Below are 144,179 nucleotides of genomic sequence, written 5' to 3' on the forward strand. Positions count from 1 at the left end.
ATTATTATAATTATATGTATATAAGTAGTTAAATATGTTTATATTTATATAAATATAACCCTATATGTAATTATTAAAATATTAATGGACATAAAGGAATAAACATAGATGTAGGTGAATGAACATAAATTAACGAACAACTTGTGTGGTTATGTTTTTTTAGTTTAACCGTGAACAAATAATTTTATTCATGTTTGTTCGTTTATTTAATAAACGAACTTTCCGTCGGACAAATTCAGGAGCTGTTCATGAACATCTGATTCGTTTACATGCCTAATTTTGTGGGGTAGTCGGTGTTTCAGCTCGAAAAAAGGTTTGTTTGGGTCGAAAGAATGGTTGTGTGGGTTCATTTTTTTATTTTATATAAAATTTGAAGAATTTTATAAAAGATTGATTAAGAAGTGGAGTAATGTGAAGATGATTGTGATAGTGTGGATAATTTTATAGAGTACATAAAATAATATTTTTTTAAATTAGTTGTTGACAACGACATCATTATTAAATGTTTGAAAGAAAAAACATATTATTTTTTATTTTTAAAGGTGTTGGGGGCAACACACCATAAGATGATGGAAGGAGCGGTGTGGTGGGCGTGGAGAGGCTTGCTCTCCCATCTCCACGCCACCACTCCATATTGTCTAAAGATCTCTCCTATAAGCTACAGTAGAACACTTTACATTAAGCAAATAGTCGTTATAGGAGGATGTGACACCCAATATGGTGTCTTATTTGTCTCTAGCCTACATCCCACAATAAAAAGACCTCAAACCTTTTAAGGTGTGTGAGTTAACTGATATGTTGAAGAAACGTGTACAATTAGGGTGAGGGGGGCACCCTCGGTGACCCCATGCGGGGAGGGAAGTAGCCGAGCGGGATGGGTGCCGCCATCCAAGAGGGGACCCAAATCGGTGTGTTTGTTCGGGGCTTGTTCACCGAAGAAGGAGAGAGAAAAAGGTGGGGCCACCCTCATTTTCAACCAATCAACATTTTTTTTTTGAATAAAAAAACAAGTCACCTAATAGGGGAGTGCCACCATCAAATTGGGGTGCGAGGGGAGTTTAAGAGGGGAGTTTAAGAGGGGAGTTGACGTGGCATAACCTGATTGGGTGTGCGTAAGAGAGGGGACTCCCCTAAGAGGGGAGTGCCCCTCTCACCCTTAGAATTATGTTGATAAATGGTGTTTGAGTTAATGGATATAACGTTTTTTATTGATAAATAACATATATATATTTATTTTTATCGAACGTTTGTCACATTCAGTATCAAAAAGCATAAAAAAGTTGATATGTCTGTCATATTATATATACTATAAGGGTCTGTTTGGTATGAGGTAATGGAATAGATGAGAGAATGGAATGGACGAGGTAATGGAATGGACAACGGAATGAAATGAATCATTCCATTCCATTGTGATGATTGGTTACTCATATGTGAATAGAATGAATCATTACTTTGTACAATTTGATAAACAAAAAAAGATGAAGTAACGAAACACAACTGTATTAAAAATGACAAAAATATAATTGACTCAATAATAATAATAATAATAATATATTAATGATAAAAAATTAATAATAGATTTTTGATATATATTAATATTAGTATGAATATTAATAAATATAAATATAAATATAAATATAAATACAAATAAAAGTATAATAATAATAATAATAATAATAATAATAATAATAATAATAATAATAATAATATATTTCTTTCCATTCCTTGAAGGAATGGAAAAAAAACACCTACATACCAAGGAATGAAAATTTTTATATTTGGAAGGAGTTACATTCCCTTGTAATGTTCTATTCCATTACCACATGATAACCAAACATGTTTATTTTCATTCCATCAGAATGATCCATTCCATTCCTGTTGGTGCACTTGTGTCTGTACTTTGTCTGTATTCGGTCACGATGTAAACGATGTCCATGTCAGTCCTGTAAGTTGACCAAGTCATCCGTCCTCCTGGTTTGACTTGGCCAACAGTTAGTAAATTAGCTGTATTTTGGTCTGTCTCGAAGGATAAGACATCGAAGGATGATATAGATCCTTCGATGTGCTCGAAAGTTAACCTTCGATAGTTAACCTTCGACAGATGCTGTTGGACCTCGAAGGATATACCATCCTTCGAGGTATATGTGTATCCTTCGAGAGCTGGATGCTCGAAAGATAATCTATCGAGCAGTCCACTTGATCTTTCGGACAGATCTGCTGTGTATGAGTATATATACCCATGCAGTGTGTTGTGTTAGACAGTTCTGAGAGTTCACATAGGTGCACACACCGAAAGAGAGGGAGACTTCTTGAGAGCATTCTGTCCGGAACTCACACACACACTTTGAGAGTTTACATGTTAGATTTGTAAACATTGTGCTTGTAACCGAAACCTTCATTTGCATTAATACAAGTTGTGTTAATCGGTGAACCCGTGTGTGTTTGTTCTTTTACTTGTCTCATCCCGGTTTGCTTGCTAGCTTGGATTCCGCACTCGCTAGTGGGTTAGTATAACAAGGTTTGAGGTTCGTCATCCTTCCACAAAAAGGGACCTACAAGTGGTATCAGAGCTTGGCTCTTTACCTTGTTTAAAACCAGGTTATTCAAGTTCTTGGTGTGTGTTTGAACACTTGGTTTAACACCCGTTTTTGTTGGTTTTTCTACACTTTTAAACTGGAAAACGTGTTTTTAAACCTACCGGGAGTGTTCATAAGCGGGTTGGGTAACTTAAAACTTGTTTTTGAGTGATTTGGTGAATTCCGGCCATATCTCCGGTCAATATTCCGGTGACTGGTTTGAAGATAGGGTTTTCCTTTTTGGGTAAATTATCTTTCAAAATCTTAGTTGGTGGGAAAGTTGTCAGCCTGCCATACCCTTTTGCCGAAAGTTGACTTACCAACCCATCACCTTTTCACCAACCCGTCACATCTGTGTCAGTGTGTCAGTGCACATTCGAAAGATATCCTTCGACTTCGAAAGATATCCTTCGACATCGAAAGATCATCTTTCGATCAAGGAAGGCTCGATAGATCATCATCTTTCGACACATCCTTCGAAGTCCGAAACATATCTTTCGACCAAGGAATCTATTCGAAAGACAGTGTCCGAAAGATAAGGATTTAACTCGAAAGATAAGGATCTTTCAAAAGGGAATCCTTCGAGTTCTTGAATCTTTCGAAATTATTGTTCGAGATTCAACAGTAATCTTTCGAGTACTGTTGATCCTTCGAACAATAGTTGATCTTTCGATTGTGGTCAGTTTATTGCTAACAAGTTTCTGTGATTTCAGATCTTTCGACCAGGATCTTTCGACTGTGTGATCTTTCGGAATTCTTCCTTAGCATTTATTTTGCTTTTCAATCATGAATCCGAATTGGTGGAATCCGGCCCCCGACAGTGGTAAATATACAAGTTCAGGTGTGACTCCCTCATGGTGGGGTACACCGGCTCTTGATAGTGGAAAGTATACGTGTACAAGTCTATCACCATCATGGGCCGAATCTCCAGTATCTACATCTTCACAAGTAAATGCTTTACCATCAAATCAATGGGCATTAGTAACGGGTCAAACTCCGAGTGTACAAAGTATCCTATTAAGCGAAAGCGAAACAGGAAGTTTGAATCGACCCCCAAAACTGATGAGTTTGAATGAATATCCAGGATGGGCTGAGAGGTTTAAAACATATGTTCTTGGTCAAAATACGGAACTGTGGATACGTTTCACCACAGATTTCGATCAAGCCATAGAGGTTGCTGCTTCAGAGACTGCGTCATTTGCTGATCTTCCCGAAGATAAAAAGAAAACGTATGATCTGGAAAAGAAAGCATACGCCATTCTCACCCAGGCTTTGAGCAAGGATATTTATCACTAGTTTGTCAGCTTCAAGACAACTAAGAAGTTGTGGGACGGGTTGAAAACAAGAGGAGTAGGAAATGAAGCAACACGTCAGTTGCGTCATGATCTACTCAAGAAAGAATTTGACTGCTTCGCTTGCATGGATAAGGAGTCTCTGGGAGACATGACAAGTCGTTTCTATCACCTGCTTACTGAGTTGAACAATTTTGGAGTTACAACAACTCAAGCAGAGGTGGTAAAGAAGTTTGCTGATGCCTTACCTCCTCAATGGAATAGTTTCTTGGAAATCCTTAAGTATAACGGAGCGTTGACAACTACAAATATTAACGACTTCGTGCAGCTTTTGGAAAACAAGGATCAGGAGGAAACATTGAAGGCGAAGAGAGTTCCATTGCCACAGAATCCAGAAATGTATTATGGAACTTCCAGCTCTTCGTCTGCAAGAACTGGTTCACATGCTCCAATTCAAACGGCGTTTGTCACAAGCACAGATTGCTTTGGGAATCCAATACAAGTTCCTGTTAAGCCACCTCCCACCACAGACATGTATGGAAATCCAATCCAACCACCTCCACCTCCTCCTGCTCAACAACAACGTGCATGTTATGGAGGAACATCATCTGCTGGTCAACAATCAAAGCCAAATACAGTACAGCTCGACACTTCAAGCTTCTCCAAAGTCAGTGTAGAAGTAGCCAAGGAACACATGGAGCTACTTAACACTATAGTGAGCGCGTACTGTGGGTTGATAGAAAGTCAGATTGGCAACATTAATCTGACACAGGAAGACTATCGGCAGATAGATAAAGAAGAGATGGACTTGATGGATATCAAGTGGGCCTTTGCAAGTGCTGTGAGAAGAGCAAAGGATTGGATGGAAAGTACTGGCAGAACCAGCTTGGAAAGTAAGAGAGACACCAAGTATGGGTTCGATAAACAAGCAGTAAGGTGCTTCAACTGTGGTGAACGGGGTCACTTCAAGAGAGAATGTGCAAAGCCAGCACAGCATGGAAACCAGAACCCCTTCAGAAACCAGGGCAACCAGCAGAATCAGAACCGAAATAGTGAACGTACGTTAGTGCCCGTCAACAATCAAGCCAACCGGGCACTTGTAGTTCAGATGGATGAAGGTTGTGACTGGTCAATCCAGTTTGGTGGTGATGCTCCTAATGGTACAGCTTGCTTTGCTCAAGTTGTGAAGGATGTAGTTAACACCAGTGGTGGAGAATCTTCCGCCAGTGGTGGTGAATCTTCTGAAGATGAAGACTCTTCTGGGTACAGCAGGAGTGTTGATGAAAATTCATCTAGGTCAGGCGATGAGAATGTGGGTGAGACATCTGGTGTCTCAGTTGATGCTGATATTGATGAACGTTTGGATGAAGCTGCAGCACTAAGTGTTGGAAGATCTGTTCTGATGGATCAAGCTGCTTGTACTTCGTCTTCTCTCCATTCAGCCTTTATGGCTAATGTCGACAGTTCTTCAAGTCAGGTATGTGTCGATGAACCCATTGCTGTAAACTGTGATAACTGTGATAGCTTGCAGGCTAAATGTGCTGAGTTAGAGGCAAACATGTCTGAGTTGCAAGCCAAACATGATGCTATACAAGCTAGTTTGTTTGACTTGCAAGACAAACATGGTTCCTTGAATGCTGAGTGGTGTGCATTGCAAAGCAAACACGAGGCTTTGCAAGAAAAATATGATGTGACATTCATCCACAATCAGAAGTTGACTGTGGATCTTTCAAAATGCACAGAAGCCAATATGTTTTATGAAAACCATGAAAAAGAATTTAAGTCAATGATTGAGACATTAAAGAAAGATAAAACTGAATTGACTAAAATGGTTTCCAGAAAACAAACGGACATTAATTTGTATATATCTCGCCTTGAGATGATGCAAAAGGAAATGGCTTGTGTCAAAACTGAAAGTGATGCGATCCAGCTTAAGCTAGACAGTTATTTGAGCTCTAGCTATGTGTTGGATCACATCATTGACGTTCAGAAAGAAAAACGGGATGTCACATGCATAGGTTACAAAAAATGTCCACCACCAGTCAGACACAATTATGATGCCATGCCTGATGAGGAGGATAGAGTGTTCTTCGAACCATCTGTTCCTCTTGATGTGAAGGAGTTTGCAGCAGGACTCGGATACCAGAAAGAAGTATCCTCAGATTCAAATGTGTCAGCAGATACGTCTGTAACTGCTGAACAGAAACAGGATCCTCCAGTTGAGGTTGAGGATGCTGATTCTTCAGATGATGAATCTGATGATGCTGCTCCAGCAAAGTCTGATGCGGTAGTCAAAAATGAGGACATACCTCTTGAGAATCACATTCTATGTGATCCCCCTGCCACACCCGCTAAGACTGTTGCAACTGAGTCCTCGTCTGAGAAGGAGTCGGAGAGTGTGACCTTGCTATACACTTTGGTTGGTGATGATAAAATTTACTCAGACAAAGATTTTCCGATTAAGAACGTTAATCAATCCTTAATCGATAAAGTCTTTGAAAATTCGACAAGTAAGTTTTTGGGGAAGAAAGGTGTAGGTCCCTTTTCTCGGAGGATCGAGAACAAACCTAAACCTTGTTATACAAACTCACTAGCGAGTGCGGAATCCAAGCTAGCGAGCAAACCGGGATGATGCAAGAACAAACACAAGAACACACAAGACTCAACGATTAACACCACTTGTATTAATGCGTAGAAAGTTTCCGGTTACACGCACAATGTTTACAATCAGTTTGCAAACTCTCAAAGTGTGTGTGTGTGTGTGTTTTCAGCAGAGTATCCTCTCTATCTCTCGGATATGCTCTCTCTTGGTGTCTTGCTGAAATACAACACACTGCATGAGTATATATACCCATACACAGCAGGTCTTCGTCGAAGGATCCGATAGATGGTCCGAAGGATCATCTATCGATGACAACATGTTCGAATGATCAGCAATGACCTCGAAGGATGATCCTTCGAGGTCCAACAATTTGAAGCATATCTTTCGATCACCTCGAAGGATCAAACGTATCCTTCGAGGCTATCCTTCGATTCAGACAAGCATATTACAAACAGATTGACCAAGTCTAACTAGGAGGATAGTTGACTTGGTCAACTTACAGACCAACTTTGGACATCGTTTATATACAGACCGAATACAGACAAAGTACAGACACAAGTGCACCAACAAACTCCCCCTTGGCTGTAGCTTTGTCTTTATCTTCTATAGTTGTAGACTCGTCTCGAACTTCGACGGTCTTTGGTCTTCGAGTTCCCAAAACTCTGATGTCCTTTCAAGTCTTCATTGTCGGAGGATCTTCAAAGTCTTCACGTCTTGAAAGCAGAGAGTGTATCAACAAACTACCCGTATCATGTAGGAAGTGTGTTGACAAACTCCCCCTTAACATAAGCTCCCCCTTGAGTTATGCTCGTGAAAACACCTTATCTTTATGAAGTGAGATCCTTGTGGTGTTGATGATGGCCAGCGGCAACTCGATCATCTTCATCTTTTGAGCGCCTTCTCGTCGTGTCTTCATCCCGAAGCTTGTCATCGACCATGTTCTCCTATCCTTTAGAATCTGCACATGCAAGAAATCTAAACGCATAATGAGAACAACTGCTTGGAATAGTATAAACAAATGACACACGAATGACCATGTCACAATCAAACACCGTCCGACAGTTTGAAAGTTTAACAAATTTGTCAATTTTAGTCTTTAACTTTCAAAACTTGCAAATTTTGACCGTTTATGAAGATTTGGTCAATTCGGTTTTCGTTCAGGTTTCAGGTAACGAAGACTCGAGCTCCAACATCGTACGATCGAAAATAAAGTAGAAAGAAAATCTTTTTGGCTTTTATAAAGTTTATATTAAAACACGGATTTTAGGCGTGTTTTTGAAATTAAAAGACAATAATTTAAAATCCTTTGAGTGTTATCAAACGACATCACCGCTAATGTCGTGCTGATATGCACCAAACGACGAAACTTGTTTAAAAGAAAAACAATAAAAGTTAAGCAGTAAATAAATATATACAGACATTCTTTTTGCGAGTTTCGAGGGTAAGAGAATCATATCAGCGTACGGTCATGCCAAGACACTCTTGTTGTTCAGTTAGTTATCATTAAGATAAGCATCCTATAACAATTATCGGTATTGTTGTCCACTTAAGCTCAACTTATCAGATGTAATCATGGCGAGGGGATACGTTAAGGTATGATTTATACTTACCGACCGGTGTTCATCCACATCACGACACATTCCCGTATCAAGGTATGCACGAGAGTTCATCTTACCGGTGAGTATACCGATTATCATCTGTTTGACCGTATAAGTTGTGAGATACTCACTTATTTTGATTTAAAAACAAGCCCTATGTGATATAATCACTTATTGATGAGGAACTTGATTTTCGTATGCATGAGGGCACAGGTGCAAGTCCGTGAACAGGTCAGTACTTCCGTACAGCAGAGAGACGAACTTGACACCCGGATAAATGTGATATATTATCACTTATTTGATTTGGACATGTGATTGTTTATCACTTATTGAGGTCAAATGCAGTATGTAATATGTACACGTATGTATGGTATCATGGAAGATCTAGACTTGCGTCCCCGTTATTTTTCGGTAAAAGATACAACCATGATACCCAGATGATAAGCAGCATAAAGACCGAATATCTCAGAACCTCGGCAATCTATCAAACGAAATTTCGGTACTAAGACCATATGCCAATGAATGGTTCCCACCTGATCTTCAGTCGATTAAGATTTATATCACCCTGCACACTTTAAAATGATTGTGAGCCTACCGATACATCTTATATAGAGCTGCTTATCGTTTTGCATTTAAGGTTTAAAGAGGTTTGGATAGACCACTGATGTACTATCATTTTCTCTTTTGCTCGCCAGGAAACTCATTTTTGTTTTTCTATGTTTTTGTGTTTTTGAATTTTTCGGTGTTTTTGGATTTTCTGATTTTTGGATTTTCTCCCCCTAAAATCAATAAACTAAGATAAATTTAAAAACACACAAAGATATTTACAAAAATGATTTTCCGATGTTGGTTTACTCTTGCTTGACCTTAATGCCGTTTACCAAAATTAAGTTTTATCAGAAAAGATTTAACAGAATTTTGGAAAAATGAGTTGGCATGTCGGTAAGCGGTGCGGATCATGACAACATTGATGAGTTTCATATGAAACAATCACGTGTGAGGTGATATACGAGATCAATGTGTCACGCCAAAGAGTGCTGTTCGAGATAATAAAAATTCAACAAGTAGCTTAAATATCGACAAGTATAGGAGAGATTAGAAATTTAAAGACGTATCCTGCTACTGTTTCGTGCATTGCAGGGAATCTAAGCACTCTCCCTAATGGATATCCACCCGGTGTGGACTTGAGAGTCGAATCTGCAGCTACTGAGAAATCTCTTGACAGCAATAAGATCAAAAACCTCCGGGTCCGGCTGGTCTTCCACATTGTACCAGCGAAGGTCTTTGACTTTCTCTTTCAGAAATGGTGTGTGGATGTTCAATCCAAGCCAAGCCATCGACACACATTTCACTTCATTCGTTCCTGAGGACCCGATCAAAAACCATAATAACCAAATTTTGGCACGTTCTTCATTTGGTCGAATTTTGCACCATCATTCAACCACATTTTCTTTTTCTTTTCTTTCTCTCCATCAAAGGCAACAATTTCTTCTGTCGCCTATCTTGTGCAAGGACATTCCACTATCAATAATCCTATGACTATCGATAGTTCCTCCTGGAACTTCCTGCACACTCACTCAGAGATTAGTTGGAGAGGGGGACCCAAGCCTTCATAGACTTGGGTTGCCCCTGAGAATCAAGAAATGTAATTTCAACCTCTTGATAATTTTCAAGCACAACACCTCCTCCTGAACTTTCACCTGATTTAGGTTTCCAAGTTTGTTTTTGTTTACCAGATTTTTGTTTTTGTTTACCAGATTGTGTATTATGTACAATTTCTGGTTTTATTGGTTGTGACAAACTCGGTTTCCGTCTAACCGCCGTTTCCGGTTTTAAGGCCTTTTCGATCACCTTTACATTTTTACGTCGTTGTTTTGTTTCTTGTTCTTTAATTGTGCGTTTATCACGTTTTGGAGAAACAGGACGACGTTGTGAGTGACCTTGTTCAGAGGGGGTCTTTTCAACAAAATTTGGTTTGGGCAAGTTTGTGCAGTCTTTAATGATGTGCCCAGACTTCCCACATTTGAAACAAGTTCTCCTTTCAACAAACTTAGGAGAATTTGTTCGACTGGCAGATGTTGAACTTGTAGATCCTGAGGTACTTGCTCGTTCATCACACCCGTTTGTGTGTTGGGTGTAATTGTTATCGCTGTTACGCTTCAAAATCTTGACTTTTTGTACAAAATCGGTGTTTGATTTGTTTTCAAAAGTCTCAATTTTATCGGTACCCTTTGATGCTACAAATTTAACATCTTTGCTCTTCTTTTGATAACGAGCTCCTTTTGTTTCAACCTTAGCCTTTGGCTTTGGAGCTCGTTGTTGTTGTTTACCCTTAAAAGCAATTGGTTGTTGCTTTGTCGGTGATTTCTGTTTTCCAAATTGTTTTCTGATTTCAGCTTTTGGAATTGAATTACATTGAGTTACAGTAACTCTCGGAATTTTCTTTCCCAAAAACTGGTTTGTAGTATCTTCAAACACTTTGTCAATCAAGGATTGATTGACGTTTTTGATTGGAAAATCTTTGTTTTGAGTGTGGAACCATTGGGCATATAATTCGAAATTGCCCTTATCTTCATAAGCAAAAAGGAAAGGTTGATGATCCCCGTGGCAAGACTGACCGTAAGCCATCTGTTTCCACAAAACAAGATCCCCGACTTGTAAAAGAAAGGGAGAAGAAGCAGAAACGCCAACAGGTCAAAAGGATTGAAAAAGCAATTAAAACCGATGTGGTTCAAAAACAATCTGTTTCTGTAAAATCAACAAATTCAAAAACTTCAAACTGTAATGAAGTTAAAATTTTAAAGAATGACACTGATAAAACAAAACAGACATGGAAACCTAAATCGGTTACTGAATCAGGGGGACCATCACAATTTACAAACCATCAAAGACAAGAAGTTATTGTCATTGATGAAAATGGAAGACCCAAGACCACAATGGCTTGGGTCCCTCTCTCCAACTAATCTCTGAATGAGTGTGCAGGAAGTTCCAGGAGGAACTATTGATAGTCTTAGGATTGTTGATAGTGGAATGTCCTTGCACAAGATAGGCGACAGAAGAAATTGTTGCCTTTGATGGAGAGAGAGGAAAGAAAAGGAAAATGTGGCTGAATGAAGTTGCAAAATTCGACCAAATGAAGAACGTGCCGAAAATTTGGTCATTCTGGTTTTTGATCGGGTCCTCAGGAACGAATGAAGTGAAATGTGTGCCGATGCCTTTGCATGGATTGAACATCCGCACACCATTTCTGAAAGAGAAAGTCAAGACCTTCGCTGGTCCAATGTGGAAGACCAGCCGGACCCGGAGGTTTATGATTTTATTGCTGTCAAGAGACTTTTCAGTAGTTGCAAATTCGACTTTGAAGTCCACACCGGGTGGATATCCAGTTGGGAGAGTGCTTAGATTCCTTGCAATGCACGGAACAGTTGCAGGATACGCCTCAAAATTCTTAATCTCTCATATACTTGTCGATATTTAAGCTTGTAACGCCCTGTGTTTTGTACTTTCTATTTATAGCTTGTCTTACTCGTGTTGCTAATTTTGGAAGCTTTGTATCATTGTACTCGTTCCTTCTAGTACTCGTTGTAAACTCGAGATTTTGATCATGAATGAAAACTTGCATTTCCTTGTTACATACTATACATACACCATAATACGATTAATCATGAGATCATTTGATACTTCTTTGTGATACTTACAAACATATGTTGAACTTGTAAATATGTGACATATACTTGTCACTTACAAACATGTTACATACTTGTACATTACACTTTTTACCTAGTTAAATCATGTTTTATTTCATATTTCACCTTATTACAAGTTAGGGGAAACATTGTTGCATATTATTACACAACTTAACTAACAAAATTACTCATTATAATGTTTTAAAAAAATAAAAAAATAAAGAAACATGGCAGCCCAAATTCAGCAAAATTCAGCCCCATATAGTTGGGTTTTGTGGGCTAGTTTCAAGGTGTAACCCCTTCTAAACACTTCCAAAGCCCAACCCATTGAAACCCTAATCCTTCCCCCTATAAATACCACTTATAACCAGCCTCCCTACCACTTTTGCAACACTAAAAACTCTCAAAACATCCTCCAAACCGTAGCTGAAAGCAAAGGTTCGAGTAGATTGACACCCCTTCACGAAAATGAGCATAACTCACTCAATTCTTATCCGATTCACTCGATTCTTTTTCCTACTTGCTTGTATAATCATGGGGTTCGATTCCTAGACTTCTCCTTGGAGAAATCAGACCTGGAATTGCTCCGAAATTGACCAAAAACTTTCTGTTTTGTTTCAAACTTATGCAAACTTCATCTAACTTGTGTGAAACACATCTCAAACCAATGTCCTAATGCTTACAACCCCTCTTATGGTTGGTTAAGCTTAAAAACATGGTTGAGACATCTAAATCAGAGGTTAAAACCTCATAAACTTTCTGTTTTTAATTAGGGTTTTACCCACAAGTAATGTTCAAGTGTGAAACTTGTTGAATGTGTGATGGTTGGATTAGCTTGGGCTATCCTTCATAAGAATCCACTCATTACTTGATGTTTTGCTATAGATTAGTTGTTGTTAATACCTTGATACTTGTATGTTCATGACCCTCCTTGTTGTTTATAACAACAAGTGTAGTGGTGAACAATAGAGGTGCCTAAATGGAAGCTTGTTCTTCCTACCTCATGTATGTATTCTATGACACAAAGAGGTACCTAAATGGAGACATTAATCTCCTACCTCATGCTTGAATCTTAAGACTTGTAAACTATATAATATCTAAGTTATTCTATATGTATACATCTAAGTAACTAAGACTTGATGATGACTTAATAGTTATTTGTTAAGTGGACGTTACATCATCTATGACCATGCCCTTGTTACGACTCTAATGGATCTTAGAATCCATGAAATCATACCAACTCTTTTGAGTTTCAATAGTGTCAAGAACAAGAGTTATGTGTACAAGATGATTATTTTCACCTATGTTACTTTCTATATTTTAAAAACCCCGAATCTATAATCTTCCGTTATACGCCAAACTCACACACCTACGTTTCCTTGTGTAGAAGGACAAGGTGCTCCGAACTAATTCATCCACAAACTTGCTCTCGGAACTTCAAGTCACCACTTGTAAACCGTGAGTATACTCGTACTTCCCCCTTTTTTTTTTTACTTTTACCACTTTTGGGGTGTAACATGTTTACCTATTGAAAAACTTACACATGAACACTTTGTTAAACACATGAACGTTCCTATAACATGCTTGTATACGTGATGACTTGATACTTTAAACTTGGGTTATTCTTATGTGTTGAACTTATCATTAACTTCGTACGAGCCAAACCTTGACATATGTAGCGCTATAGGATTAACGACCCGCCCGTAAACTTGAGGTTATGTCTTGAGCATATTGCGTTTTCTTGGTTTGATATGTTAGACACATGCCATATTTAATGTTTATCTTGAATCATATGCTTGCCATGAGGAATTGTTCACACTTTTTATCTTATGCTATGTACGTACCAAACTTGTATACTCGCCTTTGCTTTTGCATTGAATTGTATTTTAAACATGTTACAGGTTGATGATGATGCTATAAAAGAAGTAGCATTGATGCCTAGATACACATATAGACGTTAGGGTTGAATATGTTGTATCAAATTTTGTTATGTTATCATGTTGTATTGGTTAAACTTGTTGTATTTGGAATTTCTTGTAATGTTGACTAGTTGAAGTTATGAAATGAAACTTGGATTATTAAATTATTGTCACAAATAGTGTTATGATGTCTCGAGCAATCTTCACACTTCGTCTCATCCCGATGTTTCCGCCATTGGTTGGGGTGTGACAGATTGGTATCAGAGCCATAACTATAGGGAATTAGGAAAATTGCCATGCTTTTGCCCTAGTCTATAGTTTTAGGAACTTTGTCTCTTATTTGTTGTTTAAAACATTTGTGCTCTATCTTACATGCTTCCTAGCTACACTTCTTGTTAATAAATTTATGTGCCTTTCCTAAGGCAAACACAAATACACTTATGCTATATTTTTATATATTCTTGATACATTATCGAGACGAATTTACCAAAATAGGCGTGAAACCCACAATTTGGTAAACGACTCTCACTCTACCTTTAATCTATTTTTGCACGAAATTTCACCATTAAGCTAGGAGTGACATCCACAACTTAATGGTAATTTCCATTTCAACTCTAGTGGACCCTTGTCAAAGTGTCAAAATTTTATTTTGGCCGACAAGTACCAACCACATTTAGGGTACGAAATCGTCAAGTTAGGGGTGAAACCCGCATCTTGTCGATTAAGTCCCATTCCTTGATTTTTATTCTCGCCAAAGTTCCGAATGTTCCAATCATTTAGAGATGTGTAGTAACCGGAAGGGTAAGATACCGTTAATCGCTTCTCGACGAGAGTATCTTACTTATAGGCCAAAGCACAATATCTCTAAATCGAAAGGACTTTCGACCCACTTTGGAATTGTCGACGTTTCTCTACCCGAAACATTCCTATGTTTTATTGAGCCTCTCTTTTATGTATCTCAATTTATATGTGATTTTATACTTGAACGTTCATTCATTTCGAAATGTCGTTTTAATCATGTCGCACATTATCGCAATCACAAACAATAATAATTCTCATGAACCAACTAAATTTATATTTTCCTATTCGCAACTTATGTGCTATACATGTTGAATGTGTGTTGGGAACCTATGCTTTATGTGAACTTTACTTGGTACTTGAACATCTACTTGCATTGCATACACGAACCTTGTTTTCAATTAATGATCAAAGTCTCATCCTTTCCCTTCTCTTTCAAATCTTTTAGATGTCTTCTAGTTCATCCAAGAGACAAAGGTCAAAGAAGGGTTCGACCTCCTCCGCCATGTCCCAAAAGGATTGTATGAAGTTTATGGCTAAACAATTTGCAAAGGTCCTACCCGACATTGTTAGCAAGATCCAAACCGATTCACCCCATGGTTCGGTCGACTCAAAGGCCGACAAACCCAAATCGACCTTCCAATTTAAGCACTTCATGGCTTGTAAACCCTTAGAATTTACCGGCAAGAATGGCGCTACCGCCATGATGAACTGGTTTGATGCCATCGAGCTTACCTTCTTGCAAAGTGGTTGCCCTGACGAACTAAGAACCTTGAATGCAACCGGTGTGTTTCGTGAAAAGGCACTTGAGTGGTGGACAACTGAGCGTAACAAGAGAGGAAACGAGGTCGCACACGCTATGCCGTGGGACGATCTCAAACAACTTATGAAGGATCACTTTTGTCCCCCTCACGAACTCCAAAAGTTGGAAAATGAATTCTGGAACCTCACGCAAAAAGGGAGTGACATGGATGGTTTGATTACACGCTTCAAGCAGCTTAGTGTTCTATGCCCTGGTCAAGTAGAAACCGCCCCCAAAACCGTGGCCAAGTTCATTCGTTGTGTTGCACCTTCCTTAACAAACCATCTTGCATCTGCCAACCCTCAAACCATTGAAGACGCGTACCGCATAGCTACCGAACTTAACAACAATTGTGTTCTTCATGGAACCTTTGACAAGGTTTCAACAAAGAATGCGCACCAAGCCACCATTGACTCTCCTAATGAGTCTAAACCCTCCCAGCAATCTAAGAGAAACCAAGGCAAGAAGCGGAAGGCTTCAAGCCAAAACTGCGCGGTCGTCACTCCGCCAAACCCACAACCCCTTCAAACTGTGCCTGCTTTCAATGGTGAACGCAAGGTTTATACTGGAACGCACCCAAAGTGCGACAAATGCCGATATCATCACCCCCCAAACGCTCATTGTCGAAAGTGTGACAAGTGTGGCCGGTATGGGCATCTCTCGCCATACTGTCGTATCCCCCCACAGGCCTACCAAAACCAAGCTCTTTTGGCTCCAAATCAAGTCGCCCCTGTGCGAGCATGCTTCACGTGTGGTGATACCAACCACATGGCCAATGTGTGTCCTCAACGATATCAACCACAACAACCTCGACAGCAACAACCACAGCCACAACCCCAACAACAACAACAGGTTCAAGAACCCGCTAGGGGTCGAGCTTTCCTTCTCACCACAGCTCAGGCTCAAAATGCAAACGACGTCATCACTGGTACGTTTCTCATTAACCATGTCTATGCTTCATGCCTAATTGATACTGGTGCCGATAAAAGTTTTGTGTCGTTAGAATTCGAGTCTTTGCTCAAGTGTAAACGCTCTAAGTTGCCAAAATCTTTCGCTGTCGAAGTTGCTAATGGTAAAACCGTCAATGTCAATTCTGTTCTCTCCAATTGTTCTCTAATCCTTAACGATCATACATTCTCAATCGATCTCATACCTATGCAAATGGGTAGTTTCGACGTCATAGTAGGTATGGACTGGCTTGGGCGAGTTCGTGCTGAAGTTGTCTGTTCTGAGAAGTTTATTCGCTTGCCTCTTCCAAATGGTGATTCTCTACACGTCTATGGTGAAAAGCCTTCTCAAGGCCTTAAGCTTATGTCATGTATCAAGGCAAACAAGTGCTTACGCAAGGGTACCTTCGCCTTTCTCGCCCACATCGTGGAAAAGAAGGATAAAGGCCCAAGCATAAGTGACGTTCCTGTTGTACGTGACTTTCCGGATGTATTTCCCGAAGACCTTCCTGGTCCTCCTCCTGCTCGTTCTGTCGATTTTCGCATCGATTTAGTGCCTGGCGCTACGCCTGTCGCTAAGTCCCCCTATCGTTTAGCACCCTCTGAGATGCAAGAGCTCTCGAGTCAACTTCAAGAGCTTCTTAACAAAGGCTTCATACGCCCTAGTACTTCTCCTTGGGGCGCTCCCGTGTTGTTCGTCAAGAAGAAAGATGGATCCTTTCGTATGTGTATTGACTATCGTGAGCTCAACAAGCTTACTATCAAGAATCGATACCCTCTTCCTCGCATTGATGACCTCTTCGATCAATTGCAAGGCGCAACCTGCTTTTCAAAGATCGATCTTCGTTCTGGGTATCATCAACTTCGAGTACTCGAAGAAGATGTGCCTAAAACCGCCTTTCGTACGCGTTATGGTCATTATGAGTTCGTGGTCATGCCCTTTGGTTTGACCAACGCACCTGCTGTCTTTATGGACTTAATGAACCGCGTGTGCAAAGCATACTTGGACCGTTTTGTGATCGTCTTCATCGACGATATCCTCATCTATTCCAAGACGCAAGCAGAGCATGAGCAACACTTGCGCCTTATTCTTGAACTCCTTCGTACTGAACACCTATATGCCAAATTCTCCAAGTGTGAATTTTGGTTACAAGAAGTTCAATTCCTTGGTCACACTGTCAACAAACTTGGTATTCACGTTGATCCCGCAAAAATCGAAGCTGTGAAAAATTGGGTCGCACCTAAATCTCCGTCCGAAATCCGTTCGTTTCTTGGTCTTGCTGGTTACTACCGTCGTTTTATCTCCAACTTTTCGAAAATCGTTGTTCCTTTGACCTCCTTGACTCAAAAAGAGAGACCTTTTGTTTGGGGTCCCGAACAAGAGGAGTCTTTTCAAACGCTCAAGGACATGCTTTGCAATGCTCCTATCCTAACGCTTCCTGATGGTAACGATGATTTCGTTGTGTATTGCGACGCTTCAAACCTTGGTCTTGGTTGTGTCCTTATGCAACATGACAAAGTTATCGCTTACGCATCGAGGCAACTCAAAATTCATGAGAAAAACTATACTACTCACGACCTTGAACTTGGTGCGGTCGTTTTTGCATTGAAGATTTGGCGACACTACCTTTATGGTACTAAATGTGTAGTCTTCACCGACCATAAGAGCCTTCAACACATCTTCAATCAAAAAGAACTAAACATGCGTCAACGTCGTTGGGTGGAATTGTTAAACGACTATGACTGCGAAATCAAATACCACCCGGGTAAGGCGAATGTAGTAGCCGACGCCCTGAGTCGTAAAACTCACGTCCAAAGTATCCGTTGTTTCCAACTCGTCCACGATCTTCAAAATCGCATACGTAACGCCCAGTATACATCCGTTAATGAGGGTAACCTCTACAACGAAATGCAATGTGGTGCTGAGAATAGTCTCGTGTCCAAACCCGATGGTATTCTATACTATCTCAATCGCATCTGGATTCCCAATCGTGACGATCTTCGCAATTTCCTGATGAAGGAGGCCCATAACACGAAATATTCTATTCACCCTGGTGCCGATAAGATGTACCATGATATGCGTACTTCCTATTGGTGGCCTGGAATGAAGAAGGATATAGCCACCTTCGTTTCTAAATGTCTTACGTGTTCCAAAGTAAAAGCCGAACATCAACGTCCCTCTGGCTTGCTCGAACAACCAATAATTCCCGTTTGGAAGTGGGAGAGCATTGCCATGGATTTCATCACTAAGCTTCCCCGCACTACAGCTGGTCACGACAGCATATGGGTCGTCGTTGACCGATTGACCAAATCAGCTCACTTCCTCCCCATTCGTGAAGACTTCAAAGTCGAGAAATTGGCTAAGGTCTACATGAAGGAAATCATCTGTCGTCATGGGACGCCCATTGATATCATTTCTGATCGTGATGCTCGTTTTACGTCTCGTCTTTGGGAAACTTTTCAATCTGCTATGGGTACTAAGCTTAACCTTAGCACCGCCTTCCATCCTCAGACTGACGGTCAAACCGAGCGTACTATCCAAACCTTAGAGGATATGCTTCGTTCATGCGTAATAGATTTTGGTGGCAACTGGGATTCATACTTGCCCTTGGCTGAATTCTCGTACAATAACAGCTATCACACGAGTATCCAAATGGCTCCTTTCGAAGCATTGTATGGTCGCAAGTGCCGTTCGCCTATTTCTTGGCACGAGATTGGTCAAGCCCAAATCACCGGTCCCGAGCTTATACAAGAGGCTACGGACAAGATTTTACAGGTTCGAGACAACTTATTGAAAGCCAGGAACCGACAGAAGAGTTACGCTGACAAAGGACGCAAACCTATGGAATTCGAGACAGGTGACAACGTGCTTCTCAAGGTATCCCCTTGGAAAGGCGTGGTTCGATTTGGCAAGAAAGGGAAACTTGCACCTCGCTACGTTGGTCCTTTCAAGATTCTCGAAAGGATTGGCAAGGTTGCGTATAGACTGGACCTGCCTGAAGGACTCAGCAATGTACACCCTGTCTTCCATGTGTCCAACTTAAAGAAATGCCTAGCTGACGAAGGACTCCACGTTCCTCTCGAAGACTTGCAAGTCAACGAAACACTTCACTTTGTAGAAAAACCGGTCGAAATCATGGACCAAGGAACCAAGCAATTGAGGCGCAGTCGAATTCCCATTGTCAAAGTTCGATGGGAAGGAAAACGTGGCGCTGAATTTACTTGGGAGCTCGAAAGCGAAATGAAATCGAAATATCCTCATCTTTTCCCTGAGTCTTCCTAAATTTCGGGACGAAATTTCCTAAAGGAGGGGAGACTGTAACGCCCTGTGTTTTGTACTTTCTATTTATAGCTTGTCTTACTCGTGTTGCTAATTTTGGAAGCTTTGTATCATTGTACTCGTTCCTTCTAGTACTCGTTGTAAACTCGAGATTTTGATCATGAATGAAAACTTGCATTTCCTTGTTACATACTATACATACACCATAATACGATTAATCATGAGATCATTTGATACTTCTTTGTGATACTTACAAACATATGTTGAACTTGTAAATATGTGACATATACTTGTCACTTACAAACATGTTACATACTTGTACATTACACTTTTTACCTAGTTAAATCATGTTTTATTTCATATTTCACCTTATTACAAGTTAGGGGAAACATTGTTGCATATTATTACACAACTTAACTAACAAAATTACTCATTATAATGTTTTAAAAAAATAAAAAAATAAAGAAACATGGCAGCCCAAATTCAGCAAAATTCAGCCCCATATAGTTGGGTTTTGTGGGCTAGTTTCAAGGTGTAACCCCTTCTAAACACTTCCAAAGCCCAACCCATTGAAACCCTAATCCTTCCCCCTATAAATACCACTTATAACCAGCCTCCCTACCACTTTTGCAACACTAAAAACTCTCAAAACATCCTCCAAACCGTAGCTGAAAGCAAAGGTTCGAGTAGATTGACACCCCTTCACGAAAATGAGCATAACTCACTCAATTCTTATCCGATTCACTCGATTCTTTTTCCTACTTGCTTGTATAATCATGGGGTTCGATTCCTAGACTTCTCCTTGGAGAAATCAGACCTGGAATTGCTCCGAAATTGACCAAAAACTTTCTGTTTTGTTTCAAACTTATGCAAACTTCATCTAACTTGTGTGAAACACATCTCAAACCAATGTCCTAATGCTTACAACCCCTCTTATGGTTGGTTAAGCTTAAAAACATGGTTGAGACATCTAAATCAGAGGTTAAAACCTCATAAACTTTCTGTTTTTAATTAGGGTTTTACCCACAAGTAATGTTCAAGTGTGAAACTTGTTGAATGTGTGATGGTTGGATTAGCTTGGGCTATCCTTCATAAGAATCCACTCATTACTTGATGTTTTGCTATAGATTAGTTGTTGTTAATACCTTGATACTTGTATGTTCATGACCCTCCTTGTTGTTTATAACAACAAGTGTAGTGGTGAACAATAGAGGTGCCTAAATGGAAGCTTGTTCTTCCTACCTCATGTATGTATTCTATGACACAAAGAGGTACCTAAATGGAGACATTAATCTCCTACCTCATGCTTGAATCTTAAGACTTGTAAACTATATAATATCTAAGTTATTCTATATGTATACATCTAAGTAACTAAGACTTGATGATGACTTAATAGTTATTTGTTAAGTGGACGTTACATCATCTATGACCATGCCCTTGTTACGACTCTAATGGATCTTAGAATCCATGAAATCATACCAACTCTTTTGAGTTTCAATAGTGTCAAGAACAAGAGTTATGTGTACAAGATGATTATTTTCACCTATGTTACTTTCTATATTTTAAAAACCCCGAATCTATAATCTTCCGTTATACGCCAAACTCACACACCTACGTTTCCTTATGTAGAAGGACAAGGTGCTCCGAACTAATTCATCCACAAACTTGCTCTCGGAACTTCAAGTCACCACTTGTAAACCGTGAGTATACTCGTACTTCCCCCTTTTTTTTTACTTTTACCACTTTTGGGGTGTAACATGTTTACCTATTGAAAAACTTACACATGAACACTTTGTTAAACACATGAACGTTCCTATAACATGCTTGTATACGTGATGACTTGATACTTTAAACTTGGGTTATTCTTATGTGTTGAACTTATCATTAACTTCGTACGAGCCAAACCTTGACATATGTAGCGCTATAGGATTAACGACCCGCCCGTAAACTTGAGGTTATGTCTTGAGCATATTGCGTTTTCTTGGTTTGATATGTTAGACACATGCCATATTTAATGTTTATCTTGAATCATATGCTTGCCATGAGGAATTGTTCACACTTTTTATCTTATGCTATGTACGTACCAAACTTGTATACTCGCCTTTGCTTTTGCATTGAATTGTATTTTAAACATGTTACAGGTTGATGATGATGCTATAAAAGAAGTAGCATTGATGCCTAGATACACATATAGACGTTAGGGTTGAATATGTTGTATCAAATTTTGTTATGTTATCATGTTGTATTGGTTAAACTTGTTGTATTTGGAATTTCTTGTAATGTTGACTAGTTGAAGTTATGAAATGAAACTTGGATTATTAAATTATTGTCACAAATAGTGTTATGATGTCTCGAGCAATCTTCACACTTCGTCTCATCCCGATGTTTCCGCCATTGGTTGGGGTGTGACAAAGCTACTTTGTGAATTATTATTATCTCGAACAGCACTCTTTGACCTGACACGTTGATCTCGGATATCACCTCACACGTGATTGTTTCAATATGAAACTCATCAATGTTGTCATGGTCCGCACCGCTTACCGACATGCCAACTCATTTTTCCAAAATTTGTTAAATCTTTTCTGATAAAACTTAATTTTGGTAAACGGCATTAAGGTCAAGCACAAGAGTAAACCAACATCGGAAAATCATTTTTGCAAAAATCTTTGTGTGTTTTAAATTTCTCTTAGTTTATTGATTTTAGGGGGAGTAAATCCAAAAATCTGAAAATCCAAAAACATCGAAAAATTTCAAAAACACAAAAACAATAGAAAAACAAAAATGAGTTTCTTGGCGAGCAAAAGAGAAAATGATAGTACATCAGTGGTCTATCCAAACCTCTTTAAACCTTAAATGAAAAACGATAAGCAGCTCTATATAAGATGTATCGGTAGGCTCACAATCATTTTAAAGTGTGCAGGGTGATATAAATCTTAATCGACTGAAGACCAGGTGGGAACCATTCATTGGCATATGGTCTTAGTACCGAAATTTCGTTTGATAGATTGCCGAGGTTCTGAGATATTCGGTCTTTATGCTGCTTATCATCTGGGTATCATGGTTGTATCTTTTACCGAAAAATAACGGGGACGCAAGTCTAGATCTTCCATGATACCATACATACGTGTACATATTACATACTGCATTTGACCTCAATAAGTGATAAACAATCACATGTCCAAATCAAATAAGTGATAATATATCACATTTATCCGGGTGTCAAGTTCGTCTCTCTGCTGTACGGAAGTACTGACCTGTTCACGGACTTGCACCTGTGCCCTCATGCATACGAAAATCAAGTTCCTCATCAATAAGTGATTATATCACATAGGGCTTGTTTTTAAATCAAAATAAGTGAGTATCTCACAACTTATACGGTCAAACAGATGATAATCGGTATACTCACCGGTAAGATGAACTCTCGTGCATACCTTGATACGGGAATGTGTCGTGATGTGGATGAACACCGGTCGGTAAGTATAAATCATACCTTAACGTATCCCCTCGCCATGATTACATCTGATAAGTTGAGCTTAAGTGGACAACAATACCGATAATTGTTATAGGATGCTTATCTTAATGATAACTAACTGAACAACAAGAGTGTCTTGGCATGACCGTACGCTGATATGATTCTCTTACCCTCGAAACTCGCAAAAAGAATGTCTGTATATATTTATTTACTGCTTAACTTTTATTGTTTTTCTTTTAAACAAGTTTCGTCGTTTGGTGCATATCAGCACGACATTAGCGGTGATGTCGTTTGATAACACTCAAAGGATTTTAAATTGTTGTCTTTTAATTTCAAAAATACCAAAAAGATTTTAGGCGAGTTTTAATATAAACTTTATAAAAGCCAAAAAGATTTTATTTCTACTTTATTTTCGATCGTACGATGTTGGAGCTCAAGTCTTCGTTACCTGAAACCTGAACGAAAACCGAACTGACTAAATCTTCATAAACGGTCAAAAAATTTGCATGTTTGAAAGTTAAAAACTAAATTGACAAATTTATTAAACTTTCAAACTGTCGGATGGTGTTTGATTGTGACATGGTCATTCGTATGTCATTTGGTTATACTATATTCCAAGCAGTTGTTCTCATTACGCGTTTAGATTTCTTGCATGTGCAGATTCTAAAGGCTAGGAGAACATGGTAGATGACAAGCCTTGGAATGAAGACACGACGAGAAGGCGCTCAAAAGATGAAGATGATCGAGTTGCCGCTGGCCATCATCAACACCACAAGGATCTCACTTCATAAAGATAAAGTCTTTTCACGAGCATAACTCAAGGGGGAGCTTATGTTAAGGGGGAGTTTGTCAACACACTTCCTACATGATACGGGTAGTTTGTTGATACACTCTCTGCTTTCAAGACGTGAAGACTTTGAAGATCCTCCGACAATGAAGACTTGAAAGGACATCAGAGTTTTGAGAACTCGAAGACCAAAGACCGTCGAAGTTCGAGACGAGTCTACAACTATAGAAGATAAAGACAAAGCTACAGCCAAGGGGGAGTTTGTTGGTGCACTTGTGTCTGTACTTTGTCTGTATTCGGTCACGATGTAAACGATGTCCATGTCAGTCCTGTAAGTTGACCAAGTCATCCGTCCTCCTGGTTTGACTTGGCCAACAGTTAGTAAATTAGCTGTATTTTGGTCTGTCTCGAAGGATAAGACATCGAAGGATGATATAGATCCTTCGATGTGCTCGAAAGTTAACCTTCGATAGTTAACCTTCGACAGATGCTGTTGGACCTCGAAGGATATACCATCCTTCGAGGTATATGTGTATCCTTCGAGAGCTGGATGCTCGAAAGATAATCTATCGAGCAGTCCACTGGATCTTTCGGACAGATCTGCTGTGTATGAGTATATATACCCATGCAGTGTGTTGTGTTAGACAGTTCTGAGAGTTCACATAGGTGCACACACCGAAAGAGAGGGAGACTTCTTGAGAGCATTCTGTCCGGAACTCACACACACACTTTGAGAGTTTACATGTTAGATTTGTAAACATTGTGCTTGTAACCGAAACCTTCATTTGCATTAATACAAGTTGTGTTAATCGGTGAACCCGTGTGTGTTTGTTCTTTTACTTGTCTCATCCCGGTTTGCTTGCTAGCTTGGATTCCGCACTCGCTAGTGGGTTAGTATAACAAGGTTTGAGGTTCGTCATCCTTCCACAAAAAGGGACCTACAATTCCACCTTTCATTCCTTCATACCAAACGCTACCTAAATATGCTATTTTGCCAACATCAAACATCTTTAGCTCTCAAATTTCATAATGATATGTTTAACTCCTCAATTTTCGAAAATGACATGTTTAAACCTTTAACCGAAACAACTTTAGCCCTTCAACTTTAATAATAAACAACTTTAACCCCTCAACTTTAATAATAACATGCTTAGTCCCTTAACTTTAATAATGACATATTTAGCCCCTTAACTTTAATAATGACATATTTAGGCCCTTAACTACATCAAACAACTTTAGCCCCTCAACTTAAAAAATAAACAACTTCAGCCCCTCAACTTTAATAATGACATGCTTAGCCCCTTAACTAAAACAACTATCGCACCTCAACTTTAATAATAAACAACTTTATCCTTTCAATTTTAATAATTACATGTTTAACCCTCAACTTTATTAATTACATGGTTAACCCACAACTATCGCACCTCACTAATCTCATACCCATATCTAATAGCAAATTAACGGGTATACCCGATATCTGCGGGTATGCCCGATACCTGATGAGTAATTACCTCACAAATACTCCACATGTATTAGGCCGGGTGTGAAACATGATTTTACTATCTGGGTACGAGATTAGTGATTACTAGTACTTGGCCCGAACCCGGCCCATTGCCATCCATGGTCACAATCCCTATTCCTTCTCTCACGCTGAAATCTTGCAATACTAATAAATGTGTACTTTTAAACGGAAAGATCCTTAAACTTCCAAATGTTTCATCTTCTTCGAAGAAAAAGGTAACTTTTCTGCATGACGGCATGAAACCCTAGCCGAACATACGTATATCATCTCTTTATCTTCATTTTAATTTTCGAACCAACGGTTTCTTGTTTAACAAATCACCATATGTGGATTGTTGAAAGTTTGAAGTGATTGTTGTTATTAGGTTCAGTTTCCGCTAGTAGTTTTATTTTTTAATTTTTTTTTTCAAGGTGATATTGGACTGTATGTGAACAAAAACTATAGGACTTTATGAAAAATATACATCGGTAGTTGTTTTTTTTCCAAAATTGTTGGTTAATAGTTATCTAATATCGAAAACTTTAAAGTATAGTTGATTTTTTCAACATTTGTTTCACCACTGTAAATTGCAGCTTTTGGAATCAAAATTAGAGAGGGCATGAGATGATGATATTGATATTGGTTTAGCAATCAATACCAGTATACCTTATTGAAACCGGTGCTTTGTATCAAGATAGAGTGGGAAGAGATATGGGTGATAGAAAGAGGGTGAATGTAGAAGGAGATCGGCTAAGCAGCTTGCCGGATGATCTTATCCATAAAATCCTCTCTTTTGTTGGCATCAAGCTGGCTGTAGAAACCAGTGTTTTGTCATCCAGATGGAGGTATATCTGGACTTCGATGCCCTGTCTCAATTTCTCAACTAAAGATTTTCATACGTTGCCCAAGTTCTCCACATTTGTTAAACATGTTTTGTTGGGCCGTAATAATCAAATAGAAGTGGCTTCGGTTGAGCTCACCTTTCGTGGAAAGGTTAGCCAACCGTTTGTTGGAAGAATTTTGAACTATGTCCTCTCCCACAACGTCCCACAGCTTAGCATTACTTTCCTGCCTGGGAAGAAGATCGAATTCCCTCTTTCTCGGGTTAGTTCTCGGTCTCTCAAGCATCTCACTATGACCGGGCATTCTTTCAAACATTCCATCACAACCACACCTCATTGGGAGATGCTAGCTTTAGAAACACTGTATATTCATTGCCTCACATTGTATGAAGGCGATAATACTGACGAGCGTATTAGTCTATTCTCCAACTGTGCAAGCTTGAAGAATCTCACCATAAAGAAATGCATCATGGCGGGTGGATTGTATAGTTTCAATATATATCATCCTGGATTAACTAGTCTTACACTTGAAGATGGTTTTACGCGTGTCAATGTGGATACGCCTCAACTCAAGAATCTCACTATAAAACAATGGCAAGGGGTGCATCTTGTAGGTCCCTATCCGGTGGATGACGAACCTAAACCTTGTTATACAAACCTACTAGCGAGTGCGGAATCCAAGCTAGCAAGCAAACCGAGTTAGTAGCAAGTAGAGAAACAAACATACAAGTTCACCGATTAACACAACTTGTATTAATGCAATGAGGGTTCGGTTACAAGCTCAATGTTTACAGAAATGTTCTATAAACTCTCAAAGTGTGTGTGTGAGTTTCGGACAGAATGCTCTCAGCCTGTGTGTGTGAATTCTCTCTAACTTTCTGTCTGTCTCCCGAAACTCTACACATGCATGGGTATATATACCCAGCTCATGAAGTCTGGATCGAAGGATCCGATAGATGCTCCGAAGGATCATCTATCGATCACAAGTTGTTCGAATGATCAGCATTGACCTCGAAGGATCATCCTTCGAGGTCTAATCAGTCGAACCATATCTTTCGTGCACCTCGAAGGATCAACAGTATCCTTCGAGGAACTATCCTTCGATCAGAACATCTTTCAATATACAAACTGTTGTCCAAGTCAAACCGGAGGATGGTTGACTTGGTCAACTTACAACATAAATCAGGACACCGTTACATACAGACCGAATACAGACAAAGTACAGACACAAGTGCACCAACAAACTCCCCCTTGGCTGTAGCTTTGTCTTTATCTTCCATAGTAGTAGACTCGTCTCGAACTTCGACGGTCTTTGGTCTTCGAGTTCTCAAACTCTGATGTCCTTTCACGTCTTCAAAGTCGGAGGATCTTCAAAGTCTTCACGTCTTGAAAGTAGAGAGTGTATCAACAAACTACCCGTATCATGTAGGAAGTGTGTTGACAAACTCCCCCTTAACATAAGCTCCCCCTTGAGTTATGCTCGTGAAAAGACTTTATCTTTATGAAGTGAGATCCTTGTGGTGTTGATGATGGCCAGCGGCAACTCGATCATCTTCATCTTTTGAGCGCCTTCTCATCGTGTCTTCATTCCAATGCTTGTCATCGACCATGTTCTCCTAGCCTTCAGAATCTGCACATGCAAGAAATCTAAACGCATAATGAGAACAACTGCTTGGAATATAGTATAAACAAATGACACACGAATGACCATGTCATAATCAAACACCGTCCGACAGTTTGAAAGTTTAATAAATTTGTCAATTTTAGTTTTTAACTTTCAAACATGCAAATTTTTGACCGTTTATGAAGGTTTAGTCAGTTCGGTTTTCAGTCAGGTTTCAGGTAACGAAGACTTGAGCTCCAACATCGTACGATCGAAAATAAAGTAGAAAGAAAATCTTTTTGGCTTTTATAAAGTTTATATTAAAACACTCCTAAAATCTTTTTGGTATTTTTGAAATTAAAAGACAACAATTTAAAATCCTTTGAGTGTTATCAAACGACATCACCGCTAATGTCGTGCTGATATGCACCAAACGACGAAACTGTTTTAAAAGAAAAACAATAAAGGTTAAGCAGTAAATAAATAAATATATACAAACATTCTTTTTGCGAGTTTCGAGGGTAAGAGAATCATATCAGTGTACGGTCATGCCAAAACACTCTTGTTGTTCAGTTAGTTAATATTAAGATAAACATCCTATAACAATTATCGGTATTGTTGTCCACTTAAGCTCAACTTATCAGATGTAATCATGTCGAGGGGATACATTAAGGTATGATTTATACTTACCGACCGGTGTTCATCCACATCACGACACATTCCCGTATCAAGGTATGCACGAGAGTTCATCTTACCGGTGAGTATACCGATTATCATCTGTTTGACCGTATAAAATGTGAGACACTCACTTATTTTGTTTTGAAAACAAGCCCTATGTGATAGAATCACTTACTGATGAGGAACTTGATTTTCATATGCATGAGGGCACAGGTGTAAGTCCGTGAACAGGTCAGTACTTCCGTACAGCAGAGAGACGAACTTGACACCCGGATAAATGTGATATTTTATCACTTATTTGATTTGGACATGTGATTGTTTATCACTTATTGAGGTCGAATGCAGTATGTATTATGTACACGTATGTATAGTATCATGGAAGATCTAGACTTGCGTCCCCGTTATTTTTCGGTAAAAGATACAACCATGATACCCAGATGATAAGCAGCATAAAGACCGAATATCTCAGAACCTCGGCAATCTATCAAACGAAATTTCGGTACTAAGACCATATGCCAATGAGTGGTTCCCACCTGATCTTCAGTCAGTTAAGTTTATATCACCCTGCACACTTTAAAATGATTGTGAGCCTACCGATACATCTTATATAGAGCTGCTTATCGTTTTTCATTTAAGGTTTAAAGAGGTTTGGATAGACCACTGGTGTACTATCATTTTCTCTTTTGCTCGCCAGGAAACTCATTTTTGTTTTTCTATTGTTTTTGTGTTTTTGAATTTTTCGATGTTTTTGGATTTTCAGATTTTTGGATTTACTCCCCCTAAAATCAATAAACTAAGACAAATTTAAAACACAAAGGTATTTACAAAAATGATTTTCCGATGTTGGTTTTACTCTTGCTTGACCTTAATGCCATTTACCAATAATAAAAAGTCAAATCTTGATTTGTCAAAAGCTTTGGTAAATAAGTCGGCACGTTGGTCATCGGTGTGGACCTTCACAACATCGATTAGCCTTTTCTCAAAGCAATCACGTATGAAGTGATATTTGATTTCGATGTGTTTGGTCTTTGAGTGCTGCACAGGATTTCTAGTGATATCTAAAGCAGCAGAATTATCAACGTAAATAGGAGTAGTTAGGAATTCAAAACCGTAGTCCCGCATTTGTTGTTGGATCCAAAGAACTTGGGAGCAACAACTTGAGGCAGCAATGTATTCAGCTTCGCATGTTGATGTAGCAACACACGTCTGCTTCTTGCACTGCCATGTAACTAGGCGATTTCCTAAAAACTGACATCCAGCCGTTGTGGATTTACCGTCGATTTTGCATCCGCCAAAATCAGAATCACTGAAAGCTACCAATTCAAAGTTATTATCCCTAGGGTACCACAAGCCGGTGTCAGGGTACGCCTTTAAATAACGAAAAATCCTTTTAACAGCAGCAAGATGTGAGGCCTTCGGATTAACTTGATATCTGGAAAGCAGGCACGTTGGGTACATTATATCTGGTCTTGATGCTGTGAGGTACATAAGAGAACCGATCATAGCGCGATAGATTGAAGGGCTGACAGCTTCTCCCTTCAAGTCTGGAGTAATTCCGTGATTAGTTGGCAATGGGGTACCAATGGGCGTTGCATCAGACATCTGGAACCGGCTCAAGATGTCACCAACATATTTAGTCTGATGGATGAATATCCCCGACTCTGTTTGTTGTACTTGTAGGCCCAAGAAGAAGGTCATTTCCCCCATAGCACTCATCTCGAATTTATCCTGCATAATGCGCTCGAATTCCCTACACAAGACATCATTAGTAGAACCAAAAATAATGTCATCAACGTATACCTGTACCAGAAGAAGATCTCCATCTTGTTCTTTGATGAAAAGAGTACAGTCGATAAGACCTCTACGAAAACCGTTCTCCAGCAGATAGTGAGATAAGGTTGCATACCAAGCTCGCGGTGCTTGATGAAGACCATAAAGAGCTTTGTTGAGCAACCAAACCCGATCGGGATGAATAGGATCTTCAAAACCTGGAGGCTGTTCGACGTACACCTCTTCTTCAACCACACCGTGTAAAAATGCACTTTTCACGTCCATCTGATAAACCTTGAATCCTTTGAAGGACGCATAGGCTAGAAAGATTCGAATTGCTTCGAGACGTGCAACAGGTGCATAGACTTCGTTGTAGTCGATCCCTTCAATCTGACGAAAACCCTGAACGACTAAACGAGCTTTGTTTCGGATAACAACTCCGCGGTCATCCTTTTTGCATTTGAAAACCCAACGGGTACCAATCTTCTTATACCCAGCAGGTTTCTCTACTAGTTTCCAGACACCCAGCTTCTGGAATTGTTGCAGTTCTTCCTGCATTGCTTCAACCCAAGCGCTATCTTTCAAGGCTTCTTTCCACGTTCTTGGTTCTTCTTGTGAGACATAACACGCGAAGGACCAATCGTTTTGTTGCCCGGATTCTCGAATAGCTGCATACAAGCCTGCATTGTTGTTGTTTCGCAACATGTTTCTTGTTTGAACGCCACTTTGCACATTTCCAATGATGTTTTGTTGAGGATGGGTATTATGAATCCTTGTTTCTGGATTATCTGGAACTGGAACATTTATACCCAGATTGTTGAGATTAAGATCAACAACCAATTCAAGACCCGGAATTGACGAAGAGGATGATGCAGTAGCCTCAGCTGTTCTATGGGCATCTACTGGAGGAGTACCCTCTGAATTACCATGAACTGCTGTTGTAGGAGCTTCCTGATCTGCATCTAGAAATTCATCATCCTCTGAAGATTCGTTCAATTCGTTTGCATCATGAAAATCCTCATTGTTGAGAGTATTGTTGTTCACCGAAGAAGATGGTTCTTGATTCACAAGAATTGGACGAACCACCGGTGAAACTGTTGCATTGTCACTCTCGAAAAACATCCTAGCCGCAGCATTTTCTTCAACGGCTTCAACATTGATCGAATTGAAAAAGTCATCGTACTCAAACATCCAAGGTTGACCCGGATTTTTGACTGGCAAAGTGTGCCTTTGTACTCTGACCTCAGACCATTCCTCGACCCTTTTAGTCTCTAGATTCCAGACTCGTAAGTTGGGGGTGGCATACCCAAGAAAGTATCCATCAATTGCTCTCGCCCCAAACTTTCCATTAGGATCGATGATTGTGCATGGAGCTCCAAACGGTTCTAGATAAGACAAATCTGGTTTCCGTTTTTGAAGAAGCTCAAAGCAGGTCTTGTTGTGTCTTTTGACTGTAAGGACTCTGTTCAATGTGTAACATGCAGAGGCCACAGCTTCAGTCCAGAATGGAATGGGTAGCTGCGACTCTACCAACATTGTCCTAGCAGTCTCGATCAATGTGCGGTTCTTACGTTCAGCGACACCATTCTGTTGAGGAGTATAAGCTGCACTAAATTCATGAAGAATACCCTTTGAAGTGCAGAACTCCGCCATGGAATGATTCTTAAATTCAGTACCATTGTCGCTACGTATCCGCCTAACCTTCAACTTATACAAATTCTCAATCTGAATGATCAAGTTTTTGATGATGCCAAAGGTTTCACTCTTGTGTGCCATGAACGCAACCCAAGAAAATCTTGAATAATCATCAGTAACCACGAGGCAGTATTGATCACCTCGAATACTCTTGTGCTTGACAGGACCGAATAAATCCATGTGCAAGCGTTCAAGAGGAACTGCCACCGTGTTGATCTTCTTTGTAGGGTGCTTCTTCTTTGTTTGCTTTCCTTTCTGGCACGAAACACAGATGTCTTGAAGATGGAAATTTTTGAGGGGAACACCATTCACCAATTCATTTGAAACCAAATGATTCATTTTGCGTAAGTGAATGTGACCCATTCGTCTGTGCCAAGAGATAGTGTCCTTTTCTGTGGCTTTGGAAACGAAACAAGTTGCTTGTGCAGACGTAGTAATAGCCTGGCTCATGTCAAGGACGTACAAATCATTTATCCTTGGAGCCGACAAGAGAATCCATTCTTTTGGAATTTTGAAGCCGGGTTTCAGCACATAACATCCATTAGCATCAAAGTGTACTGAAAATTTCTTGTCACAAATTTGAGAAACACTAAGAAGATTGTGATCAAGTTGTTGCACAAAATTGATCTTGTCAAAGCTGACAATCCCGTTAGATATCATTCCTTCACCCGTGATATATCCACCTTTATCTCCAGCAAAAGCAACATAACCTCCTCTAATAGATTTAACGTCGTAGAGAAGCTTCATGTCGCCTGTCATGTGCCTGGATGCTCCACTATCAACAATCCAGTGACTACTGATAGTTCCTCCTGAAGCACCCTGCACATGAACTCAAATTATTAGTTGGAGATGGGGACCCAAGCCATTGTGGTCTTGGGTCTTCCATTTTCATCAATGACAATAACTTCTTGTCTTTGATGGTTGGTGAATTGTGATGGTCCCCCGGATTCAACAACCGTTTTTGGTTTCCAAGTCTGTTTGGTTTCACCAGTGTTTTTCTTTAAAATTTTAACTTCTTGATGATTTGAAGTTTTAGAATTGTCTGGTTTTACAACAACAGATTGTTTTTGAACCGCATCGGTTTTAATCGCTTTTTCTATCTTTTTGACCTGTTGGCGTTTCTGTTTCTTTTCCCTTTCTTTTACAAGGCGGGGATCTTGTTTTGTGGAAACAGTTGGCTTACAGTCAGTTTTGCCACGGGGATCATCAACCTTTCCTTTCTGCTTATGAAGATATGGGCAGTTTCTAATAATGTGCCCAATGGTTCCACACTCAAAACATGATCTTCGTTCTACAAACCCCAAAGAATCATGTGATCGTCTAGCCGATGATGTTGAACTTTGTGAACCCGAGGTACTAGGTTTTGAACTGCTTGGTTCATTTCTTTTCTCGACAATAGTTTTCTTGACAAAATCTAAGTTAGATTGGTTTTCAAACTTTTCAATTTTGTCTGTTCCCGTCGATTTCACAAAGTTAACATTCTTCTTCTTCTTTTGGTTTGGCTTCTTGTTAGCTTGAGCCGGTGTTTTACCTTTGGGTTTGGTGTGATTTTGCTGTGTTGGCACTGTTGGTAATTTCTTGTTGCCAAATTGCTTTCGAACTTCAGCCTTTGGGATTGGAGGACACTGTGTGACTGTAACTTTAGGTCCTGCCTTTCCCAAGAACTTACTCGTCGAATTCTCAAAGACTTTGCAGATTAAGGATTGATTAACATTCTTAATGGGAAAATCTTTGTCTGAGTAAATTTTATCATCACCAACTAGAGTGTACAGCAAATTCACACTCTCCGGCTCTTCTGCAGATGAGGACTCAGTTGCAATAGTCTTAGCGGGTTGTACAGGGGGATCACATAGAATGTGATTCTCAAGAGGTATGTCCTCATTTTTGACTACCGCATCAGACTTTGCTGGGACAGTATCATCAGATTCATCATCAGACGAATCAGCATCCTCAATCACAACTGGAGGATCTTGATTCTGTTCAGCACTCACAAATGTATCTGCTGACACACCTGAATCTGAGGATACTTCCTTTTGGTATCCGAGTCCTGCAGCAAACTCCTTAACATCTAGAGGCACAGAAGGTTCAAAGAATACCCTGTCCTCTTCATCAGGCATGGCGTCATAATTATGTCTCACTGGTGGTGGACACTTCTTGTAGCCTATGCATGTGACATCTCTCTTTTCCTTCTGAACGTCAATGATGTGATCTAACACATAGCTAGAACTCAAATAACTGTCTAGTTTGAGTTGGATCGCATCACTTTCGGTTTTCACACAAGCCATCTCTTTTTGCATACTCTCAAGGCGAGATATATACAAATTAATATCAGTTTGTTTTCTTGAAACCATTTTAGTCAGTTCAGTTTTATCCTTCTTTAATGTTTCAATTACTGACTTAAATTCTTTTTCATGGTTTTCATAAAACATGTTGGCTTCTGTGCATTTAGAGAGGTCCACAGTCAACTTCTGATTGTGGATGAATGTCACATCATATTTCTCTTGCAAAGCTTCATGCTTGCTTTGCAAGTCACACCAATCAGCACTCAAGGAACTATGTTTGTCTTGCAAGTCAAACAAACTAGCTTGTAAAGCATCATGTTTGGCTTGCAACTCAGACATGTTTCCTTCCAAATCAGCACACCTAGCATGCAATCTATCACATTCATCACAGTTAATAGCAGTGGGTTCATCGACACATACCTGACTTGATGAACCGTCGACATTAGCCATAAAGGCTGAATGGAGAGAAGACGAAGAGTAAGCAGCCTGATCCACCAGAATAGATCTTCTTTGAGTTTCTGCTACAGCTTCCCCCAAGAGTTCATCAATGTCAATATCATCTGAAACATTAGATGTCTCACCCACATGATCATCACCAGAGTTGGATGATTCTTCATCAACACTCCTGCTATATCCAGAGGAGTCTTCATCTTCAGACGATTCATCACCACTGGCAGAAGATTCTCCACCACTGGTGTGAACTAACTCCTTCACAATCTGAGCAAAACATGCTGTTCCATCAGGAGCATCACCACCCAACTGGATTGACCAGTCACAACCTTCATCCACCTGAACTGCAAGTGCTCGGTTGGTTTGGTTGTTGACAGGCACCAATGTACGATCATTGTTTCTGTTCTGCTGGTTGCCTTGGTTTCTGAAGGGGTTTTGATTCCCGTGCTGGGCTGGCTTTGTGCACTCCCTTTTGAAGTGACCCCGTTCACCACAGTTGAAGCACTTAACAGCTTGCTTATCGAACCCATACTTGGTGTCTCGCTTACTTTCCAAGCTGGTTCTGCCAGTACTTTCCATCCAATCCTTTGCTCTTCTCACAGCACTCGCAAAGGCCCACTTGATGTCCATCAAGTCCATCTCTTCCTTATCAATCTGCCTGTAATCTTCTTGTGTCAGATTAATGTTTCCAATCTGACCTTCTATCAACCCACAGTACGCGCTCACTACAGTGTTAAGCAGCTCCATGTGTTCCTTAGCTACTTCTACACTGATTTTAGAGAAGCTTGACGTGTCGAGCTGTACTGTACTTGACTTTGATTGTTGACCTGCAGCAGATGATGTTCCTCCATAACACGCATATTGAGGTTGTTGAGCAGGAGGAGGAGGAGGTGGTTGTATTGGATTTCCATACAGATCTGTGGTTGGAGGCGGCTTTACAGGAACTTGCACTGGATTGCCATACATATCCGTGCTTGTGACAAACGCCGTTTGAAGTGGAGCATGTGAACCGGCTTTTGCAGATGAAGAAGTGGAGGTGCCATAATACATCTCTGGATTCTGTGGCACTGCAACTCTCTTTGCCTTCAACGTTTCTTCCTGATCCTTGTTCTCCAGAAGCTGCACGAAATCGTTGATATTTGTAGTTTTCAACGTTCCGTTGTACTTCAAGATTTCCAGGAAGTTATTCCATTGAGGAGGCAATGCATCGGCAAACTTCTTTACCACCTCTGTTGGAGTCGTAGTGACTTCAAAGTTGGTCAGCTCAGTAAGCAGGTGATAGAAACGGCTTGTCATATCTCCCAAGGACTCCTTATCCATACATGTGAAGCCATCGAATTCTTTCTTCAGTAGATCTCGTCGTAGTTGACGTGTGGCTTCATTACCTACTCCTCTTGTCTTCAATGCATCCCACAGCTTCTTCGTAGTCTTGAAACTGACGAACTGATGATAAATATCCTTGCTCAGTGCTTGAGTGAGAATAGCGTATGCTTTCTTTTCTAAGTCATACGTCTTCTTTTGATCATCAGGAAGATCGGCAAATGTAGCTGTCGAAGAAGCAGCAACCTCGATAGATTGATCGAATTCCGTAGTGAACCGCAACCACAACTCTGTATTTTGACCAAGAATGTATGTATGGAAACGATCAACCCATCCCGGATATTCATTAAGATGCATCAACTTTGGAGGCCTGTTCAAACTTCCGGTTTCACTTTCGCTTAGTAGAAGACTTTGAATACTCGGAGTTTGATTTGAGACAAACGCCCATTGACCAGCTGGAGTGGCATTTGTTTGTGAGGATGTAGATACCGGAGATTCGGCCCATGATGGAGATTGACTGGTATTCATGTATTTTCCACTGTCTGGAGCCGGATTTCCCCACCAACTCGGATTCATCTTTGACAAGAAAAATAAATTCTATGTCCAAGTCACGAAAGATGATGAGCACCCGAAAGATCACACCCAGTCGAAGGACCCTGGTTCGAAAGATCTTAAAAGAAAACAGAAACTTGTTAGCAATAAACAGACCACACTTCGAAAGATCAAATCTTGTTCGAAGGATCAACAGTGCTCGAAAGATCACTGTTGAATCTCGAACAATGATTTCGAAAGATTCAAGAACTCGAAGGATTCCCCTTTGAAAGATCCTTATCTTTCGAGTTAAATCCTTATCTTTCGGACACCTGTCTTTCGAAAAGATTCCTTTATCGAAAGATATGCTTCGGACTTCGAAGGATGGGTCGAAGGATAACAATCTTTCGAGCCTTCCCTGATCGAAGGATAGTCTTTCGAGGTCGAAGGATATCTTTCGAGAGGTTCTGACACACTGGCACAAAGTGATGGGTTGGTGAAAAGGTGACAGGTTGGTAGGTCAACTTTCGGCAAAAGGAGGTAAGGTCTGACACAGATTTCTACCAACTTTGAAAAGACCTGAAAGTTTACCAAATATGGACAATCTTATCCACACAGTCCGGTGACCGGAATAATTACCGGAGTATGCCGGAAATCACCAAAACACCCAAAAACAAGTTTTTAAGTTACCCAACCCCACTTTAAACACTCCCGGTTAGTTTAGACACGTTTTTACTCAAAGAAAAATGCAAGAAACCAAGTAAAAACAGGTGCAAAACCAAGTGTTTCAACACACCAAAACTTGTAAAAACCCGGTTTTAAACAAGGTAAAGAGCCAAGCTCTGATACCACTTGTAGGTCCCTATCCGGTGGATGACGAACCTAAACCTTGTTATACAAACCTACTAGCGAGTGCGGAATCCAAGCTAGCAAGCAAACCGAGTTAGTAGCAAGTAGAGAAACAAACATACAAGTTCACCGATTAACACAACTTGTATTAATGCAATGAGGGTTCGGTTACAAGCTCAATGTTTACAGAAATGTTCTATAAACTCTCAAAGTGTGTGTGTGAGTTTCGGACAGAATGCTCTCAGCCTGTGTGTGTGAATTCTCTCTAACTTTCTGTCTGTCTCCCGAAACTCTACACATGCATGGGTATATATACCCAGCTCATGAAGTCTGGATCGAAGGATCCGATAGATGGTCCGAAGGATCATCTATCGATCACAAGTTGTTCGAATGATCAGCATTGACCTCGAAGGATCATCCTTCGAGGTCTAATCAGTCGAACCATATCTTTCGTGCACCTCGAAGGATCAACAGTATCCTTCGAGGAACTATCCTTCGATCAGAACATCTTTCAATATACAAACTGTTGTCCAAGTCAAACCGGAGGATGGTTGACTTGGTCAACTTACAACATAAATCAGGACACCGTTACATACAGACCGAATACAGACAAAGTACAGACACAAGTGCACCAACACATCTGATTTCCGCCCCCAATCTTTCCTCTTTGTATTATAAAGATCTATGTTATGATGTTGATGAAGATGACGAAGAAGATGAAGATGAACTTTTGCAGCTTTCTACTGACCTTCTACATTTGGAGAAAGCAAATATATGTATTAACTGTGAATTTGAAGAAAAGGTTGCTGCTCATAAAATTGTGTGTCTGCTTCAACAGCTCCACAGTGTCAAATTTCTTACACTAAATTTGGAAGCTGTCAAGGTATGCTGGTGTTGGTCCTTAATGTTTATCATGCTCGTCTAACAAAGATTTTAAACAATGGAAACATGTATTCTGGAAAATAGACTTTTATATCCATACTTATGATTGTGAGATTGCATTAAATTGTTTTCCATGTTTTACATAATTTTTTTTGGTATTTTTTGCAGCTTCTTTCTTCATACGTGGAACTAATCTCACATCATCCTTCTCCATTTGCCAACTTAAAGAGTTTAAAGATCTATCCGGTTTATGTGACCAGACCAAAAGTAACCATGTCTAATGAAGTCAAAAACTATTTGCTAGGTAGTTCTCCAGATGCTACCCTTACAATGGTTTCACATGAGGTATGTATACCCTGAAGTATATATTTACGTTCTATGTAGATCTCACTTATTGCTTTGTTTACCTTGATGCACTTAATGTGTAATATGTTTTAAAGTGAACCATCAATTTCAACAAGAAAGAGGCATTTAATAAAGGAGCTTTTTATGATACATGGAAACCCTGCAGGAGATTAGAGCTGTAATGAATGTTGCATCAGCACAAAACCTTATTAGAGAATTGGAAGTGCTACTAGATCAGTGGAAAGAATATTGTGAAACAAACACAGCTCCAGTGAAGCAAGATAAGGCACCAATGAAATCCCATTTTCATGAAAGAATGACTTATTGGGAGAATCTGAATGAGCCGTTTCATAAGGGGTATGAGAGTACTCGTGATATAACTTCAGTGTTGCAGAAGCTTGAAGGATTACTGAAAAAGGTACCTAGGTCCCATAGGGCTAAGTTTCAATCAAGGTTTTCTTGTTTACGTGCTGAGGCTGAGACTATCATGGATAATATGATGGATCGTATGAAGATCCAATGTGATAAGAGGCCAAGCCGTTCAATTAATGTCATCTATGATGAACTTGGTATCACTACCGCCTTCATGACAAATTGTAAGTTCTTGATTTCCCATATACTCTCATCAGAATCGGATAATTCCTTTATGTCAATTTGTAAACCTTTAAGTATTTGGTAAATGAAAAGAGTAAGCATAAATATAACAAAAAGTCTTGCTTGATCGGATGCTAAGTTGACTAGTTGCTTTGCCTGATTTCTAGCCAGGACAAGTTTAAAACTTCAAATCCCACCTTCTGCCTTCCATTTATTCTTTTCATAAATTTCCAAGTTACATGACAGTCCTTCAACAACCAAAGGGGTTGTCGTCTAGTAGTATCTAGGTGTGTTGCTAAGGTGTATCTCCTCATGTGGTTGAGGGTTCAAGCCCCTTGCAGTAAGGGTTGGTGGGTGAGTTAGCCACTAATAAGAAACATAACAACCCTTAAACTTAAAGTTTTGATAATGACCAAACAAGCCCTGAAGTTTCATAAAACTTGTATTTTTATCCTTTCCTATATTTCAAGTTTTCTAAAAATAACGTCATTATTGCTTACCATATACTTTTTACAATGATAATAAGGGTTATGAAAAGTGAAAACTGATGATATTATTATTATTATTATCATCACCATCACCATCGGCAGCGATACAATTTTTTCATGGTCATTACAGATATTATAGATTATTGGCTATTATATCATGCAAAATAAAATTATGCATTAATACATTATTTTAAAATCTCGTAGGTACAATTATTTAATCAACTACTTTATTTATGATAGAAGGTTTGAGGTATGCTTGAATTTTTCTGTGACCGGAGATCAAACCAACCTGACCCAATTACACACATACATACCTATATGTCTATATCTCTATAATGAAAGAGATGGATTTAGAATAACTTTTAGGATTAATACGTATTAAAAATGTAAAACTAATTTAAACAAGAAATTTTACATTTTTACCTAACGAAAAGCGCTAACAAATAAATAAATTTGTGTTTTGTTTGTTTTCAGGTTCTCAATTGGACTAGAGCTATAACCCTTAGTTGGATGGTCAAAGCTTTACTTATGTCAAGGATATGTTTTTTGCTGCTACTATATGCCTCACATGATATTTGGTTTGTAATATCTCTAGTTATGATATTACCTATCACATTATGGAATGCTTTAATAGTTTTTGTAATTAAGTCTACATTTTAATCTTTGAGTTTAGGCTATGTGTTGTGAAGGGGTGAAAGGTGAAAACAAGCGATGAGTGTTAAGGAGAGTGTGAGGTGCATAAATGTGACTGGCCAATTGAATATGTGAGAGTGGGGTGCCCTCGCACCTGCTAGGTGCTCCACCTTCTAGGCGTTGCGCCCATTTCATCAAATTGTTGTAACGGTGTTCACACTCCAGCGTTGCAGCGTCCAACGTGGCTTGTTTACATGCCCAATTTGGAAGCCCACAACACCTACTCATATGCTTTAATTTTTAACACCCTAATTTATTAACTACGTAATGGGGATTTACAAGTTCTGTTAAATATATTACCGATCACAATTATATATTTTATTGTTTGCGGATGTTGTAACCGCAATTTGAGATCATCTGACCGTTTAAAGTCCTTAACATTTGATCTTGGCCATCCAATGTACAAAAAAACTTCCAGATGGAGCGATTAGCGGTGGCTTAGCGATATCTTTGCTAATTCACGGCGGTTACGGATGCTTGCAAAACAAAACAAAACATTTCCAAAACCTACTTTACATTTTGCAGTTACCAAAAGTAGTTCATCATCTTCCCCACTTCCTTTCATCATAAAAGTTGTTTTTGGAAGATTTTCTATGGGCTCCAATTTGGTTTGACTTTTATATAATCAGTCAAAAGTGGTAATTAAAGTTGTGAACTTGTGACCCTTCATAGTAATGATGATAGATGTGTTGTTGGTTTTGCTTTTAGGTTTGTATTTGTGAATATTATGCTTCTGCAGCCATCACTATGTGTTTTTATTTGACTGTTGATGCTTATAGGATATTAAATATGTGATTGATTTTTGGTGTTTGAACTAAATGTGGATCTGATCATCAAGGCCGCAAACCGCCTAAGAAGACAAACACTGATGGTTTGGTGTTAGCGAGCCCAGGGTCGTCTTACCAACCAAGCCCCTACGGTTCACGACTGACGACTTCATGTAACCACAACCCGCCCTCCTCTTTAATCACGAGCCCGACCTCATTGCCATTTGGAGTCAATCCGTATCCTGATTCTCTCATTCCTTGGCTCAAGAATCTCTCATCTTCATCCTTTGCTTCCAAAGCTTCTCATTTTCACATCCAGAATGGCTCTACGAGTGCACCGGTGACCTCACCAACTGCTCGGTCCCACCTCAAAAACCCAGATTTGTGGTTTAAAATGACTCGAAGAAGAGATGTTCATCTAGCATTAGCATTGCATTGAATAAAAACGCTCCAATTTGAGACACTTAAATCACTGCAAAGCACCAATTGTGAGTCAAATGGCTTTTTTTTTAAGAATTAATTTTGTAATATTTCGTATTTCTTTGCTAGTCACTCACAAAATATTTACTTACTTTTTTTTATATATTTTTTTATTTTTTACCTTTTTATTATTTTTTTAACCCTTACTCACTTGAACCCATCCTAAGCCAATCCATTCTTACCCAAACCTATCCCAAACCCAATCAAAACCCATTCTAACCTTTTTTTCAATTTATCCATCTTGACCCAACAACCAACCCAACTTAACCCATCCATTTTGCCACACCTGCTCATCGCCATCCTTGGTCACAATCGCTGTTCGTTCTCTCACGCTGAAATCTTGTAATACCAAATGTGTACTTTTAAACGGAAAGATCCTTAAACGTCCAAATGTTTCATCTTCTTGAAGAAAAAGGTAAGTTTTCTGCATGACGGCATGAAACCCTAGCCGAAAATACGTATATCATCCTTTATCTTCATTTTAATTTTCGAACCACCGGTTTCTTGTTTAACAAATTACCATATGTGGACTGTCGAAAGTTTGAAGTGATTTTTGTTATTCGCTCCTTAAGCGTCCAAATGTTTCATCTTCTTCGAAGAAAAAGGTAAGTTTTCTGCATGACGGCATGAAACCCTAGCCGAACATACGTATATCATCTCTTTATCTTCATTTTAATTTTCAAACCACCGGTTTCTTGTTTAACAAATTACCATATGTGGACTGTTGAAAGTTTGAAGTGATTTTTGTTATTCGGTTGAGTTTCCGCTAGTAGTTTTATTTTTTAATTTTTTCATATTTTTTGCAAGGTGATATTGGACTCTATGTGAACATAAACTATAGGACTTTATGAAAAATATACATCGGTGGTTGTTTTTTTTTTTTTTAGAAAATTGTTGGTTAATAGTTATCTAATATCGATTATCGAAAACTTTAAAGTATAGTTGATTTTTTCAACATTTGTTTCACCACTGTAAATTGCAGCTTTTGGAATCAAAATTAGAGAGGGCATGAGATGATGATATTGATATTGGCTTAGCAATCAATACCAGTATACCTTATTGAAACCGGTGCTTTGTATCAAGATAGAGTGGGAAGAGATATGGTTGATAGAAAGAGGGTGAATGTAGAAAGAGATCGGCTAAGCAGCTTGCCGGATAATCTTATCCATAAAATCCTCTCTTTTGCTAGCACCAAGCTGGCTGTAGAAACCAGTGTTTTGTCATCCAGATGGAGGTATATCTGGACTTCGATGCCCTGTCTCAATTTCTCAACTAAAGATTTTCATACGTTGCCCAAGTTCTCCACTTTTGTTAAACGTGTTTTGTTGGGCCGTAATAATCAAATAGAAGTGGCTTCGGTTGAGCTCACCTTTCGTGGAAAGGTTAGCCAACCATTTGTTGGAAGAATTTTGAACTATGTACTCTCCCACAACGTCCCACAGCTTAGCATTACTTTCCTGCCTGGGAAGAAGATCGAATTCCCTCTTTCTCGGATTAGTTCTCGGTCTCTCAAGCATCTCACTATGACCGGGTATGCTTATAAACAGTCCATCACAACCACACCTGATTGGGAGATGCCAGCTTTAGAAACACTGTATATTCATTGCCTCACATTGTATGAAGGCGATAATACTGATGAGCGTATTAGTCTATTCTCCAACTGTGCGAGCTTGAAGAATCTCACCATAAAGAAATGCGTCATGGGGGGTGGATTGTATAGTTTCAATATATGTCATCCTGGATTAACTAGTCTAACACTTGAAGATGGTTTTACGGGTGTCAATGTGGATACGCCTCAACTCAAGAAGCTCACTATAAAACAATGGGAAGGGGTGCATCTGATTTCCGCCCCCAATCTTTCCTCCTTGCATTATAAAGATCTATCTTATATTGCTGATGAAGATGATGACTATGATGATCTTTTGCAGCTTTCTACTGATCTTCTACATTTGGAGAAGGCAAATATATGTATTGAGTGTGTAATTAAAGAAAAGGCTGCTGCTCATAAAATTGTGTGTCTGCTTCAACAGCTCCAAAGTGTCAAATTTCTTACACTAAATTTGGAAATTGTCAAGGTATGCTGGTGTTGGTCCTTAATGTTTATCATGCTCGTCTAACAAAGATTTTAAACTATGGAAAGTTTCTTGTGATTGTGGAAAACATTAAAAGTGGTATATGGTTGTTAAGAAACATGTATTCTGGAAAATAGACTTTTATATCCTTACTTATGATTGTGAGATTGCATTAAATTGGTTTCCATGTTTTACATAATTTTTTTTGGTATATTTTGCAGCTTCTTTCTTCATACATGGAACTAATCTCACATCATCCTTCTCCATTTGCCAACTTAAAGAGTTTAAAGATCTATCCGGTTAATGTTACCCGACCAAAAGTAACCATGTCTAATGAAGTCAAAAATTATTTGCTAGGTAGTTCTCCAGATGCTACCCTTACAATGGTTTCACATGAGGTATGTATACCCGAAGTATATACGTTCTATATAGATCTCACTTATTGCGTTGTTTACCTTGATGCACTAAATTTGTAATATGTTTTAAAGTGAACCATCAATTTCAACAAGAAAGAGCATTTAATAAAGGAGCTTATTATGATACATGGAAACCCTGCAGGAGATTAGTGCTGTAATGAATGTTGCATCAGCACAAAACCTTATGAGAGAATTGCAAGTGCTACTAGATCAGTGGAAAGAATATTGTGAAACAAACATAGCTCCAGTGAAGCAAGATAAGGCACCAATGAAATCCCGTTTTCATGAAAGAATGACTTATTGGGAAAATCTGAATGAGCCGTTTCATAAGGGGTATGAAAATACTCGTGATATAACTTCACTGTTGCAGAATATTGAAGAAGTACTGGAAAAGGTGCCTAGGTCCCATAGGGCTAAGTTTCAATCAAGGTTTTCTGGTTTACGTGCTGAGGCTGAGACTATCATGGATGATATGATAGATCGTGTGATGATCCAATGTGATAAGAGGCCAAGATTTTCAAATATTCTCTTTCGATGAACTTGCTACATCACAACTGTCTTCGTGACGAAATGTAAGTTCTTGATTATCCCTATACTATTATTTGAATCTGATTATTATCTTTCATATCAATTTGCAAACAGTGTTCGGTAAATAAAAAGAGTAATCATAAATATAACAAAATATCTTAGGCTACACGGTGTGCCGCGTGGGGCTTCCCCAATGCCGGCACACCGCCCCAACCATTGGCGTGGAGGTGGCGTGGCGAGGGTGGCGTCCGGATCTTCATGGGTGTGGGGCGGATGATGGTGGTGTCGTGGCGAATCGTGGATGGTTGTGGAGTTTAGTTTAATTTTTGATTGGTTTATTTCTTTTTAAACGCCCCTTTCAAGCCCCTTCCACCCGTGCTTTTTTGTGCTTGCCCTCTCTGATGACGTGGCAGCCACGTGTCACTCCACATCCTCCCTTCAAGCCCCTTCACACCGAGTAGTCTTACTTGAACGGATGCTGGACTTCTAGCCGGGACAAGTTTGAATCTTCAAATCCCACCTTCTGCCCTTCATTTTTCTTTTTCTTAAGTTTCCAAGTTACATGACAGCCCTTGAACCAAAGGGGTTGTCGTCTACTGGTATCAAGGTGTGCTGGTAAGGTGTTCCTTGTTCCTCCTCATGTGGGTGAGTTAGCCGCTAAAAAGAAACATAACAGCCCTTGAACTTTAAGTTTTGATAATGACAAACAAGTCCTGAAGTTTCATAAAACTTGTATCTAATCCTTTCCTATATTTCAAGTTTTCCATAAATAACGTCATTATTGCCTACCATAAACTTTTATTATTATCATTGTAATTTTTTTTAAACATTATAGGTTAAGAAAAGTGAAAATTGATATTATTATTATCAACAATACAGTTTTATTATGGCTATTATAGATATTATAGATTGTTGGCTATTATATTATTCAAAATGAGATTTATGTATCAATAATTTCTTTTAAAATCTCGCTGGTACAATTATTTAATTAACTTTTATTTTTGGAAATTATAACAGAAGGTTTGAGGTATGCTTGAATTTTTATGTGATCGGAGATCAAACCAACCTGACCCGATTACACACATACATACCTATATGGCTATATCTCTATAATGAAAGAGGCGGATTTACAAGAAGTTTTAGGATTAATACGTACTAAAAATGTAAAACTAATTTAAATTAGAAGTTTTACCTTAAATGAAAAGCGCTAACAAATATATAAACTTTTTTATGATGAATATCCCAACAGACTGTGTTTTGTTTTCAGGTTCTCAATTGGACTAGAGCTATAACCCTTTTGCACCAACTTAGTTGGATGGTCAGGTTTTATTTATGTCAAGGATATGTTCTTTTGCTGCTACTGTATGTCGTATTATTTTTGGTTTTAATATATATCTCTAGTTATGATAATACTAACCTTATCACATTATGGAATGCTTTAATAGATTCTGGAATTAAGTCTACATTTCCATCTTTGAGTTTAGGCTATGTGTTGTGATGGAGTGAAAGGTGAAAACAAGTGATGTCACGTAGGCATGTCGTATGATTTTTGGTTTGTAATATATATCTCTAGTTATGAACGGGGTGGGTGCGGGGAAGGGAGCGGGGTGTGCTTTCCCCGCTCGGCCCTTCCCTCACCGCGCGGCGTCTTGAATTCGGAGACTTGTCACCGCTATATATGCTTGATCACAACTATATATAGTTTATTGATTGCGAATGTTGCAACCACAATGTCCTTAACACTTGATCGTGACCGTCCAGTGTACATAAAATTTCAGGTGGGGCAGTTTTGCTGTAGGAAACATAACATTTCTGAAACATGCTCCACATTTTGCAGTTACCCAAAATCTGCTCTTCCCAACATTCAGCTCCTGAGTTCTATTCCCCCTTCCTGTGTTTTTTACTTTTTGTTCTTTTTTTAATTTAATTGTAAAACACTAAAACCCATATTAGGGTTAAGCACTTAGGTAGTGTTTGGTATGCGTGAATGAGAGGTGGAATGGAATTGATGATTACGAGGGAATGAAGAAAAGCGTGTTTGGTTGATCAATGGAATGGAATCACCCATTCCAAAATGCATTCCATTCCCTCAAAATCATTCCTTCCATCCCCCATGTTTTTTTTTTCCATTCCATCCCCTCTTTTTTTTTTTGAACAACTATTGCATCATTTATCAAAACACCACAACCCACCACCTTCGCCACAACCCACCACCACCACCACCCACCACCAACGCCATCACCGCCACCCGCCACCACCTCACCTCGACAGCCGCCGCCGCCACCCACTCACCACCGTTATCACCCACAGCTGTGACCAACCGCCAACGACACTCGCCGCCGCCCACCACCACCGTCGTCGACGCCACCACCACCGCCACCCGCCGCCGGCAGCACCAACCGCCACCTCTGCTGCCACCCACCACCAACGGCCACCTTGCCACCACCACCACTCCTCGTCGTCGCCGCACCGCCACTCGCCGCCACCACCGCCACCACCACCACCACCCATTGTCGCCGCCGACACCCACCACCGCCACCTTTAACCACCCATAATCACTACCACCGACCACCACCACCACTCACCGCTGATTTTATTACTCCGTTTTTTCTTGCCTACCGAATAATACACAATAATAACTCATTCCATTCACACATGGTAACCAAACAAGACATGGAATGGTAATGATCTATTGCACTCCCTCGTCCATTCCATTACCTCGTCCATTCCATTCCTTCGTCCATTCCATTACCTCATACCAAACAGACCCTGCTGTTTTGAGAATGATTGAAGTTGCTTATTTTAACATTTTATAAAATTTCGAATATACCGACATCCTTATTCTTTATCTGCGATTCAATAAAAGATTAATTCAAACGTGGTTAAATTTTGTTGGTTTTTTTTCTTTATCGTGACGAAACTATCAGATACTGTCCAAACAACATTTGTACGGGTACATTATTTTAGTTATGTTTTCTCCACGTATCGCAATAGAATATTTGCTTTGTATCTAACTCCGTAAGTCATAGAGAATGTCAATAACCAAATCAATACCAGCCAAACAACATCGGTGGTGCCGGTATTCCGTATTAGTTTCCTTTTGTTTTTTATAGATGTAAAACACGTGTTAATATCTTCTTGGGCATATGTCTATCGGTTGCTATATTGAGTGTTGGAATCGTACTAGTAGTGTAACAAACCGAACTGATGCCAACTGAAAGCCCGCTGCGAAATGTGAGAAATCCCACTAGTTATTAGTATTACGCATAAACATGCTATGTCGGTGCACCAATCATATATATATATATATATATATATATATATATATATATATATATATGTTTTTTGTTTTTTCAATTATTTTTTTTAAGTAAACTAGTTATTTTCCTCCCGCGCGTTGCGGCGGAACCCAGTGACTACAAAAGACGTGCCAGCAACGGCAAACAGATACCGAATATTAAAACATAAATAAAATTAAGTGGTAAGGATAATCACTCTGTTATAAAAAACGATTTTAAATAACCTACTATATAATAATAGGACCCACACGTCCTACACGTTGGAAATTCGGTTGTTTTCAGTTCAGTTATTATGGTGCTAACACGTTAACATATGGATGAGCTCAGTACCGGTAACAGAAGCGAAAGTACCGATCTGGAAAATCATCGAAATTAGGTACCGGCACCGAAAATTCTCGGTAAAATACGGTATGGTATTTGAAGGTAAAAATCAATAAATACAGGTATGATGCTAGACCGGTGTCGAACCTAAAGTAATGATTCTGAAAACGCCAAAAGGTGGGTACCAAATTGGTACCGAAAATGATTTGGTATATTAAATTTGGTACCGATACGATACCGGTTCGTTTACAGGATTTGATACAATTTGCTCATCAATATTCTAAATATTCAAGTTAATTTTACATGCTACAATTCATTCATTACAGAAAAAAAACAAAAAAGTAAGCAAAATAAGTTATTGTGTATATAAAACCTCATTCAAACGAAATACAGTTTACTTACTGTGTGTATGAAAAGTAATCTAAACGGTGCAATTACTTGCATTGCTGCGTTGCTACAAGATTTAATGAGCTCGGTACCAACCGGTACCGAAAATACCGTTACCAAAATCCCCAAAAGTGGGTACCGGTACCGAATATACCTAGTATGGTACGGTTCGGTACCGGTCGGTACTGGTACGGCACCGGTATTTGAGGGTAAAAACCGGTGAATACCTGTGCAGAACCGGTACCGAAAATACACCGGTTTGGTAAATTTCAGACCGGTACCTATACCTGTTACCATTTGCTCATCTCTTAATTCTAATTTTAAATAATTCTAATTCTAATTTTAAATTAATAATAAATCACCACTGTTCATTATGGTACGGTTCGGTACCGGTCGGTACTGGTACGACACCGGTATTTAAGGGTAAAAACCGGTGAATACCTGTGCAAAACCGGTACCGAAAATACACCGGTTTGGTAAATTTGAGATCGGTACCTACACCCGATACTATTTACTCATCTCTTAATTCTAATTTTAAATTATTATATTACTACTGTTCATTCTTTAATTTAATAATAAATCACTACTGTTCATTATGGTACGGTTCGGTACCGGTCGGTACTGGTACGACACCGGTATTTGAGAGTAAAAACCAGTGAATACCTGTGCAGAACCGGTACCGAAAATACACCGGTTTGGTAAATTTGAGATCGGTACCTACACCCAATACCATTTACTTATCTCTTAATTTTAATTTTAAATTATTATATTACTACTGTTCATTCTGTTTCATTATTATCATATATGAATTGTTATAATAGCATCCATTCAACCTTTTCTGTTTTTTTTTTTTTTAATTTAAGTGTTATAATGTTTTATTTTTATAATTTCTTTGAGTAGATTTTGTTTTTTTGCAACTTACCATATTTTATAAAATTGTGAATATGTTGTTGCAAGTATAGTATAATATGACCTTTATAATTTTTTTATATACCACTGCAACGTGTTTATTTATATCCATGATTCACTAATAGTATTTTTAGTGCCATACGTTATAGCAATTGGCAGAAACTGAACCGATGTCGTCCGAATATAACTATCACTGCCGATATTTGTTGCTATTGTTTTCGGTTGATATAAAACACGTACTAATATCGTTTTGAGCGTATCTCTTTTGCTAGCTATACCAAATGTAGATATCATACGTAGGGTTGTTCACGAGCCGAGCCGTATATCTAGCGGACCTTTGCTCGTACTTGGCTTGTTTACAAGCCGAACCGAGCGGAGCGGCTCACTTAAAACTTAGCCTCAAATCAAGCGAGCATTTTTCGAGCAGTAAATATTCTAAGCGAAGTTCGAGCGATTTGGACAACCGTGTCGCGCGATTTATATTTAATGAGAGAGATAGTGTTAATGTTGGGTCTCAATTTTTATATTTTTAAAACATACACATTTCATGGTATAATATTTTTCTCATGAATAACAATGTTGTGGCCGACAAGGCGATGATCATATTACACGAACAATTATGTTGAGACTATGAGACGATCGACTTAGGGTAACGACATGAAACATTGAGATGATGAGCAGACTGTCGTTTATCGGTTTAGTGTTTAACTTTTGGATTTTATATTAATTTTTTATTGGAGTGATTGGGCTAGTACGTACAGATATAGTTGTAAATTTGTATATAGTAGACCAAAATCTAATAGAGTGTTTTATATATATATATATAACTAAAAATTTATTTTATATTTAAGTAGGGTTCGGTTCAAATGAGAACCACCACGAGTTGTGAGAACCGTGAGAACACTTTCTTCCCGCGCGAGTTGGGCCAAATTTTTTTTTGCACAAACCTATATGAAAATATTATAAACACATTTGTAAAAAAAGTAAAAAAAAAAAAAATTCAAGTCGGTAGTTTGACTGATCCAGGGTTTTTTTATGCGCCCGTGTAAAATTTGTACGAAGATAAATATTGTTTTATGCCTAAGCGTCATTTTATTATTATTATTATTATTTTGCTGAAACAAGTGATTTTTTATGCTTTTGAGAAAATAAAATTTTCGGAAAAACTTTTGGATGACCTAATTCTCACGGTTCTCACAACTCAAGAAGATTCTCCTTTTAATCCATCCCTATTTAAGTATATATGTATGTTTAATGTGTATATATACACGTGCGTGTATATATATATATATGTATAATTCATATTTGTGTGTGTGTATATATATATGTATATATATGTTTAGAGGACTGCTAAAATGAGAACCACCTCGAGTTGTAAGAACCGTGAGAACTACAACGTGCGGGGCGAGGTTTTTCAAAAACGTAGTTGCGTGTACTATAAACACATTTGTAAAAAAAAAAATCAAAAAAAAAATGTCGTGTGCGTAGTTTTAAGCACCACAGGTTTGTGTTTACGGGTACCGTAAATCTAACCGGAAAATTTACGGGTACCGTAGACACAAACTTGTGGTGCTCAAAACTACACACACGACATTTTTTTTGAATTTTTTTTTACAAATGTGTTTATAATACATGCTTCTACGTTTATGAAAAAAAAATTTGTCCACCTCGGTCCGGATCAAAAAGTTCTCGCGGTTCTTACAACTCGAGGTGGTTCTTATTTTATCGCAATTCTATATGTATGTGTATGTGTATATGTATATATATACTAATTAATAATAATAATTCGATCCGAGCCGAGCGGACCTTTGCTCATTTTTGGCATGTTTACAAACCGAACCAAGCAGAGCGGCTCGTTTACAACCTAGCGTCAAATCGAATGAGCAGTTTCCGAGCAATTTCTGAATGAGTGTCGAGCGAGCGGCGAGCCATTTGAACGGCTCTAATCGTACGGATAGTTTAATGAACTGAGCCGGTATCAACCGATAGCCCAATGCGAAACCCGGATAAACCCACTAATTTAACTTATTTAGGCCATGGGGTATGAGGCTTGGGTTGGGGCGTGGGTTGGCTGAAAATGCCCAAGCCACCACCCCGGGGGCTTGGGTTGGGACGTGGGTTTGGGGCGTGGCCCCATTGGCGTGGGTTTGAATCCGGGCGTGGGGCGGGCGAGTAGGGCTAGCTTAGTAAGGTGACATGGCGGGCTCTCAATGGCCAAACCAAACTCATGCCCCCAACCAAAGCCCCACCATACCCCATGGGCGTGGGTTTGAGTGGTGGGGGGCTCCCATTCCACGTGTCAACAAATGCCCCAACCCAAGCCCCAACTCAAACCCCACCATACCCCATGGTCTAAGGGCATGTTTGGGTAAGCTTTTTGAAACAACTTATTGACTTATTGGCTTTTTGAAAAGTAATAAGCTCTAAAATGATATTTGACAAAGAGGGTGTATGTGAAGGGAAAAAGCCAATAAGTCAATAAGTCACAAAATCCTGAGAAAGCCAATAAGTTAATAAGTTGTTTCAATAAGCTTACTCAAACATGCCCTAAAGTTCAAAACACTTTAAAAAAACATTCAATTCAACTACTTATTAAAAGTCGAAACACTTTAAAAAAGAACATTCTTATTAAAAGTCGAAACACTTTAAAAAAGAATATTCAAAGTACATTACTTTTGAGATGTAAAAGTTACATTTTAACGTTTTTAGGTTAGAAAGCAGCGGTCATCAGCTCATCGCCATCGTACCACCGTCGCTACTTAGCGCCTCCGTCCGTCAGTCCCTGCACGGCGTAAGCTTCTTCCCGAAACCAGTTTTAGGGATTTTTTTGTTTATAAATTCGGTTCGATTTTGATTTTGAGTTTGACATGTTCTATCAAGCAAGCTCAACTGTATGTTAACATAGTGTTTTACTTTTGGTTTCATCTAAATTTATGAATGAGGAAGAAGCTTGATAGATAGTAGTTTAATATTGAAAAGTCTAAGGCATAATTAGTTTTATTGTTTACATATGTTAATCCTTTCAACATTTGTAAATTGCAGATTTCTGAATCAAAATAGAGGGTATGAATGTATGATATGATGATATTGATCATATTGGTTTAGCAAACAAGACTAGTGGTAGTATAGTACCGTATTGAAACCGGTCAGTGCGTTGTATCAAGGTATGAGTGGGAAGAGAATGAGTGATAGAAAGAGGGTGAATGTAGAAGAAGATCGACTAAGCAGCTTGCCGGATGATCTTATCCATAAAATCCTGTCTTTTGTTAGCATCAAACAGGCTGTTGAAACCAGTGTTTTGTCACCCAGATGGAAGTATATCTGGACTTCAATGCCTTACCTCAATTTCTCAAGTCAAGATTTTTGTACGTTGCCCAAGTTCTCCGAATTTGTTAAACATGTTCTTTTGGGCAGAAATAATCAAATAGAAGTGACGTCAGTCGAGGTCGCATTTCGTGGAAAGGTTCGCCAAGCGTTTGTAAAGACAATTTTGAATTATGCTTTCTCCCACAATGTCCAACAACTGAACATTACTTGCTTGTGTGGGAAAAAGATCGAATTCCCTCTTTCTCGGGTTAGTTTTCGGTCTCTCAAGCATCTCACTGTGACCGGGTATGATTATAATTCCATCACAACCACACCTGATTGGGAGATGCCAGCTTTAACAACACTGTATATTCATTGCCTCACATTGTATAATGGCAATAATACTGACAAGGGTACTAATCTATTCTCCAACTGTGCAAGCTTGAAAAATCTCACCATAAAGAAATGCACCATGGAGGGTGGATTGAATGGTTTCAATATATGTCATCCTGGATTAACGAGTCTAACACTTGAAGTTGGTTTTACGCGTGTCAATGTGGATACGCCTCAACTCAAGAATCTCACTATAAAACAATGGAAAGGGGTGCATCTGATTTCCGCCCCCAATCTTTCCTCCTTGCATTATAAAGATCTATCTTATGTTGGTCATGAAGATGATGACTATGATGATCTTTCGCAGCTTTCTACTGATCTTCTACATTTGGAGAAGGCAAATATATGTATTAAGTGTATATTCGAAGAAAAGGTTGCTGCTCATAGAATTGTGTGTCTGCTTCAACAGCTCCAAAGTGTCAAATTTCTTACACTTAATTTGGAAGTCGTCGAGGTATGCTGGTGTTGGTCCTTAATGTTTATCTTCTAACAAAGATTTAAACAATGGAAAGTTTCTTGTGATTGTGGAAAACATTAAAAGTGGTATATGGTTGTTAAGAATCATGTATTCTGGAAAATAGACTTTTATATCGTTACTTATGATTGTGAAATTGCATTAAATTGTTTTCCATTTTCTACATAATTTTTTTGGTATTTTTTGCAGCTTCTTTCTTTGTACGTGGAACTAATCTCACATCATCCTTCTCCATTTGCCAACTTAAAGAGTGTAAAGATTTATCCGGTTGATGTTACGCGATTGAAAGTAACCGTGCCTAAGGAAGTCCAAAACTATTTGCTAGATAGTTCTCCAGATGCTACCCTTACAATGGATTCACGTGAGGTACGTATTCCATGAAGTATATATTTATGCTCTATGTAGATCTTACTTATTGCTCTGGTCACCTTGATGCACTAAATTTGTAATATGTTCTTAAGTGAACCATCAATTTCTACAAGAAAGAGCATTTAATACAGGAGCTTATTATGATACATGGAAACCCTGCAGGCGATTAGAGCTGTAATGAATGATACATCTGCGCGAAACCTTATGAGAGAATTGCAAATGCTACTAGATCAGTGGAAAGAATATTGTGAAACAAACACAGCTCCAGTGAAGCAAGACAAGGTACCGATGAAATCCCGTTTTCATGAAAGAATGACTTATTGGGAGAATCTGAATGAGCTGTTTCAGAAGGGGTATGAAAATACTCGTGATATAACTTCAATGTTGTGGAAGATTGAAGGATTACTGAAAAAGTTGCCTAGGTTCCATAGGGCTAAGTTGCAATCAAGGTTTTCTGGTTTACGTGCTGAGGCTGAGACTATCATGGATGATATGATGGATCGTGTGAAGATCCAATGTGATAAGAAGCCAAGACGTTCAAATGTTCTCTTCGATGAACTTGCTACATTACCACCGTCTTCATGACAAATTGTAAGCTCTTTATTTCCCACCTACTCATCTATCTACTCATCTGAATCTGATAATTATCTTTTATATCAATTTGCTTACATACCTATATGGCTATATCTCTATAATGAAAGAGATGGATTTACAAGAAATTTTCGGATTGACATGTATCAAAAAAAGCAAAACTAATTTAAACTAGATAGATATTTTACCTTAAACAAAAAGCGCTAACAAATAAATAAAACTTTGTTATATTGATCGAATATCCCATCAAACTTTATGTTTTGTTTTTTTTTTTCAGGTTCTCAATTGGACTAGAGCTATAACCCTTTTGTACCAACGTAGTTGGATGGTCAAGTTTTATTTATGTCAAAGATATGTGTGTTTTTTTTTTTTTTTTGCTACTGTATGTCTCACATGATTTTTGGTTTAAAATACCTCTAGTTATGATATTATGGAATGCTTTAGCTTTAATAGTTTTTACAATTAAGTCTGCATTTCCATCTTTAAGTTTAGGCTATGTGTTGTGAAGTATTGAAAGATGATTGAGGTGCATACATGTGACTGGCCAATTTAATATGTGAAATGGAATATATGAGAGTGGGGTGCCCTTCACCTACTAGGTGCTCCACCTTCTAGGCGTCGCGACCCTTGCACCAAAGGGCTGTAACGGTGTTCACACTCCCGCCGTCCAACGTGGCTTACTTGCATCCCCATTTCACCAAAGGGTTGTAACGATGTATGAGCCTTGCAATTTCCTTTATCAACGTTCATTCCCTCTACATGTATACTACTATACTATGGTATATAACTCGATCAAACAAGAAATCTAATATTTTGTATTATGTCAAAGAGATCACGACACATAGTTAGAAGCAACAAGTTAACCTAATCAAAACTTGTTAGAAATCAAGTTACAAGTCTTCCAAGACACAAACTGTTCAAACTTGATGAAATAGGGTGTTTGTTCTAGTCGAATTTGGGTGATTGAGTTTTGGCCAACCAAACCACCCGATATCCAAAGTCCAAAAAAATTGAACCGACGACGTCCAAATCACCCGAATAAATATTTATATCCGTTCGGTTTAACTGAATATACAAGAGGAATCCAAAATTGGATTCAGGTTATTATGGTTATGGGATTAGCAAAATGTTTAATTTAACCAATATATTTTAAACCCTTCTAAAGTAGTCAACCCCATTTCCACTTATCATATATTTTAACTGAATAAATATTTGGATTGTGATATTAGCGAAAGGTAGACATATATTTTAAACCCTTGTAAAGTAGTCAACACCATTTCCACTTATCATAGGCAGGGGCGGACCTTATGTTGTCCGACCCGTAGCACGGGCTACGGCTCAATTTTTTATCGGTAGTGTAATTTTTTTTTCGGTTTTTATACCAAGGATATCCCTGAACAACTAAGAGGACACCCCTAAAAAAGAGTCTGTAAGCCCAAATCAATTAAAAATAATAAGCCCAAATCCCAATTGCCTAATATGTTAGCCCAAATCAATTGAAGATTGTAAATAATAAGCCCAATTGCCCAATATGTTAGCCCAAAATAACAAAAAGATTGTAAATAATTGCCCAATTGCCTTGAAGTTTTAATGCATGGCACGACACAACTACGAGGATACCAATCAAATGAAAATAATAAGCCCAAATCTCAATTACCCATTTCATCACACTATAAGTGATGGTGATAAATTTGCAAACTTGAATAGAATAAGTGCTCTTGCGCGTGTTATGGTTGAAATGGGAACACATAGTTTTTTTCCTTCAGTTTATCGGGTAGTGAAGCTAGCTTTGCTTTTACTGGTTGCAACCACAATCGTTGAAAGATGTTTTTCAAAATTGAAGCTTGTCAAGATGGATTTACGCAATCGAATGGGCCCAGAATTTTTTAACTATGCTATGGTTTGTGCGGTCGAAAAAGATTTTTTACGTGAAGTAAAAGATGACGATGTGATGGAACGATTTCAAGCTATGAAAAAAAAGAAGAGGACAATCTTAGCATTATCGTATATTTAGAATTGATTTGTATAGAGTTTAGTTCTATAATTATCTTGTATTCATTCCCTATATAATGGGATTGTATTGTATTGTTAAGATCATCAAATAATAATACTATAGACCACTTTTATGGTATCAGAGCTACGACTCTCTAACCCTAATCGCCGCCGCCGACCACATCCCTTTCTTGTTCGATTCCGATCATGCCAGGAGATATCGAACACCCTGAATCTTTGGCTACGGTCGCAAAACCTACAACCCTTCACCCCGCGTATTCGGTAACCAACATTCAATCCAAAATACGCACCCTGGATGGTAAAACCGTCACCTACACCTCCTGGGTTAAACTGTTCCGGTTACACGCTACTGTATACAAGGTGCTGGCTCACATTGCCGGACTGACCCACCCAAAGATACTGCACCCGAATACCCCCTCTGGGTCGAACTCGATGCTCTGGTTCTTCAATGGATTCTGAGCACTGTGTCCGACAATCTTCTTCCCCGTTTGCTGGACAGGTCTCCACGGCTAGGGCCGCATGGCTCAAGCTCGAAAAGACTTTTCTTAGCAACAAGAAGGCACGTGCAGCAGCCTTGGAAACCCAGTTCTGCAACCTCACCCTTGCACATTGTTCATCCATCGATGATTATTGTCAGCGCCTCAGCGATCTTGCCAACCAACTCGAAGATGTGGATCAACCTATCACCGAATCTCGCCTTGTTCTTCAACTGGTTCATGGACTCCCACAAGAATATGATACCACGCCCTCGCTTATTCATCAAAACAATGCCGACTGGGATACGACTCGCACGATGTTACAAGATGAAGTTATTCGCATGGACACTCGTCGACTTCTTCTGTTCTCATCACCCAACAACCGAACCAGACATCTTCCCCATCTTCACAGCAGCCGCAGAACAGCCACCCCAACTCGAACCCAAACCTGTATCTTCCTCAGTATTCTTCACGGGGACGGGGGAGGGGTAGGGGTCGATCCGGTCGAGGAGGCAGAGGACGCGGGTCAACCCGTTGATGCGTGTCAGTGTGTATATGTTTTAGGTATATATTTTAAGCCCCTTTTACACTTTTTAGCCAAGTTTTAAATTTATAAACACGATATTCACTAACACTAAACACACATATGGGCAAGTGCACCTATCGTGGACGTAGTATAGTGTTGGTAAAATACCGAGGTCGTCCAAGGACACAAGAGCTTTTAGTACCGGTTTATCCTCAACATCTAATCAAATCAAAATGTTAGAAAAAGGTTTTTAAACTAGAAAAATAAAACTAACTAAAATGCTGAAAATTAAATAAAAGTAAAAACAGATAGACAAGATGAATCACTTGGATCCGACTCGTGTGTAGTGTAACCTTTGATTATTTTCGCACTTTTGCACTTGTTTAAGAGATTATCTTAGTTATTGTAGTAGGCCCCTCTTTTGAAGGCGACGTTACCCTCAACCCAGTAGTTTGAGTCAGCAAGGATACAATCCTAAAGGGTCGGATTTTTGAAAGATAATTAATTAAGTTATTAATGCGTAATGTGGTAGGCCCCTCTTTTGAAGGCGACGTTACCCTCGGCTAAGTAGTCTGAGTCAGCAGGGATACAGTCCTAAGTAGCCGGGTTAAAGTTTTAATAGTAGTTTAACTTATGAGGGGGTCAAAGAGTTTGGACCCCCGCCATCCAATACCGTTGGGTTTTGAAGGAGGTCCTACTAAATTTGACCCAGGTCCTTTGCAGGATCTAGACACAGAACAATGGCAAGACTCTTACCAAACCGTTCCCTTAACCCCCGACCAGGTAGCCAACATACCTCCATATAAACCGTGGAGATATGAATGGTGAAAATCTTTTATTTTATATAGACAGTAAAATAATGCCAAGACACCACGGACAAACGATAAGGAAGAATCACCTTCAACATAAGAAACTAGTAATTAAAGTCATTAATACAAACCAATTAAAAAGTGCAAAAGATTAAAAATAAAAAGTATTACACTAAACACTTATCTTCACCAAGTGATGTAAGAGACTTAGGCAAACATGGCCTTTGATTGTCAAGAACTCTTACGATCAATCTTGGATCCCGAGACGACTCACACACTCTATGATGGACAATGGATGATGGTGGTGGATGATGGTGTTGTGATGGTGGTGGGTGGTGGGTGAAGTGTGAGAGAGGTGGTGTGCCAAGGGATGAGTTGCAAGAGCTCCAAGCACTCCTATTTATATGCTGAACAGAAGCGCGGGCACGGCCCCGTGTCCGCTGGACACAGCACCGTGTCCATCATCCTCTCTTTCTTCATTAAATGCAGTTTGTCTGCATTAGTTGACCAGGCCCCCGTGTCCGCTGAGCACGACCCCGTGTGCAGAAGCATGTCTGTACTATCAAGATTTGCCTGGATTCCGCGAATCTTATAGTTGACCACGGCCCCGTGTCCGCTGAGCACGGCCCCGTGGTGGGCGATAGAAGCTTCTACCACTTTGTCTTTTCTGCTGACACTTGGGCACGCCCCCGTGCTCACTGAGCACGGGGCGTGCTCAGGCTTCTGTCTTTTTGTTTTGCTTGGGAAGATGCTGTCGGGAGGCCGGGCATGCCATGTTTGTTCCTTTTCTTGTATTTATGTTAGATTTAGCTGCCTTTTTGCTTCTTTTGTCTATTTGAGCTCATTTAATCCTGAAAATACAAAAGGAAAACAAAAGCACACTTTTTCCAACATTAGTACTAAAAAAGGGTTGGTTTATGCCACAATTGATGTAATTTATATGTTGCATTTTGTGCACATCACCCGTGCACCATCCGGTTGGGCCCAGCAAATGCAGTCCTACCCCAATTAGGCCTGGTGGGCCACACCGCCCTGTCCATACCCACCTCAGCCCGCCTGGCAGCCGAGCCCACACTCCAAGCAGCCTTCGGGCCCACCATCGTTCACTGGTTACGAGTTTCCAACCCAGCCAAACCTCTCCGCCGAACAGCCATCAGCCCAGTACACCGGCATTGCAGGTCCTCCGCCCTCGACACCCACTGCACCTTACGGCTTCAATGCCTTGTGCCCATCTGATTTAAGTGGTGTCTTCTCTGCCATGCAAATGCAAGCTCAAGACCCTACCGGGTATGATTCAAATCCCTTCTTCATCTACTACGTGCAATAAACTTTTGGTCGGTAATGGCGCGTGTATTCCAATTTTAAATTTGGGACCGGCTTTTACACCCTTCCAAACCGAACCTACATCTTACCTAATATCCTATATAGTCCCCAAATCATTAAAAACCTTATTTCCATTAGGTGTTTTACACGTGATAATTGGGTTTCCATCGAATTTGATCCGTTTGGTTTTTCTTTGAAGGACCTTCGCAATGGAAGAATTCTCTCCCGCCACAATAGCACTGGGGACTTATATCCATTCACTGGACCGTAACTGCCGCCTGCTGCCTGTTTCCTCACTACTACTTCCGCACCTTGGCATGACCGTCTCGGCCATCCAGGAGCCCAAGTTTTAGATGTTTTAAGTCGTACTTTTAATTTTCCATGTAATAAAGACCATCGGTCTAAGTTTTGCAACTCTTGTCAACTTTGAATAGTAAACGTTTGCCATTTTATGCGTCTAATACTTACACTTTTGCACCATTTGACATTATTCACTGTGATTTGTGGACCTCATCAGTTCCGAGCAAAACCGGCTATAAATATTACATGGTTCTTATTGATAATTTTTCACACTTTGTTTAGGTTTATCCTTTGAAATTTAAATCTGAGACGTTTCCAACATTTGTAAAATTTCACCGTCTTATCCACACCCAATTTAACCGTCTTATCAAAACCTTTCCGTGTGATTTGGGAGGCGAATTCGATAACAATGCATTTAAAACTTTTGCTCAACAAAACGGTCTACTTTTCCGTTTCTCTTGTCCCCAAACCTCGTCCCAAAACAGCCGTGCGGAACGTATGATTCGTCGCTTAAACGACATCATACGTGCCCTCCTTATTCACGCCAACATTCCTCCCTCTTTTTGGGTGGAAGCTCTCCACACTGCCACCTATCTCCACAACATCGTACCTACAAAACGCTTAAACTTTTTTACCCCAACTTTTGCCCTTTACCTTCGCCACCCCACCTATGATCACTTACGAGTGTTCGGGTGTGCCTGTTACCCAAACACGTCGGCCACTCAACCCCACAAACTTCATACTCTGGCTATTCGTTGCATCTTCCTTGGTTACCCACCGGATTTTCGTGGATACCGTTGCTTCGATCCCACCACAGGTAAGGTTCATATTTCTCGTCATGTTACATTCGACGAGTCTACCTTCCCCTACACCATTCCCTCTTCGGCCACCTTTTACCTGTTTCTTGATGACCAATTGCCTCCAACCTTTATGTTTTCACCCAACCCAATTGTCCCTACCACACAACAGCCCGAACCTCCACCCCCTAAACCGACCCAGCCCATTACCTATTCCTGTCGACCCCGTCCGCAAACCCAGACCCAACCATTATCGTATATTCAGAATTGATTTGTATAGAGTTTATTTCTGTAATTATATTGTATTCATTCCCTATATAATGGAATTGTATTGTATTGTTAAGATCATCAAATAATAATACCATAGACCACTTTTAGACAAATCTATTAGATATTTGTTTTACTTTATTTATTTATTGTTGTTTTTTTAATTGTACGATTGCACGGTGAAATTTTTTTTTAGGATGCCTCTGATTTAATGTTTTAGTTCCGCCACTGATCATAAGCTTGCCATATTAGCTTCGTTAGCTAAAACGACTAAGATTTATCCTACACTTTAAACACGATGACTAAGAATATAAGAATTTAACTTACACATTTTTTGAGACGACAAAAATAATCAAGTCTACACTTTTGACAAGGTAGTTGAGATGCTAAACCCCATCTTTCACTACTTTTGAAAATTTTAAATATGACGTCTATATTAGAACATTTTTGTTCAACATATCTATTTATTTTATTATCTTTTTAATAATAAAACTTGAAACACCTTGAAAATAATTCGAAGCTTCAACAATACGTTATATCGTCTACATCCATAGGTATACTGCAGAGAAACATTTCTAAAGCAGCGGCCTGCAGCACGCCGCCACTGAACAACCGTCGCTCCGTCCATCCTGTCTCGCCGTTCAAGGCGGCGTAGCCCCTTCACTACCTGTACAGCGTAAGACTCTCCCCCTAAACCAGATTTAGGGTTTTTTGTTTTATAATTTCGGTTCGATTTTGATTTTGAATTTGACACATTTGATCACGCTCACCTTTTATGAACCAAAAGTTCATAAAAGTCCTTGGTTGATTTGTTTCACTACTGTAAATGTGTTTTCAGTCGATTGTTTTTGGCGATATGATAAAAGTTTTTAGTTAGAAAGAGTGAACTTTTCTTCAATTGTTTGTTGCTGAAGAGTAGGATTCCAGATTATAAGGCTGGTTATTGTAAATCCATCCCAACATTATGTAGAACAATGTTTTTATTTGATGTAAGACATCATTTATTTGAATTATGCAAGCGCCTGTATCTTTAGTGTGTGGTTTGTCCTATGTCCCAACTGTTGTGCGTAATCAAATTGCAGCTTCGGGCTCGAAAGGAGAAGACATAACTTTGGTGGTTTTGCAAACAGAATTACCAAAGCAACGGAAATTCGAACAAAGACATTAGAGTCCTGAAATTTCGGCGGAATTAACAAGAAAAAACCAACGCATATGTGAATTCTTATATTTATAAAGGTAGGATTAGGAGAATGGATTCTGGGCGTGGTAAAATTAGAATGAATGTGGAAGGTGATAGATTAAGTAGCTTGCCAGACGATCTTATTCTTAAAATCCTGTCGTTTATTGGCACTAAACAAGCAATCAGAACAAGTGTTTTGTCATCTAGATGGAGGTATATCTGGACTTCAACGCCTTGTCTCGATTTCTCAACTCGGGATTTTCGTACGTTGGACAAGTTCTACAAATTTGTTACAGGTGTGTTATCTAGCCGAAAGAGCCAAATAGACGTGTCTTCTCTTGAGCTCGATTTACTTAGAAAGGCTAGCCAGTCGTTTTTCAAAAGAAGTTTGAACAAAATTTTGAACTATGCATTATCCCATAATGTCCAACAGCTGAATATTACTTGCTGGAAAGGATGCGAATCCCGTCTTTCTCGCTTTAGTTCTCAGTCTCTCGAACACCTCACTTTGATAGGGCTTAGTTACAAACATTCCATTACGACCCCACCTACTTGGGACATGCAAGCTTTAACAACATTGACTCTCTTTGGTGTCACATTGTATGCTGATAATACTGGCGAGTCTGCTGGTCTTTTCTCCAACTGTGCAAACTTGAAGAATCTCAGCTTAAGTTTCTGCAAAATGGGATCGGGTCGTTTCAATATATGTCATCCTAGACTATGTAATTTAACACTTGAACGTAGTAACGAGGGTGAGAAAGGTGATGTTGCACCTCAACTCAAGAATCTCACTATAAAATATTGGACAGGGATTCATCTTATTTCCTCACCTAACCTCACCTCCTTGCAGTATGAAGATTATTTTTTTCCTTTGGAGGTATCTGCGGACCTTCCTCATTTGGAGAAGGTGGATATATGTATTCACCACTGTAATGATAGGGCAGATGCTCATGGAATTGTTTGCATGCTTCAAAAGCTTCATAGTGTCAAATTTCTTACACTCAACTTGGAAATTATCAAGGTATGTCGGTAGTATTGCCGTATTGGTCCTTAATGTTATCATTTGCATGATTGCATCCAACAAAGATTTTCAGCATAAACAATGGAGATGCTCTTGTTGTTGCGAAAAAAATATATATTAATTAGTACAAACATGGTTAATTCTTTTTTGACAAAAGAGGTATATCGACTCATTGCATGTGCTCGCTTACATGTCTATTAAGAAACATATATTCAAGAAAATAGTCCTTTATATCTTTACGTATGATTATGAGTTTGAAATATTTTTTTCTATCTTTGCAGATTCTTTGTTCATATGTGGAACTAATTTCACATCAACCTTCTCCATTTGCCAACTTAAAGAGTTTAGAGATTTATCCAAAGATTCATCCAGATTCAGAGCAAACACAACCAAAAGTAACTACCGAAGTTAAAAACTATTTTGTAGATGGTTCTCCGGGTGCCACCTTCACAATGTTTTCACATGATGTATGTACACCATGAAGTATATTTTTAGTTTTTTATCCAACGTTCTTATTCAAGTATAGCCTATGCACTAAATTTGTGAAGTGAACCATCTGCTATGCTCTTAAGTGAACCATCGATTTCTACTAGGAAAAGCATTTAATACAGGAGCTTATGATGATATATGGGTTATGGAGAGGATTTAATATACGTTGCATGCTTATTATATTTTTGGCTTTAAATTCTCTTTATTTTTTATGATATTATATTGCTGCCAAATTGTTCAAACAAAAATCACAACTATATATCTGTTTTAACCTTTTGCCTTTGAGTTGAATTTTGTATTATAAACTTGTATTGATATATCTTTAAGCTGAGAGACTCACTATGCCTTAAATATGTTTATAAAAAAAAGCGATGCATTTCTATACGCAATTACTTTGGCTATGCATTAATTTGGAGAGATCTGTGACAAATGGTAAGTAATATTTTGGTTTCTAATATCTTCTAATTTCATGGAAACACTGCAGGATATTAGAGCTATGAAGAAGACCAAGTTGGCCCAAAACCTTTTACAACTTTACAGGCGCTGCTAGAGCAGGAGAAAGCTCATATAGAGACCAACATGGTAAACATGCATGAACAAGAGAAGGCTCAGATTGATATTGAGAGTTGTTGGAAATACACGAGTGTGCAGATTGAGAAAGGAAAAGAAAAGACTTCTGACATCATTTCAAAGTTGAAGGAGATCAAAGATTTAATGACAGAATTGCCTGCATCAAACCGGGCTACCATACAACCATCTTTTTCTACCTTGTGTGTAGAGGCCGACATTGTCATGAATAAGATAACAGATTGTACGAAGATGCAATGCGATGAGAATCTAAGGCGTGCAGGTGTGTGCTTTCATGAGCTTGCTACAACACTGCGGACGTCACCTTAGCAAATTGTAAGTTCTTGTCTTCTTAATTTACTATGTACTCACAAGTGACGACTATAATCCAAATGCCAACTCTTGGTACCAGTGTAATCGTACTATTACTATGTTTAATGCTTCCCTAGCTGAAAATGGATTGCGAATGGGATTCGATAAGGTTTATTGCACCATCTTTGTATCTATTTTTAGATTTTTACAATTTGTTTTCCATATTTGGAGTTTCGGACACATGGTGTGACACCTTAGTTATTTGGCGTATCAACGCAAAGGCATATCAAATATGTCATTTGGTGAAGCACGAATCATGTCGAAGATTCAAGATGAATTTACAACGCCCATGTGATAAGTGCATCTGCATTGCAAGGTTTTTGGATCCAAGACCATTTATATGGAAGAGAGATTAGGCGTGTTTGATCCTTTGCCAGTTACTAGGTTTTGGTGTGAATTCAAATAATTAAAAGCTTCATGAATTTTGTCTATGGGACCAAAACCTACAACATGAATGAGGCCTTCAATTATTTGCATTGATATATTTCGATAGAAGGGGAGACTAAAATAAAGCAGTGTCCAAAAGCAACTGAGCATTGCGTATGATACGCTCATGTTTTGTAAGAATCGTGAGAACTTGGTAAAAAAATAATCAACATCACTTTTTTTACATAAAATATTTTTTTTAAGGTGTCGCAATATTTTATAGAATTCTCAAGATAACCTTTCCTTAAAAAGCATTGAAGTCCTAGAATCATGTCGTCATTTCCTATGAAATTAAGGCTATAGGGTGTGGTCATGACCCTCATGACACCATCATGACCTTTCACGTCAGTGCCATGTCATCTACCTCTAATCTATCATCCAAAACCAATATCCTAAGGGTGTGGTCATGACCCAAACATTATTCTTTTATTTATTTTAATTTATCTAAAGAAAAACGAAATGATTTCTTGAAAAATGGAAAGGAGGACTATGGTTGCCATGGTTTAATCCATGCCAAACCATGGTGGATCATGCAAGGAGGTGGTGTAGTCTTCCATTCATGTTCCTACGTGGCGAATCATGTCCCAACCATGACCCCACCCCCTTTAGCCTAACAGTATCATCATGTCTGTTTAGCTACATTTAGACATTCACGATTAGTTGGCCGCTCCTTGACCAGTAAGGCCCAACGATTCATTTATAGTACCTTTGGCATTTCCCTCTCGTGATACTCAGTACTCAAGATGAGATCAGTAAAAAGTTTGAACAAGCTCGAGATTAAACTTCAAGTAAAACCCTTAAATGATCCTGAGCTTGAAGTAGGGTTGTTCATGAGCCAAGCCGAGCCGAGTTAGGGCAAGCTCGGGCTCAGCTCGGATTTGAAACTGAGCTGGCTCGGCTTGGTTTGGCACAATTTTAAAAAGAAAAATTAATACATAACTCTCAAATTCAGTAGTCTAAAATATTGTTCGATAGTTCAAAAAACATATCCAAACTGAGTTCAACCAAATAAATTATAAGCCAAAATCAAGTTTAACAACACAAAGTAAGTTTTAAATTCCAAGGAAATACAATACTAGTTTATTAACCTTCAAATATGTCATAGATATTAAATTACACACATAAATACATGTAAATAATAATTAGTTTTTTTTGTAATATATTAATGTATATAAAATTAAAATATATTACAAGTAAAATAACGCGAGCTACCAAGCGAGCCAAACCGAGTCAATTTGCCTCGTTACGAGCCGAGCCGAGCTAGTCTCACTTTTTAACCGAGCCGAGGCGGCTCCGCTCAGTTTCAAACCGAGACATATCGAGCGAACTTTTTGAACAGTCTTAAACGTGTAACTTTATTTAAAATGTCATTTTTCTTATAAAGCTTGAGCCTTGAGTATGCTTGAGAGTGAATGTAACCTTTCCCGCCCTTTTCCCCACCTCTTTCCCTCCCATATCAGAAACCTAAAAGCTATCGGCCTTTTCCACTCCCCCTTTCTCTCTCGCATATCAATAACCCACAACCCATCTTGCGAAATCGACGATTGTGATTCATCATTCTCTTCTCAAATTAATATCACATAAAAGTGGAACGTTGGCGTTTTTCATCAAAACCTGCCCAAGTTTCTGAGTTTGATCAAGGTACGTGGTTCATATGATTTGATTTGTTTTATTATATGTTATAGATTTTGTTGATTTCTGTGATAAGTATGGTATTGTTTCATGGAGAATTGTGAGTTTATAGTAGCAAAAGACTTTTAAGTAGAACACTATTATCACTAGGGATTCCTGATCTTTTTTAATTGAGTGTATAGAATCTCACATCTTATAAAATTTGTTGGTTTTGATGAACTGAATGGATGTTTGAAGTATGAGGTTCTCTCCATATTAACTTGCAGATGAACAAAGAAACATTTATTTAGTAACATGATTAGGTTACAGTTACAGGTTGCATCTTTTTTATTAGTCAATTTGAATACTCTTTTTTGGGATCTACTTTAGTTACTGCATAAGTTCCTTCTCTCTCTTCCTCAAAACCAGATTTAGGGTTTTTAACTCCCCGCTGGTGGTGTGCGCATATAATGTATATATGTGTGGGCACTCAAGGGCAAAAGTGAAAGTGCACGAATTTTAATGTCATTTTACTAATTTTGTGAAAATAACGTTAAAAGAGGGGGATGGTTAATCATGCATCATGTGGTGGCGTTGATAGCCGAAAGACAAGGGAGTACATGCACTAATCGGCCTTTGTCTTAATTGCTGAGTGTTATGTGCCTTATGTCCAAGACTTGATTCAAAACTACTATCGAGACGGGGGATCTCACTGGAAGCAGCCTCTCTATTCCTAATGGGTAGAGGTAAGGCTGTCTACATCTTACCCTCCTCAGACCCTACCTTAGCTTTGCTATTGGTGGGATTTACTGAGTATGATGATGAAGTTAGATTTGATTTTGACCCATCCTTTCACGCGCACCTCGTATGGACCGACGATAGTATAAACTTATAATTTTTCGTTTTCTCATGCTCACACTCATCTGAACTAAAAGCTTCTAAGCTATGCGACCGTGAATATTTTAGTAGTGTGTTTTAGTTTATGATTGAGGAAGAAATTAACAAAGTTGCAACATGTACTCGAAGGATCCGTGAGTTTTGGTCATTCTGTACTGCGTGTTAAGTAGTTAATCAAATTTGATATTTTAATTTCAGTTAATTGTTTTGTTGCTCTACTAGTCATTGGTTGATTGTCTCACTACTGTAACTGTATTTAAGTCACTTGTCTTTGGTAATCTGATAAAAGGTTGTTAGTCAACACACGAGATTATGAGGTAGATTCATCCCAAAATTTTGGATAATGATGTTGTTAGTCAGGTGGCATTTGTTTCTTACATTTATTCCACAAATTTACCAAAATTAGAAATGTGTAGTCCGGAAACTGAAAATAAACTTTCTGTAACTGGGTATTATTTGAAATACGGTAACCACTTGTATATTGAGTGTTTAGTTTGTCCTTTGTCCTAATTGTTGCATACAATTAAATTGCAGCTTCTGGATCCAAAAAAGAAGACACGTTCGTAGTAGTTTAGCATACAGAACGACAAAAGCAACCGGCAGACTAACAATGACACAAGAATCCTGAAATTCTGGCCTAATCAATAGATAACCGACATATATGGATTCCAGGCATGGTAAAGTTAGAATGAATGTAGAAGGTGATCGACTAAGCAACTTGCCAGACGATCTTATCCATAAAATCCTCTCTTTTATTGACGTTAAACATGCAATTCAAACAAGTGCTTTGTCATCTAGATGGAGGTATATCTGGACTTCAATGCCCTGTATCGATTTCTCAAGTGAGGGTTTCTATATGCTGTCTAATTTCTCCAAATTTGTTACACATCTTCTGCCTAGCCGAAATAATCAAATAGATGTGTCTTCCGTAAAACTCACTTTTCATGGAAACGATAGCCATGCCCATGGAAATGATATCCAGGTGCCGGTCAAAAAACTTTTGGACTATGCATTCTCCCACAATGTCCAACAACTGAATATTTCTTGCCTGCGTGTAAAGAAAATCGAATTTCCTTGTTCGCTTTTTAGTTCTCAGTCTCTCAAACATCTCACTTTGACTGGCTATAGTTACAAACATTTCATCCTGACCCCACCCACTTGGGAGTTGCCGGCTTTAGCAACATTAAATCTCTGTTGTGTCACGTTCTATGATGACTGTAGTGACAAGCGTGTTGGTCTTTTCTCCAACTGTGCGAACTTGAAGAATCTCACCTTAAAGAATGTTACACTGGTCGGCTTGAATGAATTCGTTATATGCCATCCTGGACTATCAAGTCTAACACTCGAAGATGGATCTGAGCATGTCAATGTGGTTACACCTCAACTCAAGAATCTCGTTATAAAATATTGGCAACGGATACATCTGATTTCCGCACCCAACCTTTCCTCCTTGCATTATGAACATCATTATTATATTTTGGACATTTCGGCAGACCTTCCCCATTTGGAGAAGGTGGATATACGTATTCTTAATCTCTATGTAGATTTGGCAAATTATCATAAAATGGTGCCTCTCCTTCAACGGGTTCATAGTGTCAAATTTCTTACACTGAACTCGGAAATTATCGAGGTATGCTGGTTGGTATTTGTCCTTAATCTTATCTTTCGACTTTCACATCTAAAAAGATTTTCAATATAAAAACGGAAATACTCTTCGGATATATTGTGAACAACATTTACACGTGTCAACCATTTCCATTTGACACGTGCTATCCTTATGTAATTTGCCCTGATGATTGGAATGAAAATAGCAGATTGATTAGAAAAAAAAAAAAAAAGAAAAAAAAATTGACTACTCTACTTACATGACAATTAAGTAACACTACTCAAAAAAATAGACTTACGATCATGAGATTGCATTAATGTCTTGTAAGTTTTTTTTTTTTTTCAGTTTCTTTCTTCATCCGCGGAACTAATCTCAAATCAACCTTCTCCATTTGCCAACTTAAAGAGTGTAAAGATTTATCCTTTTAGTGTTAGCGAGGAGGATGAACCCGAACCAAATGGAACTATGTCTACTGAAGTAAAAAACTATTTTCTAGATCGTTCTCTAGGTGCGACCCTCACAATGGTTTCACATGAGGTATACCGTATATATGTACACCATGAAGTATTCTCTTATCTTCCCATACATGTTACTTATTGATCTGATTACCCTAAGTTCTTTTTCAAGTAGAGTCTATATGCTCTAAAGTGAACCATCATTTGATAGTTGAAAACACCTTCTGCAGGAGATTATAGCTGCGATGAACGTTGTATCAGCACACAAGCTTATGAGAAAATTGCAGGTGATGTTAGATCAGTTGAAAGAAAATAGTGAAACAGACACGACTGATATGGAGCAAGTGGAAGTTGAGAACCATAGGGCACACCAAGACATGAAAGTGAAATGGCAATTTGGGGTAAGAATGGCACATATCAAGAGCTATTGGAAAGATCTGAATGAGCAGATGGAGAACGGTTATAAAACTACTGGTTGCATATGTTCAATGTTGCATAGGATTAAAGGAGTACTGAGAAAGCTAAGCTGCAAACAAGGTTTTCTGGTTTGTGTCTGGAGGCTGACACACTCATGGATGATATGATGGATCGTATGAAGGACCAATGTGATAAGAAACCGAGACGTTTGAATGTCTACTTTCATTAACTTACTACAACATCACAGCCGCCTTCTTGACAAATTGTAAGTTCTTAATTTTGCATATACTCGCATCTGAATCTGATAATTCTCGCAAAGCTGTAAGTATTTGAAAATTAAAAATGTTAAGTATAACCAAAAGGCTTGGTTGGTTGGATGTTAAGTGCATTATCTGATTTTTAGATTCAAATCTAACCTTCAGTTTTCCTATATTAAGTAGCCAGCAGTGGCGGACCTAGAAATTTTTTGTTGGGGGTGCGGATGAGGTGTTCAACCATATTTTTAAGGGGTGCGGTCGAGTTTTTTGCCTAAAATATACACTAAATGTTTTTTTTTTTCAAGGGGTGCGGCCGCCCACCCTGGCCAAAGGCTAGGTCCGCCCATGATAGCCAGTTTACGTATCGGACCCTTGAACTTTAAGCTTCTGATAATGGCCAAACAACCTCTGAAGTTATGTAACACTTGTGTTTTAATCATTATATAATTTTCAAGTTTTCAAATTATCCATTTTTTTGTTTCTATAAAATACTACCATCCTTTAAGGGAATATCCATTATTATTATTGTTATTAATTAGCATAAATTGTGATTACTGTTGCTAGGTATATATTAATTAGAATATTATAGGAGTTATCTTAGTTTTAAATTTAAATAAAGCGCCCCTAGGCATGAGGTGGTTCAACGCTTCTAAACACATGAGGCGACATGCGTACATGAGGTGCACGACTCAGGAGCGTCTCCTATACAAGAGTAGAATGTGTGCTCTTAGGTTGTACATATAGCTTTTTAGGTTGTATATAGTGGGTATTCATAAATTAAATGCATATAGAGATTTTACTATCTGAATTTTACGTACACGACCCAATAAAAACTTATATAATGTATTATACAATTATCTTGTGCCATGCCGCCCTTGTATGCTTATTGCTTAATGCATTCAGTTTGCACTTCGGCTCTGGGAACCCAATCTCCTGACTTACGAATAACGAAATTATTACTATTTTGTAAGAGTTGTACTTTTAATCCGTTAATGGTTTTTATTTTCAGGCTCCGTCTCCTTTTGGGATGCTGAAGTTTATATTTCTTGTGCTTATTGATTTGATGGTTCAAGAATATGTTTATTTTGTACTTCGAATGTCTTTGTCATGTAATATCGCCAAATATGTTGAAAGGCTTAAAGATTTTTGTAGTTATGTTTACATTTCATGCCCCAGACTTTGCGTTAAATTTTCAACACCCTGATTCAGCATGGTAAACTCCATTGGAACCACTTTTTTTCTCTTTTGGATGGTTCATTACAGTGGCGAAGCTTGGAAAAAAAGTTTGGGGGGGGGGGGGGGAAGGCACCAGACCTAAAAAAAATTTTCTATGTTCGGGTCGGACGTCGGTGATTCGATTCGGGTCGGGTCAAACGCTAATATCAAATAAAAAATGTTCTCAAACATTAAAACTTAAACATTGTTCTCAAACATTAAAACTTAAAAAATGTGCGTGCGACTGGTTATGCTCGTATTCCACCAGGACTGAATTTGGGTTTATTTTTTTTTTGGATGGTGGGCTTTTATTTTGGGCTTGTATGATTTTGGTGTATAATAAATTGATTTGGGCTAATTAAGTATTTTATTTGGGCTACATAATAGAAAACCGGGGGTCGAATACGTATATACAAAAAAAAAATTATAAAACCGAGGGGGTCGAACACGTATATACATAATTTTTTTTTTAAATTTGGGGGGGTGAAAACGTATATCCCTAAAAATTTCTATACGAAAAACACATACGTAACAATACTAACCGAAAAGTTCGGGGGGGCGGGCGCCCCCTCCCCGCCCCTTACATGCTGCGCCCTTGGTTCATTAGATATCCCCTTATTAGGCTATAGGGTGTGGTCATGACCCTCATGACCACCATGACCCTCCATGTTAGTGCCATGTAACTAATCTTTAATCCACCATCCAAAACCACTACCCTAAGGGTATGATCATGACACAAACCATTAGCCCCTTATTTATTATCTTTGTCTAAACAAAAAGGAAATGATTTGTTGAAAAATGGAAAGGAGGACCATGGTTGCCATGGTTTTATCCATGCAAACCATGATGGATCAATCAAGGGGGTGGTGTAGCCTTCCATTCATGTTCCTAGGTGGCAAATCATGTCCCAACCATGATCCCCAGACCCTATAGCCTTATGTTTTTTTAGTTTCATCAATCACTACAGTATTCCTCAATTATCTTTGGATAGTTCATGTGTTACAGTTAGTTTGTAGTCATATATTTAAGATAACATGTGATCATATGAAAACTGTTTTGGACAAGATTTTGTGGTTGCTTTTTTTTAATGGTAAATTTCTTTTATTCCTAATTTATAAAAAAAAAGTATTTAAATATATTGCTGAGATCGCACTTTTGGATATCCTTTTTAAGTCTATTCATCTGTGTAGGAGCCATTTTGAATTTACTAATGTGAAAGGATTATTCGATCTAATTTTTGAATTCTTGATCTTAAATCCAAAATATTTTTCTGGATATTTATTAGTTTGTTAATATAATTGACCACTTTATTAATCTTTTTTTTTTCTGGAACCTTCAAGCATTAAAACACTAATCAAATTTAATTTTTGATAAAAGGAACATGGTTCAAGCTAAGGACGAAATGACAATATGAAGAGCTATTGGAAAGATCTAACTGAGCAGATGGAGAACGGTTATAAAACTACTGGTTGCATATGTTCAATTTTGCATAGGATTAAAGGAGTACTGAGAAAGCTGCCTGCATCAGATCGTGCTAAGCTGCAAACAAGGTTTTCTGGTTTGTGTCTGGAGGCTGACACACTCATGGATGATATGATGGATCGTATGAAGGACCAATGTGATAAGAAACCGAGACGTTTGAATGTCTACTCTCATTAACTTGTTACAACATCACAGCCGCCTTCTTGACAAATTGTAAGTTCTTAATTTTGCATATACTCGCATCTGAATCTGATAATTCTCGCAAAGCTGTAAGTATTTGAAAATAAAAAATGTTAAGTATAACCAAAAGGCTTGGTTGGTTGGAAGTTGGATGCTAAGTGCGTTGTCTGATTTTTAGATTCAAATCTCACCTTCAGTTTTCCTATATTAAGTTGCCAGTTTACGTATCAGATCCTTGAACTTTAAGTTTCTGATAATGGCCAAACAACCTCTGAAGTTACGTAACACTTATATTTTAATCATTATATAATTTCAAGTTTTCAAATATCCATTTTTTTGTTTCTATAAAATACTACCATCCTTAATGGGAATATCCATTATTATTATTGTTATTAATTAGCATAACTTGTACTGTTGCTAGCTATATATTAATTGGAATATTATAGGAGTTATCTTAGTTTTAACTTTAAATAAAGCGCCCCTAGGCGTGAGGTGGTTCAACGCTTCTAAACACATGAGGCGACATGCGTACATGAGGTGCACGACTCAGGAGCGCCTCCTATACAAAGAGTGGAATATGTGCTCTTAGGTTGTACTATCTGAATTTTACGTACATGAACCAATAAACACTTATATATTGTATTATACAATTATCTTGTGCCATGCCGGCCTTGTGTGCTTTATGCATGCTTTTTGCACTTCGGCTCTGGAGACCCAATATCCTGACTTACGAATAACGAAATTATTACTATTGTGTAAAAGTTGTACTTTTAATCCGTTAATGGTGTTTTATTTTCAGGCTCCATCGCCTTTTGGGATGCTGAAGTTTATATTTCTTGTGCTTATTGATTTGATGGTTCAAGAATGTGTTTATTTTGTACTTCGAATGTCTTTGTCATGTAATATCGCCAAATATGTTGAAAGGCTTTAAGATTTTTGTAATTATGTTTACATTTCATGCCTCAGACTTTGCGTTAAATTTTCAACACCCTGATTCAGCATGGTAAACTCCATTGGAACCACCCTTTTTTTTCTCTTTTGGATGGTTCATTAGATATCCCCTCATTATGTTTCTTTTAATTTCATCAATCACTACAGTGTCCCTCAATTAGCTTTGGATAGTTCTTTAAAACTCACATGATTCATTAATTATGTGTTATAGTTAGTTTGTAGTCATATATTTAAGATAGGCAAATTGGAAATAAATAATCTCACCTAACTCAATTTCGCTGATAATAATCCAAAGTCGGTTATTGATCGATAATAATCTGAACTGGTCATTTTTTTGTAAAATAGTTCGCCGTTAAAGTAACTTAATGGAGTTAAGTTTTTTTCGAATTACAAATCGATCTTTTAGGGCTTTTGATCAAAATGAAGATAGGAGCCGAATTATGTAAAACTTACCTCGAAATACTGCCCCAATCCACGAAAACGGTGCTTCAATTCGGGTTTTAAACTTCCAATCAACAAAAATCAAGCCATTTCGAGCACAATTTCAAGGTAAGTTTTACATCAATCGACTCGTATCCTCGTTCTGATCAAAAGCCCTAAAACGTCGGTTTGTAATTCGGAAAAAAACTTAACTTCATTAAGCTATTTTAACGCCGGACTATTTTACAAACAAATTAACCAGTTCGGATTAACTGACTTGTGATTGTTATCGGCCAAATTAAGTTAGGTGAGAATATTTATTTCCAATTCACCTTTAAGATAACATGTGACCATATGAAAACCGTTTTGGACAAGATTTTGTGGTTGCTTTTTTTTAACGGCAAATTTCTTTTATTCTTAATTTAAAAAAAAAAAACTATTTAAATAGCTTTTTAAGTCTATTCATCTGTGTAGGAGCCATTTTGAATGTACTAATGTGAAAGGATTATTCGATCTAATTTTTGAATTCTTGATCTTAAATCCAAAATATGTTTCTGGATATTTATTAGTTTGTTAATGTAATTGACCACTTTATTAATCTTTTTTCTGGAGCCTTCAAGCTTTAAAACCCTAATCAAATTTAATTTTTGATAAAAGGAACATGGTTCAAGCTAAGGACGAAATGACAAGATGAGGTGCCCTGGCCACGCCCATTTAGAAAGAAGGGTCAAAGTTTTTGGGCCTGTAGCTTTACCCGTCTCCCCTTCGTCGGGTGTTGCTTGTGTGGAGAGTGCGCCACCAGAAATCAGGCTTGAAGCTCTCACCTTATCAACAAGCCGACAGCGGATGGATGTTGATCACGACTGTCACAAAAAAAGCTCCAAGATGAATATTTCACATGGAGGAGTCTGCATCTTTGTCTATGATCTTGAATTCCTTATAGAATCACATAATCTACTTAAGCATTCCAAACGATGTGAGCGATATTGATCGACAATTAAGGGATGCAAAATGAGAACTTTACCCATGAAGTTTAGTTTTAAAAAATAGTAAGAGTAAATTGCCAAAATCCTCCCTGAGGTTTTTGCCATTTTCATCCAAAACAAATTTTTTATATAATATAGTCCTTCACTTTTGGGATTTTTTGCCATTTTCATCCAAATATCTAATTTGCTTTATTTTTTCTATCAAACATTTGGATGAAAATGGCAAAAAATCCCAACGATTTTGGCAAAAAAGTAAGACGTTTGGATATCAATCAATCATACCCAGTAAAATCCCACAAATAGCAAAGCTATTGGCAGGGTCTGAGTAGGGTGGGATGTAGGCACACCTTATCTCTACCCCTAGAGATAGAGAGGTTTCTTCCAGTGAGACCCTCGGCTCCAGAACACACAGGAAAGAAATAAATAGAACATGAGGTGTGTGTGTGTGTGTATGAAGCTACCAATAGAACATGAGTGGTGAAAGAGTAACATGAGTGGTGAAAGAGTGCATGGTAAACAAGACAAATATAACAATACAAACAACCTATACACATAGATACATATCTACGACCATACACTACACCTAAAAACACAATTGTACCCTCTCCTAGAAATCCTTAACCTTAATCATACGTCTCCACGAGCTCCTATCATGGACCATGTTCCCAGAGAGGTGCAATCTTTGCAAATCCTACCTAATCCGCTCATCGCAAGTAATTTTGGGTCTGCCTCTACTCCTCCTCCCCTCCACCTCGAGAGTTTCAACCACTCTAACTGGCTCTATCGTCTACCTCTTCTTCATATGCCTAAACCATCTCAATCTTCCCTCCTTTATTTTATCTGATCATATACTAGCTACTTCTAACCTCTCCCTAAAAATATCATTTCTTATCTAGTCTAACCTTGTGTGCCCACACATCCATCTTAGCATTCTCATCTCTGCCACATCTATCTTGCGTGCTTGCACTTCCTTGATGGCCCAACAGTCGGTTCCATATAACATAGCAGGTCTAATTGCAACCCTATAAAATTTCCCTTTAAAAAATATGAAGGACTATATGGTACAAAAAAGTTGTTTTGAATAAAAATGACAAACATGCCCAAACCTCAAGGACAATTTTGGCAATTTACTCAAATGGTAAATTGCCGAAAGTTTATAAAAATATCAGCAAATTACTAATTATTAACATTAACATCTATTATAATTCACAACCCTTCCCCAAATTTACCATATAATTTCACAAAAAAACAAGGGTCATGATATACTTAGGAACATAGTTTTTGGTAGGAAAGTTAGGAAGCAATCATATCCATTAGATCTAAAATAAATGATTAAAGTTAAATGAGTGGAATTCAAAAAAAAGGAGACATGTGGGTTTGCTTCTATATTGGAGCCTCTATATTCATCTACTAGTTTATAGACCCGCGTATTACACGAGTTTTTACAATATAAATGATATAGTTATATAATCTTTAAAAAACTTTATATTACTAACCACCTACGTTAATTAGTAACGAAACTTTATATAAACGAATTTCTATTACAATATAATGGTTCACACAAGTAACTTGAATTTATCACAAAAACAACTGGCCCATCTTAATTAGTAATACTGAAAGTACCATAATAGGTGTGTATTACAAATGTTGAATACTGAAAAACATGTAATAAACAAATTTATATATTTTTAATATGAATGAAATTATGTATTACGTTACATATAGCAATGTATAAATAATAATAATTTTTAGCATTGTGTATCTTTTAAATATAACTTTTATTAAACTAAATCTCTAAGACCTCAATTATGCTTACAAAATTCATTATTTAAGTTGTTCTTTTTTGGTAAAAAAAGCCTATTTTATTGATATGACATAAATTAGATTTGATATTTTTCTTAATAATTGTTATGAGAATTTAATTAATAAATAGTATTTGTAAAGTTATGAAATAAGTTAAAGGTTTTTATACGATTAATAAAATCTTTTCATTATTAAAGGTAATTGACTATGTTACAAATGGGTATAAAATGAAATTAATATATTTCTTAGCTCTATTAAATTGAAAACACATCATATATCAATGTAGCTACAAATCTTAATATTATCTCATCTATAAAACTTCAAAACCTTAAGTGCTCTCCGTCTATCATTTTAAAATCGAGTTCAATAAAATTTAGTCTTGTTGCGAGATAGTCCTCTGGTTAATTACTCTTTTTTAGCTTTTATTTATATGTTATAAAAACTCATATATTGATTTTATAGATAATCTCATATTAGGATAATAATTTTTGTTTTTTTTTCTTTTGTAATTTAAACTATTTTATTTTTAGAAGTACTAAAATCATGGTTTTAAAAATTTTAGATCATTTATGTATATTTTTAATCATAAATTAGAAATAGATATTAATTATTATATATTATTAATAAGTTATCATACATTTGGATTAAATATTAATTATTATATATTTATTATTAATGAATTAAATATGAAAATGCCATGTGGCATTAATTAGAAGGATGTTAAATGAGAAATTGTCATGTGGCATTATAAGTATTCTTTTATTAGTATTAGATGTAAAATAAATGATTAAAATTAATTCACATTGGAGCCTCTATATTCATCTATGTAATTAATCAAAAAACACATTTTTCTCTAAATTAAGTTTATTTTTCAAAAACTCTCACATCCAACTCTCTATGATACTCACAGTCACTTATTTTATTACTTTTTTCTCTTTCCTACACACTCACAATAAAAATATAGAGGCGTGGATATAGGCCTCTAAATATAGAGGTTTACTTTAATATCTATAAAACTTTTTCTAATATAAAAAATTCAATATAGTGGTGTTTTGTTGTTTCCTCTATTTCATCCTCTATATTATGTAGATTCCACTAATATAGAGGTTCCAATATGAATGTTCTAAGGGTATTTCAGTCCATCCAAGCAAATAGTTTTTTTCTCTCCTTCAATTCCCCCGTTTTTAAAAGATTAATAACTCTTTCATACGATATTATTTTTTTTTTATAAAAATTGCACCATAAAAACAAGCATTTTATTTTTTATCTTTAAAACGACTATACTATTGCTATACGTTTGAAAAAAAAATCGGAAACCCAAATGCGTAAAACGTAATAAACAAAAAACACAGAAAAATGTTTTTTTTTTCTAAAACGCAATTGACTAAAAACATAAAACAAATTGTTCTTTCTAAATCGCAATGGACAAAAAACACAAAATAAAGTGTTATAATTCTAAAACGCAATGTACTAGAAACACAAAACAAAGTGATCATTCTAAAACATAATAAAGAAATTGTTCTTTCTAAATCACAATGGACAAAAAACACAAAATAAAGTGTTATAATTCTAAAACGCAATGTACTAGAAACACAAAACAAAGTGATCATTCTAAAACGCAATAAACTAAAAACACAAAAGAAAGTGTATTTTCTAAAACGCAGTAGATTAAAAACACAAAAGAAATTGTTCGCGTAAAACGCAATGGACTAAAAATTCAAAAGAAAATATTTATTCTAAATAGCAATGGATCAAAACAAAATAAAAATGTGTTTTCCTAAAACGCAATAGACAAAAAAACAAAAAATGTGTTTACTTAAAACGCAATGGACGAAAAACATAAAAAAATGTGTTTTTCCTAAAACGCAATGGATCAAAAACAAAAAAAAAATGTGTTTTTTTCCTAAACACAATGTACCAAAAACAAAAAAAAAATGGTTTCCTAAAACGCAATTAACTAATAACACAAAAAAAATGTTTTTCTAAAATGCATCATCATCATCATACTCAGTAAATCTCACCAATAGCAAAGCTAAGGTAGGGTCTGAGAAGGGTAAGATGTAGACAACCTTACCTATACCCCGTAGGAATAGAGAGGCTGCTTCCAGTGAGACCTCTGACTCAATAGTAGTTTTGCATCAAGCCTTGGACGTAAGGCACATAACACTCAGCAATTGAGACAACTTTCGATTAGTGCATGTACCCCCTTGTCTTTCGGCTATCAACGCCACCACATGATGCATGATTAACTATCCCCCCCTTTTAACGTTATTTTCATGAAATTAGTAAAATAACGTTTAAATTAGTGCACTTTCACTTTTGACCGCCGAGCGCCCACACATATATACATTATATGCGCATACCGTAAGCGGGGCGTTGTTTTTCTAAAATGCAATAGACTAAAAACACAAAAATTGTTTTTTTTTTATTTTTTTTATTTTTTGTTTCTATAATACAATGGACCAAAAACACAAAAAAAATATGTTTTTACCTAAAACGCAATGGTCCAAAAACAAACAAAAAATGTGTTTTTTTTTCCTTAAAGGAAATGGAATAAAAACACAAAAAGTGTGTTTTTCTAAAACACAATTCTAAAACTCAGATCTTAGAAAGCAATTATTGACAAAATTATTTAGTTTCTTACACATATCGGCGCCGATTTCTTAGGATTTTTTCAACGATTAATGAAATTTGAATGATGGAAACACTGGTCAACGATCGAATCGAACGAATCTAGTGATTCGCTTTAAAATTACAAGAAAAAGATGAGAAATTGTATAAAATTAAATTGGGTTTCTTTAAAAAAAAATTGAAGAACACGTTGATTTAGTGTTTGAATCATTGATTGATGAAGAAAATCATAATATGACGTAATGATTATAGAGTGAGAAAGTGAAGAAAAGGTTGAAGATGATATGTTTTGAAAATAGTGGTTGTTGAAGATGGAAGGAAAAAGTAGCAGAGAAGATTATATGAGATTCACTGTAATGCATGTCTCTATGTTTTTGTTATTTACCACGTGTCCTCCTACTATTGCTTTCTACATTTCCCATCCAAAAGAAACTTTTTATTTGATTATCTCCCCTAAAAACAAATACATTTTCTCTTACCTTTCAAGTAAATAATATTTTTTTATGCCTTTATTATTACATTTTCTCTTTTATCTACTAACAACCACTTTTAAAATTTATTAAAAAATTATAGAGAGTGAACAATGTCCTCTCAAATACACGGATGAACAATAACATTTTTTCCTGTCCTCCACTCATAATCACTTACAACAATCTATATCTATATCTATATCTATATCTATATCTATATATATATATAATAAAAGAAACCTGATTTGGAACACATGTCATTCAATGGAGCCATCTATTAATTATAGATAATTAATATTCATTAAAAGATAATTATAAAATTAAATTTAATTTAATAAAAATTTAAACAATTTGTAAAGGAGATAATATAATCATTTTTTAAATATTTATTAGATATTTAAACAATTCGTAAGCTATACTATATTTTATATCATCAAGTATTATAAATTTGTTGCATTAGACTAGGTATTATAATAATATTTTTTATTAATAAATTTGTATTATTTTACAAAAGAATAAATAAATAAATTGAGGTAGCAAAGTAGACTTGTCAATGTTTTATTATATAAATTTCGTGAAGTATATAATTTCAAAAATAACGAAGATCACATATACTTTTTTTTAAGAAATTTTTTTTCTATTTTTTAATGTATTTTAATTCTAACTATCATCGTTAGTCTTAAAACTTCTATAAACAATAGTTTATAATAAAAATAATAAAAACAATTTAAAGACTTGTACCTTGAAATAGTTTATAATAAAAATAATACAAACAACGCTCATCAAATCGAAGAAACTTCTTTTGGGGCAATTTAGATACAAGAAGCAAGATGCATTGGGTGAAATAGGCAAAAGTAATACAACCCGTAGCAAAAGGGGGTCTTGGTCTCGGTTCATTAAAAAACATGAATTGTGGGCTTTTGGCGAAGGGGGCATGTAGATATAAAACGGAATCAGGTAGACTTTGGAGAAAAGTTATTACCAGCATACACTTTAATCCAAAGCACGGTAATTTTCTCCCTACAAAACGCGGGAATTCAGGTGTTTGGAATAATATTATAAGGAAGGAATTGGCATATAGAGGTAATAACATTAGCAATTTTATAAAGTGTAAAGTGGGAGATGGCGTGGATACTCAATTCTGGACGGCCTCTTGGGCACTCAACACACCATTACAATATCTATTTCCTTCATTGTACTTGCTGGAAAGATATTTATCAAGAAATTAACAAAAGACGTACACTAAATATAAATTAATATAATGTAAAAAAGTTAAATGCCATTTTAGTCCCTGTGGTTTGGTCCATTTTATCAGTTTAGTCCAAAGGTTTTATAACACACAAGGTTTTTATTGATTGGTATAAAAAATTACATGTGCTCAACCCATACAATACATGATTTTTTAAAATTGTAACCTTTTTCATTATTTAATATATAAAATTAAATTTACTCAATTAGTACAATACATGGGGTTCTTAAATATATAACATTTTTATTATTTAATATATAAAATTACATTTATTCAACCCATGTAATAAATGAGATTTTTAAAAATATACATTGTTTTATTATTTAGTATATAAAATTACATTTATTCAACCCGTGTAATAAACGAGGTTTTTAAAAATATATTTTTTTATTATTTGATATATAAAATTACATTTATTCAACCAGTGTATTACACGGGGTTCTAACCTAGTTTTTTTATAATATAAAAACCACTCGGAACAGATTATAAATACTCTTGCATATCTTTTTTTTGGTAAAGAATTAGTTATTAAATTAAACATAAGGCTTATGACCATTAGGTCATGAGTTCGATTCTCACAAAGGGGGTTTTTTCCAGATTTATTGGGTTTCCTCCTGAATTGGTGTATAGTCATTATTGCCTAGTGGAGATGGATATGATCGGGTGGTTCTGATGGTGGCACGATGATACTACAGTGGTCCGTTAATGGTCCAAATTTGCCGTTAAAAAAAAAAACAATATTAAAAAAACTCAGACAAGCCAATTTAAGTACTCTTACATTACCGTATTTTTAGTAAAGAATTAGTTATTAAATTAAACAATTATTAAAAAAATCAAACAAGCCAATTAAGTGATGAGTGCCCGGGGGTTTTTTAGGCGGTGATGGGATTTGGTCATTACTAGCTAGTCCTTGACATGACACAAAGTTAAGCCATCAAACTTTAAATTATAGACGAAAATATCTTATAATATAGTTTTTAAGCATTCTTATTAAAATTAAAATCCTATAAAATGGTTACTTATTAAAAATCCTAGTTAGCCTAGTGGCATCTTGGTGGTGGGATAAGGCTTTGGGACCAATAGGTACTGGGTTCGATTCTCACAAGGGGGGTTTTCCCATGTTTATTGGGTTTCCTCCTGAATTGGTGTGGCATTATGCCTAGTGGAGATGGATATGATCGGGTGGTTCCTCTGGTGGCACGATGATACTCCAGTGGTCCGTCAGTGATCCAAATTTGCCATTCAAAAAAAAAAAAACAATATTTTTACAAAAGGGTAAATTGCCAAAATGACCCTAAGGTTTGATTACTTTTAACATTTTAGTTCAAAACTAAAACCTTTTGAATCTGGATACCTATGATTTCAATTTTGTTATATTTTCATCCAAAATCAAAATCTGGTCAGATTTTTCAGTTAACATCCAGTTTTTTTTGTCTTTTTCCTCACTTTTAATAAAGGACAAAATAGTCTTTTAACGTTATATTATAACAAAAATTGAATGTTAACTGAAAAATCTGTCTAGATTTTACTTTTATATTAAAATGACAATAAAATTGAAACCATATAGATCTGATTCAAAAAATTTAAGTTTTGGACTAAAATATTAAAAGTGAACAAAATTTAGGGACCATCTGGGCACTTTACCCTTTAAAAAAATATATTAAAGAGAAGTCATTGAATGTTCGTCAGTGTTGTTAACCAGAAGATCTTCACCTTCTAAATGTTTCATCTCAGGTAACTTTTCGCATGAGCCTTTCTTTTTTCTTCCTAGCAATTGTTGAGCTGCCGTTTGTTTTTGTTTGACAGATGTCGATCGATTGTTGAAAGTTTAAACTGATTGTTTGTTTGTTATTAGGTGAGTTTCTATTAATCGTTGTTTCTCTGCACTTGTATATTTGATCTGATTACGTGAAGTTAAACAATACTAATTCATGAAAATGTATCTCGATATAAGGTTTTAAATGTAGAAGAGTAACGGAAAGTGATGCTTCCAATATCGTGTGTGTATTTTTTTCAAAGTTAAATGTCATCAGTTGTGATGCTTCCAATATCGTGTGTGTATTTTTTTTTTAAAGTTAAATGTCATCTTAGTGTTAACGTGGTTTGGGTCATTTTGACAGTTTAATCCAAAAGTTTCATTTTTCACATGTGGTTAAAAAAGGTTTTATCGTTGTAATTTTAGTCCAATGGGTTAACTTAATCCATTATTTCTGTTAACGAGAAGGGCAATTCGGTCATTTTATATGGTCGAATTGTCCTTTTAGTTAACAGAATTACATATAAAACGATCGAATTACCTTTCCCGTTAACAAAAAAAATGGATAAAGTTAACCCAATGGACTAAAATGACAACGGTGAAACCTTTTTGGATCCACAGGCGAAAAATGAAACCTTTGGACTAAACCGGCAAAATTGCCCAAACCACAGAGACTAAAATGACATTTAACTCTTTTTTTCAATAAAAACCTTGGTATCGTCTAGCATCACTAAGGCTTGTTGCAAAAAAGCATCAAGATAGTAAACTTGTTGGTTAATAGTATAGCCTAATATTAAAAATCTTAAGCCATAGTAGTATTGTTTATTTGTTTCACCATTGTAAATTTCAGCTTAGTATCAAGATAAGCGTGGGAATAGAATGAGTTCTAGAAAGAAGGGAAATGTGGAAGGAGACCGACTAAGCCGCTTGCCGGATGATCTTATACATAAAATCATGTCTTTTGTTAGCATCAAACAAGCTGTTGAAACCAGTGTTTTGTCACCCAGATGGAGGTATATCTGGACTTCAATGCCTTACCTCAGTTTCTCAAGTAATGATTTCCGTACATTGCCCAAGTTCTCCAACTTTGTTAAACATGTTTTGTCCAGCAGAAATAATCAAGTCGACGTGTTTTCTGTTGATCTCACCTTTCGTGGAAAGGTCAGCCAGGCATTTGTCAAAAGAATTTTAGACTATGCATTCTCCCACAATGTCCAACAACTGAATTTTACTTGCATACATGATAAAAATATTGAACTTCCACTTTCTCTTTTTAGTTCTCGGTCTCTTAAACATCTCAGTTTGACCGGGTATAGTAGTTATAGTTACGAACACTGCATCATGACCCCACCTACTTGGGAGCTGCCAGCTTTAGCAACATTGAATCTCCATTGTGTCACATTGCATGACAAGGGTGCTAGTCTTTTCTCCCACTGTGCAAACTTGAAGAATCTCACCTTAAAGAGTTGCACTATGATGGGCTTGGATACATCTAATTTCAAAATATGTCATCCTGGACTATCTAGTCTAACACTCGAAGATGGTTATGATGGCATCGATGTGGTTACACCTCAACTCAAGAATCTCATTATAAAAGGTTGGCAAGGGATACATCTGATTTCTGCACCCAACCTTTCCTCCTTGCATTATATAGAAGATTCTTGTTCTCTAAAGATTTCTGCAGACCTTCTCTATTTGGAGAAGGTGGATGTATGTATTTCCTACGTTTATGATAAGGCAGCTGCTCATGAAGTTGTTTCTCTGCTTCAACAACTCTATAGTGTCAAATTTCTTTCACTTAACTTGGAACTTATCAAGGTATACTGGTATTGGTCATTATTCCTCAATGTTTATCATGCATATCTAACAAAGATTTATAATACAAACAGTGAAAATATTCTTGTGATTGAGAAAAACGATAAAAAGAGGTATATTCGAGAGTGTTTACGTGAGTGATCTACTGCTTCCATTTGAGAATGCATTAAATTATTCCCCTTTGTTTGCGTTTTTTTTTTTTTGCATTTTTTTTTTTGCAGTGTCTTTCTTCATATGTGGAGCTAATCTCACATCAGCCTTCTCCATTTACCGACTTAAAGAGTTTAAAGATTTATCCGACATATGTTCCTCTGGTGGGGCAAACACAACCAAAACTAACTTTGTCTCCTGAAGTCGAAAAGTATTTGCTAGGTAGTTCTCCAGGTGCCACTTTCACAACGGTTTCACATGAGGTATGTACACCATGAAATTTCAAAAGTTCTTATTCAAGTAGAGCCTATGACATTTCATACCGGAACTTATTATGATAAATGGACGGTATGTATATATTTCTTGCTTATTATATGATTCATGGAAACCATGCAGGAGATTAGAGCTGTAAAGAATGTAACATCAGCACGAAACCTTATGCTGGAATTGCGGGTGCTACTAGATCAGTGGAAAGAAAACAACGAAACAGACAAGGTTTGTATGAAACAAGACAAGGCATTGATGAAGGGCCACACGACAACAGTGCCTAAACAAGGGGAAGTTGAGAACTGTAGCGCACAACGAGACATGGAAATGAAATGCCATTTTGGGGAAAGAATTACACATATTGAGAGCTACTGGAAAGATCTGAATTCGCAGGTGGGGAAAGGGTATAATAATACTTGTCGCACGATTTCATTGTTGCGGAAAATTGAAGGAGTACTGAAGGAGGTGCCTAGATCCCATCGGGCTAAGTTGCAAGCAAGGTTTTCTAGTTTGCGTGTTGAGGCTGAGATTATCATGGATGATACGATGGATCAAATGAAGATGCAGTTTGATAAGAAGCCAAGCAAATTCCATAAACTTGCTACATCATCACAACATTCAACTTAACAAAATGTAAGTTCTTGATTTTCCATGTAGTGGCATCTGAATTGGTTAATCGTTCTTTATAAATAATAAATATAACAAAAGGCTTGGATATGCTTAGGCTATGTGGTATAAAGCCCCTAGGGGCTTTATCACACCATGTAAGCGCCACGTAGATTTTGAGATAAAAATGATGCCCCCTTTAACAATGATGGTGGGGGATAAAGCCCCACTAGCGTCCCCTTTAACAAGTATGTTGACCAAATGCCTCGAACCCAAAATTCGTCCGTTAACGTGCTGGCGGGGCTTCGATAGCGCCCCCTTTTTAACGTGGTGGTGTGGTTGATGGCGCCCCGGGGCGCTATAATGGGTGACATGGCTGGGTGGCGCGATGCCACACCCTGTAGCCTTAGTTGAATTGCCTGATTTCGAGGGCTGGCAAGTTCATGTCTATCTTCAGCACTTCATTTTTCAATTATTACGTTACCAAATTACATAACATCCTTCGAACTGTAAGTTTTTGATAATGACCAAACAAGCCCTGAAGTTTAAAGATTTTCTTTTTTAGCCTATCGTATATTTCAAGTTTTTCATAATTAACATTGTTATTAGTATTACTTACCACCCTGACCTGATTACACGTACACAAACATATTTAAAAGAGTTGGATTATACAAGATTTTTTAGGATATAATAAACATATTAATTAGTAAATCTGATGTAAGAAATTAACCATAAATGAAAAGCGCTAACAAATAAATTAACCTTGTTATAATGAATATCCCTAAATATTATTTTGTTTTGTATTCAGGTTTTTAATGGTGTGGAGCTATTACCCTTTTGCAGTAGCTTAATTGGATGGTGAAGTAATATATTTCTTGTGCTTATGGGAAGGATATGTTTTTTTGGTTTATAATATTTCTGGTTAATTATGACACTTGACTATAACTTATCAGACTATGAAGGGCTTAAATAGTTTTTGTAAATCTGTCTTACTGTTCAAATACACACAACTGGATCGGTTACGTGTCTGGTTTCAGGTCCAAGCGATATGGTTCTGAAAACAGATTTATTTCACAACTAGTATTAAGCTCCTGCATTGCAGCAGTTGCCATAAAACTGTGTTAAGTAGTAGCAATACTATACCATTGTTAGTGACCACTAACACAGGAAAAACTCGTAAAAACAAAATAAATAAAAACGGGAAAAAATAATGCCGAGTGAAAAGCAGACGTAAAATCTTTGAATCACGCACGCTCGTTGCTGAGAAATTAAACCGAAACGTAAAACATTGAAAAAAATAACTAAGTCCATCCAGGACCCGCGTATTGGATGAACTTGTCAAACGCAGAAAAATAGTTAAACAAGAAAAAAAATATACGAAAAAATGTTGAAACAACGAAACAAAAAACTTGAGAAAGATGAAAATATACATATCATTTAATACATACGTTACACACATAAGATGTACCTATTTAATGTTATAGCCCCAAAACATCTTATAAAAGCACAACTATCCAAACAAAAAATTTCAATTCATTGTTGGCACTACACTTGAATATAAACATCTAGTAAATACGTGATAATAGAAAAAATAGAATGATAATGAACAGGCGAGAAAATGAAGAATTCTTTATCATTATTAGGACGTCCCTCAACACCAAAAGTCCAACAAGCTCTATGTAAGGTATATTTGGTATCTACCTTTTAAGAGCATTCACATCCAAGGCATCATATTCTTAGTGTGGTGTTTTTAAAATATAAAAAGTATAAAAAGTGGTTGTGAGTGGAGGAGAGAGAAAATGTTACTGTTCATCTGTATATTTGGGGGGACACTGTTCACCCACTATAATTTTTTAATATATATTGAAAGTGGTTGTGAGTGAAAGAGAGAGAAAAATGTAATGATAAAGATATAAAAATATTATTTAATTGAAAAGGAGAGAGAAAAAGTATTTGTTTTTAGTGGAAATATATTGATATAGGAGTTGTTTTTTAGTGGAATGTATGTATAATTTTAGGGGGTTGGATGTGAATGCTCTAAGAGGTTCTAGTTTTAACTTAAAAAAAAAGCTTCTATCCAATAAAAAATCTTATTTAATTGAAGAAACTTGAAGCTTTTAGGTTAGGAGCTTGAAGTTTTTGGTTGAACGCTCCTACTATTAGCGTTTAGAATGAGCTACAAGCTTTTAGGGAAAAAAATAACTATTTTAACCTCTAAAGATAATGAACTTTTAAATGCATAAACTTTTTAAAATTTTAATTATGTCCATTTTGGCCATTTTATACATTTTATTAAAAACTCTAGTTACTCTGCCAAACACCAAACATATCTAAAAATCTACAGCTAGTAGCTATCAGCTATCAGCTATCAGCTTCAAGTAATCAGCCACCAGCTACTTTTGGCAAACATACCCATAAGGTATTTAGTGATCAATACAACAAATAACAAGTTATAGCAAATTGATTTAAACTAGTATTGAGGACCCCGCACGTTGCAGCGGACTTGCAATCGTATACGTAATTTAACTTAACCACAGGGATTATCCATGAAATTAGTTCACTCAATGTTAAACGTTTTTCCAGAGCTTTTACATCTAAGCACATATAAAAGGCGTTATAACAAAAGAACTCATGTTCTTAATTTCTTCTACTGTTATTTTATTATTATAATGGATTTTACATGCGTTTATATGCAAAATTAAGCTCCGAAAAAAGATTATGTAAAAATGATGTTTCCGAAAAAGATTATGTAAAAATGATTTATGTATAAGTTTTTTACATCTAAAATCCATGGTTTTTCGTAACTTTCCACTAAACACACCTATGTGTGTCTATGCACACACGTACATATGTTTATTGATATTTTTATTATAACTAGAACGTTGATCCGCGTGCGTTGCGCCGCGATCAACGAAATTGACACGCTGTTGATCAGATTCATATTTACAATGTGTTAAAATCTTTTTTTGTCGGTTAAGTCTTTATAACTATCTTATACAAATAAGTAATTCATCAAATAAGCTCAATACAATTAATGGTATCATAATTACTACGTTACATAACTTGTATCCATATAAATAACCTATCGTGTTAAGCCCCTACGTTGCGGCGGGGGCATAAGACAGTGACAAATAGCACCAACGCCACACTATAGCCAACGACCACCAACATTGAAGTTATGGCTTTTTTATGTGGAGAAATTAGACCGACATATAAAACATAGAAAATAATAACTAACTCGATTTAGGAGTCGCGCATTGTGACGAACTTATTAAACGGGAAAAAATAGACGGCGTAAATACACTGAACCACACACGTACGTTACGCCATGTTGACTCGCAAAATTTAGAACGAAGCGTATAACAAAACGTAAAATCGTTGATCTACACACAAATTGTGTCGTGTTAACTCACAAAATTTAGAACCAAAGGTAAAACGGAACATTTTGCAAAATATGAAAAACATAGGGGATCAAAGTTGAAAGTAAAAAAAGTTGTGAGGTTAAATTAGAAAAACAAAAAACTTTGGGTTAAACCTACAATATGAAATACTTTTGGGTTTAAATTGAAATATCAACAATTTTTTTTGAAAAACCCCCAAAACATAAAGTACAACATCTAATGCCTTCATTTGTTGATAATTTATATGATATAAATTATTCCATATATTAATAATCAACTTATATGTGCATCATAACTTGTACCTTGAGCTTAGGGAGTGTTTCAAAAAAAACTTGAATTTTCACTTTTAACCCAAACATTTCAGATTTTACATTTTAACCCCTTTTTATTTTTTACTTTTAACCCAACGTTTTCTATCTTTTATAATTTAACACAACACTTTATTATTTACAACTTTCGTACCCCATACTTTTTATCTTTCGTAAGTTTTTCGTTTTACGTTTCGATATAAAATTTTGCGAGTTAACATGTCGTAGCGTGCATGTGAGGTTCAACGTTTTTGCTCTATTTTTTCATATGTCAGACCCGTCGCAACGCGTCCATTTTCCACTTTTGAAAAGTTCGCCGCAACGGGCGGGTCGTAGATTGACTAAGTTATTATTTTCTACGTTTTATGTTTCTGGTTAATTTCTTCGTATTAAGACATTGTAACGGGTGTGTGTGGTTCAACGATTTTAGTCAGCTTTTCGTTTAGTGTAATTTTTACCATTTTATCTATTTTAGTTTTATGATGTTGAGAGTCGATTCGATTGTGGCATTGGTGCTACTTGGCACGGTTTTACGAACGTTTTTAACCCATTAATTTTTTTACTAATTTTTTGTTTCGGTTTACCCCTATACTTCCTTTACTTAAAAACTATTTTTTACGTGCATGTTTTATGTAGGGTATGTGTAAATATGATTTCTTCTACATTCCGATGTAGACTTTTTTATAGACGAGTCAGGTCAAATCTAATACGTTTTCGTTTAAAGAAACCATTTTTACGTGCATATTTCTATGTACGTTTTTGTATAAATTCAAGTTATTCTACGTTTTGACGTAAACTTTTTTGGAAAATGATTCAGGTCAAATATAATATGTTTTCGTGTTTATTTTATGTACGTTTCGTAAAGTTTGTTTCGAACCGAGTGGAGTCAAATTATGGTTTCTTTTTCTCCCATTTTTTCGAAACCTCTAATTAATCCCTTTCGATTACATGTGCATATTTTCCTTCATACCCGTTACGTTTTCTTTGTATAAGTTGGGTCACATATAATACGTTGTGATTGTTCGATATGAATTCCATTTACTTTATGTTTGATCCAATCACAATGCTTATACAGGTTACACTGAGTTCAACTGGATACGCTAAAATGTGTGTTTTCATATGGTTAATGCATCATATAACGTTTGGACTAATCCATTAAATGTTTACGATGTACCCGCACCGCAACGCGGGCGGGTCTTAACCCTAGTTAATTAAAAAATTTAGTCTTGACATTATTGATTTGCATTATAACATATACCTTTAGATTACCGTAAGAAATTACTAGTGATGGACTCAGGAAATATTTTCTGGGGGTGCAAATGAAGGGTTTAACTAATTTTCAATAGGTGTGATCGGGATTTTGCCCTGTAAAATAAACTAAAATTTATTTTTTCAAGGGATGCGCCCGCCCACGGAAATTACTATAGTTTTATTAATTATATTACTCTTATTTAAATATACCGGACGGTTAGCGCTTGGCGGTAAGTAAATGGTGGTGGAATAAAAGTACATTGAAATTGAAATTTTACACAAATTTTTTTTGAACGACAAATTTGGATCACTGACGGACCACTGGAGTATCATTGTGCCATCAGCGGAACCACCCGATCATATCCATCTCCACTAGGCATAATGCCTATACACAAATTCAGGAGGAAACCCAATAAATATGGGAAAACCCCCTTGTAAGAATCGAACCCAGGACCTATTAGTCCAAAGTCTTATCTCACCCCTAAGATACCACTAGACTATAAACCCATGGGTAAATTTTATACAAAATTGAATTGAATTTTTTTTTTTTTTTTTTTTGAGAACCAAAATTGAATTGAACTAGGGTTAAGACCCGCCCGCGTTGCGGCGCGGGTACATCGTAAACATTGAATGGATTAGTCCAAATGTTATATGATTCATTAACCATATGAAAACACACATTTCGACGTATCCAGTTGAACTCAGTGTAACCTCTACAAGCATGTGATTGGATCAAACGTAAAGTAAATGGAATTCATATCGAACAATCATAACGTATTATATGTGATCCAACTTATACAAAGAAAACGTAACGGGTATGAAGGAAAATATGCCCATGTAATCGAAAGGGATTAATTAGAGCTTTCGAAAAAAGGGGAGAAAAAGAAACCATAATTTGACTCCAGTCGGTTTGAAACAGACTTTATGGAACGTACATAAAATAAACACGAAAACATATTATATTTGACCTGAATCATTTTCTAAGAAAGTTTACATCGAAATGTAGAACTACTTGAATTTATACGAAAATGTACATAGAAATATGCACGTAAAAATGGTTTCTTTAAACGAAAACATATTATATTTGACCTGACTCGTCTATAAAAAAGTTTACGTCGGAATGTAGAAGAAATCATATGTACACATGCCCGTACATAAAATATACACGTAAAAAATAGTTTTTAAGTAGAGGTATAGGGGTAAACCAAAACAAAAAAATAGTAAAAAAATTAAGAGGTTAAAAACGTTCGTAAAACCGTGCCAAATAGCACCTGTAACGCCCTGTGTTTTGTACTTTCTATTTATAGCTTGTCTTACTCGTGTTGCTAATTTTGGAAGCTTTGTATCATTGTACTCGTTCCTTCTAGTACTCGTTGTAAACTCGAGATTTTGATCATGAATGAAAACTTGCATTTCCTTGTTACATACTATACATACACCATAATACGATTAATCATGAGATCATTTGATACTTCTTTGTGATACTTACAAACATATGTTGAACTTGTAAATATGTGACATATACTTGTTACTTACAAACATGTTACATACTTGTACATTACACTTTTTGCCTAGTTAAATCATGTTTTATTTCATATGTCACCTTGTTACAAGTTAGGGGAAACATTGTTGCATATTATTACACAACTTAACTAATAAAATTACTCATTATAATGTTTTAAAAAAATAAAAAAACTAAAGAAACATGGCAGCCCAAATTCAGCAAAATTCAGCCCCATATAGTTGGGTTTTGTGGGCTAGTTTCAAGGTGTAACCCCTTCTAAACACTTCCAAAGCCCAACCCATTGAAACCCTAATCCTTCCCCCTATAAATACCACTTATAACCAGCCTCCCTACCACTTTTGCAACACTAAAAACTCTCAAAGCATCCTCCAAACCGTAGCTGAAAGCAAAGGTTCGAGTAGATTGACACCCCTTCACGAAAATGAGCATAACTCACTCAATTCTTATCCGATTCACTCGATTCTTTTTCCTACTTGCTTGTATAATCATGGGGTTCGATTCCTAGACTTCTCCTTGGAGAAATCAGACCTGGAAATGCCCCGAAATAGTCCATAAACTTTCTGTTTGTTTTTATGTTCATCAAAAACTTGTTTAAATCTATGCAACTTGTGTCCAACACATCTCATACCTATGTCCTAATGCTTACAACTTATCCCATGGTTGGTTAAGCTTAAAAACAAGGTTGAGACATCTAAATCAGAGGTTAAAACCTCATAAACTTTCTGTTTTTAATTAGGGTTTTACCCACAAGTAATGTTCAAGTGTGAAACTTGTTGAATGTGTGATGGTTGGATTAGCTTGGGCTATCCTTCATAAGAATCCACTCATTACTTGATGTTTTGCTATAGATTAGTTGTTGTTAATACCTTGATACTTGTAAGTTCATGACCCTCCTTGTTGTTTATAACAACAAGTGTAGTGGTGAACAATAGAGGTGCCTAAATGGAAGCTTGTTCTTCCTACCTCATGTATGTATTCTATGACACAAAGAGGTACCTAAATGGAGACATTAATCTCCTACCTCATGCTTGAATCATAAGACTTGTAAACTATATAATATCTAAGTTATTCTATATGTATACATCTAAGTAACTAAGACTTGATGATGACTTAATAGTTATTTGTTAAGTGGACGTTACATCATCTATGACCATGCCCTTGTTACGACTCTAATGGATCTTAGAATCCATGAAATCATACCAACTCTTTTGAGTTTCAATAGTGTCAAGAACAAGAGTTATGCGTACAAGATGATTATTTTCACCTATGTTACTTTCTATATATTAAAAACTCCGAATCTATAATCTTCCGTTATACGCCAAACTCACACACCTACGTTTCCTTGTGTAGAAGGACAAGGTGCTCCGAACTAATTCATCTACAAACTTGCTCTCGGAATTTCAAGTCACCACTTGTAAACCGTGAGTATACTCGTATTTCCCCCTTTTTACTTTTACCACTTTTGGGGTGTAACATGTTTACCTATTAACTTACACATGAACACTTTGTTAAACACATGAACGTTCCTATAACATGCTTGTATACGTGATGACTTGATACTTTAAACTTGGGTTATTCTTATGTGTTGAACTTATCATTAACTTCGTACGAGCCAAACCTTGACATATGTAGCGCTATAGGATTAACGACCCGCCCGTAAACTTGAGGTTATGTCTTGAGCATATTGCGTTTTCTTGGTTTGATATGTTAGACACATGCCATATTTAAGGTTTATCTTGAATCATATGCTTGCCATGAGGAATTGATCACACTTTTTAACTTATGCTATGTACGTACCAAACTTGTATACTCGCCTTTGCTTTTGCATTGAATTGTATTTTTAAACATGTTACAGGTTGATGATGATCAAATGAAAACGGATAGCAAAGATGCCTAAATACTCACTTAGACGTTTAGGTTTAAAGTGTTGTATCAATTTTGTTTATGTTATGTTGAACAATGTTGTTATTTGCTTTTCTTGTAATGTTTTGACATTTATTTTGGAAATGAAATTTGGATTATTAAATTATTGTCACAAATAGCGTTATGATGTCTCGAGCAATCTTCACACTTCGTCTCATCCCGATGTTTCCGCCATTGGTTGGGGTGTGACAGATTGGTATCAGAGCCATAACTATAGGGAATTAGGAAAAGTAGGAATGCTTTCACCTAGACTATAGTTTTAGAGCCTTATTCGTATGCTTTGTTTGAACCACTACATGATACCTTATTTGTTCTTATTTATTCCTTTTTTTCTCTTTTAAGCATATATGTCGCTTATGTGTTAACACTTGGCATGCTATATTTACTTTAATATGTGCTAATACATGTTTTATTGTCTCATTCATTATGTTCTATTCTTAATATGCTTCATTGTGCATTTAAATTTGTTTGTTTATTCCTTTAACATACTCTTTACCTCATGCATTTTACTCGACTATTCTAAATCCGTAAACACTCGCATTATACAAATGAGACGAATTCACCAAAATAGGCGTGAAACCCACAATTTGGTGAACGACTCTCAATCTATCTATTCTTCTTTTTACACGAGATATCGCCATTAAGCTAGGAGTGAAATCCACATCTTAATGGTAAATCTCAAATTTCAAATTCTAGTGGACCCTCGTCAACATGTCGAAATTTAAATTTTGACCCGACGAGTACCAACCACACTTAGGATACGAAATCGTCAAGATAGGGGTGAAACCCGCACCTTGTCGACTAGTTCCACTCCTTGATTTTCATAAATCCCGCCAAGTCTTGAAATTTTGATTGATTTGGGACATGTAGTAACCGGAAGGGTAAATACCGTTAACCGACTTGTCGGCGAGAGTATTTTACCTATTAGGCCAAAGCATGCTCCTCAAATTCAAAAGACTTTTCGACCACTTTGGTTAGTCAAAGTTCCGTTTTGGAACACTCCAAACTTTGGTCAAACATGTGTTTCTATTGTTCATTTTATACGATGCAATCTTTCAACCTCGAGTTTACCTTTGATTTCTCTTTTCACACGCACAACATATCGAACCTTTTCGATACATTTATATATGCATGATTTTCATATAATTTAAATTCACATTCCTTGTAACAACTAGTGGAGATGTATCATCGAGATTGGAGTGACTTCCTTACCTTGATGATTGACTCCACCCCTCTTCCCTTAAAACGACCTCACCAACGAGTTAGGGGTGATTCCCTTACTTAGGTGACCGTTACCCAAAACTTATCTTTCAAAATATTTTATTATGCAAACCCGATCATGTTTTATACCTAAATCATTTATCATTATTCAAAATACCTACTTATACCGATTTCAAAATACATTGTTTATCAAACGTACTTCTTATTCTACCATCCATTTTCACTCAAATCATATACACGAGATTCTTAATCATGTCTTTACCGTTTTACTACACGAATTTCCAAACCTTACGACATGCTACCTATTAATTTAATCGGTCTAATGAATCTCTTGCCCATGAACTTCACATCTGATTTATTAACTGAAACACGTTCATATTATATCATCATACTAGAGACTTCCACTCTTAATCGAAATCAAACTAACCTTTCTCAATTACTTATAAGACCTCATAGATGTTATATGACCGTTTACCAAATACTCTTTCCAACATCAATAAATCCTTTGTTAAAATTATTTTTAAACAATCACTAAGTTATTTTACTAAATTTCTTTTCTAAGGGTCGATGTTTTCACAAGAACTTTCAAAGTCCAAAATTTTCATGTTTTGATGCAAATGAAACAAACCTGTTATATAAAAAAAAAAAAAACCTTCTCTACAACGCTTAACTCGTCATCCAAATTTCAAAACACGTGGGCTAGAAGACTTTATGGGGACCGACAATTTTCAACATACGTGAACTCCTTTTTTTTTAAACAAAAGTAGCATTTCAATCATTACAAAATACGTTAAGCATGACCAATGAGTACTTTATGTTCCTTTACATATACAAACTATATTCTACCTTTCAAACCAAGCTCAATCTAATTTTGATTCGACAAACTCAACGTTTTGTTTAAACAACTATACATGCACATCATCATACACATTTTAGTCGATATCTCGCGATAACATCATTTATATCGTTCGTATCTACATACTTAACCTTTTTTTTTCCGCAATGTCTCAACGTACACCATATACGCAATATTTATTTTTCATACCTACACCTATGTTCATACGTTTTATGCTTGTACTCATACACATACTACTTATACGTTTTACGCTTCTGCTTGTACACATGCTACTTACACGTTTTATGTTTATGCTCATACATACATGCGTATTCATACTTAAACTTATGCTCATACTTTAATCCTTACTCATGATTCGTACATTCGTACCTATACGCGAGCGTAATCCGAGGGATTCGCTTACGTGGGTCTCATACTTGCTTAAACATAAACATGCTTACATACGACATTCTTCTATGTACACATTCTTATTTTCAAATTCATGTATACCTTGATTCATACATAACTAGTACAAGCTATGTGGATCATGCGACAATCAGTATAATCGCGGGTGCACACGGGATTATAGTGATAGGCGTATGAGAACCATAGAGTGTACTACTGTGTATGGTAAGACACGGAACGTAACATGACCCCGAGTAACGAAACGGACGTAATGTGGTTAAAACATGGTGGATACGCCGCTGGTACGTTTCTCATTAACCATGTCTATGCTTCATGCCTACTTGATACTGGTGCCGATAAAAGTTTTGTGTCGTTAGAATTCGAGTCTTTGCTCAAGTGTAAACGCTCTAAGTTGCCAAAATCTTTCGCTGTCGAAGTTGCTAATGGTAAAACCGTCAAAGTCAATTCTGTTCTCTCCAATTGTTCACTAATCCTTAACGATCATACGTTCTCAATCGATCTCATACCTATGCAAATGGGTAGTTTCGACGTCATAGTAGGTATGGACTGGCTTAGGCGAGTTCGTGCTGAAGTTGTCTGTTCTGAGAAGTTTATTCGCTTGCCTCTTCCAAATGGTGATTCTCTACACGTCTATGGTGAAAAGCCTTCTCAAGGCCTTAAGCTTATGTCATGCATCAAGGCAAACAAGTGCTTACGCAAGGGTACCTTCGCCTTTCTCGCCCACATCGTGGAAAAGAAGGATAAAGGCCCAAGCATAAGTGACGTTCCTGTTGTACGTGACTTTCCGGATGTATTTCCCGAAGACCTTCCTGGTCCTCCTCCTGCTCGTTCTGTCGATTTTCGCATCGATTTAGTGCCTGGCGCTACGCCTGTCGCTAAGTCCCCCTATCGTTTAGCACCCTCTGAGATGCAAGAGCTCTCGAGTCAACTTCAAGAGCTTCTTAACAAAGGCTTCATACGCCCTAGTACTTCTCCTTGGGGCGCTCCCGTTTTATTCGTCAAGAAGAAAGATGGGTCCTTTCGTATGTGTATTGACTATCGTGAGCTCAACAAGCTTACTATCAAGAATCGATACCCTCTTCCTCGCATTGATGACCTCTTCGATCAATTGCAAGGCGCAACCTGCTTTTCAAAGATCGATCTTCGTTCTGGGTATCATCAACTTCGAGTACTCGAAGAAGATGTGCCTAAAACCGCCTTTCGTACGCGTTATGGTCATTATGAGTTCGTGGTCATGCCCTTTGGTTTGACCAACGCACCTGCTGTCTTTATGGACTTAATGAACCGCGTGTGCAAAGCATACTTGGACCGTTTTGTGATCGTCTTCATCGACGATATCCTCATCTATTCCAAGACGCAAGCAGAGCATGAGCAACACTTGCGCCTTATTCTTGAACTCCTTCGTACTGAACACCTATATGCCAAATTCTCCAAGTGTGAATTTTGGTTACAAGAAGTTCAATTCCTTGGTCACACTGTCAACAAACTTGGTATTCACGTTGATCCCGCAAAAATCGAAGCTGTGAAAAATTGGGTCGCACCTAAATCTCCGTCCGAAATCCGTTCGTTTCTTGGTCTTGCTGGTTACTACCGTCGTTTTATCTCCAACTTTTCGAAAATCGCTGTTCCTTTGACCTCCTTGACTCAAAAAGAGAGACCTTTTGTTTGGGGTCCCGAACAAGAAGAGTCTTTTCAAACGCTCAAGGACATGCTTTGCAATGCTCCTATCCTAACGCTTCCTGATGGTAACGATGATTTTGTCGTGTATTGCGACGCTTCAAACCTTGGTCTTGGTTGTGTCCTTATGCAACGTGACAAAGTTATCGCTTACGCATCGAGGCAACTCAAAATTCATGAGAAAAACTATACTACTCACGACCTTGAACTTGGTGCGGTCGTTTTTGCATTGAAGATTTGGCGACACTACCTTTATGGTACTAAATGTGTAGTCTTCACCGACCATAAGAGCCTTCAACACATCTTCAATCAAAAAGAACTAAACATGCGTCAACGTCGTTGGGTGGAATTGTTAAACGACTATGACTGCGAAATCAAATACCACCCGGGTAAGGCGAATGTAGTAGCCGACGCCCTGAGTCGTAAAACTCACGTCCAAAGTATCCGTTGTTTCCAACTCGTCCACGATCTTCAAAATCGCATACGTAACGCCCAGTATACATCCGTTAATGAGGGTAACCTCTACAACGAAATGCAATGTGGTGCTGAGAATAGTCTTGTGTCCAAACCCGATGGTATTCTATACTATCTCAATCGCATCTGGATTCCCAATCGTGACGATCTTCGCAATTTCCTGATGAAGGAGGCCCATAACACGAAATATTCTATTCACCCTGGTGCCGATAAGATGTACCATGATATGCGTACTTCCTATTGGTGGCCTGGAATGAAGAAGGATATAGCCACCTTCGTTTCTAAATGTCTTACGTGTTCCAAAGTAAAAGCCGAACATCAACGTCCCTCTGGCTTGCTCGAACAACCAATAATTCCCGTTTGGAAGTGGGAGAGCATTGCCATGGATTTCATCACTAAGCTTCCTCGCACTACAGCTGGTCATGACAGCATATGGGTCGTCGTTGACCGATTGACCAAATCAGCTCACTTCCTCCCCATTCGTGAAGACTTCAAAGTCGAGAAATTGGCTAAGGTCTACATGAAGGAAATCATCTGTCGTCATGGGACGCCCATTGATATCATTTCTGATCGTGATGCTCGTTTTACGTCTCGTCTTTGGGAAACTTTTCAATCTGCTATGGGTACTAAGCTTAACCTTAGCACCGCCTTCCATCCTCAGACTGACGGTCAAACCGAGCGTACTATCCAAACCTTAGAGGATATGCTTCGTTCATGCGTAATAGATTTTGGTGGCAACTGGGATTCATACTTGCCCTTGGCTGAATTCTCGTACAATAACAGCTATCACACGAGTATCCAAATGGCTCCTTTCGAAGCATTGTATGGTCGCAAGTGCCGTTCGCCTATTTCTTGGCACGAGATTGGTCAAGCCCAAATCACCGGTCCCGAGCTTATACAAGAGGCTACGGACAAGATTTTACAGGTTCGAGACAACTTATTGAAAGCCAGGAACCGACAGAAGAGTTACGCTGACAAAGGACGCAAACCTATGGAATTCGAGACAGGTGACAACGTGCTTCTCAAGGTATCCCCTTGGAAAGGCGTGGTTCGATTTGGCAAGAAAGGGAAACTCGCACCTCGCTACGTTGGTCCTTTCAAGATTCTCGAAAGGATTGGCAAGGTTGCGTATAGACTGGACCTGCCTGAAGGACTCAGCAATGTACACCCTGTCTTCCATGTGTCCAACTTAAAGAAATGCCTAGCTGACGAAGGACTCCACGTTCCTCTCGAAGACTTGCAAGTCAATGAAACACTTCACTTTGTAGAAAAACCGGTCGAAATCATGGACCAAGGAACCAAGCAATTGAGGCGCAGTCGAATTCCTATTGTCAAAGTTCGATGGGAAGGAAAACGTGGCGCTGAATTTACTTGGGAGCTCGAAAGCGAAATGAAATCGAAATATCCTCATCTTTTCCCTGAGTCTTCCTAAATTTCGGGACGAAATTTCCTAAAGGAGGGGAGACTGTAACGCCCTGTGTTTTGTACTTTCTATTTATAGCTTGTCTTACTCGTGTTGCTAATTTTGGAAGCTTTGTATCATTGTACTCGTTCCTTCTAGTACTCGTTGTAAACTCGAGATTTTGATCATGAATGAAAACTTGCATTTCCTTGTTACATACTATACATACACCATAATACGATTAATCATGAGATCATTTGATACTTCTTTGTGATACTTACAAACATATGTTGAACTTGTAAATATGTGACATATACTTGTTACTTACAAACATGTTACATACTTGTACATTACACTTTTTGCCTAGTTAAATCATGTTTTATTTCATATTTCACCTTGTTACAAGTTAGGGGAAACATTGTTGCATATTATTACACAACTTAACTAATAAAATTACTCATTATAATGTTTTAAAAAAATAAAAAAACTAAAGAAACATGGCAGCCCAAATTCAGCAAAATTCAGCCCCATATAGTTGGGTTTTGTGGGCTAGTTTCAAGGTGTAACCCCTTCTAAACACTTCCAAAGCCCAACCCATTGAAACCCTAATCCTTCCCCCTATAAATACCACTTATAACCAGCCTCCCTACCACTTTTGCAACACTAAAAACTCTCAAAGCATCCTCCAAACCGTAGCTGAAAGCAAAGGTTCGAGTAGATTGACACCCCTTCACGAAAATGAGCATAACTCACTCAATTCTTATCCGATTCACTCGATTCTTTTTCCTACTTGCTTGTATAATCATGGGGTTCGATTCCTAGACTTCTCCTTGGAGAAATCAGACCTGGAAATGCCCCGAAATAGTCCATAAACTTTCTGTTTGTTTTTATGTTCATCAAAAACTTGTTTAAATCTATGCAACTTGAGTCCAACACATCTCATACCTATGTCCTAATGCTTACAACTTATCCCATGGTTGGTTAAGCTTAAAAACAAGGTTGAGACATCTAAATCAGAGGTTAAAACCTCATAAACTTTCTGTTTTTAATTAGGGTTTTACCCACAAGTAATGTTCAAGTGTGAAACTTGTTGAATGTGTGATGGTTGGATTAGCTTGGGCTATCCTTCATAAGAATCCACTCATTACTTGATGTTTTGCTATAGATTAGTTGTTGTTAATACCTTGATACTTGTAAGTTCATGACCCTCCTTGTTGTTTATAACAACAAGTGTAGTGGTGAACAATAGAGGTGCCTAAATGGAAGCTTGTTCTTCCTACCTCATGTATGTATTCTATGACACAAAGAGGTACCTAAATGGAGACATTAATCTCCTACCTCATGCTTGAATCATAAGACTTGTAAACTATATAATATCTAAGTTATTCTATATGTATACATCTAAGTAACTAAGACTTGATGATGACTTAATAGTTATTTGTTAAGTGGACGTTACATCATCTATGACCATGCCCTTGTTACGACTCTAATGGATCTTAGAATCCATGAAATCATACCAACTCTTTTGAGTTTCAATAGTGTCAAGAACAAGAGTTATGCGTACAAGATGATTATTTTCACCTATGTTACTTTCTATATATTAAAAACTCCGAATCTATAATCTTCCGTTATACGCCAAACTCACACACCTACGTTTCCTTGTGTAGAAGGACAAGGTGCTCCGAACTAATTCATCTACAAACTTGCTCTCGGAATTTCAAGTCACCACTTGTAAACCGTGAGTATACTCGTATTTCCCCCTTTTTACTTTTACCACTTTTGGGGTGTAACATGTTTACCTATTAACTTACACATGAACACTTTGTTAAACACATGAACGTTCCTATAACATGCTTGTATACGTGATGACTTGATACTTTAAACTTGGGTTATTCTTATGTGTTGAACTTATCATTAACTTCGTACGAGCCAAACCTTGACATATGTAGCGCTATAGGATTAACGACCCGCCCGTAAACTTGAGGTTATGTCTTGAGCATATTGCGTTTTCTTGGTTTGATATGTTAGACACATGCCATATTTAAGGTTTATCTTGAATCATATGCTTGCCATGAGGAATTGATCACACTTTTTAACTTATGCTATGTACGTACCAAACTTGTATACTCGCCTTTGCTTTTGCATTGAATTGTATTTTTAAACATGTTACAGGTTGATGATGATCAAATGAAAACGGATAGCAAAGATGCCTAAATACTCACTTAGACGTTTAGGTTTAAAGTGTTGTATCAATTTTGTTTATGTTATGTTGAACAATGTTGTTATTTGCTTTTCTTGTAATGTTTTGACATTTATTTTGGAAATGAAATTTGGATTATTAAATTATTGTCACAAATAGCGTTATGATGTCTCGAGCAATCTTCACACTTCGTCTCATCCCGATGTTTCCGCCATTGGTTGGGGTGTGACAGCACCAATGCCACAACCACAACCACATCGACTCTCAACATCGTAAACATAAAATAGATAAAATGGTAAAAATTACACTGAACGAAAAGCAGTCTAAAATCGTTGAACCACACACACCCGTTACAGTGTCTTAATACGAAGAAATTAACCAGAAACGTAAAACGTAGAAAATAATAACTTAGTCGATCTACCACCCGCCCGTTGCGGCAAATTTTTCAAAGGGGAAAAATGGACGCATTGCAATGGGTCTGTCAAATATGAAAAAATAGAGCAAAAACGTTGAACCTCACATGCACGCTACGACATGTTAACTCGCAAAATTTAGAACGAACCGTAAAACGAAAAAGTTGCGAAAGATAAAAAGTATGCGGTACGAAAGTTGTAAATAATAAAGTGTTGTGTTAAATTATAGAAGATGGAAAACTTTGGGTTAAAAGTAAAAAAAAATGAAAAGGGGTTAAAATGTAAAAAGTCACATGTTTGGGTTAAAAGTGAAAAACCAAGTTTTTTTTTGAAACATCCCCTAAGCAAAAGGTACAAGTCAAGAATTGCACATATGAGTTGCTTATTAATATATGGAATAATGTCTTTAAAAACATGCACATTTAATGACATAATATTTTTCTTATGAATAACAATGTTGTGGCCGACAAAGCGAGATGATCATATTGCACGAACAATTACGTTGAGAACAGGAGACGATCGACTTAGGGTAACGACATGAAACATTGAGCTGATAAGCAGCATGTCATTTATCGGTTTAGTATTTAACTTTTAGATTTGATATTAGGCATGGTTCGGCTAGTATGTATAGATATATTTGTAAATTTATATATAGTGGACCAAATTCTAATAGAGTGGTATATATAAAACTATAAATTAAATTTATATTTAATATATGTATGTGTAATGTGTGTATATATATAGGTGTGTGTGTATGTATAATTTATATTTGTGTATATATATAGTTATTGAAAATAATAATTCGAGTCGAGCGGACTTTTGCTCATGCTTGGCTCGTTTACAACCAAGCATCAAATCGAACGAGCATTTTCTGAGCAATTTCCCAACGAGCAGTGGCAGAACTAGCCTAAAAAGTTAGGGGTATCCTAATTTTTTTTAGGATAAAGGGTATCCTTTATACAACAGAAACGGAGTTGAGGGGTATTTTTACACTACGGAAATTGAGTTAAAGGGTATTTTTACACTACGGAGACGGGGTTGAGAGGTAGCCATTGCTACCCCTATTAATACTCTATGTCCGCCACTACCAACAAGCGTCGAGCGATTTTAACGAACCTGCCACCACCCCATTTGTAAAAAAGAAATAGATTTTTCCATATCGACAACTTAGTGCGTGCTTAAAACTGTTAAAGTATTTAAAATTCTAAGACTTCTAACAAAGATTACTAAAGATTACTTTTGTTTTAACAATGATCCAATACTTTGCCTTTTTTTGATGATTGTCTTGTTCCGTGAACTAATGGTTTCTTGTATGGTTTTAAATATACTTTTAGGTTGTTTTGGAAGCCATTGTAATGGAATAGGTTTTATCAAATTTATTGTAAATTATAAAAAAAAAAACGAGACGAAAAGTTGAAGATATGAAATCAAGACGGCCAGAATAAAAGATGGAGATCTTAAAGCAAGTGTGAGCAATCAAGACCAAAGTTGCTTTTTGTGTGATTGTCCTGTTTGACCTGTTCGGTTTATAGCTACTTGGCTTTAGCTAAAAGGAACAACTTTAGTGGCTTGATTTACGCTTGTTTGTGGTTGTTTTATTTTGTCATTTAGAATTACATGTTGATCTGATTAAACAACTAAAAAGGATTTACGCTTAGAATTACATGGAGACGAGACGAGCATCCATCTCTTCACATCTTGCTTGGTGGCGAGCAGGGTCTGGCAACATATTTCGAGATGGTGTAGAGTGGCCACTTTTGCGGCTTACACTGTTAGAGAGTTGCTAGAGCTTCATGATCATGCCGGGCTGAAAGGAGTGGCTAAAGAGATTTCCCATGGGATTGTCACAATCGGGTGCTGGAGCATTTGGCGTGCTAGGAATGGGTTTAAATTCTCCAATAATCAAGTTTGGGTGAAAGATATTATTAACGAAATTAAGTCGGTGGGGTTTCTTTGGGCTAGAAGTAGACTAAAAGCTAGGTCCGTGTCTTGAACCGAGTGGTGTAATATTGTATTTATGTAGAGTTTTTGTGTCTTGTTGTGTGGCCGCTCCGTTTCGGGGTTGGTGTTTTCTAATGAAATTTTCCTTAAAAAAGGTTTAAAAAGAGTTTAAAACTTAAAATGGCACAATGAAAATGATAGGATTTTAAAATAAAGATTTTAGTAGTCTCATGAAAGGTTTTCTTTAAAATAAAGTGGTTATTTTAAAACGCAAAAACCAGTAGTTTTGAATTACACAATTAAAATAAATTTTAATTATCGCAAAGATTGATAGAGGTGTTTATTAATTAATAGTTTAAAATTTAAAATTAGTTCCCGATAAAGACACACCTGGATTAAATATAGGATACTCTGTGTGAGTGCATATGTCTATCGCTTACGTCAATCACGTATCGTAGCTTCAACAAATGAGACAAGATTGGTATTGGATAGAAGAGAGCTTGATATGAAGCTGAAGTAGCTTCGTACGAATCCAGCAACTTCGTACGAAGGGACCATACAAGGCTTCGTACGAAGCCATACCTCTATATATATAGGAGTGTTGTCTTGTTCATTTGCATCTTTTGGGCATTCTTGAGGCGAAGCTCTGCCCGTTAATAGAAAACAAGTTATAACTACATCTTTGTGTTCTCATCCACACACGTGATTGGATTTCGCACATATCACGTGTTTGTACGCATTCAACTGTTGAAAATTCGATCCTCCGAGCGATTTCATAAGTAGTGGCGAAGCTTATTATTTCCGACCGGGGTCGAAAACGTATATACCTAAAAAAATTATAAAACCGTGGGGTCGAAAACGTATATACCTAAAAAATTCTATAAGAAAACTACATATCGGGCACTACTGAGCGAAAAGTTCGGAAGGTCGGAGACCCCCCGGCTCCCACAAAATTGCGCCCCTGAGGATACTTAAAAACAATTGTCTTAGATAAATAGTAACACTAATCATATAAAATTGAAAATTTTGATAAAACCTGTGTGACGTTCTTGCTTGTGGAATTTTCAGTCACGTGTTTTCGACCCCAAACCAGTTAAACACTCAAATTAAACTCATTCAAATATAAGTCTATGCCACCCTTTTTCATTAGGACACTCAAACCGATATAACCGAACTCCTGATGTATTGTGTTTTAGCCTACCCTTGGGGTGATGTGTCTAGAAAATCTTTATAGGGGTAATGTTTTCAAAAAAAAATGAGTAACGAAATCGAAAAAAAATATTTTTTTTTTTCAAAATTTACACTACCGCCAGAGCGTTAAGGGGCAATAGAGGTTACCACTTGTTACAAGGTAGGTCCGCCCCTGGATGTGGCGCCAATCCACTATACATGGAAGGGAAAAAGTTATCGAAACATGTAAGACACTAAAATTGGTTAATGATGGGTTAATCCTTAAAAGTTAACTCTTTTTTTTCATCAATGTACATGCTCGCAGGTAATAATTATATAGACACCAGTGGCGGAACTAGGACATTAAATCAGGGGTATCCTTAAATTTTACCGTGCAATCAACAATATTAAAAAAAACGATAGTAAATAAATTATTAAAAAAAGACAATAAATAAATATATAAAGTAAAATAAGTGCCTAAAAATTTGTCCTTTTTATAGCTTGAAATCGTTTAATCACATCGCCATCTATTACTTGAAAAAACAAATACCTAAGCAGGGACGGAACGACCGGAACCAGTGTTATCGCAGTAGCAAACAACAGGATTGTGGATTCTTTTATCGAACCGGTGTTATTGGCAGCAGCAAAACAGGAGACCACTGCGTAAAGGATGACCAGCGACGTTTGGTTTTCTTCGAGAACCTAAGCGACGATAAGAAAGAATGCCGCCATACGTATTTTTGTGTTTTTTGGGCTAATCTAATAAGTTGGCCTTACCTAATCAATTGAGTCATTGTTTCAATCGGGCTCCCTTATTTTATAAATTTGGGTTGGTTAGAGGAATCCTTGTATTATTTTAGGTGTATCTTTTGTATAAAACCAAAAAATATATAAAAAAATACACTACGCATACGGACTTCAACTGTAGCCCGTGCTACGGCTCACATACCTCTAATTCCGCCCCTGATAGACACCACACATTTGTTAATAACATATAATTCTATTTAATGTGTGATTTGAAGTGTTAAGTGTCATTTATTTAATAATAATAACAAATATTCATCAATGAAAATATATGAATCAATAAAAAAATAGGTTAGGCAATTGAATTTTAAATGAATAAAGTTTAAAATAAGTTGCTATTAAACTCTACCAACTATTAGACTTTAGTGTATGTAACTTGGTATAAGACTATGGGGTATAGGGCTTGGGTTGGGGTGGGGGTTGGCTGAAAACGCCCAAGCCACCACCTCGGGTGGGCTTGGGTTGGGGCGTGACCCTTGGGGCTTGAGTTTGAAGCCGGGTGTGGGGCGGGCTAGCGATCTGATGTGGCGGCCTCCTATTCGCTTTGTTGGTCATATCATAGCGGGTGTTTGAATTTTAAATCGTAACCGTTTGGCCAAGCCAAGCGGTCACCCCAACCCCCAACAGTCAACATCCCCTATAAATACAACCCCAACTCCACCGGCTACCCCAACCCAAACCATCGCTGTCCACCGCTACCCCAACCAAAACCCACTTGATCCCACGAACCCGCTACCCAACCCGAAGAAGATGGCCTCTTGGACCCATGAAGAAGAGTTAGCTCTTGTCACAAGCGTCGTTGACGCAATGAAGGGGCGACAACCCGGTCAAACACGATATTGGCCGGAAGCCTTTGCAAGCTACCGACATAACGTCGGACATGACCGGCACAACTTAAACGCGTGCCAACAAAAATGGCGCGAGCTACGGCCGAAGCTTGATCGTTTCAAGGCCTATTACGAAGCCGTTCCGAGCGGTGAGTTAATCCACGAGGACCGGGTGGCGGTGGTGAACATTGAGTTTCGATGCAAGGAGCGAAAGGCGTTCGAAAAGCTCGCGCTTTTTGAAATTTACCTAACGCTCTAGGTTTTTTTTTTTTTTTTGTAATTTTTAGGTTTTTTTATTTCGTAATCGTTTTTAGGTTTTTTATTTTATTTTGTAATCGTTTTAAGAATTTAATAAAATTTTAGGCTTTTTTTACTGTTATGTGTATTTTTTTAATTTTTTGTAATTTTTTTTAATAAACTGCCAAGCCAGACACGTCATACCCCAACCCAAGCCCCAACCCAAACCCCGCCATACTCCACGGATACGTCACTCAGCGGTGGAGGGCTCGAACTCCACGTATCAACTCATGCCCCCACCCTAAGCCCGACCATACTGTGTAAAGTTTCATTGCTTTTGGTTTAGTCATTAATATTTTAAAGCCGAAAACTTAGCATATGCGACCCAACTAAGTAGTTTATTGGGCTTGTAGTGTTTTGACCTCCGTTTCTAAAATCTAAATGTTTTAAATCAAGTCATTGAAAGCTTCATTTTTATATTGTTTACAATCAAAATACTTCAGCATCTCAGTTATGCAAGCAAACATATCCAAACAAAAGAGCAATAGCAATTAGAATATAGTCATCACTTGTGTACTCAAAAGGTTAATTAAGAAGTTACGATCTCCTAAGACGATGGCTACAATGTTGTAGCAAGTTCATGGCAGCACACACTTAAATGTCTTCGCTTCTCGTCAAAATACATCTTCATTAAATCAGTCATTAGATTCATGACAATGTCAGCCTCTGCCCACAAAGTAGAAATTGATGGTTGAATGGTAGCCCTGTTCGATGCAGGCAACGTTCTCAGTAATTTTAAAATCTCGTTCAACTTTGAAATGACGCCAGAAGGCTTTTCTTCCCTTTTCTCAACCCGCTCGCTCAAAATTTTCCAACACCAATGGACATTCCAATCGGCAACGATAACTTTATCAACTTGCGCCTTCCTTTGTTCATAAATCTTTGCCATTATGGTCTCTATATTAGATCTCACCCGCTGTAGCAGCGCCATTAACTTTGTAGTAAGATTTTGTGCCAACCTGGTGTTTTTTATAGCTCTAACATCCTGCAGTGTTTTCATGAAACCATAACAATACAATACTCACAGTTTGTGCCATAAATCTCCAAATTTGATATCATATAGAAATGTATTGTTTTCTTAAAAATCCATAAACCTGAAGGCATAGCAAGTTTCTCAGCTGAAAGATAGGTGTATAAAAGTTTCTACTACAAAATTCAACTTACAAACAAACATTTAAAACAAATATATAAAATCGCTTGCCACATCTTTTTAATAAGATAGAGCAACAAGTATGATGCATGGCAAATAACAACAGAGTTCATAGTGTAATAAAATACCTCACGTGAAACCATTGTGACGATGGCACCTGGAGAAGCATCTAAGAGATAGCGTTTGAGTTCTGCAGACATCTTTCCGCTTTTGTGTTTTTCCACCCTCGAATGTTCACTTGTTGGATATATCTTTAAACTCCTTAAGTTCACAAATGGAGAAGGTGGATGCGACATTAATTCCACGGACGAAGAAAGTTGCTGCACAAATTTTTTTAACGTAAAATGTGTACATACAAAAAATAGGGATCCCAATTTCTGCTAATAAGTCAAATTTACTTATTTAGAGAACCATCATAACATTGGACAGAACAAAATAAACACTAAAATATTTCTTAGATTGAAACCATTATAAGATGCACAAGATAAATACTACCAATTACCTCAACAATTTCCAAGTTAAGTGTAAGAGACTTGACATTGTGAAGTTGTGGAAGCAGATGTAGAACTTCATGAGCATCTTTTGGACTGGATACGCAAATATCTGCCTTCTCCAAAGAAAGGAAACCGTTTGTATAAAGTTGCAAGTGATCATATCCTCTATAGAGCAAGAACACAAGGTCGGGTGCATATATCTGATATTGACGGTCGCGTGCATACCTTGGATAATACTGAGAGTCACTTTTCATAGTGAGATTTTTGAGTTGAGGTGAAACAATATTGAAGACCTTTACACCCCCACGAATACTTTCAAGTGTAAGATTAGAGAGTAGAGGAAGACAAATACTTAAAACCTTGACTCCCATATAGCAGCTTTTTATGGTGAGACTCTTTAAGTTGGGACACTTGGAGAAAAGATCAATGCACTTATCAGTTGTTTCATCACAACACAAATGAACATCATGGAGGTACAAAGTTGTTAAGGCTGGGAACTCCCAAGTAGATGGTGCTTTAACCACATATGTTCTAAGGTACGGTGTAGCTGAGACGTGTTCCTTTGTCACACTAAGATGTTTAAGAGACTGAGAACTAGAGAGAAAATGAGGGAATTCAACACCATATTTGTCAAACAAGCATGCAACATTCAATTGTTGAATATTGTGAGAGAATGCATACTCCATAATCTGTTGGACAAACACATCGACATCCTGATTATCCTCTCCATGAAAACTAAGTTTGACAGAAGACACTTTTGTTTGATTATTGCGGCTAGAGAAAAAATGTGTGATAAATTTGGAGAACTTGTGCGGGTGATAGATTTTTTCCCTTGAGAAATTGAGATAAGGCATTGAAGTCCAAATAAACCTCCATCTAGATGACAAAACACTCGTTTGAACAACATATTCTATGCCAATAAAAGCGAGGATTTTGTAGATAAGATCATCCGGCAAGCTGCTTAGTCTATCTTCTTCTACATTCTTTTTCCCATTGCTAGAATCCATTCTCTACCTTGATACAAATATGCATTCATATATAAGCTAGATCCTTTTCTGTTACATTCACATGCATGTTTAGTAAACCATCATAATCATCATGACTTCTCCTTCGAGTCCAAAAGCGTCAATATGATAGAACCGTGACCATTGTTAAAAATACTACGGATACAAGTGGTTACATAAAAACGCCAACAAAGGTTGATAGTAATTAGCAAGAAAGCCCCCAAACCAGGTCGATTTTCCGTAGAGAAATCTTTATCATTTAAAAGATCTTAAAAATTCAGCTTTGTATATGTTGTAATTTTTTGGCTTTTGCCCATTTGGGGCGCGTTTGTAAGTATTGCCTCTTGCCCAATTGGGTCGGTGACGTGTTTCAATGAAGTTAAATTTTCATAAAAAAAAATCTTAAAATGCGTGTCTATTAAGTTAATTTAAATTACCAGCAATAAATACTTTAAAAGTGTATGCCTTGACTTTTTACTGGTGTTACAGGAAGCAAGCTAGACACAACAAATAAGTTTTTATGATATCACGCATAGCTAATCTTTAACAAAATAACAACCCAACATGACAACAAGATTACTTTGTGCATGCATGCAAAGGAAGAGATTTACAAGACTTCAATGCAAGCTAATTAAGCTTCACGGATGAAAGCATGAAAGTGATGACATTTCATTTAAAAAAGACCTGTGGATCAGTGATCATGGGCGAAACTTTTAAGGGGCGGGAGGGGGCGGCCGATCCCCCGAACTTTTCACCCAGTAGTGGATACTATGTAGTTTTCGTAGAATTTTTTTGGTATATATGTTTTCGACTCCCAGTTTTACTGAAATTTTTATGTCCGGTGACTCCCCCATCGGTCGGAAATCTCAAGCTTCGCCACTGACAACTAACAGTGATCGTTACTTGAAAAAAAGATTGAAACCTTAGTTAGCAACTGTGTAGATCTGGCTGGTGATATATTTCTATCTTTACTAGGTTTTATGCCTAAGAAAGACGATTCTTGATGAAATAAAAAAAAAAAGAGAAAATCAACCAAGAAAGGATTATTATAAATTTATAATAGTAAAAAACTACAAAGAACAACAGTTTATGTATGAGATGCTCCCTCACCTCAAAAATTACCAGCAAATCGAAGGGCAGACGGACGGAGGCGATCTAATGCTTAGAAGAGATATAAATGAAATAACTAGGTTTTGCTTAAATATTCCTTGTTCAACACAAATCAATCGGGTTCTAAGCCCAAACCGGTTTAGGTTGGCTTAAAGATGGGCAAAAGCGGTTTTTGAAATAATTTAGTTCGGGTTTGACCGGTTTCAAAATATAGGTTTGCCGTTTGCAATCCACCGTCCGGGTCAGCTCCAAAGCAGTTTCACTATCAGTTTCTATATGGGTTAAAAACCGGTTCCAATTCCCAAACCGGTTTATCGTTCACCTCTACTTTTCCCTGGTCTCAAGCATAATATTTTACTCGTATTTATTTTGAATTTTATATATCAATTATTAATTTTAATAATATGAACTTTTTAAAATGATTTATATTTATATTTATTAATTAATTCGAATCCAATCAACTCAGATTCAAACTTTAAAGTTGAAATTCAATTCGCTTCGTGTTTAAATTTAAACTTTGCTTTTAAGTTTCATTGTTTTTGGATTAGACTTTAATATTTTAGTGTTATGTTTCGGTCTCCTGACACTTCTCCGTTTCCAAATATTTTTTATGAACGGCTGTGTATCGGTCGGAACCATGAACCAGGCCGTATTTCAAGCTCTTTCAAGGTAAACCATAAACCAGACCGTATCTCACCTTGAATATCTTCATTTGATATCGAAATCGAAAAAACGTTAAATTTTTCTAAAATTTACACTATCGCCGGAGCGTAAAGGGGTAGCGGGGCTACCCCTGTTATAAAGCTAGGCCCACCCCTATGTATATAATACGGTTTTGTGCCAACTTGGTGTTTCGCGTAGCTCTAATCTCCTGCAGTGTTTCCATGATAAGATTTAAAGAAACGATAATAATACTAGTCGCTTATGTCACAGATCTTCAGACTATAAGATAGATGTGGCCCTGGTAGTTCAGTTTAAAATATAGCAGAAGCACCAACGTTTTATAAAACTTAGTGCATAGCTAAACTAATTTCATATAGAACTATCAGAGCACAAGGATCTAAACATTATACCAATTGCTTGCCATAATAATCTATATAACATAGAGCAACAATAAGTAATAAAATACCTCGCGTGTAACCATTGTAAAGGTGGCACCTGAAGAACCATCTAGCAGATAGCTTTTGACTTCTGCAGACATCTTCACACTATCATGTTCTGGCACCTCTTCTCTTGCTGGATGAATCTTTAAACTCTTTAAGTTAACAAATGGAGAAGGTTGACGTGACATTAGTTCCACAGATGAAGAAAGAAGCTGCACAAAAAGAAATCAAAGAAAATACGTATAAAAGAAAAGCAATAGCTAACACAATCATCATAACTTTATAGCCTAGTGGCATCTTGAGGGTGGGATAAGGCTTCGGGACCAATAGGTCTTGGTTCGATTCCTACAAAGGGGGGGGGGGGGGGGGGGTGTTCCCATAATTATTGGGTTTCCTCCTGAATTGGTGTATAGGCATTATGCCTAGTAGAGATGGATATGATCGGGTGGTTCCGCTCGTGGCACGATGATACTCCAGTGGTACGTCAGTGATCCAAATTTGCCGTTCAAAAAAAAAACGACAATCATCATAATGATGAGTACATAAGATAAACACTACCAATTACCTCAACAATTTCCAAGTTAAGTGTAAGAGACTTGACACTGTGAAGATGTTGAAGCAAACGTAAAACTTGATGAGCATCTTTTGGACTGGATACACAAATATCCGCCTTCTCCAAAGAAAGGAAACCGTTTGTATAAAGTTGTAAGTGATCATATCCACTATAAAGCAAGAACACAAGGTCAGGTGCAGATATCAAATACTCATGGTCGCGCACGAAAGAACCTCTTATAGTGAGATTTTTGAGTTGAGGTGCAACAATACCGAAAACCTCCACATTCCCACCAACACTTTCAAGTGTAAGATTAGAAAGTAGAGGAGGACGAATACGTATGCCCGTGATTCCATATATATAGCAACCTTTCAAGGTGAGACTCTTCAAGTTGGCACACTTGGAAAATAGATCAATGCACTCAACAGGGTTTTCATCACAACAAAAAGTAACATCATGGAGATACAATGTTGTTAAGGCAGGGAGCTCCAAAATAGATGTTGCTTTAAAAGCATATGAAAAAGGATGTCTCCAACGGTACACTGTTAAAGGGAAACGTTCCTTTGTCACACTAAGATGCTTAAGAGACCGAGAGCTAGAGAGAAAAAGAGGGAATTTAACATTGTCATTGTCGAACACACATGCAACATTCAGTTTTTGGATATTGTGAGAGAATGCGTACTTCATAATTTGTTCGGCAATCACATAAGCATCCTCTCCGTGAAAACTAAGCTTGACAGAAGACACTTCGGCTTGATTATTGCGGCCAGAGAGAACATGTGTAACAAATTCAGAGAAGTTGGGCATCCCATGGAAATCATTCCTTGAGAAATTGAGATAAGGCATTGAAGTCCAGATAAACCTCCATCTAGATGACAAAACACTCGTTTGAATTGCTTGTTTGATCCCAATAAAAGAGAGGATTTTATGGATAAGCTCATCTGGCAAGCCACTTAGTCTATCTTCGTCTTCTACATTCATTCTCTTTTTACCATGGCTAGAATCCATTCTTTCCCCACTCTACCTTTATACAAACACGCATTCATATATACGTTACATTTACAGGCATGTTTTATATACCACAATCATCATCATCTTGACTTCTCCTTGGACTCCAAAAGCTGCAATTTGATAAAATGCAACAATCAGTGCATGTTAAGAAAACCATTGATACAAGTGGTTACATAAGAAACGCCTACGAAGGTTGATAGTTTACCCTAGAGAAATCTTTGCGGTTTAAAAGATCTTAAAATGCTGTGTCTAATCTCAAAGTAATTAATTCCTTATTGACCGGTCTGGTCCGTCTGGATGTATACACAGAAATCTTTCTCATTAAGATAGTAAATAAACATATAGATACAATTCCAGCTGTAGCATCAGTTTATTACCTATATGTTTCACCATCTTCATATCAAATGAACAAGCCAACATGTATGAAACAAACTCAAAGACAATAAGACCTCAATGCAGACTATTGAGCTTGATGAATGAAAACAGTATAGTGCTGACATTTAAGAAACGATTATTTATATTAAAAAAATAAAATAAAATAAAAAAGACTAGAAGCAACAGATATTGAGTTACTCCCTCACCTCCGTAGAAGTAAGTGTTCCAAGCTGAAAACTTGCAAAAGGGGCGCGAGCGATCGGTGGTTAGATGGAGCAGAACCAGCAATACGACGATGCCACGACGGTAGCGGAAGGGATTGGCAGCAGCGGAGGAGATGATTTAGTAGGCTAGGTCAAAATGCGTATGGCTCAGTTTTCTTTTTTTTTTCTTTCAATTTTTTAAGGTAGTAAAAAAAACCATTAGGCAGTCACCCCCTTCCAGCCCAGTTGGTTCCCAATTGGTTGGTTGGGCCGGTTCCTCCTTGGAGGTCACCGGTTTGACTCTCGGCTGCAGCGTATTGGGGGTCGCCCCAATAATGGATCGTGTCCTACCGAGACATGGTTCGCTCCGGAGGGCAACCCGGTTTTACCCAGCGAGTCTCTCGTGTGAGGGCAATATGGTTTCCGGGCGAAGGTCAGTCAGAGCGGCAACCGAGGCCCGATAGAACATCGCGTCTAAGAATGCTGAGCTGACGGGTAACCGTCCTTGACGGGGACCCGGTGAGGCAGTGACCAATGGTCCATGTACACATTGAAAGTCACCCTTTAAAAAAAACCATTAGGCCATCGGTAGTCATAAACTTTGTTGGCGTTATGCGACACGTGTCGTGCCACGTCACACAGGGGTTTTATGGGGCGTTATATCACTAGAGTCCGTAGTCATAAAGCCCCTACTCATTATTACCTAATTATTAATTTTCAATTTTATTAATTAATTATAAAAACCCTATGCTCTTTTTTGATTGGCCAAAGGTTGAAAACCAAAGACATACAGTGCCGCTATATGCATGGCGCCACCCACCAAAAAAGCCCCCCGTAACACCGCCCGTCGTGGTGTTCGGGGCGTTATGGGAGAAAAAAAAACATTTATCACGCCCCACTACAGAGGGTCTTAGAGATAGGGTGTCGGGTTCTCTTCTTGAGGTTAAAAAAAAGTAAAAATGTCACATCTGTTTGAATTCGATCCCAGCCAGCTTTTAACACAATGGGTCTTCGTGTGACGAGTTTTCCCCAGAATGAGATTGTGGGCTTAGACTATCCAGCGTTGTCTGGGGTTGCGGGTGCATGGGGTCGCCTTTTGCCATTGATTTATCCCGGGTAGTCGAGCTTTTATTTCGTTGGTCATTCAAAAAATAAGTAAACAAGACACAGAGTTTTATATCAAGAGCTATAATCGAATCGAGTCGAGTCAGGTTAGGCTTGAGCTCGAGCTTGAAATTAAACAAGTCGGCTCGGTTCGCCTTGATGATTTTATCGAGCTTAAAAGGCGAGTTCAAACTTATAAAAAGTTCAAGCTAGCTCGTTAATTTTTTTTACAAGTATTGGTAACAAAAAAACGAAAAATATATTAAAAATTGAGTGAATTACAAGTTTTGTCCTTTATCTTTATACATTTTTTTCAAGCGGTATCCTTTGTTTTTAAAAGTGACGAATTTTGTACTTATTGTTTCAAAAACTTGCACGTTATATCCTTGGGCCTAACCCACTTAATTTTTTTTATATTAAGTCAGATCATGTGCATGACACCTGAGGGTATAATTGTCTGTTGTGTCTTTTATCTGTTGTCATCGATTGTGTTTTTAGTTTACTTTCCATTGTTTTCAGTTTGATACTCATTGTGTTTTATGTTATGCCCATTGTGTCTTTTATCGCCCATTGTGTCTTTTATTTGTTGTCATCGATTGTGTTTTTGGTCTACTTTTCATTGTGTTTTTAGTTTAATAGTCATTGTGTTTTACTTTATGTCCATTGTGTTTTTTACCTGTTGTAATCGATTGTGTTTTTAGTCTACTTTCCATTGTGTTTTTAGTTTGATACTCATTTTGTTTTATGTTATGTCTATTGTGTCTTTTATCTGTTGTCATCGATTGTGTTTTTTGTCTACTTTCCATTGTGTTTTTAGTTTGATACTCATTGTGTTTTATGTTATGTCCATTGTGTAATACGCAATTGGGTCTTCTCATTGTGTTTCCGTTATGTCCATCGTGTAATACGCAACTGGGTTTTTGATTTCTTTTCTAAATAACAATATGGTACTCATATTAAAGACAAAACGACGCTCGGTTTTATGGTATACTTTTTTTTAAATAAATGACATATAAAAAAGTTATGGACGTTTAAAAAAATAGGGGGGAATAACATGTAATTTGGATGTGCATAATTTTTTTTTCTCTTTAACAAAATTACCCTTTCCACTTGATTTCTTTTGAGACACTTGTCACTCTATAGTGGCTTCTTACACTTCTTATTTTTATACTCCTTTGTAGAATAACTCTACCCTATTAATAATATGGACTTTTTAAAGTGATTTTATTTAGGAAAAATTACAGTTTTCGTCCTTTATGTTTGTATCAGATTACAATGGATGACCTTTAATTTCAATAATTACAGTCACAGTCCTTTATTTGGAAAACCCATTACACTCTAGGTCCTTTAATACAAACCAGGTTAAAAATTTCAGTTAAATATATCATGTGCTTTTCAAATGAGGGTATGTTAGTAATTTTACCTATTATATTAATTAACAATTTATACTTTTCACTCTCTCTACACTCATCCATACCCCCTGTAACCTAAAGTTTCACCGCAACCCCAACCACCACTCCAGCGCCACTGCCACGATGACCACCTAAACGCCTTACCAGTCACCACCACCACTCCGGCCACCACCTAAACGCCTCACCACCACCACTTCGACCAACAGCATTGAAACCCCCAACCATTGTAGACCTCGACCGTTGATTCCTGTATCCGAGATCAGATTCAACCATTGATTCCCATGGAGAATAAACTATTTTCGTTGATTGTTGCAGATTCAGCCCAGATCTACCACTCAGGTTCGAATCGCATCTCCACCAACCCAAAGGGGTGCTGATTGGGTTGACCAAGTAGGAGGATCAGATATGAGAAATTGGTGAGTGGTTTTCAATTAAATGTTACCAGATTTGGTTGGTGCCAATTCACGCCAATTCACCATGACCACCACCTAGGTTTAGAGGACATGAACTATTTTGACTTGGAAATTTGGTGGGTGTTTTATACTTAAAGTTTGTTTTTTTAATTGGGTATTATACTTGAGAAATGGATATGTTGCATTTAGAAGGGTACATGGACTGTTTTGGGAAGTAAATTATGATTTTTGGATAGGTAAATGGGAAATTTTGCATTTTTTGTTAACTGTATAGGAAATGGGATCCTTTAATTTAGCCTTTTTAAATGATTTTAAAGGTGTTTCACTGTCGGGGTGGCGCTGCCGCCGTGGCTCTGCCACAAGGGTGGTGGTGGCCGGCATTTTCTAGAGAGAGGGAGAGATATGAGAGAGAAGAAAGAGTAAGGGGACTTGGTTTGGGTTGTGTGTGGTTGTAAAGATGAAAGAAATAAAAAGATATTTTGTATATAGTAGTAAAATTACTAACATACCCTTATGTGAATGGCACATGTCATACTTAACTGAAATTTTTAATCTGGTTTGTGTTAAAGGACCTAGAGTGTAATGGGTTTTCCAAATAAAGTACTGTGACTGTAATTATTGAAGTTAAAGGTCATCTATTGTAATCTGATATAAACATAAAGGACGAAAATAGTAATTTACCCTTTTATTTATAGGGCCCTTTCTTTATATCTATTTTATTAATTAATTCGAATCGAATCAACTCGGATTAAAACTTCGAATTCGAACTTCAAAGTCTAATCAGTATTCTCAGTTCGAATTTAGTTTCAGAATTTAAGAATTCAAATAGCTTAATTCGATTATCTAGACTAACTCGAAATTCAATTCGTTTCGTGTAAAAAGTTAAACTTTGCTTTTAAGTTTCCTTGTTTTTGGATTAGACCTCGATATTTTAGTGTTATGTTTCGATTTCCTGACACTTCTGTTTCCAAATATTTTTTAACAAATAATTGAAACTCATCTAATCTAATCTAATCTAACTTATAATAAAAGACTCAAATAATGTCACATGACATTCTCTCCTTCAACTTCATAAATGTTATTTATATTTGTTTAATAAATTTCTTTTAATATTAATATTAATTAATAACCAATATAGAGATATCACTTATTTTTATTGAAGACGCATATCCGAAGCCGGACACTGTCATCGGGACGAACCGGGCTCCACTAGGATGGGCACTTAAGACGCGTCCGTACCACATCAAGAACCTCCGAGGGCGAACCCCCGTTCGAATGCGTCTGGCCGAATGACGTCATCTCAGTTGACTACTATAAATACCCCGCCAAGTACAAAACCAAGTACAGTTTTCTGACTATCCGTTCTTACTTTCCCTCTCTATTTTCTCTCTCTAAATAAATACTTATCCTCAAGCCGGAGGGTGGTCGCAGAGGGGCCCTCCCATCTCTGCGGCGAGCCTAACGGTTTTCTGTTTTGCAGGAACCTTTCCACCTCTCACAAGATCCAAACTCTCGTTTACTGGTTTCGGCCTAACCACGGTTTTTGGCTCTTCAATTGGCGCCATCCGATCTCAAAGCTCTCAGTCCTTCACTTTAGTGAACTTCTTGAGCAAAGAACTGACAAATGGCGGCCCCAGGCTCTTTGAATCTGGGATCTACGACCGATAGTACCCAAACTACAACAGAAGCAAGTATTGTTTCCACAACCTTAGCCACTTTAAGTTCAGGGCCGGGAACAACTTTGCCATTCATTTTACTTCCCACTTCACAAACGTCAGAGTTTGATGCAGAGTTTCTCTCCAAAAATGCAAGTCTTCTACGACGATTAAAAGCGCAGCAGGCTAGAGATGAGCAGATCCTCGGTTTACGAACCAGGCTCTTTCATGAAGAAGCCCCAATAAGAACTATGGGTCCTACAATGGTTACCCCTCCTACTTTCTCCACAATCGTTACTTCGGAAACATATACCGGATACGTGCAGGGTTCATCCGGACCTACGCCAGCAATGGCAATGCGAAATGAAGCGCAGATAGATATAATTAATGATCCGGAACTTACTAAACCATATCATCCGGTTTCCATGACAGCCAAGTCAAAGTTTAGCGCTCGTAGCACCCATGCTAAACTCCCTTCGAAGCTCAAAATGCCAACTACAGTGAAAAAATATGATGGCACAACTGATCCGGATGATCATATGTTTGATTTTGACGGAGCTGCACGAGTTGAACAGTGGCCGATGCCAGCATGGTGTTTCATGTTCGCACAAACACTAACCGGAGCTGCCCGGGTGTGGTTTGATGCGTTGAATGAAGGAGAGATCAACGATTTTGAAGAGTTCCGCAGACTATTTCTCCAAAATTTCAGCCAGCAACGGCACTACTCCAAAGAAATCACCGAAGTTCACAACATCCGGAGAAGGGATGGAGAATCTCTGGACAGTTTCATTGATCGGTTTAATCGGGAAAGTATGCAGATCAGTGGAGTAGTTGATCAGCTACGTATCTCCGGATTCTGTCACGGCGTTCGAAATAATCAGCTAGTTGAAAAATTGCACGAAAATCTCCCAAAGACGATGGAGGTACTCATGGAACGAGCCAGAGCTTTTGCTCGAGGCAAGAACGCATGTAATCCTGCTCCGGAGTCAGATCACAAGATGTCTTCATGGAAGAAGAATGGTGGATCGGTGTTTGATAAAACCCCACCGGGGAGCAGGGGGCGACCGCACCCCTACAGCAGAAATGACAGACCTCCACGCGGAAAAAGCTCTGGGTCAAGATTTTACAATTTATCAGATCTCTCCAAAACTCCCAGCGAAATTCTCAGTGCGGAAGGGGCAAATTTCCCCGCTCCACCGAAACTTCGAAACCCAGGAGACAAAAATTCCAAGAAATATTGTGACTACCATCATGCTCGGGGTCACAATACAGATGATTGCTGGTCGTTAAAACAAGAAATAGAAAAGGCAGTGCGGTCCGGAAAGCTATCGCATTTAGTCAAAGAAGTAAAGGAAGGAAAGTCTTCAGGGAATTCGGGAGATAATCCGAACAATCAACCAGCAATTTGCATGATCCGAAGGGTGGACAACCAAGGCATCAAGCGGTCCAATCAGCACTTGGCTGCTTGGATGCAGCAACCCATTGGTTTCCCGTCTGTCAGTCTGGAAGAGATCAAGGATGGACCAGTCGTAGTGTCCACAATCATAGCAGGACACAAGGTTCGAAGAGTATACGTCGACAGCGGAAGCGCCACCGAGATCATGTACAAACAATGTTTTCAACAGTTAGCCCCACAGACCAAGGTGAAATTGCTCCGAGTATCAATGCCTTTGGTAAGTTTTTCCGGAGAGGTGGTGCAGCCTTTAGGCCAAATCACTTTGCCAACAACGATGGGGGAAGGAAGTTTGGTTCGAACTGTCAATCTGACGTATCTAGTGGTCGAAGCAAGGTCCGTCCACAATGTCATACTAGGAAGACCCGGCATGTGCGCCTTCGGAATTATCAGTTCTACCATACACGGAGCGTTAAAATTCCCCACCGAAGCAGGGGTAGCAACGCTGTACTCCGAATCTACAATCGGTGTAGCCGAAATACGACAGAGCAATGGTGATATCGAGCCTCCGAATATTCTCACGGAAGAATGGGCTATACACCCACACTTTCCTGACTAGAAAATTGCAATTGGGGCTCAACTTCCCGAGCGAACCAAGAAGAAGTTGTGGAAACTGCTGTCCAATTCACTCGACGTATTCGCCTGGCAAACCTCCGACATGGTTGGAGTTCCTCGGTGTTTAGCCGAGCACAAGTTAAAAGTGTCGCACTCAATAAAACCAGTAGCTCAGAGAAAAAGAAACATGGCCCCGGCTCGTAACAAGGCCATCTCCGAAGACGTACGAAAGTTGCTGAGCGCCGGTATTATAAGGGAGGTGCGGTACCAAACTTGAGTCTCCAATCCAGTAATGGTAACGAAGAAAGACAAAACCTGGAGAATGTGCGTCGATTTTTCCGATCTGAACAATGCGTGCCCAAAGGACTGTTAAACTTTGTCGGAGATTGACTTAAAGATAGACTCCCTCTCTAGTTTCCGTCTTAAGTGCTTCCTAGATGCGTATAAGGGTTATCATCAAATTCAAATGGCTTCGGAGGACGAATACAAGACCGCGTTTGTAACAAATGAGGGTCTGTTTTGTTATACTAAAATGCCATTCGGCTTAAAAAACGCAGGAGCCACATACCAGAGATTAATGGATAAAGCGTTTAAAGATCAGATCGGAAGAAACTTGGAGATCTATGTCGATGACCTGGTCATAAAAAGCCGGGTCGAAGACGACATGATAGATGACATACTCGAAACCTTTACCAGGCTTCGGAGTATCAACCTTAAACTCAATCCCAAAAAATGCTCTTTCGGCTTAGAAGAAGGAAAGTTCCTCGGTGTATGGATTACACAGTCCGGAATCCAGGCACATCCTGATAAAATCAAAGCGGTAGTCTCCATGCAGCCTCCTAAAACTATCAAAGAAATCCAGTCTCTAAATGGAAAGCTCGTCGCCCTTCATCGTTTTGTTTCAAAAGCGGCAGATCGCTCTATTCCTTTCATGAATGTATTGAAAAAACGAACGGCAAAAGGCCAAATAGAGTGGACGCCAGAAGCCGATTCGGCATTTCAGGAGCTGAAGGTATGCCTCGAATCCCTGCCCACTTTAACCGCACCAACTACCGGAGAAACTGTCACGGTATATCTCTCTGCTTCCCATTTTGCGATAAGTGCAATACTCGTAGTGCATCGGAATCAGGCACAAATCCCGGTCTATTACGTGAGCCGCATCCTGAAAGACTACGAAACTCGGTACCCGATGATTGAAAAGTTGGCACTCGCTTTGGTACATGCCTCCAGACGCCTCCGAAGATACTTCCAAGCTTTCAATATAGAAGTACAGACTGATCTTCAGATCCAGCAAATTCTCAGGAAGCCAGAGGTCTCCGGACGTCTCACCAAATGGGCAATAGAGCTCAGCGCTTTTGATATCACCTATCGTACCAGAGGGCCAGTAAAAGGCCAGGCAGTGGCAGATTTCCTTACAGAGGTCCCAACAGGAGAAAGCACCAAGGAAAAACCCATCTTACCAAAAGTATGGAACCTGTACACGGACGGGGCCTCCAGTAAAGAAGGGTCGGGAGCAGGATTAATCCTAATAGATCCGGAAGGAATAGAGTATACTTACGCTTTACGCTTCGAATTCAAAACTTCAAACAATGAAGCAGAGTATGAGGCTCTCCTTGCAGGCCTGCAAACCGCAGCCAAAGCAGGTGCAACCTCCGTATTAGCGCATGTTGATTCATTATTATTAGCCAATCAAGTCAGCGGCGAGTACGAAGCACGAGAGGATAATATGGTTCGGTATCTTCAGCAGGTCAACAGTCTAATCTCCTCTTTTGATTCTTGCAAAATAGTACACATACCGAGGAGCAAAAACAAAAAGGCCGATGCCTTGAGCAAGCTTGCGTCCGTAGCATTCTGTCATTTATCAAAAGAAGTTCTAGTCGAAACCCTGCAGATTCCGGCCATCCAACAGACGAAGTCAGTCATGTCAGACTCCACGCTCGAAAATTCTTGGATGACTCCGATCGTGGATTACTTGAAAAATGGGACGCTTCCAGAAGACAAAGCTCAGGCGCGGAAGCTAAAAGTGAAAGCGCTGCAATATCAGATGCACGATGGTCAACTCTACAGGAAGACCTTTTTAGGTCCGCTCCTAAAATGCTTAACACCGGAGGAAGCAAGTTACGTTATAAGGGAAATCCATTGGGGAATATGCGGCATCCACGCAGGACCGAGGATGGTTATAGCAAAAATCATGAATGCCGGTTATTTCTGGCCAGGAATGCATCAAAGCACGATTAATGAGCTCCAATCATGTGAAGACTGCCAGCGCCATGCTCCCACAAGCCATCGCGCCAAAAACAATCTCGTTCCCGTAACGTCGGCCTGGCCGTTTCAGAAATGGGGAATTGACATCGTAGGTCCTTTCCCTGTCTCCACCGGAGGGGTAAGGTTCCTGTTGGTTGCTATCGACTACTTCACGAAATGGGTCGAAGCCAAACCCCTCCGGACGATCACAGGAGACCAAGTGCTGAGGTTCGCATGGGAAAACATAGTGTGCAGGTTCGGAATGCCTCTCTGTATAGTAAGCGACAACGGAAAGCAATTTGCGGAGAAACCGTTCAAAACATGGTGTCAAAGAATGCGCATCGAACAGAGTTTCACCTCGGTGGCCCATCCCCAGGCCAACGGACAAGTGGAAAGAGCCAACCGAAGTATTGTGGAAGGCATTAAAAAGCGGTTGGGGAAGGAAGGCGTCTCATGGGCAGACGAGCTCCCGCATGTCCTATGGGCACACCGAACCATGCCTAAGACGAGCAACAAAGAAACTCCCTTCAGCTTGACATACGGCACCGAAGCTGTCATACCCGCAGAAGTAGGGATCCCCACGCCTCGCATACAATTGAGCCAACAAGAGAATGAACGAGAACTCCGCCTAAATCTCGATTTAATCAAAGAAAGGAGAGAACTCGCGGCAATCCGGGAAGCCAAGTATAAAAAAGAGTTGGAAAAACACTACAACTCCAAAATTAAAGAAACCCGGTTCAAAGTCGGAGAATATGTGATGCGGAGTAATGAAGCGAGCTTAACCGAAGGAACGGGGAAGTTAGCCCCCAAATGGGAAGGACCCTACCAGATCAAAACGGCTGGAAAGGACGGCGCGTATACTTTAAGCAAGATGGATGGAACCTCCGTTCCACGTACTTGGAACGGGGTGCATCTGAAGAAATGTTATCTTTAGAAGTCCGTTTTGAAACAAATAATTGTAAAACGGAAGCTATGAGCTCCGTCATCTTTTCAATTTTCCTGTAAAGCGGATGTTTTTACCCGCACAAGTTATATTACAAGAACCGCAGAGGGTTGTACCTGCGGATTGATTAAAAATGTTTTTACTTGGCACTCATCGGAGAAATTTAAACTCCGAACCTAATAAATAGAATATTAGATTTCTCTAATAAAAGTTGCAACTTATAAATAATCATTGGCCGAACCCAGGGATCCAACCCTAAAAGGAAAAGACGAACTGGCATCGTTCGTATTTCCTTCAAATTATCCTTAACAAAATACAAAACGGATCCACATCTAACAAAACAACGTTCTAAAAAATTGAAAATGTACACATCAAAAACATGGACGCATGTGCAAAATAGCTACATCAAATATAAACCGGAGATAAACAACCGGAGCAAAAATCAATATCATTCACAAAAAGGATAATTGTCAAAAGTAAAAGCATCATTACAAGTCATAAACAAGGCACCTGTCAAGGTACCGACCGAATCTACTATTCATAAGAAAGGATGTTATCTGGACTAGCTAAAAATTCCAAGGTGCATACCCCAAGGAGCGGGTTATGTCCACCTCATTCATCCGCAGAATCATCATTGGCGAACCGAAGGGATTTCTTAATCTCGGAAAGGGGTGCGTCGCTAAGCCTTGGGAGATCCTCTACCACCGGAAACCTAAGAGTATCAAAGCAGGCGATCGCCGTTTTCAGTTCCTCTGAAGCATTGCGGTTCAGCAACGGAACCTCTTTGTAAGGAGTCTTTTTCTGCAAGGCATGAACATAACCAGCATGCAGACCCGAGTTAACGCCCACCGCACTCATCGCATTGTTAACTCCGGCCACAGCGGCAGTCATCTCTTTACCCTTGTGAATATTCTTAGCCAAAAGTTGGGCTCCCTCCGAAAGCATCCAAGCTTTTGTTTCGCGGAGATCGTCCACTTTTGTTCTCAGAGACGCATTCTCCGCCTCCATTTCCTCGATACGGTCCTTCAAATCAGCCTCCCCTGTTTTAAGTGCATCACGCTCTGGGGAAAATGTTAGAAGAACAGGAGAAATAAGGGTTTAATAAAACAAAAAGTTGGACGTACCAGCCATCGTGCTCTCGTAAGCAAGACGAGTATTGTTAAGAGATTCCTCCATCTTCGCCAAAACCATCTTATGCTCTTCGTCCTTTTGTTTCATTGATTCAGAAAACACCTTGAATTATGAAGAGATTTTATCCCTGTCTTCAGCGGCGGCCGCAGCAGCCGCTTGCGACGATTGATTCTGAGCAATCAAAGAATTGACCTTTTCCTGCTGAGTTCGAAGATCTTGGGTCAGCTGGGCTACCTTCTTTTCCACCTCCGGGCTCTTGAGAATTTTACGCTTCAACGAACGAACCTCCTTCTCCAAATTCTCCCGCACAGATTCCGCTTCAACCCACCTACGGTAAAGCTCCGTCACAAAAATGTTAGATTGAGCCTGGTTAGTCAAAACCGCGGCCCCCAGATCCGGATTCTTCATCTTTCGACTTCGAGCATGGTCCATCGGAGTATTTATATTAAAGAGCATCGTCCTAGCAGTCAAAGTGTCCATCACCGTATCTTTGTTCCGAATGTCCCATTCGGGAATAAATTTTTCCTCAGCAGTTGATGGGTCAATCTCCATATCATCCGAGAACAGATCTGCATATCAAAAAAGGACATCAACTCAGGTCCGAACCAAGATGAGGGAAGCGAAGACACTTGATCTTCCTCATCATCCATAAAACAGTCCGGACCCAAAGATGAGCCCAAATGCGTACCTGAAAAAGTTACCACCTTCGGTTCACTATGGGCTTTTCCCTTATCCGTACCCTCCGGATTCTCCATCTCCATGCTTTCCACTTCACTATCAGGAATAAAGCCACCTGAATAGACTGGAGTCGGTTTACTACGAGCTAAAGCTGCCTCCTCCCTCGAACACTTACCCCCAGAAAGATGTTCGTCAAGCTCCTCCATCACATTGCCTTCGGAATGAGAACTCCCTTTCGTTTTCTTCAATTTTGGCAGTGGGAGAGAATCGATGGAACGTATCTGAACTGACTCATCCTTCCTCTTGCGGGATCGGATCATCAAGTCCGCATCCGCCCCAACACTTTTGCTCTTCAAAGATGAAGGCCGATACAGAAGGGCCTCATCCAGATTGCGGACCTCGGGATCATCATCCACATCGTCAAGAATAGACTTCCGCCCAGCATGAGATCCGGACGAACCACCAGCCTCCTTAGAAGATACCGGAATAAGGGAAACCGTTTCAGTAGCGGCATGTTCGGAAGAATCCTTTGGAACAGAGGAAGTCGCCTCAGCAGCAGATGACGTAGCCATATTTGGATCAGCAGGAGTACGGATAGGATGAGCCGAAGCGGCCATCTGTTTCATTAAAGGAACCTCCCCTTCAGCTTGTTCCTCAAAATCAAAATCAAAGACGTCCATGCTAGGAACCTTCAGAGCATCAAGAAGTGACATTGCAGCACCTGCATTCACAAAAACAAAAAGGGTTAGCAAAACAAATAAAGGTGCCGAAGGGGATATAAAGAGCCGAAACTTACGATCACGCTTTCGGCGAATAATCGGTCAATCCTTATCCCCTCGGGCCCATGAAAAACTAACTCGACCTAACCAAAGAAAATGCTCGGGAAGAGGACGAATAGGGGATTGATGCTCAACCAGGGCACGACCTAAGCGTTCGTTAAAAGTAAAGCCTTCGTCCAAATCAAAGGACATCGACTGATCCTTAAAACGCCACCTCATATCCTCCGGAAGGCAACGATCGTCCAACCAGAAGAAGTTATCCTTCCAGTTTTTTAAACTGGACCGTTCGTTGGAGGACGGAGAAGGAACGTTCTCCCGGTGAGCGAATGTGTACCAGTCTCCGGCCGTGATAAACTTGTAGAAGTACCGGAAAACGTCTAAGTCTGGTTTCTGATCAAGGGCTCGGCAAGAAAGTTCAAAATGATTTATACGGCTAAGACCGAATGGGTTAACCTGACTAATATGAACCCTAAAAAATTGCAAAACCTTAATCAAAAAGCGAGAGAAAGGAACCCTATAGTTAGCAAAATTACAGACACGGGTGTAAAAGGGAAACTTCCCTTGACAGAACGGATATATGACCTCCGTTCTGGAAGGAAGGACCGGATGAAGATCCGAGGGAATCCTGTACTCTCTAACAAACTTGTCAAACTGACGAGGTGTAAGAACACTCACGCTATCCGCAAGGTTATCCTTGCCTGGAGCCATGTTTTAAAGAGGTAAACAGAGAAGGTACGCACCTTTCTTAGAAGAAGAAGAAGAAGAAGATAAAGAGGATTCGCAAGGAGAGAGAACCAGTAAAACAAGAGGTAAAAAATGAGAAAGACCAAGTTTATATAAGTGCTTGAGTCGGTTAAGGGGGTGTCAAATCATACCGTCGCATCAAGTACGCTCCCACGAATTCCAACGCAGGGATTCGCAAACCTCACATGTAGGTGACCGACGGACAAATCACAGGAATCACCCACGCCACGTCACATCCACCCAAAACACACCACGTCATTCATTATAAGCCATTCCAGTAACGACACGTCATCCGCATAAGACAAAAGCTTGAAACTTCAGTTTGCAAAGTCTTTACCAAGACTTAACAAACTAGGGGACTTGAAGACGCATATCCGAAGCCGGACACTGTCATCGGGACGAACCGGGCTCCACTAGGATGGGCACTTAAGACGCGTCCGTACCACATCAAGAACCTCCGAGGGCGAACCCCCGTTCAGTGGCGAAGGATAATGGGTGCCCGGGGGTGCACCCGCCCACCCCAATGTTTCGGTTAGAAGTGTATATGGTCCGATTTTTCGTCCGAAAATTTTAAAAATTATATAGGATCGCCCCCCGATTATTTTTCCTAAATAATGGATAGTTTGGTAAATATATTTTAACTCTTATTTTATTTGTTTAACCCTTGATTACCGACCACACAATAAAATTAATATCTCACAAATAGCTTCATGATTTACATAGAAAAAGAAATTGCTGATAAGTTTGATTCGGGAGACATATTTAATGAATTCAAAAATCTTAAAGGTCGCCGGGCTGAGTTGTAATTTTTCGTCCAGGTTCCATTTATCTCGTATCATTATACATATATAGGTCTTTTGTTTGTTATACAATATTTAGTTTTTCTATGTGCAAGAACAGGTCCTTTGAATGAATGATTTTTTTTAGTTTTATTTGAAACTATTATTATTTGACCTGACCTGAATCGAATAGCCGACCCGACCCGACCCATAACATAACGATAGGAAAAAAATTTTGAGTCTCATTAGTTTACGCCCCCTCGAAACTTTTGGTCAAGCTCCGCCACTGCCCCCGTTCGAATGCGTCTGGCCGAATGACGTCATCTCAGTTGACTACTATAAATACCCCGCCAAGTACAAAACCAAGTACAGTTTTCTGACTATCCGTTCTTACTTTCCCTCTCTATTTTCTCTCTCTAAATAAATACTTATCCTCACGCCGGAGGGTGGTCGCAGAGGGGCCCTCCCATCTCTGCGGCGAGCCTAACGGTTTTCTGTTTTGCAGGAACCTTTCCACCTCTCACAAGATCCAAACTCTCATTTACTGGTTTCGGCCTAACCACGGTTTTTGACTCTTCATTTATCATTATCTTTATCTAAAATTAATAAATAACTTTAACTTTACAATTTAGATTTTAGAAATATATGAAAGCCATGCACAAATATATTGGTAGTGAGTACTGACACATTGTTGCATTCATGCAATTTCCCAAAGCCCGCTTCCCGTGGAAATCACTACACGTCCAAGAGCACCGGTCATTTTCACAATCAGGAGGGGCTGGCCAATTAACATAGTGATCACATATGTGGAAATTTATTTTCATATCGTTCTCAGTTTCTCACCACCTGACAAGCAACAACAGTATTTCGAAATTCAAACATGTTATAATAATAAATAAAGTATAGTAAAACGAAAAAAATTCAATAAGTCTATATATTTTTTTAAACTAATTAGAATTGAGACCCGCCGCAATGCGGCGAGAATTCTTTAGTTATAAATAAGTCGATCTATGACTCGTACGTTATGTTAAACCTGTCAAACGGGAAAAAAATAGACAATGTTCACCCACACACGCACGTTGCGTCGTATTAACTCGTAAAATTTAGAACGAAACGTAAAAACGTTAAATCAAATACGCACGTTGCGATGTGTTAAGTCACAAAATTTAGAACCAAGCATAAAGCAAAAAAATTGCAAAAAATGAAAACTATAAAGGAACAAAGTTAAAAGTTAAAAAAAGTTGTGAGGATAGATTGCCAAAGATAAAAAGTTTTGGGTTAAAAGTAAAAAAAACAAATAGTTTTGGGTTAAAAGTAATTTATGAAATACTTTTGGGTGAAAAGTGAAAAAAAAATCATTTTTTTGGGAAAACCCCCAAAACCAAGCTTACGACATCCATATGCATAACCATTTTTTTCTTTGGGAAACCCCAAAGCACACCCCACGTTGCGGCGGGACGTAAAACGGTGTCAAATAGTACTAATGTCACACAACCGTTATCGACCACCAACACTGACTCGACTTAGAATTTGCGTGTTGCGACGAACCTGTCAAACATGAAAAATAGTGGTAAAAACGTTGAACCACACTTTTATGAAAAAAATATTTTATAAAAGTAATTTATAAAATACTTTTGAGTGAAAAGTAAAAAAAAAATCATTTTTTTAAAACCCCCAAAGCCAAGCTTACGACAACCATATGCATAACCATTTTTCTTTGGAAAACCCCCAAAGCACACCCCGCGTTGCGGCGGGGCGTAAAACGGTGTCAAATAGTACTAATGTCATACAACCGTTATCGACCACCAACACTGACTCGACCTAGGATTTGCGTATTGCGACGAACCTGTCAAACATGAAAAAATAGAAGTAAAAACGTTGAACCACACATGTACGTTGCGCCGTGTTAACTTGCAAAATTTGAAACAAAACATAAAAAAAGTTGAACCACACTCGTATGTTGCGTTTTATTAACTCAGAAAATTTAGAACTATACGTAAAACGAAAATTTGCCAAAGATGAAAAGTATAAGTGAGAAAAGTTGCGAAGTTAAATTGCAAATAATGAAAAGTTCTGGGTTAAAGTTAAAAAAACAAATTATGTAGGGTTAAATTAAAAAAGGTAGAAACCTTTGGGTTAAAAATAAAAAATCAATTTTTTTTTTTTTTTTTTTTGAAAAACACCTAAAGCCAAAAGTACAAATCACCCAAACTCAAAGTAGTTGATAATTTATATAGGTTTTAATTTAATTTTAATAAGTTAATGTTTCATGATATTGTAGTTATTTAAATATTCTTATTATTAAGTTGACAAAGTTTCAAGATTTTTGTTAATATATTCTTATTAAGTAGACAAAGTTTCAAGATTTTTGTTAATAAAAAAAGATTAAGTGATTATTATTAAGTAGACAAAGTTTCAAGATTTTTGTTAATAAAAAAAGATTAAGTGATTATAACGCAACGCGCTTACCCTGTTAAACATCATATCATTATTTTATGAAATTAAACAAGGAATTATTGGATAAAGTAAGAATTAAACCCATTGCTTTGTTATGTTATCCACATTACTTTAAAATATTGGAATATCGGATTCTAATAATACCAATTATCGTTGTTGATCGTCAACCGTTTTAACTTAAAAAATAACTACTGGCAGTCCTAACTAATGACATATTGGCCACCAATGGATCCTGACTAACAGAAACCTAACGTCGTTAGTCTCCGGTCGCCGGAAAACCGTTTTTGGCCAGAAAAAAGGTTTCTAAAGATCCGATTTAAGGTTACAAAGAGGGTTGAAACGAAAATGTTGAGTTTTCCGGCCACAAGTTTCCCGGCGACTTCGATAATTGGGGCTTTTACTAGAAAAAATGTTACTAAAGGTCCGTAATAAGGTTACAAAAAGGTTTGGGACGAAAATGTTGAGTTTTCCGGCAAAAACGGTTTTCCGGCGATCGGAGTCAGGGTCCATTGGTGGTCAATATGTCAATAGTTGGGACCGTAAGTAGTTATTTTTGAAGTTGGGACGTGAATAGTTAGTATTATTAAAATCCAATATTTCCATAAATTTTTTGTTATGAAATTGAAAAGGAAAAATGGGAACCGATGGCATTGTTTTACTTTTTACATTTGTGTTGAAACTTGGATGCTTATATGAGCTTATTATTAAATACTATGGTTAATATGAACTTATTACTCCCTCACACTTTTTACTCTTAATGAAAAATGTTCATTAATAGTGTTGTTTTATTACTCTTAATTGCATGGCAGGCAGTATATATATAATTCAAGATTGATTGTTAAATAGACTGATCGAATTGTCTGTTCATTTTCAATTATTGGAATAAAGATTTCTACTAATTTATTTATGAGTTAAATGTGATTTTAGTCTTTGTGGTTTGGTTCATTTTGCCAATTTAGTTCAAATGTTTCATTTTTCACATGTGTGTTCAAAAATAATTCACCGTTGTCATTTTAGTCTACTGAGTTAACTTCATCCATTTTTTATATCAACGAGAAGGGCAATTCCGTCATTTTATATGTAATTCTGTTAACTACAATGACAACTTGGCCATATAAAATGACCGAATTGCCCTTCTCGTTAACAGAAAAAATTGATGAAGTTAACCCAGTGAACTAAAATGGCAACAATGAAATTTTTTTGGACCCACATACAAAAAATGAAACCTTTAAACTAAACTGACAAAATAACTCAAACCACAAAAACTAAAATGACATTTAACTCTTTATTTGTTTTTAATATTCCATAGATAATGAAATTTTAGTATCATGCATGCTATACTAATGAAATTTAGGTTGGGGTTCAAACACAAATCCTACATGATTCTAACACACAAATCCTACGTGATTCAAACACACAAATCCTACATGAAAAAAAAAAAATTCACGAATTCGTGAATAGGTGCAGGACACTTTTTAGACTTCTTTATGTATTTCTCATAAAAAAAATCAATTCGTTAAATTCACCAATATTATAAGGTTCTATTATGTGCTAGAAGTTATTCTAGTGTGACCACGTTTTGCAATAATGTTAACTTATTTAGTGTGACCACCTTTTGCAATAATGTTAACTACTATTTATTAACATAGTAGTTAACATTAGGTAAATAGCTAATCACGGTATGACAGAGGCATGTGGTCAATGGCGGACCCAGTAATTTTTTCATTGGAGTGCAAAATATTTCTAAAAAATTTAGGCCCATAGGTATATAAATAAAAAATTCGGCTCGTGTCGGTTCGGGTCGGGTCATGTAAAACAAAAGAAACATCAAACTAAAATTTATATAATCATCAAAAACACGTCAAACCTTATTACAAACATAATTAAAATGTCGCCCTACGGTTTTGATTTTTTGAAATCTATCCTAAACATCATATAAAGCTACTTTCTTAAGCAAAGCCTTCTCTATGTAACATATACATATATCACTTAAATTCTCATCGCCAATCCGATTACGCAAGTCAGCCTTCACATTCTTCATTGCCGAAAAACATCTTTCAACGGTTGAGGTTGCGACGAGTAATACGAGAACAAGCTTCAATAAACGATATACCTATGTAAAATTTACGTGAATATTTGTTGAAACCATTAACCTTACAAGACTTGACAAACCATCCAAGTTGGCGAATTGTTTATCTTAGTAGATATACCCTTTAATCTTATCTCGTTGATTCACATTATATGATTCAATCGGCTTGTGATCATAAGGTTCGGAAGGAAGAGTATCCACATCAAAGAATTCGGAACCCATTTCCTCTTGAGAAATCGCGCCATAAAGTCCTAACTCATGGTTCCTATCACAAACCAATTGATCCATAACTCTATAACATAATGTTTCAATTTTCATTTTCATCTATTCAAGCCCTAAAAATCGTGTAATGTAAGTTGTAATCACCCTAAAAATCATCTAAACAACATAATCACCCTAAAAATCATCTAAACAACATAATCACCCTAAAAACCATCTAAACAACGATAAAACACACAAAATTTCAAACCTATTTAACAACTTTATTACCATTTTCTCCGATAATATCAACTAAAATCATCAAAATAACAAAGAAACTTCCCTTTATCGAATTCCGGTTGGATTTGGTGTCGGATGGCGGCGGAATGGTGGCGGATCACGGTGGTCGTCGGCTTTTGTTGGTGTTGCCGTTGTGATGTTGTGTTCACTAGCAGGAGAGGACGCAAGAGAGAGAACGGGAAGAATTCTAAAGGTTTTGGGCTTATTTTAATTATTATAGTTTGAATTTAGGTTGGGTTTGGTTAATGGGCTAAGAATTAGTGGGCTAGTTATGTTTAATGAAATAATGGGTAAAGGTATTGGGTATTTGGGTTAAGTTAGTTAGGCAGTATAAGTTATATAATTTAGGTAGTATTTAAAAAAATACAGTTTACTGAAAAAAATTAAAATATAAATTGATAACATTTTTTACCTACGAGGTGCGGCAGAAAAATTCCAAGGGGTGCGGACGTGATTTCGACGGAAGCACTAAATTTGTATGCTGGAGGTGTGCCCACCCATCTTGGGCTGGGGGTGGGTCCGCCCCTGCATGTGGTACTCGGTTAGCATTATTAAGATATGTGGCAAATATGTCATTTCTGTATAATTAGGGATTAAAGTATATGAAATAGATTATACTAGGTGGTAGGGATAGTGTACATTAATTCAGAAGTGTGAGAAGTGTATTATAACACTATATATAACACTATATAATACCATATAAACACCGTATAACACTATGTAACATTATATAACAATATATAACACTATACATCTATCAAGACATGCTATTAGACAAAATATAGTGTTATATTTGTTATATAGTATTATATAGGGTTACATAGTGTTATATGGTGTTACATAATGTTATACGGTGTTTATACGGTGTTATATAGTGTTATAAATAGTGTTATAATACACTTCTCACACTACTGGATTAATGTACAGGATCCTCTACCATTACTAGGGAATGAAGAATAGGGTGTTTGTTTGGTCAACGGAATGGATTATTAAGATTGTTAAGAATAGGACGTTGGTGGATTATTACTCATAATTGCATGGCACTATATATAATTTAAGATTAACGGCCACCCACCCGCTGTTGTTTCCACTCGCCACCACCTCCGTTGCCACCCACACGCCTCCCCCACTGCCACCGTCGCCGTTGCTTTCATCCACACGCCGTCGTTGCCACCCGCCACCACCTGCGCCCCCACTAACCACCGCCACCCACCTGTCACTGCCACCCATCGCCGTTGCCACTACCGCCACTCGCCGTCACCGCCACCACCAACCACCGCCACCTATCACCACCCACAAATACCGTCACTACCCACGACCACCACTTACCACCGATTTCATTACTTTATATTTTCTTGCCTACCAAACAATACACGGTAATAATTCATCTCATTCCCACATGGTAACCAAACAAGACATAGAATGGTGTTAATCCATTGCATTCCCTTGTTTTTCATTACCTCGTCCATTCGATTCCCTCGCCCATTCCATTACCTCTTCAATTCCATTACGCCATACCCAACAGACCCTTAAGAGTATAGAATTAAAGTATCTTATCGTACAAAACGTACGAATGGAGTGGAAAAGTAAAAAACAATAGCCTAATGCGTTCTATCTTATTTATTAACTTCTAGACAAAACATCAAATACAAAGTATCTTATCGTACAAAACGTACGAATAGAATGGAAAAGTAAAAAAATGCGGTGACATTTTCGTAATTATTTTACTCGTAAGGTAATTATCAAAATTACCCTACAGTGATCTTGTAGGGTAGTTTTATAAAATGATCTTGTCGAGTAACTTTGATCTTATAGGATAATTACGATTAAAATAATTACGAAAAATGTCATTGTATTTTTTTACTTTTCCATTTCATTTCGTACGTTTTGTACGATAAGATTTTTTGTACAGGACCTTTACTCCACCTATTGCCAAATAAGGTACAATACATATACCTAGATGTATTTAAATACCCTCATATATAATCAGATATAGCATATTATTTAAATACATCTAGGTATATGTATTGTACCTTATTTGGCAATAGCTTGTAACACCCCGTGTTTTCGAATGTCTAAGTCAAAGTCAAAGTCCAAGTCAACTTTGACTTCTTGACTGTAATTAGTCGATTTTGTGTTTTAGTTGTATTATTTGGAGTAAGTGTTGTATGAATGCAATGATCGAATGTTTAATCAATGCGACTGATTTACGACTGTGAATAGTAGGAACTAACAATGCGATAAAGTTAATCAATCTATAATCAAGTGATCAACCAACCAATCAAACTCGAGACTCGAATTTATGGGAAATCTGGTTTTGTTATACGTGTGTGTGTGCCTTATGTGTTACTTGTGCGTGTTTACTTATATGTTGGTGTGGTATTCAAGCGAATCAATCGAAACTCGAATCGAAACTCGAAAGGTAATCAAACTCAAATGAAACCGACATCGAAACGTGACCTATATGTCACACCCCAACCAATGGCGGAAACATCGGGATGAGATGAAGTGTGAAGATTGCTCGAGACATCATAACGCTAATAATTGTGACAAGTATTTAAATAATCATTTCATTTCATTTCTAAAGAATCAAGTACAAGGTTTTGAAACAAAGTACAACAACATGAATAATAAAATGATACAATATAAATACAATTCTTTCTAAGTGGGTATCTAAGCATCCTACTAGATTCCATGCATCGTCAACATCCACCTGTAACATGTTAAAATAAAGTTCAATGCAAAAGCAAAGGCGAGTATACAAGTTTGATACGTACATAGCAAAAGATAAGTTTTGAACAATTCCTCATAGCAAGCATGTGATTCAAGATAAGCCTTTAAATATGGTATGTGTCTAACATATCAAACCAAGGAAACGCAATATGCTCATGACATAACCGAGATAAAGGGGCGGGTCGTTAATCCTATAGCGCTACATATGTCACGGTTTAGCTCGTACGAAGTTAATGATAAATTCAACACATAAGATAAATCCAAGTTTAAAGCATCAAGTCATCACGTATACAAGTATGTTGTAGGAATGTTCATGTGTTTAAGCAAAATGTTCATGTGTAAGTTTGTTGATAGATAAACATGTTACACCCCAAAGTGGTAAAAGTAAAAAGGGGGAAATACGAGTATACTCACAAAGTTTGCATATGCTTTCCAATTATCCAATTATTGACGAGTTGATGAGGTTAGAAGATTGAATGTGTGGGGTTAAAGTTCAAGTATGCTTAGAGTCGAGATTCGGTATTTAAAACAACATAAAAGTAAGATATGAGAATAGCATGTGAAAATAATCATCTTCAACACTTAACACTTGTATGACACTTGGTAACCACAAGGGTTATGATAATGTTTTCATGAGTTGAACACCCATAAGAATCACAACAAGGTTTAGGTCTTAGGTGATGTTCTACTACTTTAACATATAAACATAAGTTCAACATCAAAGGTTCGAATGAGTGTATATATATATCTAGGTTAAGTACTACATATTATTTAGTCCAATAATTCAAGTAGGAGGTAGAAGATTAGGATCTTCATTTAGGCACCTCGTGTTATCATAGATGTCATGTATGGGGTAGGAAGAACATGCTTCCATTTAGGAACCCCTTGAATGTTCACCACTTCACTTGATGTAAAAACAACCAAGGAGGGTCACGAACTAGGTTTAGCACAATAACATAAACAACCTAACTATAGAGAAATCATCAAATCATGTGAGGATTGTATGTAGGACAACCCAAGTTGTTCCATAATCACTCATTCATCGAGATCTAAGCTTGACATGATTTGTGGGTTAAATACCCTAACAAAACAGAAAGTATTTGAGGTTTTAACCTCTGATTTATAGTGTCTCAACCTTGTTTTTAAGCTTAACCAACCATAAGTGAGGTTGTAAGCATTAGGACATAGGTGTGAGATGTGTTAGACACAAGTTGGATGAGTTTAACAAAGTTTAGATAAAAACAGAAATGAACAGCCCACTTTAGAGCCTATTTGGGGACATTCCAGGGACTTATTTACTGTGAAAAACCCATGGAAACGTAGATAAGGTCAATACAAAGTAGTAGGAAAAAGAATCGAGTGAATCGGATAAGAATTGAGTGAGTTATGCTCATTTTCGTGAAGGGGTGTCAATCTGCTCGAACCCTTGCTTTCAGCTACGGTTTGGAGGATGTTTTGAGAGTTTTAATGTTGCAAAAGTGGTAGGGAGACTGGTTATAAGTGGTATTTATAGGGGGGAAGGATTAGGGTTTCAATGGGTTGGGCTTTGGAAGTGTTTAGAAGGGGTTAAACCTTGAAACTAGCCCACAAAACCCAACTATATGGGGCTGAATTTTGCTGAATTGGGCTGCCATATTTCTTTATTTTTTTTTATATTTAAAACATTATAATGAGTAATTTTGTTAATTAAGTTGTGTAATAATATGCAACAATGTTTCCCCTAACTTGTAACAAGGTAAAATATGGAATAAAACATGATTTAACTAGGTAAAAAGTGTAATGTACAAGTATGTAACATGTTTGTAAGTGACAAGTATATGTCACATATAAGATGATTAACCGTTGTATAAATAAGCATATTATTAGGGGTTTTTAAGTATCAACAATTTAAGGACAAGCATGGACATGCATCGTGAATAAGTATCGTATAAGTATGAATTACAAATAAGGATTCGATGTACAATGAATTCGAACGTATGAACATGTATGAATATGTAGATGGTGAATTTAAAGAAATACGATTTTTATTTATGATCCAAGTCTCGGATTGTAACACCTCGAATTTTTGTGTCCAATGATGTGTTAACACGTGTCATTTGTTTACACGTGGCATCTATAATAAATAAAGGACTAATTTTGACAAACCTTGAAAATATATAAATTCGAGGGTTATAAATGTCAACAAGGGTAAATATACTGTATAGTATCCCTAAATAATGCTTAAACCTTCAAACGAATAAATTATAGATCGTACAAATATAAAACGCGGAAGAAAGTGAGAGATTACAAACTACAGGGGTTAACTGTGTCAACATGTTTAATAATACCTCTGAGTGACCCTTTAACGTTCCAAAGACTTTGTAACGGTATTATACCCTCACTAAAATAATATATATGAATTTCGCGAAGTTTCGATATGAAACGAGAAAGTTACGATCGAATTCGTAGAAGAAGGGTTAAAAGCGTCAACAGTGAAAGTTAAGGCTTTCCAATATAATTAATAAATAAACCAGGGACTAAATAATGCGGGTAATTAACACGAGGCCCCTATCGGTAAATAACCGAGGGCCAAACCGCAAAGTTACCCCTTCAGAACCGAAAGGCCAGGTGAATCATTACGAAAGATTTCGTTATTAATGGCCCGATTCTGTAATGATTATAAAAGATTTGAAAAATTCTGAAAACATAACCCCACGCGACCCGCGTAAAGGTTCAACCTAAGTTGAGGCGGGCCGCGAGCTCCCTCTATTACGCGTCTGATTCTTAACCTTTAGGCGACCCGCGTAAAAGAGCATGGGAACTCCCATGCGGGTCGCGTAAAGTGCCCAGATGCAGAAAAATGGTAACTACTTGGCTTTTGGAACTTGTGAACGATTATGCATGCAATTATGGGGCATGGGCACCCTACAAATGACCCATACATTTAGGGGACAACTACCCATCAGCTCTGGACTGATAGTAGAGCTTGTAATGATCATAAGTGGCCTTCCTTGGCTATAAATAGCCACTTCTTGTGCATTACCAATCACACAACTCAAAAACACTTATATCTGATCATTCAAGAGCTCTCTAGCTTTCCCTTCTGTTCTCTCATCAAGAGTTAACTTCTGTAAGTCGTTCATAGCCATTTTGGTTCCACATTTCCATAGTTATAGCCTATAAACGCAACCGTCGTAACTAACGGTTGTCATTGCAATATCTTGCAAACGATTCAGTCTTATGACGAATCAAAAATGGTTATGAGTTGGTATTTATGTGGGTATTAAACCTCTAAAATGGTTCCCCCTGATCACCACTCTAACTATGTCAAATATCGAGTCAAACGCGCGGTTAAAAAGTCAACAGAAAGCTATTTTAGCAATTTAAGCATAATCTGTGATATATATGCTATGGAACCTGTTTTGACAATCATAAAACATGATAATATGTATATAAACATGTTTGCGCTCGTTTGAATCGATCATTTACTATATAGAACCGGTTCGGAGCCGAAAGTCGCAAAAGTTTGACTTTTGCTTTGACTTCAGTTCTGACCCGTTTTAGTGAGGTATAAATATACCTTAGGACTCTCTTAGGACCAGGTCACATATTGGTATAAGCCTCTGTGGTCGGTTCATGAGTTATCCGAGTCTTTAGCGCATTTCCGTCATTCGCCTAAAAGTTGACCGTAACGGCCTTTTAAAATAAAAACAAGTATTTCGGACACGTGAATGGACCAAAACCTTGCTTGTTAAATTATAAGCATGTCCCTAAAGTTTCACGTCAATCCGAGGTCTAGAATGAGAGTTATGCTAAAAGGCGCACTTTTAAGAAAGTTTTACAATTAACGGCGCAATTAGCATAACGCCCATCTAACCCAAGTTTTCGTCACCAAAACTTTTACCCACTGTGGTAAAATAATATTTTGGGAATTTTAAAGATTTTTAATAATTTTTACCTTGCTCATAACCTGCGGTTATGGCTACGGTTCGGTAAATACCGAATATGCCCTTTTTGACCAAAACGGGAGTTCTACAAGGTCTTTTGACCCGATTCCAGTTGCTACTGGTTTTAAATAATAAATAAAGTATTTTAAGCTTTATAAACTGTTCGGGAAACTCAGATTTCCTGTAGAACCCGAAAAGCTCTTTTAAAGTCTTTAAAATGACCGAAAAGCCCCTTCGGGGCATAATATTAACTTAAACTCGTTACGGGCATTACGGAAGGTATCCCACTGATACCAAAATACTTTTAAGGCATATTGACTTAGGAAATAAGCGTACGACTCTTATGGTTAACCGTTTCGCCTATTTGCGCACACGGTACGGCTCATGGAACTAGTTTTCGTGCAATAGCCGATATGGGTCAAATTTTATTATTTGAACCCCAAAATCCAGAGTATGAACTATAAACCCATATAAAACAAGTCTCTGAACTTGTTGGGTCCAAATCATACTCCATTCTCGGTTTTCGCCTTTTCGTGCGAATTAACCATATCTATATATCGGAATCAACCGGTTTAAGCTACGGCTAATACAAGGACCGTTAGGATTCTAAGAGGTTAATTAAAACCTTCGTTCCAGATTAGGAGCCCCAGTAAAAGCTATCGGTGACTTGATCTAAATTAAGGATTAATACTTGCAAAGGTAAATACTTTTGACTTATTTCCCCTATATGGGCTTGGGTTACGGTATATTAATACCGCTTGATTGAGCACTATATTCGTCCACCGCTTAGGTGGATAACTAAATAATATGATTGGCTCATTTAAACAGTTTTGTTGCTTATAAGCCTTTGGGGGGTTTAATGACCGTTGTCCCGGATATCCTTGGCATCATTTTACGAAATGGCCACGACCATCGACATCCCGGTGTAGGCGTACACCCGGTATAAAGTGTCGACATTAAAACTAAAAGACGTAGCCGTTGGTTTCTGTACTACGGTTTTACGCAAACGTGGTGTGTCTATAAATCTTTAACCCGGCACGACCCGGGCAACTGAACGCATAAAAGAACATGTAAAACGTTCACAAGATCATTATGAATTTTCCCAAGTTATAAAAGAGTTTGTGCCTTGTGCATTCAAATCAATTTTAATAAACATTTTCAAATGTGTCAGTTGAATGTATTTACCAGTGTAAACTGACGTATTTTCCCCAAAAAGATTAAGTGCAGGTACCTAAACGTAATTGGCTGGTATTAGCTCCCTAGCATCGGGATAAGCCTCGCAAGCTTGATTGCAGTATCTAATGGAACAATACTTTACCTTTATTTACGATCCACTGTGGATATTCAACTCTGTAATACATTGATATTATGATCAGAGGTTGAAATTTATATATTTATCTTATGCTTCCGCTGTGCATTATATAATTGTGTGGTTTGACTATATTGTTGCCAACATCGTCACGGTAATCCCCCACCGGGCCCACCGGTGAGACACGTGGAAATCGGGGTGTGACACGGATTTTACAACAGAAACACGACTACAATAATACAAGATTTTCAAAAATAGCATTACAAGGCGAGCTTTCTAATTATGGAAACTATGAAAAAGCAGGGCGTTACACTATAGATGATTGTATGTTAGATATAGTAGTTGGGATTAAAAGTAATTTGATTAGGAACCCTATCGTATTCGTATCATCGTTCATCGAAATCGAAACATCAAAAATCGTCGCGAAACGCTCAAAAGGTTGAGCCAATCGAACAGGAAGCGTCCTGATCGAATAGGCCAGCCGATCGGCTAGCAACTCCCTAGCCGATCGAACAGCCTGCTCGATCAGAGCTCCTGGCCGATCGGCTGGAAGCCTTTCCCCTTTTTGGAAGCCTATAAATAGGGTTGTCCTTGTCTTCATTTCCACTTTTGGAAAGTTCTGACCGGCCAGCTCCTATTCTTCACCTTTTCTCAGATTTCTCTCCAATCCGGTAAGTTCCTACTCTAAATCTTGTACGTTCTTGTACATTACACGATTCTACACCTTTCTATCTTTCAAAAGTTAGATTTTAACCGTGAACTCATCAAGATCTAGGTGTTCTTGGGTGATGTCATCATGGTGTTCTTCAAGAACATCATGTTTTGGCACCATCCAACCATGAATGACTTAGATCTAACCGATTTCCACATAAACAAGCTAAGATTCCTGTAAATCTTAACATATCACACGGTGGAAAGGATTGAAAGAAGGATTTTTCCGATCTTCTTTCAACTCTTTTACACTCAATGCCTTAAAACCGGTAAGAACGAAGCTTGAACCGACAAACTAATCATTCTAACAAGTTAAAAGGTTCAAGATTCGGATTCTACCTATGAGGTTCATCAATTTCGGGTTAAACGTTAAATCGGCGTTCCGAACAAGTTCACCGGCCAGACTTGGGTGATTCCTGTCCGAACCAGTGACACAAGTAAGGACCCGCGTTCTATGGTTCAACTCGTTGTCAAAATACTTCAAGATCATAACAACAGCCAAGTGTTAGACGAAAGGCCGACCAGGTCAGAGATGCTGGCCGAACGGCTAGGTTGTTCGAACGAACAGCGTAGCCGATAGAACATACCAGCCGATCGGCTAGCACATGGCCCCACACTCTCGAGTTTTATGAAGTATATTATTGACGAAGTGATGTTCGATCGAATACGCTATTCGATTTGTAAACATTACTGTTCGGATCATGAGATACTATACTTCAACACTTAACCGTTTTCACAACTCGTTCGTAGTAAAGAATGCCAGCCGATCGAACAGACTGTTCGATCGAGTGACATTCAGTTGAGGAATAGCTCTGAAGTTTCTAGCCGATCGAGTGAGCTAGCCGATCGAACGGACCGTTCGATCGACCGACCAACCTGAAAGGTAAGAACACTTCAGTGTTCTCAAATGCTGCAACGAAAACTTCAAAAGTTCAAATCCCCTAACACAAACAAACCAGAGGAAGAAACAATCCACTCGAATGGTCCAGCCGATCGAGCCTACCGGCCGATCGAACAGGACTGTCCAACCGGACATACCAGCCGACCGAACAGCCCGTTCGATCGAACTTACCGTTCGATCGA

At 37.8% G+C, this 144,179-nt stretch overlaps 7 protein-coding genes across 11 annotated transcripts; 6 read left to right on the forward strand and 1 right to left on the reverse strand.

Annotated features, from left to right (window-relative positions):
• Positions 1–25,971: 25,971 nt before the first annotated feature.
• On the forward strand, positions 25,972–40,080 carry LOC118488787 (F-box protein At1g60400-like). The gene is made up of 5 exons (XM_035986133.1): positions 25,972–26,749; positions 37,985–38,163; positions 38,331–38,507; positions 38,674–39,103; positions 40,064–40,080. The coding sequence occupies exons 1-5, from the start codon at positions 25,972–25,974 to the stop codon at positions 40,078–40,080; spliced, it is 1,581 nt and encodes a 526-aa protein (XP_035842026.1).
• Positions 40,081–42,629: 2,549 nt separating this feature from the next.
• On the forward strand, positions 42,630–44,555 carry LOC118488788 (F-box protein At1g60400-like). The gene is made up of 3 exons (XM_035986134.1): positions 42,630–43,604; positions 43,823–43,999; positions 44,160–44,555. The coding sequence occupies exons 1-3, from the start codon at positions 42,630–42,632 to the stop codon at positions 44,553–44,555; spliced, it is 1,548 nt and encodes a 515-aa protein (XP_035842027.1).
• An 8,072-nt stretch (positions 44,556–52,627) lies between these two features.
• Positions 52,628–54,589, forward strand: LOC110923661 (F-box protein At1g60400). The gene is made up of 3 exons (XM_022167725.2): positions 52,628–53,614; positions 53,825–54,001; positions 54,167–54,589. Exons 1-3 carry the CDS (start codon positions 52,628–52,630, stop codon positions 54,587–54,589), a joined length of 1,587 nt encoding a protein of 528 aa, XP_022023417.2.
• A 7,057-nt stretch (positions 54,590–61,646) lies between these two features.
• On the forward strand, positions 61,647–64,837 carry LOC110922186 (putative F-box/LRR-repeat protein At3g28410). 2 transcript variants are annotated; one of them, XM_035986650.1, is made up of 4 exons: positions 61,647–61,782; positions 62,189–63,307; positions 63,589–63,774; positions 64,281–64,837. In XM_035986650.1, the coding sequence occupies exons 2-4, from the start codon at positions 62,357–62,359 to the stop codon at positions 64,344–64,346; spliced, it is 1,203 nt and encodes a 400-aa protein (XP_035842543.1). In that variant the 5' UTR covers positions 61,647–61,782; positions 62,189–62,356; the 3' UTR covers positions 64,347–64,837. The 2 variants fall into 2 exon arrangements, with proteins under 2 accessions (XP_035842543.1, XP_022022188.1); XM_022166496.2 differs by having other exon boundaries at positions 61,647–63,307.
• Positions 64,838–66,666: 1,829 nt separating this feature from the next.
• On the forward strand, positions 66,667–71,565 carry LOC110921579 (F-box protein At4g09920). 2 transcript variants are annotated; one of them, XR_004886116.1, is made up of 5 exons: positions 66,667–66,802; positions 68,204–69,299; positions 69,621–69,812; positions 69,961–70,412; positions 71,414–71,565. XR_004886116.1 is itself a non-coding variant. In XM_022165929.2 (4 exons), exons 2-4 carry the CDS (start codon positions 68,331–68,333, stop codon positions 70,312–70,314), a joined length of 1,515 nt encoding a protein of 504 aa, XP_022021621.1. In that variant the 5' UTR covers positions 66,667–66,802; positions 68,204–68,330; the 3' UTR covers positions 70,315–70,526. The 2 variants fall into 2 exon arrangements, 1 of the variants encoding a protein (XP_022021621.1); XM_022165929.2 differs by lacking the exon at positions 71,414–71,565 and having other exon boundaries at positions 69,961–70,526.
• Positions 71,566–84,426: 12,861 nt separating this feature from the next.
• Positions 84,427–85,714, forward strand: LOC110923660 (F-box/FBD/LRR-repeat protein At3g26920). Its single transcript, XM_035986135.1, has 2 exons — positions 84,427–85,495; positions 85,584–85,714. Exons 1-2 carry the CDS (start codon positions 84,427–84,429, stop codon positions 85,712–85,714), a joined length of 1,200 nt encoding a protein of 399 aa, XP_035842028.1.
• A 23,232-nt stretch (positions 85,715–108,946) lies between these two features.
• Positions 108,947–115,623, reverse strand: LOC110925661 (F-box protein At4g22280). Of its 3 annotated transcripts, none has more exons than XM_035986651.1 (4): positions 113,368–113,480; positions 110,133–111,179; positions 109,759–109,950; positions 108,947–109,465 (listed from the first exon to the last, which is right to left on the reverse strand). In XM_035986651.1, exons 2-4 carry the CDS (start codon positions 111,129–111,131, stop codon positions 109,040–109,042), a joined length of 1,617 nt encoding a protein of 538 aa, XP_035842544.1. In that variant the 5' UTR covers positions 111,132–111,179; positions 113,368–113,480; the 3' UTR covers positions 108,947–109,039. The 3 variants fall into 3 exon arrangements, with proteins under 3 accessions (XP_035842544.1, XP_022025244.1, XP_022023415.1); XM_022167723.2 differs by lacking the exons at positions 108,947–109,465; positions 109,759–109,950; positions 110,133–111,179 and adding exons at positions 112,741–113,109; positions 113,907–115,015; positions 115,487–115,623 and having other exon boundaries at positions 113,368–113,553; XM_022169552.2 differs by lacking the exon at positions 113,368–113,480 and having other exon boundaries at positions 110,133–112,592.
• Between the last annotated feature and the right edge of the window lie 28,556 nt (positions 115,624–144,179).

Source organism: Helianthus annuus, chromosome 17 (assembly GCF_002127325.2).
Source record: "Helianthus annuus cultivar XRQ/B chromosome 17, HanXRQr2.0-SUNRISE, whole genome shotgun sequence".
NCBI lineage: Eukaryota > Viridiplantae > Streptophyta > Magnoliopsida > Asterales > Asteraceae > Helianthus > Helianthus annuus.

What these genes read in the sequence shown, in the direction of transcription:
- LOC110923661 (XM_022167725.2), top strand. Translation starts at nt 52,628, where the DNA reads ATGAGTGGGAAGAGAATGAGTGATAGAAAGAGGGTGAATGTAGAAGAA. An exon ending in TTAATTTGGAAGTCGTCGAG is followed by an intron (nt 53,615 to 53,824) that starts GTATGCTGGTGT and finishes TATTTTTTGCAG; the next exon opens with CTTCTTTCTTTGTACGTGGA. An exon ending in TTACAATGGATTCACGTGAG is followed by an intron (nt 54,002 to 54,166) that starts GTACGTATTCCA and finishes GAAACCCTGCAG; the next exon opens with GCGATTAGAGCTGTAATGAA.
- LOC110923660 (XM_035986135.1), top strand. Translation starts at nt 84,427, where the DNA reads ATGAGTTCTAGAAAGAAGGGAAATGTGGAAGGAGACCGACTAAGCCGC. An exon ending in GTATATTCGAGAGTGTTTAC is followed by an intron (nt 85,496 to 85,583) that starts GTGAGTGATCTA and finishes TTTTTTTTGCAG; the next exon opens with TGTCTTTCTTCATATGTGGA.
- LOC118488787 (XM_035986133.1), top strand. Translation starts at nt 25,972, where the DNA reads ATGGGTGATAGAAAGAGGGTGAATGTAGAAGGAGATCGGCTAAGCAGC. An exon ending in GGATGACGAACCTAAACCTT is followed by an intron (nt 26,750 to 37,984) that starts GTTATACAAACC and finishes ATGTTGATGAAG; the next exon opens with ATGACGAAGAAGATGAAGAT. An exon ending in TAAATTTGGAAGCTGTCAAG is followed by an intron (nt 38,164 to 38,330) that starts GTATGCTGGTGT and finishes TATTTTTTGCAG; the next exon opens with CTTCTTTCTTCATACGTGGA.
- LOC110922186 (XM_022166496.2), top strand. Translation starts at nt 62,357, where the DNA reads ATGGATTCTGGGCGTGGTAAAATTAGAATGAATGTGGAAGGTGATAGA. An exon ending in TCAACTTGGAAATTATCAAG is followed by an intron (nt 63,308 to 63,588) that starts GTATGTCGGTAG and finishes CTATCTTTGCAG; the next exon opens with ATTCTTTGTTCATATGTGGA. An exon ending in TCACAATGTTTTCACATGAT is followed by an intron (nt 63,775 to 64,280) that starts GTATGTACACCA and finishes GAAACACTGCAG; the next exon opens with GATATTAGAGCTATGAAGAA.
- LOC110925661 (XM_035986651.1), bottom strand. Translation starts at nt 111,131, where the DNA reads ATGGATTCTAGCAATGGGAAAAAGAATGTAGAAGAAGATAGACTAAGC. An exon ending in TTAACTTGGAAATTGTTGAG is followed by an intron (nt 109,951 to 110,132) that starts GTAATTGGTAGT and finishes AAATTTGTGCAG; the next exon opens with CAACTTTCTTCGTCCGTGGA. An exon ending in TCACAATGGTTTCACGTGAG is followed by an intron (nt 109,466 to 109,758) that starts GTATTTTATTAC and finishes AAAACACTGCAG; the next exon opens with GATGTTAGAGCTATAAAAAA.
- LOC110921579 (XM_022165929.2), top strand. Translation starts at nt 68,331, where the DNA reads ATGGATTCCAGGCATGGTAAAGTTAGAATGAATGTAGAAGGTGATCGA. An exon ending in TGAACTCGGAAATTATCGAG is followed by an intron (nt 69,300 to 69,620) that starts GTATGCTGGTTG and finishes TTTTTTTTTCAG; the next exon opens with TTTCTTTCTTCATCCGCGGA. An exon ending in TCACAATGGTTTCACATGAG is followed by an intron (nt 69,813 to 69,960) that starts GTATACCGTATA and finishes CACCTTCTGCAG; the next exon opens with GAGATTATAGCTGCGATGAA.
- LOC118488788 (XM_035986134.1), top strand. Translation starts at nt 42,630, where the DNA reads ATGGTTGATAGAAAGAGGGTGAATGTAGAAAGAGATCGGCTAAGCAGC. An exon ending in TAAATTTGGAAATTGTCAAG is followed by an intron (nt 43,605 to 43,822) that starts GTATGCTGGTGT and finishes TATATTTTGCAG; the next exon opens with CTTCTTTCTTCATACATGGA. An exon ending in TTACAATGGTTTCACATGAG is followed by an intron (nt 44,000 to 44,159) that starts GTATGTATACCC and finishes GAAACCCTGCAG; the next exon opens with GAGATTAGTGCTGTAATGAA.